Below are 117,262 nucleotides of genomic sequence, written 5' to 3'. Positions count from 1 at the left end.
GGGAGGAAAGCAATGGCAAACCTAGACAGCATTTTAAAAAGTAGAGACATCACCTTGCCAACAAAGGTCCGTATAGTAAAAGCTATGGTTTTCCCAGTAGTGATGTATGGAAGTGAGAGCTGGACCATAAAGAAGGCTGATCACCGAAGAATTGACGCTTTTGAATTATGGTGCTGGAGGAGACTCTTGAGAGTCCCATGGACTGCAAGAAGATCAAACGCATCCATTCTTAAGGAAATCAGCCCTGAGTGCTCACTGGAAGGACAGATCGTGAAGCTGAGGCTCCAATACTTTGGCCACCTCATGAGAAGAGAAGACTCACTGGAAAAGACCCTGATGTTGGGAAAGATGGAGGGCACAAGGAGAAGGGGACGACAGAGGACAAGATGGTTAGACAGTGTTCTCGAAGCTACAAACATGAATATGACCAAACTGCGGGTGGCAGTGGAAGACAGGAGTGCCTGGCGTGCTCTGGTCCATGGGGTCACGAAGAGTCGGACACGACTGAACGACTAAACAACAACAACGCATCTCTGAGTCCCCAGGCGCGCAGCGCAACCGCCAATCTGATCCTGGGCACCTGGCTGCGCAGTGTTTCCCCAAGTTGGGAGCAATCTGAATGTGAGGATCCTAGGATCTTAAGTGCCTAGATATGGGCAGAGAATGGCACCTGGCTGGTAGGAAGGGGGCAAAGGCTTTCAAGGCAATGAAAAACAAGAACGCCCAAGCCCTGGCCTGTCACAGCCAGAGATGTTGCTGTTTTCTCCGAAAATCCGAGATATTTCAGACCACACCTTGAGACAAGCATGGTTACAGTTCCTTCCTTGCATGGAATAATTAATGGCAACTCTAGCATATGAAAATCTCAAGATTATTCTCTGCATTTTCCCTTTGGGCTCTGTATGATGGTCACACTAAACTGGCGGTTGGAGTGTAAAGGATGTATGCAAAACTAGCTTTTTATATATTTGAGAAGACTATCATGTACCACCGCTTTTTACCAGTTAAAAAACTGAAGGAGGTACTTCTATTTCCTCACAGCTTGGACAATGATTTTATGGGGTAGAGAGCTGAAGGCGAAATAAATGTCTTATCCAAGGCTGTCCACTGACGTTATTTGATGTCAAGCCGAACATGTTGTCACTGGGCAAACAGTCAGTGTCCCACTGTGGGGAGTTGGGTGGGTCAAAAAATTACACAAGTAATTCTGAGAGCTGTATCTGAGCTTGTGGCGTTCAAAATCAGACCACAATGGCATGTTGCTCAATGTGTACATTGACGCACACGCGGCTCTTTTCTGCCTTTCTGTCTCAAATTAACAATATTCATAATTTACATACATTGAGAATGAGGAACAACCCCATTCATGGAGGAAAAGAAACTTTGCACATGCTCAGGGGCACACAATTCAAGTGCTCAGAATACTGTGAGTATAATGTGGCAACTCTACTTAGGATGTCTCGTATATATTTATGTAGAGAGAGTTTTTTTTTTTAAGTGACTGAAATTTGCATCAGCTTGGTTAACTCCCAGTTCTGATCCAGATAATAATAATAATAATAATAATAATAATAATTTATTTATTTATTTATTTATTTATACCCCGCCCATCTGGCTGGGTTTCCCCAGCCACTCTGGGCGGCTTCCAAAAGAATATTAAAATACTGTGATACATCAAACATTAAAAGCTTCCCTAAACAGGGCTGCCTTCAGATGTCTTCTAAAAGTCTGGTAGTTGTTCTCTTTGACATCTGGTGGGAGGGTGTTCCACAGGGAGGGCGCCACTACCGAGAAGGCCCTCTGCCTGGTTCCCTGTAGCTTAAATTTCTCACTGAAATTTGAGGCATGCCGTTTCTGACTTCAGATGGATGAAATCGTTCCCCACACCCACCGTATAATCCTTCCTGGTATGGTCAAAGCAAAAAGTCCTAACCTGGCATACGATTATCCTCTCCTCCCCACCCCAACCCCCAGCACTGGGCATTTTTGTGTGTACGGATGAGCTTTCTATCATCCTCCAAATGTTGCTGAAATTTGTCTATCTCTGGATACGATGAAGGAGTTGCCCTTTAGGGGTGAAGTCAAACTGCTGGAAGGTTGTAGCACCTGCTGGGGCTGTAGAGACTGATACGGGAGAGACATGTTTTGTTGCAGCCGGGGCAGATGAAGGCGTCTGTGCTGCTGCAGATGCACCAAGGCGTTTCTTCCCTCTGTGGCATTCCTCTTCCGGCCACCGCTATGGATGCCCCACCTGACACTCTGTCTCCAGGCACGGGGTTCCCAGTCTTCACACGTTTGCAGAAATCCTCGGAACGCAGTTGGCTCTGCCAACGGGCCTCGTGCCCCCCCAGTGCACGTCCTTGGGGGGTCCTGCCATCTTCCGTTCCGTGGCCATGACCAAGCAGGTGTAGACATAACAATAATAATAATATAATAATAATAATTTATTATTTATATCCCGCCCATCTGGCTGGGTTTCCCCAGCCACTCTGGGCAGCTTCCAACAAAACACTAAAATACAGTAACCAATTAAACATTAAAAGCTTCCCTAAACAGGGCTGCCTTCAGATGTCTTCTAAAAGTTTGGTAGTTATTTTTCTCTTTGACATCTGGTGGGAGGGTGTTCCACAGGGCAGGTGCCACTACCGAGAAGGCCCTCTGCCTGGTTCCCTGTAACGGCTTCTCGCAGCAAGGGAACTGCCAAAAGGCCCTCGGCGCTGGACCTCAGTGTCTGGGCAGAACGATGGGGGTGGAGACGCTCCTTCAGGTATACTGGGCTGAGGCCGTTTAGGGCTTTAAAGGTCAGCACCAACACTTTGAATTGTACTCGGAAACGTACTGGGATCCAGTGTAGGTCTTTCAAGACCGGTGTTATATGGTCTCGGCGGCCGCCCCCAGTCACCAGTCTAGCTGCCGCATTCTGGTTAAATTGCAGTTTCCGGGTCACCTTCAAAGGTAGCCTCTCGTAGAGCGCATTGCAGTAGTCCAAGCGAGAGATAACTAGAGCATGCACCACTCTGGCGAGACAGTCTGCGGGCAGGGAGGGTCTCAGCCTGCGTACCAGTTGGAACTGATAAACAGCTGCCCTGGACACAGAATTAACCTGCGCCTCCATGGACAGCTGTGAGTCCAAAATGACTCCCAGGCTGCGCACCTGGTCCTTCAGGGGCACAGTTACCCCACTCAGGACCAGGGAATCCTCCACACCTGCCCGCCTCCTGTCCCCCAGAAACAGTACTTCTGTCTTGTCAGGATTCAATCTCAGTCTGTTAGTCGCTGAGACAGGAGTGCGAAATGGGATGGGGGAAACCGAGTGTCGAGATCTCTGCTGTGATGCAAGGGGTCCCTTCCCACCTATGACCCCCCGCCCCCCGCCACTTGAGAACTCTGTCCCATAGCTGTCAACTTTTCCCTTTTCTTGCGAGGAATCCTATTCGGAATAAGGGAATTTCCCTTTAGAAAAGGCAAACGTTGACAGCTATGCTCTGTCCATCGAAGCAACTGCACTCGAACCGACGGCCTGCGTTGGACGACGACGATCGCGGGGCTCGGTTGCTCGCGCCTGCGCCGCTCGCCGCATTTTGCGTCGATTGCGTTTCCTGCGGCGGCGGCGGCCCCCCTCCTCCTGGCTCCGTTTCTCGGGGGCCGATTGCGTTGCCTGCGCCGACGGCAGCTCCTCCTCCTCTTGCCCGGCCCAGGAGTGGAGGCCGGAAGTTCATGCAAAGGCGGAAGCGCGTCCAAGTCGAGTCAGGTGCTGCCTTTGCCGGGCATCCCGCGTCCCCTCTAGCGCTGTTATTGTTATTGTTGTTGTTGTTGTCGTCCCACTGGCGGTGTTGGTGTCGCCTCCCGAGTGGGAAGCGCAGCCTGCTAAGGCAGGCAGCAGAAGGCAGGGGCTGCCTGGCTGGGAGACAGGGAAGGAGAGAGCGGCAAGGGCAGGTAAGATGCTCGCCGCCCCCAGCCTCATTAAATAGTATTAATGAGTATTAATAGCATTAATAGCCTTCCTATTCCCGGCAGCGGGGTCTGGAGGGCGTTTCGTTTCTGAGCCCAGGCGAGGCTGCCAGTTTGCTCTCCTGCCTGCGTGGAGTCAAGCAAAGAAACCCCACTTGTCTGTCCACCGATTTCTAAAGTGGGGTTTGTTTGCTTTTAAAGTATGCAGGTGGCTTATTTTGTATGTGTGAATACTTTTTTTTGGGGGGGGGGAAACATTTTGATTCTTACAATGTAGCTTTTTTGGGGGTGGGGGGAAAGGTTTGATAGAACACCAAACTAAGGCTAAGAAAGGAAACGAATGAACCCAACGGCTTGTTTTTACTTGTTTTATGCAGCCTACATACGCAACTCGGGTGTGTAGGACGTGGTGTTCGAATCCTGGCACCTCTGCCTGGGTCCTCCGGAGGGGAAAGTTGCAGTGTGTGTGGTAATAATAATAATAATAATTTTTTATTTATACCCCGCCCTCCCCAGCCAAGGTAGTGATGTACCTTGCTGCCTTGTGAAAATGAAGGCGGCAGGGGGCTGCCCGACACTCCTGCGTTAAGGTGAACAGGTGCAAAGGAAGAGAGGGCTGTGATAACCTTTTGAGTAGTACCGGGAATGTTTGGTTATCGTGTGGGATCCTTCCCCCTTGTAATGAGCTGCACCTGGCATTCCCTCTTCTGCACAACTATTAAAGGTGCAGGAACACACTTTTTATACAGAAAGTGCTGTGTAAATGACTATCTTGTACCTCTGGTAGTATATAATTTATGGGTGGGGAACTGATGCCGAGAGATGACTTGTACAAGGTCACCTCGTAGGATGATGATCTGAGTCCGGATCCAACACTCGTTAACTTGACCGCAATGGCTACAGCACATTTTGTAGTGCTTTCCATGGCAAGGGGGCACTCTGTTATAAAACTTGGGGTGGCCAGTGTGAGAACCCCACCCTTTAAAGCTGAAAGTAGGGCAGCAATTTCAGGAAAACTCTTGCTTTGGTTAAAAAAGAAAGAAAAAGAGGTGTTGCTACTCATATATTGATACAGGTGCCATGGGTGCCAGCATAAAGTGGCTGGGCAGTAAGAAAAAGAGGTGTTGGTACTTTGTACTATTGAGTATTGTCACAAAAAGAGCCCCAAGGTCAGATAATTGTTGGAACCTGTCTTCAAGAGAGTAGCTGGTCTTAAGATGCAAGCCTGGAAGAGTTTGTGTAGAGAAGTGTAAAATATGGATGCGGTTTTTCTCCTTTGAAGAAATATATCCAAGTGACCCACTAGTAGGGCAAACTGTAGCAGGAAAGGAGGAAGCGGCTGTTGCTTGAATCAAAACCTGCTACAATCTTTGCTTTGTTGAGCTTGTAAAAAAAAATATTCTCATGACTATATTAGACAGCATCAATTGCTTGGACTAACAATGAATGGAATCTTTATTTTTAAGGCTGCTGAGAGTGTGATGAAATATTAATTATCACCCTGTTGTGTTTGTGTGTGTGAGAGAGGTGGAGAGAACATTACTTTGGTATATGTGTTGGAAATCCCCTTCCATTTGGATCAACAGGATTTATCCAGTGAATGTCCTTAAATTTGCTAGGAATTGTTCTGTGTTACATCTTTATTTTTTGGTGAGTGTTTACCTCTGTATTAAAGCCTAACATGCCAGCAATGATTAGCAACATGCGGGAATTTATTGGGAGGTACAGTATAGTGTGGACGCGGGTGGCGCTGTGGGTTAAAGCCTCAGTGCCTAGGGCTTGCCGATCGAAAGGTCGGCGGTTCGAATCCCCGTGGCGGGGTGCGCTCCCGCTGTTCGGTCCCAGCGCCTGCCAACCTAGCAGTTCGAAAGCACCCCTGGGTGCAAGTAGATAAATAGGGACCGCTTACTAGCGGGAAGGTAAACGGCGTTCCGTGTGTGGCTCTGGCTCGCCAGAGCAGCGATGTCACGCTGGCCACGTGACCCGGAAGTGTCTCCGGACAGCGCTGGCCCTTGGCCTCTTTGAGTGAGATGGGCGCACAACCCTAGAGTCTGTCAAGACTGGCCCGTACGGGCAGGGGTACCTTTACCTTTACCTTTTTACAGTATAGCGTACCCTTCGGTTTCTAGAGACAGATGTCAGCTGTCTCAAGTTAAGTATGTTGAATAGCTCTAAGCATCTAATAATCTAAGCGTCTAATAGATATTAATTAATATCTTGAAGTGGTCTTGAATTAAACTAAGAATTCAATTAAAATCCAGACAAAAATGGAATCCCCTTCTCCCCTGGCTTGAGCAGCCCACATACTTTTTCATTCCTGGTAAAGCAGTTACTGCAGTTTAATTGAATGCATTTTTGAACTATTGACCAGAGCAACCATAAATCTCATTAATCCTTTCAGCTTTGATAAGCTATTGTTGAGAGTAATGAGAGATTTAACAGGGGTCCCTCTGCAATTTACTTAATTGTCATATAACTTCTTTATGATGACCTGCATTTGCTGAAACTGCCACATCTGCATAACAAGTAACTTCATGTGGCAAGCAAGAGGGTTGGCAGAGGAGGGTAGTTCTTAAATGTAGGACTAAATTAGTGTGTATAAAAATATGGGCTAGTGTTTAATACTTTGGCTTTTGATGCTTGGGATGTATATTTTTAAGACCCATTTTATTTCTGTGATTGTAAGTTGATTTAGCAGTTATTAATATTGTGTTTTAATTACAGTGGTGCCTCACAAGACGAAAAGAATCCGTTCCGCGAGTCTCTTCGTCTTGCGGTTTTTTTCGTCTAGCGAAGCAAGCCCATTAGCGGCTATTAAAGGCTTAAGGGATTAGCGGATTAGCTGCTAAAAGGCTATTAGCGGCTTAGATCAGCTGTTAAGCGGCTTAGCGAACAGCTGTTAAGCGGCTTAGGGGCTTGGGGGAAAGGGGGGGGGAGGGGAAAACCCCCAGGAATCGCAATACATTTTTGTCTTGCGAAGCAAGCCCATAGCAAATTCGTTTTGCGAAGCACCTCCAAAACGGAAAACCCTTTCGTCTAGCGGGTTTTCCGTCTTGCGAGGCATTCGTCTTGCGGGGCACCACTGTATTGTGTAACCTTCCTTGGTACCTTAAGGGGGAAGGGCAAGTAATTAATAATAATTAATAATTGCAAGGCTTTGTTGAGCTGACTTTTAAGAAGTGGCATTCAAATGATTATTCCTAGTGAGCGGGGTGAGACTGATGTAACTTCACACTATAAGAAAAATGGAGTTTCTGGCTCCTCGCAAGATCTCACTTGTCCTGAAATCATTACATTGTGTAGTTTCCCTCCCATTCCCATGTCAGCAGGCAGTGATGTGCAGCAGGGCTGAGAGATGTTCAGCGTACATCGCCCACGAGTTAAGCTCTTCTATTCATAACCTGTTGTAAAACTTATCACAAAGTTATGGTTTGGGGCTGCAGCTGTGTGCATTTTAAGTGGGCACAACTGACCCCAGTTTTGCATGGATAGCTTTGTTCTGTTTCTTTTCCTTAGAGTCTCTTGGGCAGGACAGAATATTCCCATGCTACACTTAACTATTGGACGCAGGTGGCGCTGTGGTCTAAACCAATGAGCCTAGGGCTTGCCAATCAGAAGGTTGGTGGTTCGAATCCCCGCGACGGGGTGAGCTCCCGTTGCTCGGTCCCTGCTCCTGCTAACCTAGCAGTTTGAAAGCACGTCAGAGTGCAAGTAGATAAATAGGTACTGCTCCGGTGGGAAGGTAAACGGCGTTTCCGTGCGCTGCTCTGGTTCGCCAGAAGCGGCTTAGTCCTGCTGGCCACATGACCTGGAAGCTGTCTGCGGACAAACGCCGGCTCCCTCGGCCAATAAAGCGAGATGAGCGCTGCAATCCCAGAGTCACCCGCGACTGGAATTAACAGTCAGGGGTCCCTTTACCTTTACCTTTTTACACTTAGCTATGTTTTCCTGACCTATGCTAGCTGGCACATGAATTTACGACCTTGCACTAGCAGTCCTACGCTGCCTCGCTTGATGAAATTGTTCTGGGCCTGCTCTAGAATTATGGTGAAAGGAGGCTATACTGGTGTTTCGGGAAGAGATCACACAGCACAAAACAGTTCTAGAGTTTGCACGAGTTTGGTAGGACTCTGGTTCATCTGCAGTTTACTAATGCAGAAGTCACTTCTGACTAAGTGATCCAGTTTGCCCTGTCATCCTCTATCGAGGAAAACAACCGGCTTAAAACAGTAACTATGGAAATTGTGATGTAAATTGTGTTGGTGGTTGCTCCATATTTAGGTGTTTTGTTTTGTTTTCCGGCTGGCTGTCTTGTCAGCTAAGCCTGATGGTGAGTTAAGCCATAGTAAAGGTAAAGGTACCCCTGCCCGTACGGGCCAGGCGTGTCCGACTCTAGGGTTGCGCGCTCATCTCGCTCAAGAGGCCAGGAGCCAGCGCCGTCCGAAGACACTTCCGGGTCACGTGGCCAGCGTGACATCGCTGCTCTGGCGAGCCAGAGCCGCACACGGAAACGCCGTTTACCTTCCCGCTAGTAAGCGGTCCCTATTTATATACTTGCACCCGAGAGTGCTTTCGAACTGCTAGGTTGGCAGGCGCTGGGACCAAACAACGGGAGTGCACCCCGCCGTGGGGATTCGAACTGCTGACCTTTTGATCGGCAAGCCCTAGGCGCTGAGGCTTTAACCCACAGCGCCACCCACGTCCCTGAGTTAAGCCATAGCTGTTCCCAATATGAATCTGCAATTGTATAGGAATATTCAGTTGAATAGGAGAACAAATGAGGAATTTATTGCAGCTGCCCCACCTGTCTTCCCCCAGCCTGCACTTGTGTGCTCTTCTGTGCACTCGCATCTTCTTCTGACCTCCTTGTGCCTGACCCTGCTTCTCCCTGCTTCTCTTTTCCTTCCCCACTTCCCTTTCCTGTGAGTGTCAGCAGGTGACAGAATGCTGTAAGGGCTGCTATCCTGTGAGCTGTTACACAGCTGCGGCCTTGCCTGACAGAAGAGGAACTGATCCTGCTCAACTTCCCCAATTCCTGAAGATAGAGGAAGGCAGGGGGAGGAAACTGGGATCAGAGTTCCCTGCTCTGGCAGGCTGAGTGAGGACTTGTGCCTCTGTCCCATCCTCTGTTCCTGAGCACACGAAGGAGCAGCACAACTTCACAGACAACTCGTGTGCTGGGTTTTTCTTGGGGGTGGGGCAGGTGTTAGAGGAGCCGACCCCTTATCTTTGCCTAAAGAGAGCTTGAAACTTTACCATCTTATAGCTTGCAGAACTTCCCTTTTATGTGTTTATCCGAACTTTAGAGAGATTTATATAGGCTCTCTTAAGAGGATTATTTAGATTTATTTGAGGTACATACATGCTGCCTTTCAGGGGAAGCCCTCATAGCCCACCTCCCAAATAGCTTATTCAAAAGTTCCAGGAGGAACGTCCACCTATCTCTTGGTGCTTCTGGCCACTGCAAAGTATGTGGGTACTTTCAGTCGTTTCAGGAGGCTTTGAAGACCTGCCTGTTTCAGATGGGCCTATGCATACGAGCAGCATTCTTGGCTGAGTTGCATGCTTGGTTTTTAGCTGTTTATTATACTGGATAATTAATTAATTAATTAATTAATTGTGGAGGGATTGCAGTAGTGTTTGTCTTCTGTATTATTGATAATTGTATTAGCACTTTTAAAATGCCATGTTGAAAGAGTACCCAGAAAGGTAGCTCATAACTGCTTCACCATAAGCAACTAAACTTCTGTAATAAATAATTCCACCATTTGAGGCATAGTTAAGGAAAAGAACTCACACCGTGTCCAAAATGGGGGGGGGGGGGGAGACCTTTTTTTGGAGCAAAAGATGTATGTATGTGCATGTGGGGAACTGAACCCTTCCCAAGTTATGCCTTAAATCCTCACAGTTTCCCCCAGGTGCTTTTTCTTTCAGCTGAGTTTTTGTACCCAAAGGAACTCACATGTGTGAAAAACATTGAAAGAGAGGGGGGTGTTTTCTTCTGCATGCCTCCTTTGCTCTGAAACAGCGGTGAGCAGCCTGCAGAACCGATAGTGCCTGCCAAGTCTTCCCATTTGGTCTGTGGCACCACCAATGGCGTAACGTGGGTTGTCAGCACCCGGGGCAAGGCAAGTAATTTGCCTCCCCTAACCTGGGGCAAGGCAAGTAATTTGCGCCCCCCCCCGCTGCACTGTCCCTCCCCCAGATAGTCCCTCGCTCTCTCTCCACACCGCACGCCTGGCACCCTCCCCTCCACAGTGGGCGGCGACCCGGCGGCTCGGATCGGATTCGCACAGCCAGCACTGCAGTGAGAGTGAGTGAGCCAGGTAGGGGCAGAGAGCTGCGAGTGCGAGCGTGCCCCCCCCCGATGTTGCGCCCGGTGCGGCCAGCCCCCCCTGCACCCCCCACGCTACGCCACTGGGCACCACCAACCTGTCAATCCCCTGACACCATACAATGTTGGGCTTGGACCAGGTAAACCAAACAGGAAGACTTGGGAGCACACTCTGATATATGCTATGTATTCTTCCCTTCTAGCCCCTGGTAGAATTCAGGGCTTTTGGAACTTGGTGCCCTTTTCTGTCTTCTGGGAAGAATCTTCCTTTGCCACTGCGGCTTGAAGTCACGATGGAGCTGTGAAGGAGGAAGGGAAAGAACTGAGAGTGAACTTGCAATGCACTCCTGAGTCTCCATTTGCAAGCCTCAGGTTTAAAGGTGAGTTGCATGGCATCACATGATATCAAGTGATAGACAGGTGTGCAGCCCCACCTTTCTGACAGTGGTGCACAGAGTGAAGGGGAGTTCTGGATCTGGCTGGCCGTTCCTGTCACAGGAGATTATAACCTAAGGTAACTCAGATTGATAGATCAATCCTTGCTAACTTAAGCTACAGTTCTCTTTTGTCAGCAACTGGGCACTATGGTCTGAATTAATCAGGATCAGGCCCACTGCCACTGTGTCTAATTTGTGCGAAACTTGAAACACAAACTGGTTTCTCTGGACAGTTTTACTATGTTGTTCAAATACAGTGGTGCCCCGCAAGACGAATGCCTCGCAAGACGGAAAACCCGCTAGACGAAAGGGTTTTCCGTTTTGGAGGTGCTTCGCAGGACGAATTTGCTATGGGCTTGCTTCGCAAGACGAAAATGTCTTGCGATTCCTGGGGTTTTTTTTTCGCTCCCCACCCCCTTTTTCTAAGGCACTAAGCTGCTAATAGCCTTTTAGCAGCTAATCCGCTAATCCCTTAAGTCTTTAATAGCCGCTAATAGCGCTAATCCGCTAATCCGCTTGCTTCGCAAGACGAAAAAACCTCTAGACGAAGAGACTCACGGAACGGATTCTTTTCGTCTTGCAAGGCACCACTGTAATGGACAAACTTCACTTCCTTATTGCTATGAGACAGAGTCTTACTTTTCTTCTGAATCATCTGGTTTTAGTACTTCCTCTAAAGTCATGAATGTGCTTTTTCAAAAGTGAATAATTGTTTAGCTACTCTGTTCCAATTTCTTCCCTATTTCTGAATTCACTTCTGACTGCATCATATTTGGTACCTCTTTTAAGCTGACTACCTGTTCCTCCTCCTAAACTGGATCTTCTTTGGAATTTATATCCCACCCTTCAGTGTTACCACACCAGGGGACACTTTATATAATATAAAAGTCATCAGAATAAACTGTGAAAAGCAGAATTCTTAAGCAGCAGCACGGTAACATGCAGTGGCTTATGTTTCATTGGGGCATTTACATGTGCACCTTCAATTTTCTTAGGATCCATGAAATGGCCACAGATGACAAAGCATCTCCGACGTTGGACACTCTGAACGACCTTCCCTACTCTCCTGGCAGCCCGTCTCACCTTACGCACTTCAAACCTTTGACTCCTGACCAGGATGAACCGCCATTTAAATCTGCCTATAGTTCTTTCGTGAATCTCTTTCGTTTCAGTAGAGGTAAGTACTAACTTCCTTCCATGACTGTACGTTGATTGATTAATAGTTATGAGTGAAGACTTGCTGCCCAAAGTGGGAACAGCCTACTCAAAGCATGCAAAAACCACATGCCATTGGGCTCATTAACATGTACCACTAAATTAACTGGTTTATTGAAACAAGCCAACTTCACACTAACCATAGTTCCTGGTTAGCATGTAACACGAAACTGTGGTTAGACGAAAATTGAGTGAAAGCTTCCAATCTCTTCACAGCAGCACCAGAGGAGGAGGGAGAGCCCAAGAGCTTGAGGCTTGCACACACAACCCTAGTATTAGGTGCAATGCAGTCATTTTAGGGCAATGTAGCATGGACTGCACATGGTTGTTGTAACCAGCCTTGTGCAGATGCCCATTTTGTGAAATGAGTGTGTTCTAGGATGGATTGATCTTGTGCCCACTGCCCCTGCCCTCGACCTCCAAGCATTCAAGCCAAAGTGGGTGACTTGTTTGCCAAAGTGGATAATCGTATCCAGTGTCTGGCTTGCACGTGTAGGTCTGGGTGCACAAATATAGGTCCCCATGTTACTGAGCGCTGGAACTCTGAGCATGCCCCAAGACTGTGTTTGCTCTGAGCAATGGCTGTGTCATTGTGGTAGACCATCAAGAGCCCCTATGGTGGCAGATGACATTGATCCCAGGCACGAGGTTGTAATTGCCTAGTTGATCTCCAGTCCCAGTGCCATATCTAATACAAACAATGCCTGTAACTGTGTCGTTAATCATCCATTGTGAGTTAATGGGCACCAGTCAGTCAACATATCTTTCCTTGAGTCGAACAAGTGTCTGTTCTACTATATTTATGAAGAGGCTCACATGCGTCCTCTTTCAGGAGAGAAATGAGCATGTCCCTAAAGTAAGACCTGACAGTCAGGGGTGCCCCTGTGTCTTGCTTTAAGTCCTCAGGCAGAAGACATAACTCTTATGACTCTGGCTGATCTAGGAAAACTCATCAACTGTGTCTTTTGTTTAAAAAACTACACTCATGTGTAGCCCGGACCTTTTCAGATTCAAGTTGAGGTTCACTCATGAAGTATTCTATAATCAAGTGTATGTTGCACCCACAATTTGTTTAATTTTGGGGGATTTTCACCCAAAGGTACTCCACACTGCCTTTTTTTGCCTCCTCAGATGTCGGACCCCCCTGGGATTGACTGTGGAGCTGGAATCTCTGTTTAACTTTAGCTAGAGCTTCTTCTTGTCACCTCTTTCCTCATTCCCCTGATTTCTAAACTGTGTTGGTTATTTCGCTCAGCCAGTGCCGTTCTAAAGAGAAAAGTTTTTTCTATTTCTAGACTGGAATAAGGAACCCAGAATAAGATTAAAAGTGGAGTAACTTGAAGAAGTAGGTGAAGTAGCTCATCCTTTTTGAGAGTATTGGTGGATGAAAAGAATCATGGTAGCGGGAAGGTAGCGGATGAACATCTCCTTTGGTTAAGAGACCTGGTCTCGCCTGACAACGCAAAAGGAATTCTCACTGTCCTAATTTTTTGTTTAATAAAGTGAGTCATATGTTGTGCTTTTTCCTCCAAGTATGACCAGCCCCAGTCAACAGTAAGCTTCCAGGTTGTGATGGTAATTCTTGTAGGCACGAGAAACAAGTGGCCAAAGAAGGAGGGCCTCCCAGACCAAAGGAACTGGGCGGTATTGAAGCCAAGAACTAGTTCCTCATTGCTTCATAACTTGTGGGTTGCGATCCCCCAACACCTGAATTTATAGCTAGAAGCTACCTAGAATGCCATTGGCCTGGAACTCCCTGCTGGAAGGTCTGATGTGTCTTTGCACCCTCTGGAGGTTTAGCTCTGAAACTGGGGCTTGGTACTAGCAGTTATGAGAGGCAGGGTGCAGACCTACTGCTCTAGCTAGATGCAGTTTGTAGTTCCATGATTCCTTTCCCCTGTTACTTAAAGTGATGGACGGTGGTAATTGTTGGGAGCAGAGTGAGGGGACTGTTTTCTTGGAACTGTCTTTGAAGAACCATAAAGAAGGTTTGGTCCTGATTTTCTTCTCTCTTTTGCTAATAAGAGTTGTAGGCAGTGGCGTAGCGTGGGTTGTCAGCACCCGGGGCAAGGCAAGTAATTTGCGCCCCCTAACCCGTGGATTTGCACCCCCTAACCCGTGGATTTGCTCCCCCTAACCTGTGGATTTGCGCCCCCTAACCTGTGGATTTGTGCCCCCTAACCCCCAGATGTTGTGCCCGGTGCGGCCGGCCCCCCCTGCACCCCCCACGCTACGTCACTGGTTGTAGGTGAGCGCTGGCAGCCTAAGCACTGTTTGTGCTGTCAATAGATAACAGGCTGCTGTCCTATGATAAGTTTTTAAAGAGGTAAGCCCAGTTGGACTTATTTCGGGAGGTGGGGAATGCAGAAGATTGGGCTGCCAAAGAGTTCTTTCTTTAGATCTAAGTCTTTCACTATGACTCAGTGTGGGAACTGTGGTTCTAGAGAGATTTATGAGAAATCTGGTAAAGACTGGTACACTAGAGAATAGGCTGTAAAATAGCGACATTTCTGCTTTGCGTATATTTTGTACACACACCTATTCACCAGGTGGGACGATCTTTCCCAGGTTCATAAGTCATGGCTTATGTGTGAACAAACGCTAGTGTCTGATTTATTTGAGAATAATATAAAAAGGTAGTTTTCCTGTTCACATATCTCAACATTGATTAGACTAACACTTCCTCTTTCTAGACGATGGTCGTCTTGCATCCTCCGTGGAGAGAGCAGAGTCAGGACAGGGTGACCAACAGACGCTGAATGCAAGTTGGTCAAGTCCGCAACATACTTTGAGGTCGCAGTCGCTAAGGTCATCACCTGTACCTTACAAAAAAGCCCAGCCCTCTGGGGAGTTGCAGAGAAGATCTTCAGCATCTTTAGGTAAGAGATAAGAGTTTGAAAAGAGGTGGTCTGTGCTTTACAGTGGTGCCTCGCAAGACGAAATTAATTCGTTCCGCGAGTTTTTTTGTCTTGTGAATTTTTCGTCTTGCGAAGCACGGTTTCCCATAGGAAATGCATTGACGGTTTCCCATAGGAATGCATTGGCGGTTTTAAGAAAAAGGCGCAAGACGTTTTCGTCTTGCGAAGCAAGCCCATAGGGAAATTCGTCTTGCGAAGCAACTCAAAAAACAAAAAAACTCTTTTGTCTTGCGAGGCATTCGTCTTGCGAGGTACCACTGTATAGGGCTTTGAAATTTTCCAAGCCCCATTCAGCTCAAGAGATGCTTCCAAGGAATCTTCTAACGCTGTTCTTGCTTTAAAAAACTATACACTCCTAGATTTGGCAATGTGAAAACTCAGTTTTTCTCTGTGTGTGTTTGAGTGGTTTTTTTTTTTTTAATTCATCTAAGCAAGAAGGAAAACCTACATGTGTTTCCTGCTGCTTTTTTTTGTTACCCTACGTGGGATTTCTAATGTATACATTTATGGAATTTCTAATGCCATCTTTTTTGTTGGGAATGTGGAAAACAGGAGGGAAGTACGTATGTGAAGAGCAGGTGGACGAATGTCTGTCCATGGTGACTTGCTTACCTTTGTGCCCACTGAAAAGTCCTACTTTCCAGACCTCTTGTCCATTCTTGGTGTAAAGCCAGAAGAACACATGAAGACTTGCATTTCCCCACCTTATTATGTTTCAAAGCCATGAAAACATGGTTTTTAAAAACGATACTTCCAATGATCTGCAGAGTGGGGGATGGTGCAATTTGAGTGCGGGTCCATGAACACTTAAAAGTGTTAGCAAATGATACATAAATCGCTGGCTCCTATGCGCGGCCCTGAAGCCCTGATGTGGGCATGCAGATTTGCCATTCCTTGTTGCTGCCTCCAGTAGATGTGAACAAAACCCTGGTGTACAAGATTCAGCTGGCATTCCAAGGTCGCATAACAGGGCCGTGACCTAAGTAGATTAGATTTCAACTGTGCCCAAGTCTAAAAGTCCAAACAGTTATTTGAAGTGAAATGCCCTCTGGTCTGTTAGGAATCCTGATTTCCACCATGGGCTTCATTTTCAGGGAGAGACTTGAGAGCTGAGCCAAAACTGCACGTTACACTGAGAGATTTGTGATTAACGCTCTGACTTCTGTTGAATCAGAAGGTCCCACAGGAGTAGGGTAGTGCGTGGGACTGCTCATTTGTTGGGGGCAATAGCATGGGGCCATTTAACCCTGGTCTTACGCCATTTCCTGTTATAGAATGCGCCCCCCCCCCCTGATAAGTTGCTCTTTGCTCTGTAAGGAGGAATATAAGCACCTCTCAACTACTGCAAAGCAAATATCCCCTGGGAGAGCATTTACATTGGGGGAAATGGTCAATGTGGGACAGGGTTAAATCCTGCTTTCCTGATCCTAGTAGCAATGGGAAGCCGGCTAAACTCAGTACAAAAAATATCAGGCAATTAGTTTTTGTTTAACTTAGCCGCAGAAAGCTGGAGTTGTTCGCTTTTCCAGCATTTCAGATAATCAGGCCTAGACTTATAACTAACTGCTGGAAAATATTGGAGAGCAGAATCAGGGTGTGCTTCTCTTGTGACAGATAGCCTCCAGGGGGCACTCATGTCAATTGGATGCGCTGGTTTCTTTTCCTTGTCTCTGATAGCGTTTACAGAGATCAACATTAGCCTGTCTTGGATAAAAAGTTCTTAATCCCAGTAGGAAATAATGAAGAAGATCATTCTGCATACATAGACCAGGTTTCTCTGATTCCAGAACAGAGAAAGCAATAAGGGGGAAGTTATTTTAAGCCTACTGAGACTTCGCTTTAATACCAGATGCATTTGCATAGGCTACAGCTACTTTGGCAGACTTTAGATGTTCAAGTGCAAGGAGCACAAGAAGTGCTTAACACTATTGCACTCGATCCTTATTCTCAAAGGGGCAGCAAGGGCTAAGATTCTGGGGGCACTCCTGCATCCATCTACGTTGCTAGAGAGCCAGGTGACACCATTGGCTAGGAGTGCCTTTTGCCAGCTTTGGTTGGCAAGACAGCTGCGACTGTTTCTGCATCAGGAAATCCAGACCACTGTTCTCTATTTGCTGGCACCCTCCAGAATGGATTGCAATGCTGTCCTCGTGGCTGACCTGGAAGGTGCAGCTAGCAGAAAATGCAGCTGCTCCCTTGGGCAGACTATCACTGTCATTGTGGGTCACCGCTGAGAAAATTGCACTGGCTGCCAGTTAGCTTCTAGATAACATTCATGTGGCACATATTGGTGTACAAAGTCCCATACAATTGGAGACCAGAAAACACGTAATGGACAGGCCGCAGATAGTGGTGGAGTTTTCTAGAAATCTTTCTGTCAAGCTTATGCATGCAGTTTCCCCCTCTTAATTACTGTCTCAATCCTTAATCTCTATGAGATGGAAGTTGTCCCCTTTTCCCCCTGTTTCACTAAAAACGTGAGCGATTGCTATGTTACCGTTCACATAAATTATACACATTCTTCAGGATTTCTAAAGTAAACAGCACATATTATATTATAGTGTATGTAACTGTATAAACAAATGTATTAATATAAAACTTCACTGTGAGAATAGCACAGCATGCGGCTTGACTCTCTTATATCTATAATATGGAGTGGGTGTATTTTGCATATAATTTTAATATAATTAGTTGGGCTTTTAAAACCCCCCGTTGATGCAGGCGCTTGATACAAGGGGAAGTCTAATGCAAGCAAAGCTCAGTCAGTTTTGGACAGTCAAGTTCTGTGTATAAATCTGGTTAAAATGGATTCCTCACCGCCAGCCATACGTTTCCCAGCCCTATTAGTGTTGTGCCGATATTTTGCTTGCTTTTAAAAAATCCATCCATGTGAGGGATCAGCAAAAGCAAATAATATGTGACCTTTGGGGGGGAGGGATTGTGTGTGAATGGTCACGAGAGGTTTTGCCTATTGTTCTTCCTCTAAAATCATTGACCTTAAATAACCTCTTCGCTTCTTCTTTAATGAAACAGTCTCTGGAGACCTTCAGTGCTGGTCTCCTTGGGGAAACCTCTGGAGATGATCTTGCAGGCAAGCGTTCCAAGAAGCTGGGAATGGGAGAAGCTGGCTCAGAAGATGATGCAAAGTTGCTGCGATTTTTTCCAAATACAGTGGTGCCTCGCATGACGAAAAGAATCCGTTCCGCGAGTCTCTTCGTCTAGCGGTTTTTTCGTCTTGCGAAGCAACCCTATTAGCGGATTAGCGCTATTAGCGGTTTAGCGGCTATTAGCGGCTATTAAAGGCTTAAGGGATTAGCGGATTAGCTGCTAAAAGGCTATTAGCAGCTTAGTGCCTTAGAAAAAGGGGGTGGGGAGCGAAAAAAAATCACAAGAATCGCAAGACATTTTCGTCTTGCAAAGCAAGCCCATAGAGAAATTCGTCCTGCGAAGCGCATTGAAAAATGGAAAACCCTTTTGTCTAGCGGGTTTTCCATCTTGCGAGGCATTCATCTTGCGGGGCACCACTGTAATAATACAATATATGCACCAATCACCCACCTTGTAGTGATTTTAAGGTCAGAGCAGCAAGCAAGCTTTTCTCTCCCATACACATGAACAAGAAAGTCGAAGTGTGTGTGTGTGTGTGTGTGTGTTGTGGAGGGACCTCTTTTGCCAGTAGCAAATACATTGGTGAATTGCAGGGACAGGGAGACGAGGATTTGGCACCTTACAATCTGAAATCTGTCTCTTTCTGCATTTGAAGCAGCAGTGTTGCTAATACTTCAGGCAGGATTCCCCTGATCTGTCTCTGAACAACTCTTGAGAACTCTGCTCAAGTTCTCCAGGAGGATTGGGGTGTGCGAAACAAATGATAAGTTCCACAGAGTGGGAGCCAGATGGGTTTGCGCTATAGCATAAAGACAGTTTTGTGGAAGCTCAGTTACATGGCGGGAGAGATCTGCTTCCGGGCTCTGCCATTTCAGGCTGCAGACGGAGGCCCACAGGACTGGATGCTCCTCCATGCAAGAAGTACCGTATTTTTCGCTCTATAAGACGCACCAGACCACAAGACGCACCTAGTTTTTGGATGAGGAAAACAAGTAAAAAAAAATTCTGAATCTCAGAAGCCAGAACAGCAAGAGGGATCGCTGTGCAGTGAAAGCAGCAATCCCTCTTGCTGTTCTGGCTTCTGGGATAGCTGCGCAGCCTGCATTCGCTCCATAAGACGCACACACATTCCCCCTTACTTTTTAGGAGGGAAAAAGTGAGTCTTATAGAGCAAAAAATACGGTATTTGTTGGTCACTGAAAACTGCCATGTTGTGGCAGCAGAAGGCTAGCCCTCTCTGGCATACTCAAAGCTCAGGGATTTAGCGTGCAGAGATTTGTTTTAAATGGAGCCATCCAGTCATGCAAGCCCCAACCTGCATCCTGGTACAGTCCAGGAACAGTGGTCCCCCCCCCCCAGTGCAAACTAGGTGATGGGGAGCAGAACTTTTCAGTGCAATGCTTGGCCCAGTGCAATAAGAGCCTAGAGGCAGAGTAGCTGCATTCAAGCTTAACCACAGGCTTGTTGAGCAAGCCAGGATGCAGCTTGCAATTTCTTTGCTCATCTGTGGTTTGCTTCACTTGGTTTGTCTCTTCCCACCCCCTTCTCTGTGAATACTTGGACTGCTATCCCGAATGCCTGTGTGGCACTTGAAGACTGGCACGGCCACCTCATGTCACCAGTTCTCATGCTATTGGCTGGCCGCAGACATGGGGCGGGGGAACATCAGTGATCTCCTCCTCTGAACTATTCAGCTGTTCTCAGCAAGCCCAAGCCAAGCACAGTCCTAAAGATTCCCTCCTCCTCCGTATTTCTAGATGTGGTGGGTAGAGACTTGCTGGCTTTGTTTCTTAACCCCTTGATCCCAAACTTCATGAACAAAAGGGATCTCTCGCTGCAAGACTCTGCCTGCAATTTCATGGTGTGTTTTTTCCTAGTATCCCCCAAAGGCGAAGGGAGTTGTGAAAGCTGTCTGTTAGATTCTCAAATCTCTGAGACAAATCTTCAGCTCTGTCTTCAGCTCTCACTGTCTCCCAGCCTCCAGCCCAAGCCTAAATGGATTTTGTCATCTCTTCCTATCAGTTCACCCAGCAAACCCATATGACTGGCACGAATCCCTAACCTGGTTATCATCAGCCATCTCCCTAGCTGTAACAGGTGTAAAATGCACTCCTTTCCGCAGATATGTTTGCACCTACAAGCCCTAGAGCCTCCAATGCATCTGGGCACAATTGAGGTCAGCATTCAGCTTCCTGAGAATTCATCCCGGACTCCCATTCCTTGCATACCCTTCCCTTGCCAGCTGTACCCACCCATCCAATAAAGACACAAGTTTTAGCTAATTACAGATTTTTACTGGTTAGCCCAGAGAACTACAGGAGAAGCTATAACAGGGGCTTGGAAACAGTCGTTCTGGCTCGTGCTGATGGGAGTTGTAGTGTGAAAATGTTTGGAATGCGCTAGGGATGGCTATCCTTGGTGTGCAGAAACAGGCTGTGGTCCAAACTCTGGGAAACGTGGGGATGATTGTCCCCAAGGAATTGGGCTGGAGTTCTTCTGATGGCCTGTGCCTGCCTGACAAAGGTTGCCTGCTTCAGAACAAGCTTTAGGAAAAGCCACAGAAACGCTGTTTACCTGCGGCAGGCAGGTAGCCAGCCTAGGCAGATAGGGGTTTCCCTCCCAGATGGATGTCCTCATGTACCAATAGGTGAATAGATTGCAACTAGCCACAATCACATCAGCAACAGAGTCTTCCTGGACATTTAGCAGAAAGACTAGGGACATGTAGACATCCTGGCCTGGCTTCAGGAGTAAGATTAAGTTCATTTTTTGTATGCCCAAAAGTTGTACGTGAGCTACAGCTGTAGATGATATGCCCAGGTGGAATTTGTAATGTTCAAAGCGGGAGTTATGATTTCTGTGCTACTGGGGCGCTGCAGAACGAACCCTTTCATGCATAGGCTTGATTTTAGCAGATTTGTAAAGATTGCAACAAGGCTTGAGGCTTGGCGCCTCTGCACTGTTGGTTTTGGGCACAGTGCGCATTCCTTCATGCTCTATGAGTTCATAATGAAAAATTGCGTAAGCGCAACAGTGTATTGAGCTAGTCTCTCCACCCCCCAGCTTCCGTTCTCCTCAACGCCAAGTATAATTGCAGAGTTAGCATTTTAAATATTAACAGGATTACTACACATGCACAAGTATTCTGCGTAAAAGGAAAATCAGAATGGGGAAGCTACAGAAATTTGATACTGGTACTTAAGCGTTTATCGAGGATGGCCAAGTGATTTTAATTAAATTAGACAAAATGGTAGGAGTTCTAGTTCCTCATAATTCATTTGATGATTAGCAGATTTTTATCTGTATAGTGTGTGTGTGTGTGTGTGTGTGAGAGAGAGAGAGAGAGAGAGAGACCTTCTATTTTTTCTTATTTATTTCATAAAAAATTAAACATCACTTGTGTTTTTTTAAAAAAACAATCTGTTTTTTAAAGTGCCTCCATAATCACGCTTGTTGTTGTTGTTTGTTTAGTCGTTTAGTTGTGTCCGACTCTTCATGACCCCCTGGACCAGAGCACGCCAGGCACTTCTGTCTTCCACTGCCTCCCGCAGTTTGGTCAGACTCATGTTTGTAGCTTCGAAGACAGTATCCAACCATCTCGTCCTCTGTCGTCCCCTTCTCCTTGTGCCCTCCATCTTTCCCAGCATCAGGGTCTTTTCCAGGGAGTCTTCTCTTCTCATGAGGTGGCCAAAGTATTGGAGCCTCAGCTTCACGATCTGTCCTTCCAGTGAGCACTCAGGGCTGATTTCCTTCAGAATGGATAGGTTTGGTCTTCTTGCAGTCCACGGGACTCTCAAGAGTCTCCTCCAGCACCATAATTCAAAAGCATCAATTCTTCGGCGATCAGCCTTCTTTATGGTCCAGCTCTCACTTCCATACACTGTCCAAAAATCTCCTCCTCTGGCGTCCCCTTAGAATCATAGAATAGAATCATAGATTCATAGAGTTGGAAGAGACCACAAGGGTCATCGAGTCCAACCCCCTGCCAAGCAGGAAACACCATCAGAGCACTCCTGACATATGGCTGTCAAGCCTCTGCTTAAAGACCTCCAAAGAAGGAGACTCCACCACACTCCTTGGCGGCAAATTCCACTGTCGAACAGCTCTTACTGTCAGGAAGTTCTTCCTAATGTTTAGGTGGAATCTTCTTTCTTGTAGTTTGGATCCATTGCTCCGTGTCCGCTTCTCTGGAGCAGCAGAAAACAACCTTTCTCCCTCCTCTATGTGACATCCTTTTATATATTTGAACATGGCTATCATATCACCCCTTAACCTCCTCTTCTCCAGGCTAAACATGCCCAGCTCCCTTAGCCGTTCCTCATAAGGCATCGTTTCCAGGCCTTTGACCATTTTGGTTGCCCTCCTCTGGACACGTTCCAGTTTGTCAGTGTCCTTCTTGAACTGTGGTGCCCAGAACTGGACACAGTACTCCAGGTGAGGTCTGACCAGAGCAGAATACAGTGGCACTATAACTTCCCTTGATCTAGATGCTATACTCCTGTTGATGCAGCCCAGAATTGCATTGGCTTTTTTAGCTGCCGCGTCACACTGTTGGCTCATGTCAAGTTTGTGGTCAACCAAGACTCCTAGATCCTTTTCACATGTACTGCTCTCAAGCCAGGTGTCACCCATTTTGTATTTGTGCCTCTCATTTTTTTTGCCCAAGTGCAATACTTTACATTTCTCCCTGTTAAAATTCATCTTGTTTGTTTTGGCCCAGTTCTCTAATCTGTCAAGGTCATTTTGAAGTGTGATCCTGTCCTCTGGGGTGTTAGCCACCCCTCCCAGTTTGGTGTCATCTGCAAATTTGATCAGGATGCCCTTGAGTCCATCATCCAAGTCGTTGATAAAGATGTTGAATAAGACCGGGCCCAAGACAGAACCCTGTGGCACCCCACTAGTCACTCTTCTCCAGGATGAAGAGGAACCATTGATGAGCACCCTTTGGGTCCGGTCAGTCAGCCAGTTACAAATCCACTGAGTGGTAGCATAGTCAAGACCGCATTTTACCAGCTTCTTTACAAGAATATCATGGGGCACCTTGTCAGATGCCTTGCTGAAATCAAGGTAGACTACATCCACTGCGTTCCCTTCATCTACCAGGCTTGTAATTCTGTCAAAAAATGAGATCAGGTTCGTCTGACATGACTTATTTTTCAGAAATCCATGCTGACTATTGGTGATCACAGCATTCCTTTCTAGGTGCTCACAGATTGTTTGCTTAATGATCTGCTCCAGAATCTTCCCTGGTATTGATGTCAGACTGACTGGGCGGTAATTATTTGGGTCCTCTCTTTTCCCCTTTTTGAAAATAGGGACAACATTTGCCCTCCTCCAGTCTGCCGGGACTTCGCCTGTTCTCCAGGAATTCTCAAAGATGATTACCAGTGGTTCTGAGATCACATCTGCCAGTTCTTTTAATACTCTTGGATGCAGTTCATCTGGCCCTGGAGACTTGAATACATCTAAACTAGCCAAGTATTCTTGGACTATCTCCTTAGTTATTCTGGGCTGTGTTTTCTCTGCTGAATCATTTGCTCCAAATTCTTCAGGTCGGGCATTGTTTTCTTTATCGGAGAAGACTGAGGCAAAGAAGGCATTGAGGAGTTCAGCCCTTTCTGTGTCCCCTGTTTGCATTTCACCATCTTCTCCTCTGAGTGACCCCACTGTTTCTTTGTTCTTCCTTTTGCTACGAACATACCCATAAAAGCCTTTTTTGTTGCTTTTAACCTCTCTAGCAAGCCTGAGTTCATTCTGTGCTTTAGCTTTTCTGACTTTGTGTCTACACGTGCTGGCTATTTGTTTGAATTCCTCTTTGGTGGTTTCCCCCCTTTTCCATTTTTTGTACACATCCTTTTTTAATCTTAACTCAGTTAAAAGTTCTTTAGATAGCCACCCTGGCTTCTTTAGGCACCTTCCATGTTTCCGTCTCATTGGTATTGCCTGAAGTTGTGCTTTTACTATCTCCCTCTTAACTAACTCCCAGCCATCACGAACTCCCTTTCCTTTTAGTATTACTGTCCATGGGATCTCACCCAGCACTTCCCTAAGTTTTATGAAGTCGGCTTTCTTAAAGTCAAGAAATTGAGTCCTAGTATGCTTGGCTGCTCCTTTCCGCTGTATAGTAAACTTCAGAAGAGCATGATCACTTGCGCCTAATGATCCTTCCACTTCTACCCCATTAACCAGGTCATCAACATTGGTTAGGACCAGATCTAAAATGGCTGTTCCTCTTGTTGCTTCTCCCACTTTCTGGACAATGAAGTCTGCAAGGCCAGTGAGGAATCTGTTTGACCTTATGCTCTTGGCTGAGTTTGACATCCAACAAATATCCGGGTAATTGAAGTCCCCCATTACTACTATCTCCCTTCCTTTTGCATGCTTGGCCATCTGTTCCAGGAAGGCATCATCTATGTCCTCCGTTTGGCTTGGGGATCTATAGTAAACTCCCACAATGAGGTCACTGTTATTCTTCTCTCCCTTAATTTTGACCCAAATGCTCTCACTTTGGCTTTGAGGTTCTAAATCTTGGATCTCTTCACAGGTATACACATCCCTGACATATAACGCCACTCCTCCTCCTTTCTTGTCTGGTCTGTTTCTCTGAAATAGATTGTATCCCTCCATTTTTACATTCCAATCATGGGACTTATCCCACCAGGTTTCAGTGATGCCTATTATGTCATATTTAGTTTGCTGTACCAAGAGCTCAAGCTCATCTTGTTTATTTCCCATGCTTTGTGCATTAGTGTACAGACATTGAAGTCCATTAGTCATTCCCCCGTGTCTCTTATTTAAGGATTTTTTCCTCCCACCACTAGGTCTGCTTGCTGTTTGCTCCATTTAGTCTATGACATTTGGATGATCATCTTCATCAATTGATAGACTCCTACCTTCAGGAGCACTGTCTCCCTCCCCCATATTAGTCAGTTTAAAGCCCTCCTGATGAGGTTTCTGAGTTTTTTGGCAAAAACATTCCTCCCAACCGTTGTGAGATGCAGCCCATCGCTTGCCAGAAGTCCATCTTCAAGAAACTGCAGTCCGTGATCTAAGAATCCAAACCGTTCCTGTTTACACCATTTGCGAAGCCAGCTGTTCACTTCCACTATTTTTCCCTCTCTCCCTGGGCCACGTCGTTCAACTGGGAGGACAGATGAGATGACGATTTGTGCATTTAATTGCTTCAATTTCCTCCCCAGAGCCTCGTAGTCTCTTTTGATCTTCTGGAGGCTGTTGCTTGCAGTGTCATTGGTTCCCACATGAACCAAGAGGAAGGGGTATTTGTCAGTGGGTTTTATGATTCCTTGCAGTTGTTCAGTTACATCTTGGATCTTAGCCCCGGGGAGACAGCACACTTCCCGAGACATCTTGTCAGGCCCACAGATCACTGCTTCTGTTCCCCTCAGTAGGGAATCCCCTATCACCACTACACGCCTCCTCTTAGGTTTGGTCGGGGTTCTTCCGTGAGCGGTCCGTTCCAAGGTCGCCTGCACATTCCCTGAGGAGTGTCCTCCTTCTCCTTGTGCCCTCCATCTTTCCCAACATCAGGGTCTTTTCCAGGGAGTCTTCTCTTCTCATGAGGTGGCCAAAGTATTGGAGCCTCAGCTTCAGGATCTGTCCTTCCAGTGAGCACTCAGGGCTGATTTCCTTCAGAATGGAGAGGTTTGATCTTCTTGCAGTCCATGGGACTCTCAAGAGTCTCCACCAGCACCATCACGTTTGTAGGCTTGCTTATTATAGTTCAGCATTTTTATATATGTTTTTGGGGTACTCTGTATACAGAGGATGCAAGCAAGAAAGGAGGCAGAGGAAAGGGACAAAAATCTGGAGGATGTGGCCTCCCTCAGCCTCCTGGTGTTTTGGACTCCCAACCTGTAAATGTCCTAAATAATCAGGGGTGATGAGAATTGAAGGGCAACAGGTTGGGGAAAGCGGAACGGCCTCGGTCCAGTATATCTGAAGGAGCGTCTCCACTCCCATCGTTCTGCCCGGACACTGATGTCCAGCACCGAGGGCCTTCTGGCGGTTCCCTCACTGCGAGAAGCCAAGTTACAGGGAACCAGGCAGAGGGCCTTCTCGGTAGTGGCACCCGCCCTGTGGAACACCCTCCCACCAGATGTCAAAGAGAACAACAACTACCAGACTTTTAGAAGACATCTGAAGGCAGCCCTGTTTAGGGAAGCTTTTAATGTTTGATGTATCACAGTATTTTAATATTCTTTTGGAAGCCGCCCAGAGTGGCTGGGGAAACCCAGCCAGATGGGCGGGGTATCAATAATAAATTATTATTATTATTATTATTATTATTATTATTATTATTATTAAAGCATGTCTAAAAGATGAGGCAAAGATCTGGAGCGGCTACATCATGTCTGTAAAGGACAACTCCATTTGTACTATCTTTTGTGTGCATGTGTTAAAGAGCCACTGCTACATGTGTGTACCAAAACACACACTTGTGTTTCCTACATATGGAAAAACCTTAATGCATAACAGTTGCACAACCTATTTCCATATACATCAACTCACAGATTAGCATATTAAGTGGGCACTCTCTTGCAGGTTCCCACACCATATTAGGTTAGACAGGTGGACAACAGACTTAGAGGACCACACTGCTGGTGGCATAACACCCCAGTTGTGGAACGCTCTCTACAGAGTTCACCTGGCATGGCACCATAAAAAAGGTAAAGGTAAAGGACCCCTGACAGTTAAGTCCAGTCGTAGACAACTCTGGGGTTGCGGCGCTCATCTCACTTTACAGGCTGAGGGAGCTGGCGTTTGTCCGCAGATAGTTTTTCCGGGTCATTTGGCCAGCATGACTAAGCTGCTTCTTCCAGAGCAGCGCACAGAAATGCCTTTTACCTTCCCGCCGGAGCGGTACCTGTTTATCTATTTGCACTGGTGTGCTTTCAAACTACTAGGTTGGCAGGAGCTGGGACCGAGCAACGGGAGCTCACCCCGTCGCAGGGATTCGAACCGCCGACCTTCCGATCGGCAAGTCCTAGGCTCTGTGGTTTAACCCACATCACCACCCATGTCCTGGCATGTACCATAGTGCCAGGCAAAGACCAAGTGCTTTAGATATAATACTGCTCCCTGCTTAATGCTGCAATTGTGACATTGGTGACCTTTTAACTATATTTTGATGACATTTACATTGCACTTGTTCTTAGCCAGTTTGCAGATCACCCTGGGAATAAAAAATGGCCTGTGTAGGGAGGCAAGGTAGATACTAAATAAGCAGACATGGTGGCTTAGGGCCCTTGTATTTACGGGACTGCCTCTCCTGGTATGCCCCGCAGAGGATCTTAAGGTCCATGAATAACCATAGTTTAGAGGTCCTGGGCCCTAAGAAAGCCAGACTATCCTCCACCAGGGCCAGGGCCTTTTCAGTGATGGCTCCAACCTGGTGGAATGCTCTGTCCCATGAGACTAGGGCCCTTCAGGAGTTAACCTCCTTCCATCGGGCCTGTAAAACAGAGCTGTTCCACCTGGCCTTTAATTTGAATTCAGCCTGATCTTTTATTTCTCTTCTCTTCTCTTCCCTCCCCCTCCCCTTTTATGAAGATTACCTGCTCTGAGACCCTACAGCTAATTCTCCCCTGGCCTCCTTGCTGGCCCAAGTAGGACTAATTCAGCCAGCTAGCCCTGGTGACTATCTAATGCTTATTAGATGGATTAATGCCAAATTAATTTATGAACTTTGAATTTTATTGTTATTCCTGTTTTTATACTGTATTTTATGCTGCTTCTACAATTAAGTGTTTTAAATTTGTTGTTAGCCTCCCTGAACCGGGAAGGGCAGGGTATAAATAAATTATTATTATTATTATTATTATTATTAATATTATTAATATGCATGTGGGGAGTTGCTTGAAGTGGACCTAAGATGATGTCAGGTACCATTCGTCACGAAACAGGAAAAGGGTGCAGATAACTTTAAGGATGTTTTCTATGAGTTCTGGGTGTGGTTTTCCAGGCTAATTAGGCACAGCTGGTGATGTGCATAAAGGTGGAAGAAGTTGCAGTTCGCAACCGCCTGCAGAAAGAGAACACCCACATGCTTTGTGTCGGTTGTTTGTACAGCCCTAATAAAACTCTTGTTTGAGTATTTTACATCAGTCTCGTGGTTCTGTCGTCTGCCGCCAGGGAAAATTCACCTCCAATAGATGATACATGGTTCCTCATTTGAAATCTGGGGTCAACACTTTGATCTACCATGAATACATCTGAAAACTGAAATATGCTTGGACTTTCCCCAACGCCTGTGGTTGGAAGCCGTGGCACAGGAATTTTAGTACCTGGTAGAAATGGTCAGGGGACGCGGGTGGCGCTGTGGGTAAAAGCCTCAGCGCCTAGGGCTTGCCGATCGAAAGGTCGGCGGTTCGAATCCCCGTGGAGGGGTGCGCTCCCGTTGTTCGGTCCCAGCGCCTGCCAACCTAGCAGTTCAAAAGCACCCTTAAGTGCAAGTAGATAAATAGGGACCGCTTACTAGCGGGAAGGTAAATGGCGTTTCCGTGTGCGGCTCTGGCTCGCCAGAGCAGCGATGTCACGCTGGCCACGTGACCCGGAAGTGTCTCCGGACAGCGCTGGCCCCCGGCCTCTTGAGTGAGATGGGCGCACAACCCTAGAGTCTGTCAAGACTGGCCCGTACGGGCAGGGGTACCTTTACCTTTACCTTTAGAAATGGTCAAGGTCAATTGCAGAACATCTCGTCTCCATCCCATACCACAACCCCTTGCCTCAAATTTCCTTAGGAAATGAATTGTGTTGCCAGGCAGTTAGATACTTGCTAGAAAATGACCCGTAGCCGCAGAGTGTTTCAGAGGTCCTGCTCTTACAAAGGGAAGCTGTTTCCTCGTCCCTCCGAAACTGGGAGGTTGGCTGTTGCACAGCAACAGTTAACTTGCTTGCTTCTGGTCTGAGCTGCCAGCATTCCTGCTGACATCAGTGATATATAAAGCAGTACGTACAAAAGGAGCCATGTTTGTTTCTCTTCATCCAGGGAGCGCCAATTAAAATGCATGTCCAATGGAGAGCGATGCGCTTGGTGAGAAATTTGATGTTGTTATTATTATTTTAAAAAGGTTTTACAAAGGACCTGTTTAAAAAGGAATGCCATGGAAGGAGCACAGTTAGCAAATCTGGGGCACGTACTGTTTCCAAGCGTGTTAGAATGGGAAACTTCGTATAGTGATATTAGGAAACTTTGCTAAAGTGTACACACCCTTTTATTCTGTAGTTAGCAAATGTTGCTTTGCAATGGATTGCAGCTTTTTAAAGTGTGGGTTTCTCTTCAGATCGTATAAACCTTTCGCCTTTTAAAGTGTGGGTGAGTAGTTTTAGTGCGTTTTATCCATAAACGTTGACCTGTTGGGTTTCGTATGAATGAAATTGTTGTAGGTGAAGCTGCTTTTGAGTTCAGTAACCATAGAAAAGGGGTATGTAAAATACGCTCGACTTACTAAAATGAATGCTAGTTAGTACTTTGTTCATGTAATTGCTCACAGCTCCTGATGAACACTTCTAACAGTGAATTCCTGTAATTTTTATGGATTACCATGCAGCTGAAGCAGAGGGTTGTAGTGAACCGCTGAAAAATCATCCAGTATGTGTGCGTTATAAATCTGTTTTTGAACAAATTTCCAAATGTTGATAAAAACACAATACGGTCAAAATCCTATTACTGTATTCCGTTTGCGGTGTATGCAATTACACTGTGAGGAGGACTTTTTGCTAAATACTTCAATATGAATGTTGGAGTAACAGTTCTGGTGAAAGCGACAAAAGGAAGCTTATTCATATACATAGATTTGGTTTTTAATTCCTCAAGGTGTGTATTTTGAGGAATGTAATACAGGCAAGTTTTTAATATGCTTCTTTCAAGTTACTTATCCTAACACTCAAAATAAACCGAGAAGTGCTACCTATATTTCTGAACTTCTTAAAAAAAACAACCTGATCTCATGGAAGCCAGCCATACCGTTAACAGAATAATGGTTCATGGCTGAATTTGAGGGCTGTTTTCCTAACTTATGCTTTCTTGGAGTTAATTTTTTGTTAAAACCAGTCAGGCTTTCTTCTGAGTAAGTGGGTTCAGATTCTGTACTATTAGAACTTCCATGTTGGAAGCATGTTTTGATGGATGCCAAATTTTATACCTTTTGGATCATTGCAGAATGCCCGTTTCTCATGCAAGGAAGCAACTCGGCTCTGAAAAAGCTCCTCCAATTGTTCAGTATTTACTGTAAAAAGTTTGCATCAATGTCTGCTTAAGAGAGTTGAAGTTATATCTTCTGCATTCTAAAGAGATGTCCATCGATAGGCAACACAAAGAGAATATCTATCTCAAATGGTAACTCATGTCTCTTGTCCTCAGACAATCGAAGAAAAGAACCTCTGCTTGGCGGTCATGATCCTCGAACGGCTGTTCAGCTTCGAAGCCTCAGTACTGTTCTAAAACGTCTAAAAGAAATCATGGAAGGAAAAAGCCAGGTAATGCTTTGAGGAGGAGGGAGAGGTGTTAATATGATGGAGCTGCTATGAAACACACGTCGTGTTTGGTGTTTACGAAAGACTGTCTTGTTCTTCGAGTCAATACAGGGATCGAAACAGCACTACCCGCTGCTGCAAGAAGTTCCCACAAGCCCTTAAGGCAAGATTAAGCTTCACTAATTTCAGCAGCTTCTGGATGAAACGAATTGCTTACGAAGTATTGATGAAAATGAGCTTTTATTTAAGGCTTTCAGCCTAATGAGACGTGCTTCTTCCAAAATGGTGGGTTAAAACAAGGTTGAGAAACCCTTTTGGCCTAGTGGTCCATACTTTCCCACCAACTTGGACAGATGCCACTCACCTGTCCGTCATCTGATGTCAGTGTTGGGATACTCCCAGGGAGACAAAATCCATCATGACTCCACATCGTCTCCGGACATCCATCGATCTCCCGTAGACACGCAGTATCAGCAATTAGCGACACGAGCTCCAGAAATAGCTTGCCACATTCCACGCTCTATCAGCAGATAATGCACAGCGAAAGATGCACTCAGGAGAGTATTATTTACAAGTTTATTCCATGTTGGTCAGAACAAAGAAAAACATGACTGCCTGCTTCAGTGTTCCGGCATAGAGAGGAAACGAAAGCAAAGACACAACAGAAACATCCTGTGAAACAGGAAATACACAGGTTGTGACACAAACATCGTGCTCCCTTTTAAGGTGGAACGGAAATATCCTAACAGTCAGTTGACTGGTGGGTGGTCTTGCTCACTTGTCAGAGTCAGCCCTTGGGGGTGGGGGAGGGAGTCTGCTTTGCCAGTGTATCCTGCCCTGGAAATGCTCTGGTGAAACACCACCCAGCAGGAGTAAACTCTCTGTTCATCAGCTGATGAATGGAGGTCTTAGTCCTGCTCTCTGCTTCACCAGCCGGATTGAACCCTTCCCCTCCCCTCCCATCAGCTGATGTCACCAAGTGATGCCAGCTGATTGACTGGTGGGCATGGCTAGGGGAAAATGGCCTCACATGCCAAATTGAAACCCCTGGGCATCCTCTCCCCTGGCTTACAGGCAAAGTTTGCCTTCCTGAGATAGTAGGAATCCTTTACTGGATCAAATTGTATAGCTTTAATAATATCACCTGGGAAAATATTTTGGCTTGAGTAAACCATGCCTTTGTATTAAAGAAGAAGGCTGCCTTTTAAAGGTTCGGTTGAATGGAGGGAGCAGTCCTCTGCTTAATGCCTTTAACATCACATATTTCTGCTAGGATGCTCTGGAGGAATCGCCTGAGTGTGATCAGAACTTGTTGAACGGCTGGGCCATTGTCTACTGGGCTTAAACTTTTACTTGGTAATCTAGAGACTGTGCTATCGGGCAATGTGTCTAAGAAGGACTTGCGCTGGGAAATCTAATTAGCCAGTTACTGAGGAAATGTAATCTCATCACGGCCTTGTGACTTCCCATGGTATTGTTTTAGCTTCGGAGATAGAAATATCCTACATAAATCTGTTGCCTTGTGTTGTGACCAGGCTAAATACTTAATTCCCTTCCCAGGACAGTGATCTGAAGCAATACTGGATGCCGGACAGCCAGTGCAAGGAGTGCTATGACTGCAGTGAGAAATTTACCACCTTTCGCCGCAGGCACCACTGCCGGCTGTGCGGGCAGATTTTCTGCAGCCGCTGCTGCAACCAGGAAATCCCTGGGAAATTCATGGGTTACACAGGTAAGGCATGAAGCGTTCAAAGTCTCAGCCTTTTTAGGGGAGGGGAGAAAGTTGCCTTTGTTTAAGGAGCCTTTCCACATGGGACGTGTGCTATGATGGGCTCTTTCAACCGCTTCATTCACAGTTCCATTCAAAGTTAAAGGTAGGACACTGTTAGTTGTGTTTGCAGGTCTTTCCCTGCTTCATACCTACCTCTGAAAGAATTTGCTCCCTTATATTCATAAATAAATGTAGGGACACAGGTGGCGCTGTGGGTTAAACCACAGAGCCTAGGACTTGCTGATAATTGGGTCGGTGCTTCGAATCCCCGCAACGGGGTGAGCTCCCGTTGCTCGGTCCCTGCTCCTTCCAACCTAGCAGTTCGAAAGCATGTCAAAGTGCAAGTAGATAAATAGGTACCGCTCTGGTGGGAAGGTAAACGGCGTTTCCGTGCGCTGCTCTGGTTCACCAGAAGCGGCTTAGTCATGCTGCCTACATGACCCGGAAGCTGTACGCCGGCTCCCTCGGCCAGTAAAGCGAGATGAGCGCTGTAACCCCAGAGTCGGCCACGACTGGACCTAATGGTCAGGGGCCCCTTTACCTTTACCTATTCATAAATGTACATTATGCAGTTATTTGGTGGGAATGTAGTTGACTTCACAGCATGAGGGATGGCACCTTGAGCAGTGCATAAGGCGAAGGAAGACTTCCTTATACACACATTAATGTGCCCTTCCTTTGTGCTCTGCCTTCCCTTTCTTTCAAAAAACCACACTATAGCTTCTTGTGATGTTTCTGGGATTTTCTCAATACTGCACCAGGATGGCAGCCCACCTTGCTTTTAAGCATGAAGAAGTCCCATCAGGAGGCTTTACTCCCCATTTTTATGCCCAACCTGAAGAATCAGTGGCAAGAGCTGTGGGAAAGCCAGGCCAATGAGCTTCTGTAGTTGAAATCACTGCTCCTTTAGATCAAGGAAGAAAGTTGTCCTGGTTTAGTTATGTATTGTGCACAGGAATCAGTGCCTGCCAGTAAATATTCTGGCTGGTGGGCTAGTATTGTTATCACCCCACTTCCTGGCAGGCCAAACTTGACAGGTGGGTGGGGTGTGATGTCACGATGGTGTCAGGTGATGTTGTGCTTTGAAGTCCCAGTTGTTGGGACTTCAAAGGGCAATGTTGCTTGAAAGCTCTTTTGCTGTTTGTAAAAGGCTTTCAAACAGCATCCCCCCCTTTCTGTTAGAGCCTTTGAGGCTGAAACGGGAGCGAGGAGGCAATGTCTGAAGCGCTTCGTCAAAGAAACTGTTTTTCTTCCTTCCCGATCACCTGATGGGGAGGCGGGGGGGGGGGGAGTCTTTTTGGAAGCAGTGGCTGCTCGCTCAAGAAGCCTCACGTACAGTGAATGCTTCCCGGAGGAGGGAGCTCCTTTCAACTCACAGCTTCTCAAATCGTAGAAAAGCCTGGCGAGAAAAACAATATCAGAAAGTAGACTTTCTTTCGGATCCTTAGTTTCCCTGCTGTAGAGGGCAAGGCTGTTCAATCTTTATTGTTTGTCGACAGGTGACCTCCGAGCTTGCACTTACTGCCGTAAGATAGCCTTAAGCTACGCTCACTCCGCAGAGAGTAACTCCATCGGGGAAGACTTGAATGCTCTGTCTGACTCTGCCAACTGTGTGTCAGTACTGGATCCTGGCGAACCGCGGACTCCGGTTGGCAGCCGAAAAGCCAGCCGCAACATATTCCTCGAAGAAGACCTTACCTGGCAAAGGTATCAATATATCTGGTTTGGCGGGGAATCCACTTAGTTTTAAGTGTTTGGAATATCTTTTGTCCACCCAGTCACACAATTTGTCTGCAGTATTCTGCTTGAATGCAGTGGTCCAATCACACTGGCTGTTGCTATGGTATTGTGTTGATTTTGCACATCAGGTTTTGATAAGCCATGGCTTCCGTCAATAGCGGAATGGCTTAACTGACTTTGCCATATTGTCTTCTCGCCATAATTTTTGTTCCTGGAACCCTAACATTAGCAAGACAGAGCAGGCAGAGAGCCTTGTTTGTGTATCTGAAGAACTTTGTGTGTGCAAGAGACTTAAGAGTTCTGCAAAAGATATACAACTGGGGCAGCTGGGGGCTGGATGCCACCTCCAGTCTTTCCTGCTGTGTCCCATCTTTGCCCCTTCCTCTGCAGTTAGGTTGTTAAAGCCTTCTATTGTGTCTGTCTCTCCCAGCAGATGCCGTCTCTCTCTACACCCAAAGGCTTAAACACTGAGAGCCAGTGTGGTGTAGTGGTTAAGAGCGGTAGACTTGTAATCTGGTGAACCGGGTTTGCTTTCCCGCTCCTCCACATGCAGCTGCTGGGTGACCTTGGGCTAGTCACACTTTTCTGAAGTCTCTCAGCCCCACTCACCTCACAGAGTGTTTGTTGTGGGGGAGGAAGGGAAAGGAGAATGTTAGCCGCTTTGAGACTCCTTAGGGTAGTAATAAAGCGGGGTATCAAATCCAAACTCTTCTTCTTCTTCTTACGGTAAGCTTCCTTGAATGAGAGTCCACTTCATCAAATGCCTGCAAAACCAGACGCCACAATGAACCCATTAGTCTGCAAGGTGCCACTGAGACACTTTCCTCTTCTGACCCCAAAGGGCTTCCAATCTTATGATAGACACAAGGAAACAACAGCGGAAAGAGACAAGTGGAAGTGGGTCGAGAACATGCCATTAATTCATTTACACGTATCTTCAGCTTGGTTACTACCACAACAATTTTAAAAAACCTTGTCTGCTGCTGGGTCCACATGCATGCTGCAGTCAAGCAGCAGACCCAAGTAGGAGGGAGGTCCCCCCCCCCCACCCATTCTTCTCCCCGGGTATGTGGGGCAAGGAAGGAAATGCCATTCCCGCCACGGGCTTGCTGGCTCAGTTGTTTCTTAAAGCAGCTTAAGAAGGCATGTGTTTGGCTTCCACATGCATAGCTCAGTTGGCAGAGCATGATCTCAGGGTTATGGGTTTGAGCCCAGTTGGGCAAAAAGATTCCTGTAACGCAGGGGTTGGACTAGATGACTCTTGTGGTCTCTTCCAACTCTCTATGATTCCTCATCCCATGTGAGCAAGGGGGTGGGGAGAACTGTTTCAAAGGAGACCGTTGGGTCAAGCCCTCTGCTCCTGGATCTGCCACGATGGAAATAAGCACAATCTGGTGGTTTCATTGGCACAGGAGAGAGTTTCTAGCCCCCTCAAGGTTCTATCAGTTATCAGTTTTTATGATACAGTAAAGTGTATTTACGTGTATGTAAGCTGCTTGGGGATCTTTCAATAAGTCTGATGGATGTTGATGAAAAAAGTTGCATGATTGGACACGCTTTGAGCGCCTGAACTTTCCTAGCTTGAATCTGAAAGGAAGAGATGCATATTTTGTAAATCTCAAAGTGAATTTAGACTGCTCTTCTCGGTCCGAGTCCTTTTCGCAATCCCACAGCTTTCATGAGGCTGGAATTCTGTAAAAGTGTTCAGCTGAGACATGGTTTTGTGGCTTCCTTGTGATGGATCAGGTTGCAATATGTTAACATTAACTGCTGCAACTAAGAGAACCCTCCAACAACATCTGTAGGCAAACACTGAAGTTGCTCATCAGTGATAAGCTGTAGTAAAACATCTGACCTGTGGTGTGAGGGATAAATCCTGCCTTGTTTCTTTTCTAAATTTGAATACAGCACCCTCTGCTGTCTGTGAGTTGAAAACAATTATTTTCAGTAGTGTCGAAACGTTGAGAGATTGGCGTATGCATTCCCCAGCCAGCATACTCCTGGAACTGAACTTTCAGTATAGAGGAGTGTCTCTGAGCATATACAGACTGCTTTTCCTTAGCAGCATTGGCCACTGTAAACAACTTCTGTTCTCCTGGAGGGCATTTTGATGTAGGTGGCACCTCCTTCCCCATCCCTGACCAAAAGAAACTTGGCTTGCAGAAATAATTGAGAGCAATTCTGGGTGGTCAACAAAACATAGTTAATATTTCATAGCCCTGGATTACTGGGATATGTAACCTGCCCTATTCTTTTCAGACTCAATTTATAAAAAGACTTTAAAACCTCATATTCCAGACTGCAAAATTCTAATTCACGGCCTAGGACCCTCATACCTACGGGACCGCCTCTCCTGGTATGCCCCACAGAGGAAGTTAGATTGGCTTCAACCAGAGCCAGGGCCTTTTCAACACTGGCTCCAACCTGGTGGAACGCTCTGCCTCATGAGACTAGGGCCCTGCGGGATCTGATTTCTTTCCGCAGGGCCTATAAGACAGAGTTGTTCCGCCTGGCCTTTGGCTTGGAGCCAATTTGATTCCCTCCCTCCCTCCCTCTCTTTCTTTTTTCTTTTCCTTCTCCTACTGCGATGAGGCTACATTTTAATATTTTAATGTTCCATTATTTTAATGTTGTAATTTACTTTTGTTTTTAAGTTGTAATCATTCATCTAGTTTTTATTATTGCTTGTAAGCCGCTCTGAGCCCGGCCTTGGCTGGGGAGGGCGGGGTATAAATATTATTATTATTATTATTATTTATTATTTATATTGTGATGTGGAGTGGGGAACAGTGATGCATAGAGAAGATTCTTGTTATAGTCGTACCTTGGAAGTCAAATAGAATCTGCTCCGGAAGTCCATTCGACTTGCAAAGCATTCGACTTGCGAAACGTTCGACTTCCAAAGCGTGGCTTCTGATTGGTTGCAGGAAGCTCCTGCAGCCAATCAGAAGCTGCAGAAGCCCTGTCAGATGTTTCGATCCGGGGTTTTGATCTTTCAGGAGCCAGAACGTTCAACTCCCAAGGTGTTCAGGAGCCGAGGTACGACTGTACTTTTAAATGACTTTGTTTTTCTTATCCTTAGTTCCGCCTCCCCCTTGCAGAATTGCAGTGTTCCACAGCATTTGAGAACTTGTTGCTTGCTATAGCTTTTAAGGAAGCACTTTAAAACCTTTCTGCTTTCGAAGAACAATTGTAAAGAATATAAATCTGCTGGTTTTTAAGTCCTGGGAGAACTCACTGAGTTGTAGTGTAATAACGATGGCTTGCTTTAATTGCAGTAATTTGGTGCTAGTTGCTGCTTAAAAACAGTGTCATTTACTTGCAGCTTGATTCACCCAGACTCTTCATCCTCCACGTTATCGACACGTCTTGGATCAGTTCAGGAGGAAGCAGGGAAGGCTCCCGCTCGGAATAGGTGAGCCACCCACTCTCGTGCTTATGTGTGTATGAAGTTGCATCTGTGGAAATGGCACACTGCGGATCCCGTGTAAAGTTTATTTCTGCGGACGAAGTCTTAAAATGACACTGACTTTCCGTCAAAAGAAGATCGTGTCCTTTGGTTAGGGAGTGACATTACGACGATACTTGCTTGACATCACTGTGTTGTCCACAATAGATGGCAAGAGATCTGCAAACACAGCGTGAAGTCTATAGTTCAGGTCTCGTGCTGAGTGAAATGACATCAGAGATGTTGGACATATGGAATAACTTTTCCCTATTGGTGGTCCTTCCTCTGGGTGGTTGGGGGATTTACTGGGCTGTTCCAAAAGGTTGATAGTGGCACATTTTTGTGGACCAAGGGTGTTCTTGCTGGTCCAAACCTTAGCCTTGCTAGTGACCCAGTGGGTGGGCAATTGTCACCTTTCTCACAAATCTTGATCTTTGGCCATATACGTCATATGTCCTCAGGATTTGGGGGAGGTTAACTTCCAGGGCTCGTTTCTTCTCTCCACAGTAGAAGATGTACAGATTACCGTATTTTTCGCTCCATAAGATGCACTTTTTTTCTTCCTAAAAAGTAAGGGGAAATGTTTCTGCATTTTATGGAGCGAATGCGTGGTCCCTGGAGCTGAATTGCCCAGGCGCAAAAAGCAAATCATGCTATATTTTTTTTGAAAGAGGGAAGTGGGTGTTGAAACAAAGCTGTTGATCGTTTGTGGGGAGAGAGATAAGGGACGCTAGAGATAAAGGAGGCTGCCTGGGGGGGGGGTAAAGACAGCAAACTTGCAAGGAGAGGAGACAGGAATACTAAAGCAAGCAATGAGGAGAGAAATTAGAAGAAAAGGAGGAGCAAACAACTGCTCCAGCTAAGGAAAAGACGCTAAGGCAAACAAGAGGGAAGGGAGTGTTGAAACGAAACAGCTAATCGGTGGGATTGGGAGAGAGATAAGGGATGCTAGCGGAGGCTGCCTGGGAGGGGGGAGGTAAAAGCCCATGGATCCTCAGGATTTTTACATCGGGTCACCCCAAATTCATCATTAGATCACATAGCATGCCCATGGCTACAGCCTGCAGCAAAAAAATCACTCACCCGCTGTTGCGTGGGGCCGCAGTGGCACAAAAACGTGGTTACAAAGCACGGATCCACATGGATCCTCAGAATTTTTGCATTGGGTCACCCCAAATTCACCATCAGATCACATGTCTGTGGCCACAGCATGAACCACAAAAAATGAGACATCCACTGTTTCGTTCAGAATATTTTTTTTCTTGTTTTCCTCCTTTAAAAACTAGGTGCGTCTTATGGTCTGGTGCGTCTTATGGAGCGAAAAATACAGCACCTTAGATACTTAGGTCAGCTGGAAGATCAGTGTCTCTCCAACTCCTTTACTCTTGAAATAATCAAGGCTTGGTGTTTTACTTTCCATTGCCATACAGTGGTGCCTCGCAAGACGAAAAGAATCCGTTCCGCGAGTCTCTTCGTCTTGCGGTTTTTTTCGTCTTGTGAAGCAAGCCCATTAGCGGCTTAGCGGATTAGCGCTATTAGCTGTTTAGCGGCTATTAGCGGCTATTAAAGGTTTAAGGGATTAGCGGCTATTAGCGGCTATTAAAGGCTTAAGGGATTAGCTGCTAAAAGGCTATTAGCGGCTTAGCGGGCTTAGTGGATCAGCTGATAAGCGGCTTAGCGATCAGCTGTTAAGCGGCTTAGCGATCAGCTGTTAAACGGCTTAGCGATCAGCTGTTAAGCGGCTTAGCGGCTTGGGGAAAGGGGGGGGGGAGGGAAAAAACCCCGCAAGAATCGCAAGACATTTTTGTCTTGCGAAGCAAGCCCATAGCAAATTCGTTTTGTGAAGCACCTCCAAAACGGAAAACCCTTTCGTCTAGTGGGTTTTCCGTCTTGCGAGGCATTCGTCATGCGGGGCACCACTGTACTTACGGCAAGGAAGCAGTCTTGCCAGAGGCATTTATAAGAGGTGCCTTCACACAGAATCAGGGGGTTGGGAGGGACCCTGAGGGTCATCTAGTCTGGGGCTCCAATTTGCTCCCAAAGTCTTCCCGTCAAAGGTTGCCCTAAAATGGAAGTTGGTCCTCTGAATTATTATTAAGTAGACTGATCTTAATTTTCCCCATATTAGAGTTAGTGGACAGGGCAGGGGGTTAGTATGTCAAGCAGGCTCCTCCTTACTATTTGAGGAAGGGGGAAAAATCTCACTTGGGACAAATCAGCTTAATAGTTTTGCATTGAGATCCCAAAAGCTTATTTCCAGTTGCTGATTTTCAAAACGCTACATTGACTTTGAGAGAGAGAAAGAGAGATGGGCATTACTTGGGAGGTTCCTAACCTTACCTAATGTTGTAAAATCTTGGACCTGCTCTGTTAAACTTTAATTTTAAAGAGCTGGAGTGAGCTTAAAGGCATTGTTTTCTTTCTCCTGCCAGATCAGCCAGCGTTACTAACCTGTCCCTGGATCGCTCTGGATCGCCCATGGTCCCATCCTATGAGACATCTGTCAGTCCACAAGCTAACCGCACATACGCCAAGGAGGCCAACGAGGACGAGCGCAAAATTCTCCTGGTATAAGCCAAGCAGTTTTTTAAAAAAATCTTTCATTCTTCTTGCAGAAATCTGTAGTGCCTTGCTGCTTTGGGGCTCTCTGTTTCTTAGGTGCAGTCACCTTGTGCTGCTCCCTGGCTGCAGTTTATGAACTGTTGTAATGCTATTTGCAACCCACCCTCATGGGCTATCCCATTTTATCTTCATTATAATCCTATACGTATGTATGTTTGAAAAGGCACTTTTATACGAAAAGGTACTTTTATACGACTACCTAGTTTTGGAAGCGATTTCAGAGTTTCCAGCTTCAGCCTGGAAAGATTAGCAACTTTATATATATATATTTTAAAAACCTTTAAGGAATCGCTAAACCCTTGTGTCGTTAGGTCTGAGAATGCAACTGCGGTGGTTGTTTGAACCAGCTTTGCAAGAGAAAATGCTAGCACTTTATTTCGTTTGTCTCTCTCTGTGTGCGCGCTTCCGTGCCATTTATTGACTTTCTATGCCATGTAAGACGATTTACATATTTAATTTAATGCATTTATATCCCACCTTTTTCTCCCAAGGAGCTCAAGGTAGTGTACATGGTTCTCATGCTGCTCAGTTAATCCTCACAACTACCCTGTGAGGCTGAGAGGCTGTGATTGGCTCAAGGTCACCCAATGAGCTTCGTGGCTGAGCGGGGATTTGAACCCTGACCTCCCAGGTCTCTAACCACTACACCACACTATCTTTTTCAGGGATACTGTTGCTTCAGTATCATAGGACTAATTTATATATGAGAGCCAGTGTGGTGTAGTGGTTAAGAGTGGTAGACTCGAAATCTGGTGAACCGGGTTCGATTCCCCGCTCCTCCACATGCAGCTGCTGGGTGACCTTGGGCCAGTCACACTTCTCTGAAGTCTCTCAGCCCCACTCACCTCACAGAGTGTTTGTTGTGGGGGAGGAAGGGAAAGGAGAATGTTAGCCGCTTTGAGACTCCTTAAAGGGAGTGAAAGGCGGGATATCAAATCCAAACTCTTCTTCTTCTTATATGCAAGCAGGCATATTGCGCTGAAGTAAGAGCTCCTCTCCCATATGACTTTCAGCTAAATATCTCAACTACTTCTGTTGAAAAGCATTTTGTTTGAGATGACGTCTCAGACAGGCAGGTGCTTGCTTGATGTTGCCACCCTGGACTCCTTTGGAAGGAAGGGTGGAATAGAAATTTAATAATAGTAATAATTTGTATATAATTTTTGAATGAGTGTGCATGTCTGAATTATCCCTGATTATGATTTGTAATACGTTGTGGTATTCACTGCTGCTTCAAAGGCCTGCCTGATGTAAGGGAGAGCCAAGCAATCTCTAGTTAGCTGTTCTAAGTGTGAAGAGCACAAAATGTTCAGCAGAGCTTCATTTATTGCTCTACCTGAAGACAGAATCAACAGACGGACACACATGTCTGCTGGTGAAGAAGGGAAGTTTGACATTTTAATCTTTCTCCCCCTTCCGCAAGCGCTTGCAGTCAGAATAAGAAAAGATAACAATAAGATACTGGCCATGTTTTCTCCTGATACAGATACGTACTCAGATACGATGTGCATACCGTATTTTTCGCTCTGTAGTATGCACCTTGTTTTAGAGGGGGACAAGACAAAAAATTCTCCCCCTCTCTGCTCAGCGCCCTTTCAGCGAAGCGGCAGGAGAAACAGAGCCCCTTCCATTTCTCCTCCCGCTTAGCTGAAGGGGCGCTGCGCAGCTCTCCCTCTCTGCTGAAGCCAGGAGAGTCTTGCTCTCCCGGCTTCAGCAAAAGGAACCCGAAGCCTCCGGAGCGCAGCGTGAGTTCCTGCTGCGCTCCAAAGGCTTCAGGCGGCTATCCCTGAAGCCTGGAGAGCGAGAGGGGTCGGTGTGCACCAACCCCTCTCGCTCTCCAGGCTTCAGCGAAAGCAACACGTAGCCTCCGGAGTGCGGAGGGAGCGCTCCCTTTGCGCTGCGGAGGTTTCGCGTTGCTATCGCTGAAGCCAAGGAGCCTGCATTCACTCCATAGGACGCACACACATTTCCTCTTAATTTTTGGAGGGGAAAAAGTGCGTCCTATAAAGCGAAAAATACAGTACATAGCCCTGCCTTTTTATGAATGTGTATAACAGAACACTGCCTTTGGTGGGGATGGTGCAGATCACTTGCAACAGATGTAAACAGCACTTCCCAAGGCGGCGGGAACACTTAAGCCCACCAAACAGATGCTATCTAAAAGTGTCATCACTCTTGCCTCGCAGGACTCAGTCCAGCTAAAGGACCTGTGGAAGAAAATATGCCATCACAACAGTGGCATGGAGTTCCAGGATCATCGCTATTGGCTGCGAACGCATCCCAACTGCATCGTGGGGAAGGAGCTGGTCAACTGGCTCATGAGAAACGGCCACGTCACCACCAGGTACCCGGCAACCCTGAGTTCATGACTGTCTCATTACTTCATGGCTCAGGGGATTACTGGGCTTTTATGAACTAGTTATATCCATGAAGGGAATGTGTTCTCTGTATTTATTTTTTTAGATTGCAACCAAATTATGAAATGCAATCGGTATTAAAAAGCATAAACCCTCAACCCACCCCCCCCCCATCCCATTTCTAATCCAAGGTAATTTTGCTGGGTAGAAAATGCTACTCTGTTATCGTAAGGTAGTTGTTTTTGGGCTTGTTCTAAATCGGTGGTTCTCCTTCTGTGAATGTAATATAAGCGCCATTCCTCAAATTATTATTTTGCTTTTTCTGCTGAGTCCCAGTATGTTTTGAACATTTATTCTTAATTATTATAATTCCTTGCCATTTGCATTCAATTAAAATTTGTGCGGTCCTCAACTTTCCTTCCTTCCTTCTTTCCTTCCATTTCACTATGACCTAAGTATGCTGTAGTTGAAAAAACAATCAGCTTTTAAAATAAGAATCTTGTCCTGATAGGGAGGGGGCCAGGTGACCCTCAGGGTCCCTTCCACCTCCACAATTCTGTGATTCTGTATTTTGTATTTGTAAAATCAATAAAAATGAATTCAAAAAAAGAAAAGTATTAGGCATTGCAATAAATGCCTAATAAAATGAATTGCCTCATAAAACATCCACGTATAAAATTTTTAAATATATACAAATAAACAACCATGTAAAATAGTAACAACGAGGATTTTCATTGGAATTTCTTCCCGCTAAATAGTGTCTTTTACAAACAATAAAGACTGCAACTCCATATTTGTGAAGTTTTCACTTTGGGCTTATAAATGTTTTTGGTAACTCACTTGCGATTCGAAACCTATCTTTTTTTCCAGAGCTCAAGCTATTGCAATAGGTCAGGCTCTGGTAGACGGGCGCTGGCTGGATTGTGTCAGCCACCACGATCAGATTTTCAGAGATGAGTATGCGCTCTACAGACCACTGCAGGTATGGTTTTTGTGTGTGTGTGGTGATTTCACCCGTGAATTGGGCTGCTGAACGAATTGCTTTCTGCTGCTGTGTAGTGGTTTTTGACTTTTTGTTCACCCAGATATAAAGAAAATCCTAATGGGCCATGGCAGTTTCCCCAAGGCTGTGTATTCAGGCCGTGCATTTGCTTGTTTGAAAAGGTGTGCAAAAGCAACTCTGATAAGTCACTAATGTAAACTAATTCACTTAAGGTCAAGAAATGTAGCAAGAAGGCTGAGAAACCTTCCGTGAAAACAAAGGTAGGCACCTTCCAGGTAACTGGAGAAGAGAAGTTGGTGGATCGGGAGGAAAAGGGATGAAGGGGAAGTTTTTAACAAAAAAAGTGACTTTTAGAAATGAGCCGTATCAAGCACAGATCGGTTTAGGCTGTCTCAGAAAAAGGTGTTTTGTATTAGATTGCCCCTCGAAAGCTTTCTCATTAAGGGCTTTGCGACAGCCTTAAAGACTCCTGTAATGCAAATTCAAGGAAGAGGCTGAGCAATTTAGGTATTTGCTAATGGCCCAAATGTTTTGACAGTAGTGGCTTCTTCACTATGGGGGTGAGCTGGAGAGGTTACGGCAAAGACCCTGGTAGCTTTCTGACAAAGTAGCATAATTTATGAATGTACCAAAAAGTGAGGCATGATAGTAATTGGGCAGGTACTCAGTGAGAGTCACTGTTTACATCTAGGAACTTCTGGCTTGCTCTGATGCATTGTGCCAGTACTCCAGGCTAGTGGGGCATCTGGAAGGGAAGCATAAATCAAAATGAGTCATTGCTTGGGGGGCAGTCCCCCTCCCCCCCTTGTCCTGGAGAGGATAATACAACGCAATCAATGGGCGGGGGGGGGGGGGAGAGAATTCACCCACTATTGGATTTTTCTGCAATCTTTTTTTTAAAAAATGAAATGCCTATAATGCAATGCTGTTGTGGGGGAATATATCCTGATTCGTTTAGCTGCTACTTTCTCAAGTTGCACTCCAGTGCCACAGCCAAGACTTTCATTTGGCTGGATGTAAGTGCTGCTTGATGGGGACGCAGGTGGCGCTGTGGGTTAAACCACAGAGCCTAGCACTTGCCGATCAGAAGGTCGGCGGTTCGAATCCCTGCAACGGGGTGAGCTCCCGTTGTTCGGTTCCTGCTCCTGCCAACCTAGCAGTTTGAAAGCACCTCAAAGTGCAAGTAGATAAAGAGGTACCGCTCTGGCGGGAAGGTAAACGGCGTTTCCGTGTGCTGCTCTGGTTTGCCAGAAGCGGCTTAGTCATGGTGGCCACATGACCCGGAAGCTGTACGCCAGCTCCCTCGGCCAGTAAAGCGAGATGAGCGCTGCAACCCCAGAGTCGGTCACGACTGGACCTAATGGTCAGGGGTCCCTTTACCTTTACCTTTAAGTGCTGCTTGAAGACTGGAGTTGAGCCATTTGTGGTGCTTTAGTCGTCCCTGGTTCACATTGCTGTCGTGAGATTGGACAGGGGCAATGTGGGACCATGTGGAGTGACATGGGATCTGCCTTGGGTCTAGGACAGGCATTCTCAAACTTGGCCCTCCAGCTGTTTTGGGACTACAACTCCCACCATCCCTAGCTAACAGGATCAGTAGTCAGGGATGATGGGAATTGTAGTCCCGAAACATCTGGAGGGCCAAGTTTGGGGGTGCCTGGTCTAGGATGTGCATATACGGCAGTACTTGAGAGCCAGTGTGGTGTAGTGGTTAAGAGCGGTAGTCTCGTAATCTGGGGAACCGGGTTCGTGTCTCCACTCCTCCACATGCAGCTGCTGGGTGACCTTGGGCCAGTCACACTTCTTTGAAGTCTCTCAGCCCCACTCACCTCACAGAGTTTGTTGTGGGGGAGGAAGGGAAAGGAGAATGTTAGCCGCTTTGAGACTCCTTAAAGGGAGTGAAAGGCGGGATATCAAATCCGAACTCCTCCTCCTCCTCCTCCTTCTTCTTCTCAGTGAGGCACGGTGGAAGATGCTGTCTTTGCTTTCCCAAAGCACCTGGCTGCTTCTTTTTCTAATCTCTGTAGCAGCAGCTTGGGGACAAGAGCCAGTTCACATGTAATGCCTTAGTAAGCCAGATCACAGCTTAATGTGAGCAAGCAAACACTCCAGGACTGCTGGAGTGAAGATTGTGGCCACTGGGCCTCTTCCCTGGTTGTCCAGCTCACAGGGCTGCTATCCAGGGCTGAGCCATGGTTTGCCTTGCATTACATCTGAACCTAGGCTCATGGTTTGTCTCGCTCCAGGCAAACGACAAACAGCAAACCAAGAACAAACCTTGGTTATGGATTCTGGTTTTTCTGGAGCAAGACAATCCACAAAACTTGGTTGGTTGTGATGCTAAGCCAAAGCGTGGCTCAGCCCTGGGAGAAGCTCCATTTGCTCATTCATGCCAACCCATGTTTTCTCTTAGTGTGGTGTGTAAACCTGTTTATAGTATGCAAGCTGATCTGCCTTTATGTTTGCCTTAGTTGCAGGTGTAGAATCAAATCAGTCTGACTCAGGGTGAAATCTGGTGCCCGGTGGTTGTGCAACTGCCAAAAAAAGTCCGCTATCATTTATATATTAGAAATGAAAGTGCTGGAATGAAAATGAACTTTTTTTAGAGGACGTGGGGAAATGGGGTGGGGAAAATAAGGGACCCCTTTTATTGTAATGCTGTGAAAACCTTAGTAAACTATAGATAAAAAAGACCTGTGTAATAGTGACTTTAGCTCTTATCTAAAAGAGAAGGTGTTTAGCTTCTTTGGTTGCCAGAGAACTCCTTTGGTTGCAAATGTGTGAATAATTCTGGGCGGAAACTTGGAAGCTTGAATGGTTGCTGAATAAGGGGTCATATGTCAATGGACAAGCCTTTAAAGCTCCTTGTTGCACTCTCTGCGTACCAGAAATTGACTGAAGCTACAATCCTGTATACATGCCCATTAAATGAAGTAGTCCTTGTTTCCAAACAACTATGCAAAATGGAGAGAAATTATGTAAAACTTGCTTAATTTGCATCACCACGGAATGCAAATACGAAGCGAATTCTGCCTTTGTTTGTTGCAGACTTGAACTTACCTTGGTGCAGGTTTTTTTAAAAAAAGAAATCCTTAGTGCAGAGTTCCTATAGCCCTACTTATTTATGGCAGTGTTAAGAGAGCTTATGCTTGACAGACCCACCTGGGAAGGAATAAAGCCATTTGAATCATTTAAAGTGTTTCAGGAGCACTGAACCTGAATTATATACACACATAATTTGAGTCGAATTGCTTTTCGCGTTGAAACATGGTTCAAGTGCAATTCCTGGAAGTTCTAGACCTCACTTTAGAACTGCATTTGTAGAGTTAATCTGCGGAAAGGTCAGAGCTGGCATTGTAGATGGAACAGATTGATGTCACTTTTTGTTTGGTCAGCTAGAGAATTGCTCAAGCAGTAAATGCGTATCTTTCCTCCATGGGCAGAGAGTACTAACCTTGGGGCAAAGGCTGCATTTCAGCACAATGCCTTGGCTGTGCTCCCAGGATTTGAGGAGCTGCTAGCTACTGTTTAGGTACAGAAGGGAGCCTGCCCTGCTAGTTTCTTATGAATAATATGGGTGTGAAGGGAATGAGAAATCGCCAGTGGGGCTCTAAAGCCTGTAGAAAAATGTGTACCGCATTTTTTGCCCTATAGGATGCACTTTTCCCCCTCCAAAAATGAAGGGGAAATGTGTGTGCATCCTATGGGGTGAGTGCAGGCTTCTGCACCGACCCTTCTCGCTCTCCAGGCTTCAGGAAGCTATCCGCAAGCATTGGGAGCCCGCAGGAGTTCCCGCCAGGCTCCCTAGGCTGAGCAGTGTGCCCCGAGCTTCGGGCAGATATCCGCAAGCCTGGGGAGCCCAGCGGGAGTTGCGGATAGCAGCCTGTTCTGGAGGCTGGGGTCAGGGGAAGCTCAGGCTTCCCCCGCCCCAGCCCCGTGCCTTGGGGGGGGGATTTTTTTCTTTATTCACCCCCCCCAAAAAACTAGGTGTGCCCTATGGGCCGGTGCGCACTATGGAGCAAAAAATACAGTATGTTTGGGGCAGGTGGGAAATGTGGCCAACTGAATTATTGGTTTTTTTACTTAAGGGATTTTGTTATTGAGTGTAGCTGTTGTAGTTGGAAATCCCAGCATGCTTTCCTGGTGCCCCACCTAGAAGTATCTAAAGGGGCTGCATATAGTGCAGCGGGTGGTGCTGTGGGTAAAAACTCAGTGCCTAGGGCTTGCCGATCACATGGTCGGCGGTTCGAATCCCCGCGGCAGGGTGAGCTCCCGTCGTCCGGTCCCAGCTCCTGCCCACCTAGCAGTTCGAAAGCACCCCTAAGTGCAAGTAGATAAATAGGGACCGCTTTATAGCGGGAAGGTTAATGGCGTTTCCGTGCGCTGCGCTGGTGCTGGCTTGCCAGAGCAGCTTCGTCACACTGGCCTCGTGACCCGGAAGTGTCTTTGGACAGCGCTGGCTCCCGGCCTCTTAAGCGAGATGAGCACGCAACCCCAGAGTCGGTCACGACTGGCCCGTATGGGCAGGGGTACCTTTACCTTTACTATAGTTTTCAAGATTACAGGATAATTTGGATGCCATATTTAGTGCCTTCTAGCATGAACATGGTCGCTTATACACCTAAATATATATGGCTTTCATGCACATTTTAATAGTCTGAATGATTTACTGGGTGGATACAGAGATTTGCTCTCCATTCAGATTGACAGGAGAGAATTTCCAGTACTGGAAAACAGACAAGATGAGACAAATTTATCCAATGCAGAAATACTTCATTTGCTTTAGTCTTCTGATGGGCCACAGTGTTCTACAACAAACAGTTAGTTATCCATCTCTGTTTTTGGAGAAAAATAGATGAGAAGCCATTCCTATGGAAGACAACCCTAGTATAACTAGGTTTCTTCAAGTGATTTGAAATGTGTTTTTTCTCCTGAGCTGCCAGAATTATCTACTTAGATTAAAGTCTTGCAATTTCAATGGCTACATAGCTCTTTAGTTTACTTTTACTGTCCAAAATATTAACAGTTCCTTATTTATCACTAGCCCATGACTAGCTTTTTTTTTTGCATATTCGACACTGAATTGTCATTGTTCCTTTTTTCATTCAATTTTTATTAAGTTTGTTTTACAACACATACACACACACTCATAAAACTAAACATAAAAGTAATAATACACAATCAAAAAACAAAACACAAATACAAATAAAATATACCGTATTTTTCGCCCTATAGGACGCACATTTTCCCCTTCAAAAATGAAGGGGAAATGTGTGTGCGTCCTATAGGGCAAATGCAGGCTTTCGCTGAATTCTGGAGACTGAGAGGGGTCGGTGCGCACCGACCCCTCTCGCTCTCCAGGCTTCAGGAAGCTCTGCGCAACTCTCGGGAGACTGGCTCCGAGGGTTGCGCAGAGCTGCCTGCAGTCCCGGGCTCAGCGCAGAGCAGAGCCCCAAAAAACTAGGTGCGTCCTATGGGCCGGTGCGTCCTATGGGGCGCAAAATACGGTAATAACATACGGAAACTTACACAGATCCAATAGTCAACACTCTCTCTCTCTATATATATATATCAGTTCTTTTCTTCCAGTTGTCTTCCTTCATCCTCAACACAGTTCTCTTTTTATTTTTGGTAAATTGCCTCCTTCTTAGTTCATTATTACCCCATTTTCTTTCTGTTTTTTAACTTTTATACCATAATTTATTTTGCAGAAGTTAATCGAAACAAGTCCAAGTGTTAATTTGAGGGCACTGCTTTTTAAGGTATTCTCTATAGTTTCCCAATTCTTTTTGAAATTTTTGCTTGGGCTGACCCCTAATGGCTTCTGCCAACCTAGCGAATTCAATATAATTAAATAATTTATCTTGCCACTCTTTTTTTGTTGGTATTGTTTCTTTTTTCTATTTTTTGGCAATTAGTGTTCTCGCAGCCCCTGTAGCATAAAGGAATATTTTCTTATTATCTCTTGCTATATCTGTGTCTAATATCCCCAATAAAAATGAATTGTCATTGTTCATGGTTTCCTGAATATTATATGTATAGATTCCAATTAGCTTATATTTTGTCAACATATTTGTGCTACATATTTATACGAAATTCATGTGACTTAAATATATATCTATGCACACTTAAGTTTTACAGACTTTTAGATTTATCCCTTCAGAGTAAGCTTACACCTAGCTCTGCCCCCCTCACAATCCCGTGCAGTTCCTGCTCTTTATCGTATTTCTAGAACGCTTTATTTTTCCTTATGCAACATTAACATGCGCAAGCACAATCAAATATAGAGAAAATGGAATTGCTGCTTGCAGAAAAAGGAAGCCTGTGGTTCTCCAGGTGTTGCTAGACTTCTCCAGCTCCCATCACTGTGTCCCCAGGTAACTTTCAAGTGGTGGAAAAGCCCCACTTAATGAGCCATCGGGACCATCAAAGGCCTGCTACAATAAGTTGACTGAAGACAATATCGTTTGTCTCCATAGTGATATTGATGCTAATAGAGTCTCTGGTGAGATGTCCAGTTCTGCGGGGCAAGTTTTAGTGATAGAGACCTGAGGATGTGAACAAGGTGCTTTTGTCTGTCCATTGTATCATTGGCCCATTCATGTCCATAAAAGGCAACCTACTTTTGTAATAGAAAGGTCTGTTTTTTAATGGTGAGGACCTGTCATCAATTTGGCATTTTTTTGTACTCCTGTGCTTAACAGCAGGGGAGAGCTATTTTTAAATATGTGTTTGCATGATTACACTTCATGCAACATTTCAAATTCCAGTGGCCTCCTTAGCTAGATGTTCCTGGTTGACAATATATTGCAGTTGTGAGTACAGTGGTACCTCGGGTTACATACGCTTAGGTTACATACGCTTCAGGTTACAGACTCCGCTAACCCAGAAATAGTGCTTCAGGTTAAGAACTTTGCTTCAGGATGAGAACAGAAATCGTGTTCCGGTGGCGCAGCAGCAGCAGGAGACCCCATTAGCTAAAGTGGTGCTTCAGGTTAAGAACAGTTTCAGGTTAAGTACGGACCTCTGGAACGAATTAAGTACTTACCCGAGGTAACACTGTATTGTTTTTATGATGGATATTATAGCTGTAAAATGCTTAGAATCCATTTTTGCATATAAGTGGAATATAAATTCAGCAGCTGCAGCAGCAGCCCTGGCCGTTGATCATGGCGGGTGATGGAAGTTGAGAGTCCAGCAACATCTGAAGAGCCACAGGTTCCCCACTTTTGTGCTTTGCGGTCAGTTAACATTATTTTGAAAGTTACACTTACGCTTAATTGTTCACATTTATTTTGGCTCAACTGGTATAATCTAATCCAGAACCTTCCAAAGCAAATAGTAAGAACAAAGTCTTGTATTAATTTGAATATTCTAATGAAGGAATTGTACTTAATCCAAGGATGCTAGCAAATAGAGTGAGAGAAATGTGTGTTTCTCCCGCAGAGCACAGAGTTTTCTGAAACTCCTTCTCCAGACAGTGATTCGGTCAACTCAGTGGAGGGCCATTCTGAGCCATCCTGGTTCAAAGACATCAAGTTTGACGACAGCGACACAGAGCAGATTGCAGAAGACGGAGATGATAACTTGACCAGTGAGTGTTTGTGTCTGTTTTCCGAGGACATCTGTCTTAATAGCAAGTAAAAGCTCTGCCTTGCTGCTGCCTGCTGCTGTTGTAGAAATAAACGCTTTTATCTATTTCTTTTACGGAGATACAGTATCTTCTGTGTGTTTGGCTAGATTTCCACACACACCCCGATTCCAAATTGGCATAAGGTCTGCAGCTTGTTTGGGCATCTTGGTCCTAACAGCAGCCCTGCTTTAAAAAAAGGAGCAGGGCCTCAAAACACCGTCCAAATCATGAGAAACGCCAATATGCAAGTGGATGAAATTACTGTCTCTCTCTCTCTCTCTCTCCAACATTGCACACGGTTTAATTGAGATCATTTCTCTCCTTTCCTTGATCCCCCGTGAATACCTATTATTTGAACCCCCCTTCTCCTTCCTGTATCTCCCCCCTCTCCTCAAACCTAAAAGATTCTGCCAGTCCTAGCAAGCGCACCTCAGTCAGCAGCTTCCAGTCTGCCATGGACAGCGACTCAGCTGCTTCCATCAGCCTGAACGTGGAGCTGGACAACGTGAACTTCCATATCAAGAAGCATTCCAAGTACCCCCACGTGCCCCCTCACCCTGCCGACCAAAAAGGTATGCGGTCGTTGCCACTTGGAGTCACACGTGATGAAAAACGGGGCCTAGGCAGCCGTCTGCCCAAAGACCAGCTCCTCCTACTGATCTTATTTTCTATTCCTCCTTCCTCTCGCATTAGGCCACTCTGCTTTTGAACCACCGTAGACAACGCGTTTTCACATAGCTTTTTTGACAGGCCATCTTTTGGCCGCAGAGAGCAAGGATGTTTTGAAGGACATCTTCTGTTTCATTTGTGCTGGATGCAAATGTCAGGCAGGTCTGGTCCCAGGGCTGGTTTGGTCTCAGGTGGGCACCATTGCCATTATAAGAGAACAAGGGAGGTGTTCATGTTGAGGTCTGGCACGTCTTTTTCTAGAACTGGCTGGTACCATCTAGAGCTCAGTCTAGTTGGAAAGACCAGAATTCTGCTGTATTCAAGTACTGGTGTTGAATGTGGCAGGCTTGGGTTCAGGCTGATTTCACCTCAGACCATTGTCTGTCTTCATAGACAAGATTTTATGTCAGTTTGATCGACACCTTTTAAATGGTAGAGAAATTACAATATTGTATCATGTTAAGGGGGACGCAGGTGGTGCTGTGGATTAAACCACAGAGCCTAGGGCTTGCCGATCAGAAGGTCGGCGGTTCGAATCCCTGCGACGGGGTGAGCTCCTGTTGCTCAGTCCCTGCTCCTGCCAACCTAGCAGTTTGAAAGCACGTCAAAGTGCAAGTAGATAAATAGGTACTGCTCTGGCGGGAAGGTAAACGGCGTTTCCGTGCGCTGCTCTGGTTCGCCAGAAGCAGCTTAATCATGCTGGCCACATGACCAGGAAGCTGTACCAATAAAGGCCAATAAAGCGAGATGAGCGCGCAACCCCAGAGTCGGCCACAACTGGACCTAATGGTCAGGGGTCCCTTTACCTTTACCTTATCATGTTAAGGCTTCTGGGCTGCCTTATATAGCAGTTTTACATGTAGCAATATTGATATCCCTTCAGCTTTTTTGTTAAAATAAAAGTCTGAAAATAAGGCCTCTTAAGTAAAAATTAAAATAAATGTTTGATTCTTTTCCCTTGCCCCAAGTACTAAAACTCTGCTAGTGGTATTGATCTTAATATGACCTTTTCATCTTCCTCGCTTCTTTGTCATCAGTTCGTGACAAAACCACAGTGGAACCTCTGGGTCTTTGCTTCTGTAAAATAATGTGTATAAGAGGAGGTAAATTTGCCTGTGCCCACTCTTGCTCACAGGTAAAGAGGGAAGTTAACAAGAGTAACTTTGAGATACTGTAATTCAGCATGTGGCTGAACTCCTCCATGCCTAATAACACTATGCAATAAACACCCGCTTACTAAAATTCTTTATTAGTTGCTGTGTGGTGAAACTAATGTCATAAAATAGCTTTAGTAATAGAAGTTCTTTTTTCTGGTTTGTGAATTAACATATTGTAATCCCCCCCCCCCCCAATATTATTGCATGCTTGTAATGTATATTGAATGCATCTGGAAAGTTCTGTATTCATCAGGAAAACAAACTGTAAAAATCCGTAGTATTTATGCATTATGCAAAACATCTAGGAAATTCAGTTCCAAGTTCATTGTTAACGTTTGCATAGCTGCTGTTTCAGATTGTGTGGGAAAACAACAAATTCACAAGGTAACTGAGACTATTGAATTTAATGCTGGTGTAGATCAGGAGTAGGGACGCGGGTGGCGCTGTGGGTAAAAGCCTCAGCGCCTAGGGCTTGCCGATCGAAAGGTTGGCGGTTCGAATCCCCGCGGCGGGGTGCGCTCCTGTTGTTCGGTCCTAGCGCCTGCCAACCTAGCAGTTCGAAAGCACTCCCAGGTGCAAGTAGATAAATAGGGACCGCTTACTAGCGGGAAGGTAAACGGCGTTTCCGTGTGCGGCTCTGGCTCGCCAGAGCAGCGATGTCACGCTGGCCACGTGACCCGGAAGTGTCTGCGGACAGCGCTGGCCCCCGGCCTCTTTGAGTGAGATGGGCGCACAACCCTAGAGTCTGTCAAGACTGGCCCGTACGGCCAGGGGTACCTTTACCTTTACCTTTATCTTTGCAAGATGAACAGAAGCTTGTAGTAAACCTCCCCAGCAAGACCAGAACGATGCTAAAATGGTACAGGGCATCTGGAAGCAACGTTTTACCACGGTTCGAATCCCTGCGACGGGGTGAGCTCCCGTTGCTCGGTCCCTCCTCCTGCCAACCTAGCAGTTCGAAAGCAGGTCAAAGTGCAAGTAGATAAATAGGTACCGCTCCAGCGGGAAGGTAAACGGCGTTTCCGTGCGCTGCTCTGGTTCGCCAGAAGCGGCTTAGTCATGCTGGCCACATGACCTGGAAGCTGTACGCTGGCTTCCTCGGCCAATAAAGCGAGATGAGCGCTGCAACCCCAGAGTCGGTCACGACTGGACCTAATGGTCAGGGGTCCCTTTACCTTTACCTATAGGAGGAATAAGACCAGGGGGTGAGGAACCTCAAAGGTCTAACGTCTCCATTCCTCCTAAGCTTGTCTGAAGGTGAATGGATGAGATAGGCAGTGACCATGAAAATATAATTAATACGGGTGTGCATATGAAATTATTGTGGCTGGGAAGAATTAATATTATGTGCCCAGCTTCTTTACTATGCAGCTTTTGGGCAGTGCTGAAGACACACCTGTTTATTCTGGCCTTTGATGACTGACATGTGTGCTTTCAGGGCCTACTCTATTCTTGCCACTGTTCTTTGTATGTTTTTAATTCTGAATTTTACATTGTAGTAACCCACCCTAGGACCTGTTGGTGAGGGGTGGATAATAATAACAGTAATAGCATCTGTATCCTTGTTTGGCCTCCACGTCAAAAGACCATGAAGCCGTGGAACATAATAATAATATCATAATAATTTATTATTTATATCCCGCCCATCTGGCTGGGCTTCCCCAGCCACTCTGGGCGGCTTCCCAAAAAATATTAAAATACTATAATACATCAAACATTAAAAGCTTCCCTAAACAGGGCTGCCTTACGTGTGTAAATTGGCAAATGGGCTCTTCCATGTCAATCTGGTTCCAGAACTGCTTTAATGCCTTGTTTGACACGTCATCAAAACAAGGAATGAAAGCGAAGATTTTGGAGTTGTTACTAAAACAGTGACTAAAAATACAGCATGAGTCATGCCTCTCTTTCTCTTGTGGAGTGGGCGTGTAAGCCATATGATTATAGCCCTGTGTCCTCCCATCTTCATAGTTCTTTCTCCTTTCAGAGTACCTGATTGCCGACAACGGAGGGCAGCAGATGATCTCAATAAGCGACGCTTTTATCAAAGGTGAGTTGAATGCCGGAAGAATGTTCCCCCTTGGACATAGGTTTGGATGTTGGATGAACATCTCTCTCTCTCTCTCTCTCTCTCTCCTTTTGCTGAAGGGTTTTGAACACGTCAAATGATCTTGCCCCAAAGCTTGATGAAATCCGTACAAGTCTCTGCATGTGTCTGTGAATATGATGAAACAGGATGCTTCTGGGAGTTAGGGTCTGTTTTTCCAGTCCGAGTGATCGTTCCGTTTTAAGCTTCTCTCTCTAAACACACAAAAGAAGCTACCTAACACTCGCTTGAACTGATGACTTGCGCTTGAGATACATTCCTCCGCCTTGTGTCATGCAACTTACGTTAACATCTATTTCCGGGTTTCATCAGATGCTAGCCAAACAAAGAAGCAAGTGCCGTAGGCTTTTAAGAAACCTGCTTGACTGCAGCTTAAAAAGTTGTCCTGCAGAATAGTTTTAACTAGAAGAATGTCTTAAAGAAAGACTCGTCTGTCTATACGGTTATACTTTTTATATCCTCTCCTTAATACACAAACATACCGCAACCAATGTTTTAAAACGTGTGTATTATTAGCTGCAGTGGGTAGTATATTTTCGACAGCTACTTTTTTTACATATAAAGATCCTTTCCTACCACAGTAGCCCCCTTTGAAATTAATCTGGATTTGGAGACCATTGTTGTAAGCTCTTTGTTTGAATTGCATGGTGCTTCTAGGCTGTTCTGCTAAAATAAAAGGAAATATTCCTCTTTGCAGTATTCTCTTACCCCTCTTTTTTCTAGCTGCTAGACATATGACTGTTTTCAGACACCACCAATGTGGAAAATGTGTGTTGTGAAGAATCATCTGGAAGCCATTGTGACATTCCTGTGACATCCTTTTTCATTTTTATGACCTGTATCCTCCTCCAAGAAGGATTTATCCACATTCTTGCAGCAACCCTTTAAATCAGGCACCCCCAGACCCGGCCCTCCAGATGTTTTGAGACTACAAGTCCCATCATCCCTAACTAACAGGACCAGTGGTCAGAGATGATGGGAATTGTAGTCCCAAAACATCTGGAGGGCCGAGTTAGGGGGTGCCTGCTTTAAATGGTATGATTTAGCATTATGGGAATCAGCCTAAGCAAGCATTGGGCACATGTATCCTTTGCTCCTCCTTGTTCAAGTGAAAGGAATGGAAAGCTTCAATTTTAGAACTAATTACCATTCCATCCATATATAGCTTGCTCTGACGATAGCCACCTGAAACAAAACAGGCTATTAAGCCATGGTCTGATACCTTGTGATTTTCTAACTCGCCAATTAGAATAAGACTTGCAGTTCTCTTTTTTAAAAAAATACTTAATTGAAGTTAAATCGATTTAAAAAACACATACTGTACAGTGGTGCCTCGCAAGACGAAATTAATTCATTCCGCGAGTTCTTTTGTTGAGCGAGTTTTTTCGTCTTGCGAAGCACCACTGCAGTTAAACACTAACAACGGCGGGGAGGGGTGGGGAGAAGCAGGGCAGCTGCCGCAGCCAGTACCTCGGACTCACCCGCACCTTGTGGCCACTGCGCGACACGGCTGCTGGAGGGCGGCGGGGCTCAGGAGCGCGACTCCGGCTGCAACGCTGGCTGCTGGCGGCAACGGCTCTCTGAGAGGAGCGCGCGAGGGCGGTGGGCAGCGGCGCGAGGCAGCCGGAAGGTTGGAGGGAGCCAGAGGAGTCGTCAGCCGGAAGGTGGGAGGGAGCCGGAGGAGCGGGGAAGCGAGCGTGCTTGCGTGCAGTGACCGTCGCCATGACAGGAGAGGCAGGGCTGTTTTGTCTAGCGAAGCAAGCCCTTAGGGAAATCCGTCTTGCGAAGCACCTCAGAAAACGAAAAACCCTTTCGTCTAGCGAGTTTTTCGTCTTCCGAGGCATTCGTCTTGCGGGGTACCACTGTACCTCCGGTTGCGGATGGGATCCATTCCAGAGGTCCATCCGGATCCCGAGGTTTCTGCAACCAGAGAGACCACTTCTGCGCATGCGCATGCGGCAAAACCCCGGAAATATAGTTCCGGGTTTGCCGCTTACGTATCCTGAAATTTACGTAACCGGAGGGATACGTAAGCGGAGGTTCGACTGTATATGGATTAAAGTGTAATCTTACCATTTCCCTCCCACCCACCACTTGTGTTTTTTAGAGTCGCTGTTCAATCGGAGAGTTGAAGAAAAATCCAAAGAGCTGTTTTTCACACCCTTGGGCTGGCACAGCAGCAGCCTGGACCTTCTGAGGGAGGAGAATGGGGAAAAACAAGCCATGGAGAGGCTGCTGTAAGTTGGGTTCCCTTTCCTTGCCTGTGAAGACGGGCTCTGGCAGATTGAGTAAATGAGACCAACAGTCAAGAAAGCAGGGAGGGAAGTGAGAGGCGGCTGGGGCTCATCAGCCTGGGAAGGTAGTCTGTCTAGAAGAAGGAAACCTCTGCTGCCTTGTGGGACATCTTCTGGAGAAGGAAAGACTAAACCCTACACCAATCCAGAACGGAGCCCCTAAATTTGTGAATCTGCCCTCCTCTTTGCTTTGGGAGCCCGGAGCGATTATTTTGGGGATTTACAGGGGCTTGCTCTAGCCACTTCAGAGCCATGGTTCACTGTCTTTTTTTTTTTAAAAAAAATAATATTTATTAAAAGTTTAATAGTTACAGAAAAAAAGAAGAAAAAAACAAAAACAACAAAGAATTTAACAAACAATACATCAAATATAAAAAAAGAAAACAGAAAAAACAATACATCAAAACAACAAGAAAAACAAAAACATTTAAAAACGCATCCAATTTCCATATCATTACCTTTCATTTACTTGTTTCATTGACCTCCTCACACCTCCCTTTTTTGTATTCTAGTTCAATTAGCTGTTTCAGCAAATGCTTTCCATCTTTCTCAATTTTTTGTTCTATAGTTTATCTTAACACAATCTAACTTTAAATTTTCCACTTTGACCCATTAACAATCAATTTTTGCTTAATTCTTTATAACATTTCTACTAAAACGATATAGCTTCTTTCCAGCATTCTTCTAACATTCATTAATTTTGCAGTGTTTCTGTAAGTATACTTTAAATTTTTTCCAATCTTCTTCCACCGACTCTTCTCCCTGGTCTTGGATTCTGCAAGTCATTTCCGCCAATTCCATGTAGTCCATCAGCTTCATCTGCCATTCTTCCCGGGTGGGTAGATCTTGTGTCTTCAGAGCCATAGTTCACTGTCAGGCAAACAGGTATCTATGGCTCCAGAGGATATTCCCTCCCTCTGCCATCTCCTGAACTTTAACCATGTTTTTAAATCTCTCTCTGCAGCTCAGCTAATCACAACCACATGATGGCGCTACTGCAGCAGTTGCTCTACAACGAGTCCTTGTCTCTTTCCTGGAGGGATATGATTGTGCCCCTGGTCTGCCAGGTGGTTCAGACGGTCCGGCCCGACGTCAAGAACAGGGACGATGACATGGACATCCGTCAGTTTGTCCATATCAAAAAAGTGAGTTCAAGTTACAGGGAACCAGGCAGAGGGCCTTCTCGGTAGTGGCGCCCACCCTGTGGAACACCCTCCCTTCGGATATGAAGGAAATAAGCAGCTATCCTATCTTTAAAAGACATCTGAAGGCAGCCCTGTTTAGGGAAGTTTTTAATATTTAATTCTGTACTGTTTTTAACATTTGATTGGGAGCCGCCCAGAGTGGATGGGGAGACTCAGCCAGATGGGCGGGGTATAAATAAATTATTATTATTATTATTATTATTATTATTATTATTATTATTATTATTATTACAGTGGTACCTCGCAAGACAAATGCCTCGCAAGACGAAAAACTCGCAAGGCAAAAGAGTTTTTTGTTTTTTGAGTTGCTTCGCAAGACGAATTTCCCTATGGGCTTGCTTCGCAAGACGAAAACGTCTTGCGCCTTTTTCTTAAAACCGTCAATGCATTCCTATGGGAAACCGTCAATGCATTTCCTATGGGAAACCGTGCTTCGCAAGATGAAAAATTCACAAGACGAAAAAACTTGCAGAACGAATTAATTTCGTCTTGCGAGGCACCACTGTATTATTATTATTATTATTATTATTATTATATAAGGGAGGTGGCTGCTTAAGGCTTGTGCTGACTTTCAGAATGATGGCACCTCCATATCCCAAAACTTGCCCAAGCCTGCCAGAGAGCTTGCCACCCTCCAAGCCAGTCGCTTGATAAACCTCCATTTCTTGGTGTCTGCCTGGTTGTGCAAGCGCAGGGCCATGTCAGCAACTTGCTGGCCTAGTGGGTAAATGTTTGGGAATCAACCTGCCAATCATTCACACCTGAACTAACCCTTGATCATTCTTGAAAACTCTAGCATTCAGCTCCCGTTGCTTCTGTTTAACATTATTGCAAGTGGCAATTATTTGCAACTTATTTCCAGCTCCCACCAAATGTCTCATGTTTAATTACATTGACTGGTATTCAATCATCTCTTAGTTCTGACCTCATTTTGAATTTAGATTTTCCTACCCCCTTTTCCTTTACCATTTCCTAGGCATAATCTTGAACTAAAACAGGTCACTATGCTAAACATTTACTTAGCATGAACATTTTTAGACTATCCGTAATAAAGGTAAATGATAAAATAAGATTTGATTAGTCCAGGAATAAAAGTGGTATATAGCTAAAATTCATGTCCATAAAAGGCAACCTACTTTTGTAATAGAAAGGTGTGTTTTTAATGGTGAGGACCTGTCATCAATTTGGCATTTTTTTGTACTCCTGTGCTTAACAGCAGGGAGAGCTATTTTTAACTATGTGTTTGCATGATTACACTTCGCGCAACATTTCAAATTCCAGTGGCCTCCTTAGCTAGATGTTCCTGGTTGACAATATATTGCAGTTGTGAGTACAGTGGTACCTCGGGTTACATACGCTTCAAGTTATATACGCTTCAGGTTACAGACTCCGCTAACCCAGAAATAGTGCTTCAGGTTAAGAACTTTGCTTGAGGATGAGAACAGAAATCGTGTTCTGGCGGCGCAGCAGCAGCAGGAGGCCCCATTAGCTAAAGTGGTGCTTCAGGTTAAGAACAGTTTCATGTTAAGAACAGACCTCCGGAACGAATTAAGTACTTAACCCGAGGTACCACTGTACTGGGGAAATGCCATATTCCTAAAAAAAGTAGTACTTTCCTGGAATAAATAATTTGAATTGTGTGCTACAAATGAACCTAATGTATGTATTTTGTTCTCACGATAAACTGGATGCCTGAATTACCCATTTGAGCTTCATGCAAGAAATAATGGAAGCTACATTTATCTGGGCTATTTCTAGTTAGCTTATTGATGTTAGGAGGAAAAATAAAATACTTTTTTTAAAAAAGGAGTCTTGCTTTTTAACACAAACTAGGAAAATTAGGAGATCCATGGATAATAAAATTCTTACTGTTTTGACAGATTCCAGGTGGAAAAAAATTTGACTCGGTTGTGGTGAATGGCTTTGTTTGCACCAAGAACATAGCACATAAAAAGGTATGGTGCAGCTATGTCAGTTTATACAATATGGTAGCATGGATGACTTGGAACGTCTAATGTTCGATATACTACCTAATCGACTAGTTTTGTAACAGTTTTTGCTCTTAATCTTCCCTATCCCACTTACTGCTACTACGAAGTTGTTTGTTTGTTTATGCCCTGCCCTTTTCCTTGACAGGGACTCAAGGCGGCTTACAGATAAAATTAAGAACGGCTAGCAACATAGAAAATAGGTTGTTGGCATAATGTAGGTTCAGATTCAGACAGGATTAAGGAAAGCAGAATCCCTCACAAGGATTAACTGATGTCATAAGGTCCCAAGAGGGTCTCCCACTTGGCTGATTGCGGCTCATTTGAGCAAAAACATATTGGGTGACACCTGGCTTGAGAGCAGTACATGTGAAAAGGATCTAGGAGTCTTGGTTGACCACAAACTTGACATGAGCCAACAGTGTGACGCGGCAGCTAAAAAAGCCAATGCAATTCTGGGCTGCATCAATAGGAGTATAGCATCTAGATCAAGGGAAGTAATAGTGCCACTGTATTCTGCTCTGGTCAGACCTCACCTGGAGTACTGTGTCCAGTTCTGGGCACCACATTTCAAGGAGGACACTGACAAACTGGAACGTGTCCAGAGGAGGGCAACCAAAATGGTCAAAGGCCTGGAAACGATGCCTTATGAGGAACGGCTAAGGGAGCTGGGCATGTTTAGCCTGGAGAAGAGGAGGTTAAGGGGTGATATGATAGCCATGTTCAAATATATAAAAGGATGTCACATAGAGGAGGGAGAAAGGTTGTTTTCTGCTGCTCCAGAGAAGCGGACACGGAGCAATGGATCCAAACTACAAGAAAGAAGATTCCACCTAAACATTAGGAAGAACTTCCTGACAGTAAGAGCTGTTCGACAGTGGAATTTGCTGCCAAGGAGTGTGGTAGAGTCTCCTTCTTTGGAGGTCTTTAAGCAGAGGCTTGACAACCATATGTCAGGAGTGCTCTGATGGTGTTTCCTGCTTGGCAGGGGGTTGGACTCGATGGCCCTTGTGGTCTCTTCCAACTCTATGATTCTATGAATTGAACAAATGGGTTTGAATTCACATTCTAACTAGCAGACTGGCCCCTATCCTGATTTTTATTGGGTCCCCTCCACTTTTTGCCTTGGCAGCCTAGAAATGCTGCCTTTTCGCTCTGCCACTGAGTTGTTGACCCTTCCTACTGCACCTTCTAAGGGAAGGTATTGCTCTGTCTTTCAACACGAAATAGTGAAGGGATTCATTTAACAACCTTTTCTCTTTCTAGATGAACTCCTGTATCAAAAACCCCAAAATTCTTTTGCTGAAGTGCTCCATCGAATATCTCTACCGAGAAGAAACAAAGTTTACCTGCATAGATCCCATTGTCCTTCAGGTTGGGATAGTTTGTTTTTTTAAATCCTCTTTTACCATCCTATCAAAGTCTAATGAGTTGGTTTATTCGTGACTGCAGTTGGCTAGTTCTGAATAATTGCAGGGAATATGTGGTTTGCCATAGTCTCCATGCTTCAAGTCAGCAAAGCACGGAGACTATGGCAAACCACATATTCCCTGCAATTATTCAGAACTAGCCAATTGCAGCCGATTTGAAAACGGACTGGTGCTTTGCTCAGTTCATTATGACATGCTTTGAATAGTCTTCTACATTGTGAAAGAGGGATGCCAGGTAGCGCTCTGGTCTGAACCACTGAGCCTCTTGGGCTTGCTGATTGGAAGGTCGGCGGTTTGAATCCCTGTGACGGGGTGAGCTCCCATTGCTTGGTCCCAGCTCCTGCCAACCTAGCAGTTCGAAAGCACACCAGTGCAAGTAGATAAATAGGTACTGCTGTGGCGGGAAGGTAAATGGCGTTTCCGTGTGCTCTGGCCTCCGTCACGGTGTCCCATTGTGCCGGAAGCGGTTTTGTCATTCTGACCACATGACCCGGAAAAATGTCTGTGGACAAACACCAGTTTCCTCGTCCTGAAAGCGAGATGAGTGCTGCAACCCCATAGTGGCCTTTGACTGGACTTAAGCATCCAGGGGTCCTTTACCTTTTTTTTACACCTTACATTGTGAAAGCTTACCTAGCAAATGAGAGAGGTTTTTAATGATACCAGTATTCAAGAGCCATATGAGGATCTTGATATGCACACATATGACACAGCCCTGTACTTGTCTACTGAGAATTTAAAAAGTAATTCTAATCTGTTTTAGTATTTTAACTTTCATATGTTTTGAGGCATGGTTGTGAATTTTTCTTGACGTCATTGTTTTGCCTTTTTGTAAACGGGTTTGATGTCCTTTACAATTAAGCGGTGTGTGCATTTTATATACGGGGGCTTGCTATCTTGTAAGTATGCTTAAGATCGCAGCCTTGCTATTTCTTCCCCAGCTCCAATGGTAAATCATCCAAACACCAGCTTTGCTGGGAAAACAATGCTGGTCTAGTGCAGATGTGAACCACTCTTGATACAGCTTGAAGCCAGAATTTGAAGTTGGGTTTTTCAGTTCTAGGTAAAACTAGCATTGACATAGGAGCATGTCATAATACTGTGTCATGGTTAACTCCAGAAATTGGGCAGGGGGAGAAGAGTAAGCAGACCACAGGATGTTTCTCATCTCCAAGGATATTGGAACCGTACATCTGCTCTGAGCAACTCTGACTATGGAAAACATTTAATCTGGGAATATTGTAACCAAGGTGTTTTAGGTAAAGGTAAAGGTACCCCTGCCCCTACGGGCCAGTCTTGACAGACTCTAGGGTTGTGCGCCCATCTCACTCAAAGAGGCCGGGGGCCAGCGCTGTCCGAAGACACTTCCGTTCTGGCGAGCCAGAGCCGCACACGGAAACGCCGTTTACCTTCCCGCTAGTAAGCGGTCCCTATTTATCTACTTGCACCCGAGAGTGCTTTCGAACTGCTAGGTTGGCAGGCGCTGGGACCGAACAACGGGAGCGCACCCTGCCGCGGGGATTCGAACCGCCAACCTCTTGATCGGCAAGCCCTAGGCGCTTGAGACTTTAACCCACAGCGCCACCCGCGTCCCGACCAAGGTGTTTTAGTGCTTCTTTAAAAAATATTTTTTTCAAAAAAATTAAAAACACCAGTGGCAGCACCGTTCTGCATACCAAAGAACTAATTTCAGAATTGCTGAAATTGATGAGCTTTGTGTCTCCTTGTTTTATTAGTCAGTCAGTAATCCAATGCTCTGTTTGAGTGTATAAAACCTGAATTAGGTTAGTGTTTACTTGAACTGTCAGTTTAGTTTTAAGGGGGGGAAACTACTCTTGAGTAAGCATGTTTTAAGTTTGCAGCCTTGGACATGCTTTTAGTCCTCCTGTAGGGCCTGGTATCTGATGATTGCAATACTTGCTTCTGCCATGACAGGAAAGGGAGTTCTTGAAGAACTATGTTCAGAGGATAGTGGATGTCAGGCCAACTCTGGTCCTGGTTGAGAAAACTGTCTCCCGTATTGCCCAAGACATGCTGCTGGAACATGGCATCACGTTGGTAATTAACGTTAAGCCGGTAAGTGCTAGAATTCTAAACGAAATTGTGGTTCAGCAACAGGTTTTCCCTCCTTTTTTTTGGTGATGTACACAATACTTTTTCTCCCCCGTTTTGTTTTCTACATGGGTACTATTTCCTGTTTCTTCTCCTTTTTTGTGTCTTATTCAGTTCACTTCTGATGTTCTACTTTATATTTTCAATAAATACAGTGGTACCTCGCAAGACGAATGCCTCGGAAGACTAAAAACTCGCAAGACGAAAGAGTTTTTCGTTTTCTGAGTTGCTTCGCAAGACGGATTTCCCTATGGGCTTGCTTCGCAAGACGAAACGTCTTGCGCCTTTTTTTAAAAACCGCCAATGCATTCCTACGGGAAACCGTCAATGCACAGCGGTGCTTCGCAAGACGAAAAAATTCACAAGACGAAAAAACTCGCAGAACGAATTAATTTCGTCTTGCGAGGCACCACTGTAATGTAAAATTTAAAAAGCCTTGGGAGTATTTCCACATCAGTATAATTTAACGAATGCTGATAGTGGTACTTTGCCCTGAATAGGATCAAATGCCATGAGGTAGATCTGCTGAGGGACAAGGGTTCTCTATCACCTATTTGGCTCTGTATCTACAGAGTGTGTCATGAAAATTGGTCTCTCAAATATTCCCTTTTTGTCTTAATGGTTTGTAGATTTCATGGTTTCATAAGGTGTGGCTTGTTTTTTGTCAGAGATCAGACCTCCGGAAGACTTAAACAAGAGATTGGGGTACAGTTTATGGACTGCACAGCATCCCCTAGCCATTCCTTCAGTTAACCAGTATCTTACCTGATTGTCACCTCTCTCATTCTCCAGTCCTTGTCACGACATCACAAATGCTGCAAAAAAAGCACAGCAGATTAATTTCCAGAAAATGTAGAAATGATCTAATCATGCACGCGGGTGCTGTTGCCTGCGGGCAAATATCTCGGATTCTTAATTTACGTAAAACCATTTAGATTTCATGGAATTGGCGGAAATGACTGGCAGAATCCGAGACCAGGGAGAAGTGTCGGTGGAAGAAGATTGGAAAAAAATTAAAGTATATTTACAGAAATACTGCAAAATTAATGAATGTTAGAAGAATGCTGGAATGAAGCTATATGGTTTTAGCAGAAATGTTATAAAGAATTAAGCAAAAACTGATTGTTAATGGGCCAAAGTGGAAAATTAAAAGTTAGATTGTTAAGATAAATTATAGAACAAAAAATTGAGAAAGATGGAAAGGATTTGCTGAAATAGCTAATTGAACTAGAATACAAAAAAGGGAGGTGTGAGGAGGTCGATGAAACAAGTAAATGAAAGGTAAAGATATGGAAATATTAGATGTGTTTTTAAATGTTTTTGTTTTTCTTGTTGTTTTGATGTATTGTTTTTGTTTTTGTTTTTATTTTCGATGTATTGTTTGTTAAATTTTTTATTGTTTTCTTTTTTTCCTTTTTTTCCTGTAACTATTAAATTTCTAATAAATTTTTTTTTTTAAGAAACAACACCACCATTTAGATTTCGTTGATAACTTGCTTTTGATTGCAGTCTTATGCCATAGCCTATTCTCTCTCTCTCTCTCTCTCTCTCTCTCTCTCCTGGATTAAGTTAAGTAAGTGCCTAGCATTTTTCTTATCAATGTTTTGCAGCACGTCTTAGACAGAGTAAGCCGGATGACTCAAGGAGATGTGCTAATGTCAATGGATCAGCTGCTGACCAAACCACACCTGGGAACCTGCCACAAATTTTACATCCAAGTGTTTCGGTTGCCTAATGGTGAGTGATCCAAGTCCTAACCTTGTTTGTCTGGAAACAGGGCCGGCTGCGCATCCTTTTTAACAGAATTGGGTTTCTTTGAAATACGGCGTCATGATTAATGTGATAACAAAGTACTGTATTTTTTGCTCTATAAGACTCACTTTTTCCCTCCTAAAAAGTAAGGGGAAATGTGTATGCGTCTTATGGAGCGAATGCAGGCTGCGCAGCTATCCCAGAAGCCAGAACAGCAAGAGGGATTGCTGCTTTCACTGCGCAGCGATCCCTCTTGCTGTTCTGGATTCTGAGATTCAGAATATTTTTGTTGTTGTTTTCCTCCTCCAAAAACTAGGTGCGTCTTGTGGTCTGGTGCGTCTCATAGAGCGAAAAATACGGTAAATTCTATAGAGCTGGCAATAATAATAATAATAATAATAATAATACGTAGCATTTATGTAGTGCTTTTGAGTGTCCAACGTGTTTTGGATTTTGTAATTCTTACCCTAACTTTTGGTAGGTTGCTACTAACTGCTGAGAGAGTGCCTTTCCCTCAGGCCATGTCGTGAGTTCACAGCAGAGGCAAGGTTTAAAATCATGGGTTTCTTTTATTTTATTACTTTATTTGTCACTTGGTTTAATAATTTTATGTAAATTTTGTTTCAGTTGTCATCAAACTCCTGCTTTTCTAAAGGTTTTGATCAAGGCAGATTTCTAGCGCTTCCTTCCTTTCTCACTAAAACGATTCTTCACTCATCTCTTAAGGGAATATTCCTTTACATCTATAATCTCCTGGCTTCTTAATGGGTTTTTATTGTATGGCTTTATGCAGAGGTGTTGTAAACTATGCTGATATTTTTTTAATGAATAGAATATGCCATATTTTTCGTCCTATAGAGCGCACTGGCCCATAGGACGCACCTCGGTTTTTTTTGGGGGGGGGGGAATGAATTTTTAAAAATTATTTCCCCCCCCCAGCCGCGGCTGCCACCCCAAGCCTTGCGGACACCCGCCAGAAGCAAGGGGAGCCCTCCGGAGGGCTCCCCGTGCTTCGGGTGGCAGGCTGCTGTCCGCAAGCCTTGTGAGCCCATGGGAACTCCCGCAGGGCCTGCAAGGCTTGCGGATAGCTTCCTGAAGCCTGGAGAGCAAGAGCGGTCGGTGCGCACCGATGCCTCTCGCTCTCCAGGCTTCAGCGAAAGCCTGCATTCGCCCCATAGGACGCACACACATTTCCCCTTCATTTTTGGAGGGGGAAAAGTGCGTCCTATGGGGCGAAAAATACGGTATTTAATGAATATAAATATTTTAATAAAGAAATGAATGAAACCTCTGCTAGTTTTGCATTTGGCTTGAAGTGCATGAACAATTTTAATGAACAGCTTAACTGCATTACTCCTTTATGGAAGTGGCCGCAGGGATCCGTATGGTTTGACACATGACTCCAAGCAATGGGGAATGTGGGGGAAGGCCAGCCTACATTCTGAAAAAGATCTAAAGCCATTTGTAACTCTGGGATATATAGACCAGCTGATCGCTTAAAGAACCCGCCCAGTTTTAACAAAAAGAGAGAAGCGAGCACAACTTTATCTTCCTCTTTTTTCCAGAGCAAACGAAAACACTGATGTTTTTCGAAGGCTGCCCCCAGCACCTGGGCTGCACCATCAAGCTGCGCGGCGCGGGGGATTACGAGCTGGCTCGAGTGAAGGAGATCCTCATTTTCATGATCTGTGTGGCTTATCATTCCCAGCTGGAGATCTCCTTCCTTATGGATGAGTTTGCTATGCCTCCAATGTTGGCCAGACATGGCTCCTTCCACTGTCTGCCTGAAGGGCAGGAAGAAGAAAACGGACAGCAAGAAAGCAGCACAGCAGGAAAAGATGCAGACGGGGGCCCCGACAAGCTGCCCGCTATCTCAGAACTGGTGTCTTCAGATGAGATGGGCTCCCTGGAACAAAGGACTTTGACAGAAGAGGACGGCCAGGATATGGGCGATCTGCAAGCATTTGCCCCCCAGAAACAGCATTTGCACTTCTTAATGAATTCTGCATATCGAGCCCCTTTTGTAACGCCTGTGTTGGTGCCAGAGACATTGTTACCCCTGGAGCTGACTGACCAACACTTGGGCATTTTGGACAGTGAGCCTCTGGAGAGTCTGAGGCACATGGACGACTTCCAGGAGCCCAAAAGTCAGATCAGAGAATTTCGGGACCCTCTGCAGGATGACACTGGATTGTACGTTGCAGAGGAAGTGACGTCTTCAGAAGACCGGCTCAAAACCTTCTCTTTGGCTTTTAAGCAAGAGCTGAAGGACATTATCCTCTGCGCCTCCCCGGTGATCAAGTTCCGCGAGCCCTTTCTGCTGACGGAAAAAGGCATGCGCTGCCCCACCAGGGAGTATTTCTTGGAGCAGGTCTATGTGTCTCCTCGGCTCAGCAAGGAGTACAAGGAGATGGAGAGCAGAAGGAAGAAGCAGCTGCTAAGGGACCTGTCTGGCTTGCAAGGCATGAATGGAAGCGTCCCGGCCAAGCCTGTCCAGATATTACCTTCCCACCAGCTTGTCAGCACCCGGATCGCTGAGCACCTGAACAGCAGCCACAGTCTGGCCAGGATGTTGGCCGACTTCCGGGCCAGAGGAGGACGGATTGTGCGAAAGGACTCAGACCCATTTGCTCAGTCTTCTAAAGAGGCATCCGGCATGAAATTTGGACTCCGGAGTGATGACGACGACAGAGGGTTCATTCAGAACGAATCCTTATGGTCTCATAAAGTGAGCACTTACAATATGCTGGGGTTGTTGTTTTTTTGTCTAGGGTTTTAGAGGGATGGCCTGTCCCCTTCATCACACATCTTAAAAGAAAGCAGAGTTTGATTTTAGACAGAGATGCTCAAACTCCAGCTGCATTTCTTAAACGTCTTGAAACCGCCATGCCCCCCACGCCCCAAGTTGCACAGAATTTTCACACACATCTCTGTGCATGTGTAAGGAAGGATCTGTGGATGAAGACCCTGTGTCTACACCAGATTTATTCCACAATATCTCCAGGCAGGGCTGGGAAAGATTCCTTGTCTGAAACCCTGGAGAACGGTTTCTGGTCAATGCAGATAAGGAGACTCAGTGGTCTGACTTGATAGAAGGCATCTTCCTATGTTCCTAACTGCTATAAAAATAAATTTAAATGCAGGGAAGCTGAGGGTGGGGCAGATTAATCATATGCAAGTGAAAAATACATTTATGCTTCCGATTTACCTTATTTTTCGCCCTATAGGACACACTTTTCCCCCTCCAAAAATGAGGGGGAAATGTGTATGCGTCCTATGGGGTGAATGCAGGCTTTCGCTGAAGCCTGGAGAGCGAGAGGGGTCGGTGCGCACCAACCCCTCTCGCTCTCCAGGCTTCAGGAAGCTCTCCGCAAGCTGTGGGAGCCTGCGGAAGTTCCCGCTGGGCTCCCACAGCTTGCGGAGAGCTGCCTGCATCCCGAAGCCTGGGGAGCACAGCGGAGCGCACCCCGGGCTTCGGGCAGATATCCGCAAGCCTGGGGAGACCGGCGCGACTTCCCGCCAGGCTCCCTAGGCTTGCGGATAGCAGCCTGTTCTGGGGGCTGGGGTCGGGAGAAGCTCAGGGTTCCTCCACCCCAGCCCCACACCTGGGGGAAAATAATTTTTTCCCCTTTATTCCCCCCCCCCAAAAAAAAACTAGGTGCGCCCTATGGGCCAGTGCGCCCTATGGGGCGAAAAATACGGTATGTTTGTCTAGTCTATCAAAGTGATAATTTCCAAAATCTCTTCCCTGTTTTCATAAAACCTGTCAATAGAATATATAACCTTGGGCAATTGTACAAATTAAGTTACAATGTCCCCACCCCCCCAAATAAATCTGGCTTGAATTGCATTGGACGTAAGGCCATTTGTTACTTCCTGAACGATACTATTGCACAAGTGGAAGCGGTGTGTTCAGTGTTAGAAACTCCCACTGTTCTAGGCGCATTTTGCGACAGGGAATTTCATTAGCGTGAACAGTTTCTGAGCTCTGGGCTCAGCACTGTGCCAAAAATTTCAATTTAAAACTGCAGAGTGGGAGGAAAGGAGGATCCCTTTCTGCCTCCCACTTCCAGCTACTCTCTGAAGACTTGAGAAGAGACCCTTTTCAGAATATCAGGGGGGTGGGCCAGGGAAGGGGAAGACCATGCTAAAATTGAACATAATATTTTAGCTCCAGTTCATTCATTTTCAGCTTTGTATTCTTATAAAAAAGAGCGCCTAGTTGTTGCACCCATAACCTCGGTTTAAGGTGCCACTGAGCTCCAAGCTTTCATATCTCAGTTTCTAAAGTGTGTTAATTTTTTCTCCTGGGATGTGTCTTGCCAGGTGGACTGTCTTAGCCCTGCAAACCATCAGAGGCTCTGCGTCTTGTTCAGCAGCTCTTCAGCCCAATCCAGCAATGCTCCAAGTGCCTGCGTTAGCCCATGGTGCGACATTGGTTTGCTTTTGCTTCCCCTTTGACCTAATTTAAATGTTTCCTAACTATCAGTAAGTTTTCCCCTTTCTGTGTAAAGTGGAGGTGGGAGACTCTGCAGTGGGTACCGTATTTTTTGCTCTATAAGACTCACTTTTTCCCTCCTAAAAAGTAAGGGGAAATGTGTGTGCGTCTCACGGTGCGAATGCAGGCTGCGCAGCTTCCCCAGAAGCCAGAACAGCAAGAGGGATTGCTGCTTTCACTGCGCAGCAATCCCTCTTGCTGTTCCGGCTTCTGAGATTCAGAATATTTTTTTTTTTGTTTCCCTCCTCCAAAAACTAGGTGCGTCTTGTGGTCTGGTGTGTCTTATAGAGCGAAAAATACGGTAACTGGTGCATCACCCTGGGCAGGGGGGGGGGCTGTAAGGAAGCGCAGACAGGTATTTTTTATTGGATTAGGGGACTTGCACAAAGACCTGGAAGACGTCCAACTCTCCTCCATCTCCACTCAGAGCACTCTCAGTTAGGGAGGATGTTGAAGGACAGGCAGTGAGGAAGTTCGCCCTGTGTAGGGGATTTGAGCCCCTCCTTCCACCCCCATTTCCCAGTCTGGGAAGAAAAATATGCCTTCCTCACTTACTGCTTTAAGAGTATAGTCAGGAACCAGATGGGTGGCACCCTTTAAAAAAATCTGCCTAAGACCTGAAACTCCCTAAAGGCTCAAATGCAAAGCAAAAGTGTACAGGCAACCCTTTCAATGTTAATTGGAGAAATAATTGGTTTTCTACAATCAAGCTGTTTCTAAGATTTGGGCATGCTTTTGTATCACCCAGGGACGTGGGTGGCGCTGTGGTTTAAACCACCGTGCTGCTTGGACTTGCCGATCGGAAGGTCGGCAGTTTGAATCCCTGTGACGGGGTGAGCTCCCGTTGCTCGGCCCCAGCTCCTGCCAACCTAGCAGTTCGAAAGCATGCCAAATTGCAAGTAGATAAATAGGTACCACTCCGGTGGGAAGGTAAACAGCATTTCTGTGCGCTGCTCTGGTTTTGCCCGAAGCGGCTTAGTCATGCTGGCCACATGACCTGGAAAAACTGTCTGCGGACAAATGTCGGCTCCCTCGGCCAGTAAAGTGAGATGAGCGCCACAACCCCAGAGTTGTTTGCGACTGGACTTAACTGTCCTTTACCTTTACCTTGTATCACCCAGATCAGTAGTCCCTGGCCTTCCATCCTGGCCTCCCCTTTAACTCAAGCATCCTATCTTAATTGTTCACCTTATATTTTTTTTGGTGGCATTGTTGACCAGGTAGCGACCAGGCAGTGGGTCCTGGCCAGGGGCGACCTGACAGCAACACCTCTTGGGGTTCCGTCACCTAAGACCTTAGTCCTGAAAGCCAGTGAAAACACAATTGCATGTTTTTGTGCTTTGGCTGCTTGCAGCTTGTGCTACCTTGGAGTCCCCTTGCTGCTGCTGCAAGACTGCACCCTCTGCTGGTGGAAGTTCAATATTGCATCTCTGCCGTTGCAGCTGGAAGATCCAGTATAGCTATTTCCAGATGCAGTGCATTTATTACCTGTGCCTTTCACATTTAGTTAGAGTGTTCTTTCCAAATGCTGCATCCTCCATGCTTTCTTCCTCATTGTAAGGAAGAATGGGATAGCCACATTGCTTCCACACCATGCTGTAATTTAGACCAGTGTTCTTCAACCTTACAGCTCGTGGATCATGATATTATCCCCAGATAATGGCCATGGATGATGGATGTAGGGAAATGGCTCAGCAGCTTTGCAGGTGCTAAATTGTGACATAGTTTAATGCTGATAATTAATGGGGAGTAAGTTCAAGCTCTGTCTGTGATTGATCCCCCCCCCCATGGCTTTTATGGCCTGTCTCTGGAACCACACTTCGATTTCTCTGGTGGTCAGAAAAAGTACAGGCCTCCCTCCTGAACGTTATAGGAATGTATTCAACAACCATTCTCAAGCCACCCAAAGAATCATTGTTCTTCTCTCGGTCACTTTAGGATGGTGGTTATGGAGTTCTATGGAAAGAATGACCTCACTCTGGGTGTGTTTCTAGAAAGGTATTGCTTCAGGTAAGAAATTTCAACTTTCTTAGATTTCATTTATTTCATAAAATTTATACACTGCTTGAGTGTGTATAAAAAACCAGCAAAGTGGTCCCTCTAAGTACCATCTGTTCCTGAATATTAACAATGGAACCGTAGTGGTTGAACAGAGGAGAAAGTTGAGGTGTTCTTCAGTGCTTGGAGAAGGATGGAGATAGTAAACAAAGAGAAGGCTGCCAAAATGTGGAGAAGACACAAGCAGGCCTCCTGAGGCAAGGTTTTCTCACTCTGTACAGACACAGCCAATGTGCCACTGTAAGGAAGTGCATAGATCGTCTTCATACTACAAAGAGGCACAGCATCAAATAAAAGAAGAAAGCAGCAGACCCTTCAGAGCTCTCTGGTGGCCCTCCAGATGTTTCGGACTCCCAGCTTCCACCGGGCGCTGCCAGCATGGCCGGTGGTTTATTTTTATTTATTTAGCAAAGCATAGATATGCCACTTAAATCAGGAAAAAGTATCTCTGAGCAGTCAAGAATAATAAGTATCAATCAAACGCAGATAAAATCAGCAAAGCTGAAGGAAACCCCAGAAATTAATGTAGTCTTGCTATAATAAAGCTTCCGGCTGGTGTCCAAAACAATATGCTGGCTAGGATGCCAGCAACTCCCATCTCTTATGGGGGCGCAATTAGTGCCAGCACCATCCTTTAAGAGTTTGGGTGTAATCTTTGACACCTCCCTTTCCATGGAGGCGCAGATTGCAGCTATAACAAAGGCGGCATTTTTTCAACTCCGCCAAGCTAAGCAGTTGGCTCCTTACCTCTCTCTCCCTGACCTAGCCACTGTGATCCACGCGATGGTCACCTCCAGACTGGATTATTGTAACTCGCTCTACGTGGGGCTGCCCTTGAGACTGACCCAGAAACTCCAGCGGCTGCAGAATGCTGCAGCGAGACTCCTTACGGGGTCCTCACTGCGAGATCACATTCACCCGGTGCTATACCAGCTGCACTGGCTCCCGGTGGAGTACAGGATCAGGTTTAAGGTGCTGGTTTTAACCTTTAAAGCCCTATACGGCCTAGGACCCTCGTACCTACGGGACCGCCTCTCCTGGTATGCCCCACAGAGGAACTTAGGGTCTTCAAATAAAAACATCTTGAAGGTCCCAGGCCACAGAGAGGTTAGGCTGGCCTCAACTAGAGCCAGGGCTTTTTCGGCTGTGGCTCCGATCTGGTGGAATGCTCTGTCACAAGAGACTAGGGCCCTGCGGGACTTGACATCTTTCCGCAGGGCCTGCAAGACAGAGCTGTTCCACCAGGCCTTTGGCCAGGGCACAGCCTGACCCCCTCCTTTGGCAATCTTCGCGGAGCTCTGGCCCAATGGTTGCCATCAATTTGATTTTAATTAATTTTATAACGAAATGATTTTAAAATGTATTATTTTATTGTTGTTAGCCTCCCTGAGCCTGGCTTCGGCTGGGGAGGGCGGGATATAAATAAATTTTTTTATTATTATTATTATTACGTCAATAAGCAGGGAGTTCACAAAGCACAGCTGCTGCCACACTCAAAGATCTGACTCCTCACAAATGCTGGCGGAGCCGTTTGTGGCCCTTGCAAAACTGCAAGTTCCCCAGTGCCAAAGCAGTTGAGCATTGTAGTCCAGCAACTCCTGGGGATCCCTATGTTTCCTGCCCCTGCAACGGACTGAAGAGGATTGCCAAGTGAAAGATGTTTGCTTCACATTTTTGCCCTTTGTTCTTCCCAGGCCTTCCTACCAGTGCCCAAGCATGTTCTGCGATACCCCAATGGTGCACCACATCCGTCGCTTTGTCCACGGGCAAGGCTGCGTCCAGATCATACTGAAGGAACTTGACTCCCCAGTGCCGGGCTACCAGCACACGATTCTCACCTACTCCTGGTGTAGGATGTGCAAGCAGGTAATGAGAGATCTCCGTTCTGCGGTGGTGGTTTTGTTTTGTTCGGGTGAGTCAGTTATCTGACTCACCCAAAGTGCAAGTAGATAAATAGGTACCACTCCGGCGGGAAGGTAAACAAGCTTTTGTATCACGAAGTGGACTTTGAGTGTGGATGCTTGCTTAGCAAAGGTGCATGCAGGGGCCAGAAACATGGAGGTGGGGTCCAAGCTGAACACACAAAAATTAGACAAAGGCCACCTTTCTTCTGAGTTCCTGCCTTTAATTCAAAGTAATCTGTGAAGGGCAAGGTTGCATGTCCTTAATTAAGATGTCTTTATTGTGATTCAAGGCAAATTTAAGCCTTGTACCCTTCATTCTCTTGTCAAAAACTTTGTTTAATCGTACCAAATACCGTTTGTATTGTTTTGCTCTCAAGATAATAGTGACTACCTACAGGACTCTGTTATGAAAAGACTGCCCTTCTCAGGAAAAACCTCCAATTTATCCCTTTCCCCTAGCTTAGTGTTCAAATTTGCACAGTTCTAACCAGGGACGCAGGTGGCGCTGTGGGTTAAACCACAGAGCCTAGGACTTGCCGATCAGAAGGTCGGCGGTTCAAATCCCCTCGACGGGGTGAGTTCCCATTGCTCAGTCCCTGCTCCTGCCAACCTAGCAGTTCGAAAGCACGTCAAAGTGCAAGTAGATAGATAGGTGCTGCTCCGGCGGGAAGGTAAACGGCATTTCCGTGCGCTGCTCTGGTTCGCCAGAAGCGGCTTAGTCATGCTGGCCACAAGACCCGGAAGCTGTACGCCGGCTCCCTCAGCCAATAAAGTGAGATGAGCGCCGCAACCCCAGAGTCGGCCACGACTGGACCTAATGGTCAGGGGTCTCTTTACCTTTTTTAACCAGAGTTTGGGGTGGGTCTGCAAATCCAGGCTTTAAGAGGGAACCTGGTTAGTGTCGCGCAGTGGGATACTAAACCAATATGAAGCAGAATTCACGCCTGTGGGGCAAGGAAATACTGCTTTTGGAACTGGCTTTGCCGCCCACGAGACATGGATTGGGCTTCTTGACAGACCTTTATTGTGGGAGTGGGGGAAGAAGATCCTCAAAAATGGAATTTAAGAGCCGATAATTCATGAACTGCTGGGGCAGCATTCTTATCCACTCGTGATGGGTGAAGATCACCCTTCTTAAAAAGAGCTGCTTTCTAAGTAGAGTAATGGTAAAGGTAAAAAAGGTAAAGGAGCCCTGTATGGTTAAGACCAGTCAAAGGCTTGTGCTGCTCATCTCGCTTCAGGCCGAGGGAGCCAGCGTTTTTCCACAGACAGCTTTTCCGTGTCATGTGGCCAGCATGACTAAACCGCTTCTGGCTATTAGCATTTGTTAGAGAGACTTTGCATTTCCACGTGAAATCATTTCTGTTGCACCGTATAAAAATACTGCATTTGAACTTAAAATTAAGTTAGTAGGCCTGAATACGATACTTTGCATTTATGCTACGCTTTTTACATACTCTAATCTTCTGCTGTACTTGATAGTTCTTAAAGTGGTGTGTGCCAAGGAACAGTATACCCATAATACAGGTGGGCGACTGAGGCTGGGCGATAGCAGCTTGCCTAAGCCCCGTCCTATATGTTTATGTGCAGAAGTGAGATTTCAACTGGAGACCTCCTAGCAATAAGCAGCATAATAAATCGATGTGAACAGACTGCACCAGCAGTGCTTTCATGCTGTGAGAGAGTGCGCCACAATATGGACTATTTGTGCTTTTTGAGAGTTGTGTTTTTCTGCAGCCAGACTTCCAAGTCAGCAGTTTCATTTGCTACCTCTGTCCCAGTGACACTGTTATCTAGAGGTGTGCTGGCCTTGTTGTTTTGCTGACTCCTTCAAAGCTATGCACGGGTGTGTTGTAGATTCTAAGTCACACCCAAGAACTACTGAAACTCATGTTAAGTCATAGATGTGGCTTGGATGGATTTTTCTGTGTGTCGCCAAAGTGCTCAGATAAAACTACTAACTTTTTTCCAGGTAAAGTGCAAAATTAAAGAGGGCAATTTCTACCACATGTGGTGGACTTGTGAGGAAACGAATAAATTTTGGGATCTGATTTATAATGAGTTTTAAAAAATACTTAAATATACTTTCCCTAAAAGACCAGAGGCCTTTTTATTGGGAATAATCGGGGATGAAATAAAAAAGGAGGATAAAACACTATTCCAATATTTGACAGTAGTGGCCAGAATATTAATTGCACAAAATTGGAAAAGTCCAAATACCCCAACAGTCAGAGATTGGCAAACAAAATTATTTGAATATGTTGAACTAGCAAGAATGACGCAAAAAATTAGAAACCAAAAAAATACAAAGTTTATTAGCGATTGGAATAAATTTATGGTATATATTGAAGGAAACTATAGAAACTTTAAAAGTACTGTAGGTCTGATATAAATCTTATGATGTGCAAACCATAATAACCTTTAGCTGCAGAAAAGAAGCCCGAAAACAGGAGGGAAGGAGGTCAATAGGTGTGAGGAGGAAAGATCTAAATATGTAAAGATATAAAGATTCAAGGAACTGTAACGGAAATTGATATTATTTTTGTGTTGTGTATAGATATTTTTCCTCTTTTTTCTTTTTTCTTTTTTTGTGTAACTGTCATTTTATTTTTTCTTTTGGTTATGTAAGTGAAACTTAATAAAAAGAAATTTTTTAAAAACCCAACTACTAACTTTTTTCCAGGTAACACCAGTAGTTCCGCTGTCCAATGACTCCTGGTCCATGTCCTTTGCCAAATACCTTGAGCTGCGCTTTTACGGGCACCAATACACCCGAAGGGCCAACGCGGAGCCCTGTGGCCACTCCATACATCATGACTACCACCAGTATTTTTCTTACAATCAGATGGTCGCCTCTTTCAGGTAAGAAGGCTTTCCCTCCAAAGATTTATTACCTCCCTCTGCAAATCCAGGAGATAAGTGACCTGATTTTATTTTATTTACTTTTTATTTTAAGAAATACAGTGGTACCTCGGGTTGCATACGCTTCAGATTACATACACTTCAGGTTACAGACTCCTCTAACCCAGAAATATTACCTCGGGTTAAGAACTTTGCTTCAGGGTGAGAACAGAAATCGTGCTCTGGTGGCGCAGCGGCAGCAGGAAGCTCCATTAGCTAAAGTGGTGCTTTCAGGTTAAGAACAGTTTCAGGTTAAGAACGGACCTCCGGAATGAATTAAGTACAGTGATACCTCGCAAGACGAATGCCTTGCAAGACGAAAAACTCGCAAGACAAAAGAGTTTTCCGTTTTCTGAGTTGCTTCGCAAGACGGATTTCCCTATGGGCTTGCTTCGCAAGACGAAAACGTCTTGCGCCTTTTTTTTAAAACCGCCAATGCATTCCTATGGGAAACCGTCAATACACAGTGGTGCTTCGCAAGACGAAAAAATTCACAAGACGAAAAAACTCGCAGAACGAATTAATTTCGTCTTGCGAGGCACCACTGTACTTAACCCGAGGTACCACTGTACATACAGTGGTACCTCTGGATACGAACGGGATCAGTTCCGGTGCCCCGTTCGCATCCTGAAGTAAACGTAAGATGCGACTGCGTGTCTGCGCGTGTGCAGGTTGCGTTTTGCCGCTTCCGCGCATCCGTGTTACGTCATTTTGAGTGCATGCGCGAATAGCGAAACCCGGAAGTAACACGCTCCGTTACTTCCGGGTCATCGTGGAGCACAACCCGAAAATATTCATTCCGAAGCTACTTCAACCCAAGGTATTGTAGCCTTATGAGGCTTTGCCCTCGGGTGGGAAAAAGTTTTGAGGCCTGGTTGGGGGGGGGGGAGTTTGACTTCGGACCTAGGTGGGGTCACCTGTCCTCACCTCCTTCATTATGACTGTATTCGTATAAACCCCTGCAATCAAAAATACAATAAATATATGGCGTAACGTGTCATCCTTTAAAAATAATAAAAACTTTTATTTTTAGTAGAATTAGCCAGTAAAGCAAATAAGGGTGAAACATAGTCAGAACAATTGAAAGAAAACAATCAAACACAATTAGTTTTGTTAGGATGTGTGGAATACCAAATCATAAAGCCCACAAGCCATAACCTTAGTGGGTCAGCAAAACAGCATCATAATATTTTATAATTCTAAATTTCGGTGATCTTTTGATGTAGGTAATTTTTACTTTCATCTTTTGTTTTCATGCTAAGAAGAGTTGTAACCTATCCACTGCAGCTATGGTGTTGGGGGGTGGGGAGGGGCAGGCAGAATGGCATGTAGGTGCCTCTGCCAGTGTCCACTGATGGAGATGAGGGCTGTTGGGTGGGGCCTCACTGTGGCAGAGACCCTGACTCTGCCCAGGTGGTCAAAAAGCTACAGTTTGCAGCAGCACATGACCCTGAAACCGGGCGTTTTGGGTGTGGAGTGCTGATAGCTTTAGATACCCCGAGAGGACCAGTGCTCAGGCCCCTCAGCTATGCCAACCTAGAGTTGGCCTAGCACAGAGGAAAGAAGAGACACCCTCCAGCCTTCTGCCTTGGCCACCAAGAGCTGGCAGGGCTTGATCTCAAGCAGTGGATCCATTTCTTCCTTCCTCCTCAGCTCCATATAGGATTGCTCTGCTCAACATGCTGTATTGTGTTTTTAATATATGAATGGGAGCTGCCCAGAGTGGCTGGGGAAACACAGCCAGATGGGCGGGGTACAACTAATAAATTATGATTATGATTATGATTATTATAACATAAACATTCAAGCGTGATTTTTTAAACCCTGCTCTTGTTTTTAATCTGGTACACAAAGAACATAGTTTCTAAGCTACACCCCATCCCAATTTATTCTTGTTTATTTGTTCTGAATAAAATATTAGCACCCAACAACTCAACATATCCCAGCCTCTCTATATTCCCGTATTTGAGCAGGAGGCATGATCACCGTTAGCAGAAACTGGTGTTTTCCAGTCGTCCTCAAACCATCGTTTCTGATTCTGTCTTAAGGGCAATTCACAAGCCAGTTTGTTAAAATGTAGGGGTCCTGAATTTCAGACACCATACAAAACGACGTCTGCGTTAACAATCTGGCCCAGTTTGAAGATGCGTTATGTTCTCTTCCTAGTTATTCTCCTATACGGTTGCTAGAAGTGTGCGTTCCGAATCCCAAGATCTACATAAAACGTCAGGTTCCGCATAAGGTTGCCATGCTTCAAGACCTGAAGGATTTTTCTCAAAAGTAAGTATCTGCATCTGTTCTCTCCCCTTCCCCCTCCAGATTAGTGTATGTCTAACCTGATAATGGGACGCGGGTGGCGCTGTGGGTTAAACCACAGAGCCTAGGACTTGCTGATCAGAAGGTTGGCAGTTCGAATCCCCGCGACGGGGTGAGCTCCCGTTGCTCAGTCCCTGCTTCTGCCAACCTAGCAGTTTGAAAGCACGTCAAAGTGCAAGTAGATAAATAGGTACCACTCTGGCGGGAAGGTAAACGGCGTTTCCGTGCGCTGCTCTGGTTCGCCAGAAGCGGCTTAGTCATGCTGGCCACATGACCAGGAAGCTGTACGCCGGCTCCCTCAGCCAATAAAGCGAGATGAGCGCGCAACCCCAGAGTCGGCCACAACTGGATCTAATGGTCAGGGGTCCCTTTACCTTTTAACCTGATAATGGCATTTCCATTATGGCTCTTTAATTGCTATTGCCTTACATTGGATTGGTCATGTTCTCATGTTGTAATAAATGATAGTTCATTGCTTGCCATGAGACGCCTCCTGCTTTCCTCTTTCCCTTAGAGCAGGTTGGAGCAACAAACCACGGTCCTTTGCTTAGCATTATGCCTGAACCGGGGATTGCAGTTTGTTTTGCTCCAAATGAAACACAGTGGTTTGTTCCTGATGTGGTAGTTGTGATTTGTGTTCCAGGATATTCTGAGCTGTTCGGGGATATTCTTGTGGGCACAGCTAGGTCATGTAACGCTGACCCTATACAGATTCGGGGTTTGATTATGAAAAGTATAGTGGTGCCCCGCAAGATGAATGCCTCGCAAGACAAAAAACTCGCTAGACGAAAGAGTTTTCCGTTTTTTGAGTCGTTCCGCAAGACGAATTTCCCTATAGGCTTGCTTCGCAAGACAAAACATCTTGCAAGTTCTTGCGAGTTTGTTTCCTTTTTCTTAAAGCCATTAAAAGCCGCTAAGCCGGTAATAGCTGTGCTTCGCAAGACGAAAAAACCGCAAGACGAGAGAATCGCGGAATGGATTAATTTCGTCTTGCGAGGCACCACTGTAATTACAACGTGTTGACATATTGCAGTTGGGTAGAACTTCACATCCCCCTTAAGTTCCTTCTTCCAGCCACTTCTCAGCAAAGAGGCAGTGAGATGGACTGACTTGGTGGGGAGATGTGATAAGCGATAAGAATGGTGCTTGGCCCTTCCCCTAATTCAAGATCCACATTTGCATCTCAGAAGTGTACCTCTTTGTTGTGGTAGTTGTAAAATCTATCTAAAAACTAAAAACTTTGAGAGCCTTCTACCCCAATGCAAGAATGTTTAAATCTGATAGATGGAGTCTTTCCTTTGACATGCCTTATAGTTCCATTAGACAACAGCTATGATGCATTTGTGGGGAAGCAGGTGGCGCTGTGATCTAAACCACTGAGCCTCTTGGGCTTGCCGATCAGAAGGTTGGCAGTTCGAATCCCTGCGTTGGGTGAGCTCCCGTTGCTCAGTCCCTGCTCCTGACAACCTAGCAGTTCGAAAGCACGCCCAAAAGTGCAAGTAGATAAATAGGTACCGCTCCGGCGGGAAGGTAAATGCCGTTTCCATGCGCTGCTCTGGAAGCGGCTTTGTCATGCTGGCCACATGACCTGGATAACTTTCTGCGGACAAATGCCGGCTCCCTTGGTCTGTAAAGTGAGATGAGCGCCACAACCCCAGAGTCATCTGCAACTGGACTTAACTGTCAGGGGTCCTTTATCTTTACCTTGTGTGATGCATTCAGGGCTGTGTGTACTCTATATTTTTAAAAGCTGAAATTTTGCACTTGTACAAAATCCAAGTTCTGATTACATTTATGTAATGCAAAGGAAATCAAGCATTTTGTTTCGTTTTATCATTTTGCATAGTTCTGCAAAAAAGCTTTGCAGGGCAGTGAAGCATCTCACCTCAAAAAAACCCAAGCCATGAGCTGCACAGATGTGCTATCATGTGTGTTTTACCATGTAATTACATTTCTGTGAGGATACCCGTGATTTTGTGCTATCTCAAAGTATCGTATATGCCATGTGTGAAGCTGCCTAGAGTAGCTCAGGCTCAACAGGTGTATAATCACATCCCATAGTATTCAAGATGAAATTCTCAACGGGGACATGTAGGAGTGGGTGTATTGTGGCAAAACCTGAAAGGTGTGCATTTCCGTTCCAAACTTTGGCCTCATTGTTTTAGGGTGTCTCAGGTATATATTGCTGTGGATGAGCGCCTCACCTCTCTGAAAACAGATACTTTTAGCAAATCAAGAGAGGAGAAGATGGAGGATCTTTTTGCCCAAAAGGAGGTAACATATTTTGATGTATTCTGTGGGGAAAAGCACGCTAATTATATGCAATGTTACAGGTTTGCTCAGTTTGCTAAACGCAGCAGGCTTCTGATTCTTGCATCACAGCCAGCAGAGACAGAGTGCAGTTTACATGAGGCTGAAGAGAATGGCGTGTGGAGAACAGCAGTTCTACACTCTCCGCCAGCTTTTCTCAACCTTTGGTCCCCCAGATGTGGTTGGACTACAACTCCCATCATCCCTGGCCACTAGTCCTGCTAGCTAGGGATGATGGGAGTTGTAGTCCAACAACTTCTGGGGGAGCTGAGAGCACTTTGGGCATTGTTCTTGAGTTCTCTCTCAAGTAGTGGGAAATTATATATAATTAATTGAAAAATATGTTTAAAATAACACCTGTAAAAAACCCCAGAAGCTTTCCTTTTGGGAATTATAGGGAGAGAACTATCCAAACTATATGTATGCCACTACGGCAGCAAGAATGTTATTAGCCCAAAAATGGAAAGAAGAAGTCCCGATGAAAGAAGAATGGATACAAAAACTTATGGAACATGTAGAAATGGCGAAACTAACAGGAAATATTAGAAATTAAGATAAACTTTTTATAAAAGAATGGAAATGGTTTATTGAATATTTACAAATAAATTATAAACAGATAGGAACCCTGGCAGTATTATTGTAATAACCTGCAGTTTTATAAGCGTACACATTTAAAGTAGATGAATGAATGATTAAGTTAAATTAATTTGGAATATGCAGAAAATATATAAAAAAATAATTAAGGAACCGCAGAAAGAGGGGAAAGGAAGTTGAGTTTCAAAATGTTAAAATGATTGTAAAATTATTGAAATGTATAAAATTGAAAATCATGAATAATTTTTTTCTAAGAAAAGAGTAGCGGGAGGGGCAGAGTTGTAGCTGAAGTACTTGGCCACAATAACGGTAAATCTTTTCCTGCTTTCTTTTTTAAAAAGATGGGTTTTGCCTACTCAGTATTAGTCCTCAGCAGAAATAAGCATCCCCTTCTTGGAAGTTTGATCTGTGTTTGATAGCTTGCTAGGAAGAGCCATTGCAATGTTTGTATCCCTGTCCTTGAATAGATGGAGGAAGTCGAGTTTCGCAACTGGATAGAGAAAATCCAAGCTAGGATGCTTTCTTCGTCCCTTGACACTCCTCAGCAGCTGCAATCAGTTTCTGAATCTCTAATAGCCAAAAAACAGAGCCTCTGTGAGATGCTGCAAGCTTGGAATAACAGGTGAGTGAGTGGCAGCTATTAAATTTCTGGGGCTCCTGCGATCACCAGCCATTATAGCCCCCTGCAATTTCCCCCCTCCATTGGATAGCTCTGGCTGGTGCGTAATTTCAGTACCGCGGCATAGATAGACTTTCTCTACAAAGTAAGGGTTTTTTCCCTTTCAATTTGTCAGTCGCAGGCGTTGAAAATTTTCTTTGCAAATACTGTCTTTCAAGTAGACTCTAGTGTGAATTTGAGAGGGATGCCATTACTGTAAACATACAGACATCCTGCTCACAGTTAAGCCACACAACCACTGAAATATATGTTTGAATCAAAGCATTTTTAATGTTTACCCTGTTGTAAACATTAAGGTAGTGTGGGGCTACTTTTGAAGGTGACACGGAAACTGCAATTAATCCAGAATGTGGCAGCTAGACTGGTGACTGGGAGTGGCTGCCGAGACCATATAACACCGGTCCTGAAAGACCTACATTGGCTCCCAGTAGCACAATTCAAAGTGTTGGTGCTGACCTTTAAAGCCCTCAATGGCCTCGGTCCAGTATACCTTAAGGAGCGTCTCACCCCCATTGTTCAACCCAAACACTGAGGTCCAGCGCCCAGGGCCTTCAGGCGGTTCTCTCACTGAGAGAAGTGAGGTTACAGGGAAGCAGGCAGAGGGCCTTCTCGGTGGTGGCAACCACCCTGTGGAATGCCCTCCTACCAGATGTCAAGGAAACAAACAACTATCTGACTTTTAGAAGACATCTGAAGGCAGCCCTGTTTAGGGAAGTTTTTAAATGTTTGATCTTTTATCGCATTTTTAATATTTTGTTGAAAGCTGCCCAGAGTGGCTGGGGAAACCCAGCCAGATGGTTGGGATATAAATAATAAATTATTATTATTATTATTATTATTATTATTATTATTATTATTATTATAGGTTACAAGATCTCTTCCAGCAAGAGAAAGGGCGGAAACGGCCCTCAGTGCCACCTAGCCCTGGGAGACTGAGGCAAGGTGAAGACAGCAAGGTACTGGTTTCTGTTCTTCATAGTAATGAATTTGAAACTGCAGTTCTTCTTAGGCCAGGGGTGGGGAACATTTTCCAGCTCCAGAGCCCCCACCCCCTTTCATGAGTGACCTTTGTGAGGCCACCTGGCGGAGGTGCATAAAGCAAGGGGCAATACAGTGGAGAGAGGAACAGGTGCCGTTCTCACCTGTGTACAGTAGGGGGCATTCCAGCCATGGAAAAGTCACAGGTTTCTGCAAACAGACACCCACACATCTCTCCACCTGTCCAGGCCAAGCAAGAGGCATTTGCGCAGTTGAAGGACATGCTCCAGCCATACAGAAGCACCTGGGGAGAGCCCAGAGCAGGCTAAGGAGAGGGTCTGGTCTGAGGAGGGTCTCAAGGGTTGCATTTGGCCACCCGGGTTCAGGCTCCCCACTCAGGTTCTAGGCCTGCTGAGGCACAGCTCCATACAGGAGCAGCACACATTTCATAGAATCATAGAATCATAGAGTTGGAAGCGACCACAAGGGCCATCGAGTCCAACCCCCTGCCAAGCAGGAAACACCATCAGAGCACTCCTGACATATGGTTGTCAAGCCTCTGCTTAAAGACCTCCAAAGAAGGAGACTCCACCACACTCCTTGGCAGCAAATTCCACTGTCAAACAGCTCTTACTGTCAGGAAGTTCTTCCTAATGTTTAGGTGGAATCTCCTTTCTTGTAGTTTGGATCCATTGCTCCGTGTCCGCTTCTCTGGAGCAGCAGAAAACAACCTTTCTCCCTCCTCCATGTGACATCCTTTTATATATTTGAACATGGCTGTCATATCACCCCTTAACCTCCTCTTCTCCAGGCTAAACATGCCCAGCTCCCTTAGCCGTTCCTCATAAGGCATCGTTTCCAGGCCTTTGGCCATTTTGGTTGCCCTCCTCTGGACACGTTCCAGTTTGTCAGTGTCCTTCTTGAACTGTGGTGCCCAGAACTGGACACAGTACTCCAGGTGAGGTCTGACCAGAGCAGAATACAGTGGCACTATTACTTCCCTTGATCTAGATGCTATACTCCTATTGATGCAGCCCAGCATTGCATTGGCTTTTTTAGCTGCCGCGTCCCGGGGGAGACCGGTTTGTGTGCGCAGAATGAACAAGTGTCGCTTGTGTCTCCTCCCGAGCTTCTGAAGTGTCTCTGGAGGGGACATGTGGCATGAGTTAAGCTTTTCCAGCACAGCTCCTAAAACATTGCACATGCTAGAAGTTACCGTATTATTCGCTCAATAAGACACACTGTTTTCTCCCAAAAAGTAAGGCGAAATGTCTATGCGTCTTATGGAGCGAATGCACTGGGTGGCAGAGGAATCCCCCGGCTACCGCTGCAGTCGTGAGCTGAGGGATGCCTCCGCAGCCAGAGCCGTGGCTCCCGTCTGTCACTCTTGCTCTGCTGGCCTCTCAGCGAAGTGGGATGAGGGCCGGAAGGGGCTCCGTGTAAGGGCTCCCTTCTGTCCCTCCTCCCGCTTCGCTGGGAAGCCAGCAGAACAAGAGCGAGAGCTGCGCAGCGCGTCTGGCTTCTCTGCTGGCTTCTCAGCGAAGCGGGGAGGAAGGACAGAAGGGCTCCCTTCCGTCCCTCCTCCTGCTTCGCTGGGAAGCCAGAAGAGCAAGAGGCGCTGTGCTGCTCTGGCTTCCCAGCAAAGTGGGAGGAGGGACGGACGGAAGCGAGCAAAGCGAGAGTCGCTTACATGGCTTCTCTCCTGCTTTGTGCAGCTCTCACTTTGCTTGCCCATCCCTCCTCCCGCCTCGCTGTAAAGCAAGCAAAGCACCTGTCCCGGTCTCTCCTCCTCCTCTTTTACAGCGAGGTGGGAGGAGGGATGGGCAAGCAAAGTGAGAGCTGCGCAAAGCAGGAGAGAAGCCATGTAAGCGGCTCTCACTTTGCTCGCTTTAAAGCAAGAAAAGCGAGAGCCGCTTGCATGCTCTGCACGGAATATTTTTTTTCTTGCTTTCCCCCTCTAAAAACCAGGTGCGCCTTATTGTCAGGAGCGTCTTATGGAGCGAAAAATACGGTAGTTGCGTTCCCACCATGCAGGTGCTGATGAGCTGACTTGATGGGTGATACAAGCAAATGGGCTGACAGATTGCACGACAGCCTGAAACTCCAGGGATTATTTCATCTTCTGAGTTTATGGCTCAGTGCTGAGCATGATTACTGTTGGAGGCAAGTCCCACTGAGTGAGTTCCAATGAGAGGAACTCAGTTTCCCCATGGCCTCTGATTGAACCCTGTGACAGCAGGATGCTGGAGTTGACTGATCTTTTGTCTGATCTAGCAGGGCTTTCCTTGTGTTTTTATGTTCTTGCTTGCTTCCAAATAAGTGTGCAAAGGTGTGCAGCCCTGAAGCCCCCTGCAGTTTTCACAGTAAAATGAATAGAGTAACTTTTTTTGGTTAGTCTTCATCGGAGTTACGGATTCAGCTTGTGAAAGAGGGAAAACCAGAATTAGGCATTGCTTCTTTAATCATCAAGGTAACTTTTGGGTAGCAAGTATCAGTGTAAGTTTTGGTTTCTGTATTGCCTCCAATGAGTCCAAGGGAGAACAAGCAAATGCAGATTACTTTTTATTCCACAGATCAGCTCAATGGATGCCTCTCCTCGCAATGTTTCTCCAGCACTACAAAATGGCGAGAAAGGTATGTTTGCCTTCTCTAAGAAACTTCAGCTTTTCATTTACTTGTTAGGCTGCCTCTGAATGCCGCTCAGTAAGCTTGCAACCTGGAAGCTGTACGCCGGCTCCCTCGGCCAGTAAAGCGAGATGAGCACATCAACCCCAGAGTCGGGCACGACTGGATCTAACGGTCAGGGGTCCCTTTACCTTTACCTTACTATTATTCTAGGCTAATAGTCCTTGGGTTAGATGAGGAAAAGGAAATGTCTCGTGTGGAAATGGAAATGTCCTCTTGCCCTGTACCCTTATGCTTACTTAAATCCGCTTTTTGAAATGCTTAGCGTCCCCACAATATCACACTGATTTATTTCCATTGCAGTATGCTGTCACTCCTTTCATATTCTCACAAAGCAAGTAAAAAATTCCTGAAAATTCCAGCCAAGAATAAAGTCAGACTCCTCTTTTGAGTGTCTGGCTGGTGCAGAGATTTCACTGGTCAAGAGTTCAAAGGGCTAATTATTAGCTGCGTGACTCCCCTCCCTTGCCCCATAATTTGAACACTGCCTAGAATTGAGCAATAGGCTCATTCAGTGTCTCTGTTTAAGCTATGCCCACACAACTTGTGACCCACTTAGACCACTGCAGTCCTGGGTTGGCAGGAAAATCGGGGGGAAGGGGGCTGCTGGCAGGCTGCCGTTTGTGGCTATAGTGAGCTGCAATCATCTTGGCCTCAAGTTGTGCAGGCCTGACAGGGAGCTGAAGAAAATGCCCATTTTACTCCTAGTGCAACATCACGGAGATCTCTGTTTTTAAAATAATTCAGTCCCCAGATCTTAGATTGCAAGGTTGTTTCAGTGTAATTTGACTGTTCTGTCATGCGTGGTCAGGAGTAAATAAGCTGGCATCAGAAGACCCAAGCCTAAGCCTCAGCTCATTTTCTTTTAGTTTCCGCATCTTGGTTCTCTCAGGCTAAGAAAACGCTCTTACTGATATCCCTCTGAGCTTATTTCTCTCTCTCCTGACTCTGGCTGTTACCTTTTTTTTAAAGTCCTCTTTATTTAAAGTCTTCAGATCGTATAAATCTTTCGCCTTTTACTGCAACATTCATTTTTCTACAAGTTTAGCTATTTGGAATTTTAAGGATAGAAAGATAGATAATAGGAAGAATTGGCTGGTTCCTCTTGCAGATGAAGGGTAATGCAAGTGATAAAAATGGGAGGGATGCTTATTTGTGTGTCGATTTTCCTTTTTCCAACCTAAATAATTTGCAAGAGGCGAATAGGGAATGCCTTCAGAAATATACTGTTTGTACGTTGGGTCAGCTTTTAAGTAATTAACTGGGTGTATGGTTCTTCTCCGCCCCCATTTTGCAGAGGACCGTTTCTTGACAACCTTGTCGAGCCAAAGCTCCACAAGCTCTTCCCTTCTCCAGCTCCCTACCCCTCCGGAAGTCGTGTCGGACCAGCTGACAGGAGGAACCTCTTTTGCCAACGCACAGTCAGAAGCAGACATGGCTAGCGGCTCGGAAGGTACCATCCTCAGTAGTGCCTTTGTTTTGCTTCCCCGTCCCCTCCTGCCGGCTGAACCACGTAACCAAAAATGCGTTTATTCAATGAATTATCTTCATGGCAGGCTTGGCAGTTCTTCCTTTAGCACATGCCCTTTCTACGTGTACTATGTGAGCAAAAATTGGGTGTTGAGGAGGGAGTTGCATTTCAGCATCGCTGAGAGTTTTGCCATTTTCAGCATTCAGGTTTCGTAGGCTTATGCCTTCTTTTTCCAGAACTGCAGAGTTTTTTTAGACATGTACATTTTGTTCACGTTGACCCAAGCACAAGACTATCAAAAGCCCCGAGACTGATTTTTGGCACCGTGAGCTATATTAAAATCATAGTGATCTCTTTGCTATAAACAGTGGCATTACTGGATAATAATTTAATAGCTGGACCAATCAATACGATAGAGATAACAGGTGACTTCTGAACATCCCCAGAATAAGCAAATCTTGGAACTCTGGTGTTTTAACAATATTGAGAGACGTATGTTTTATTCTTCTTCCAGATGTCTTTGATGGGCATTTGCTGGGGTCCACAGACAGCCAGGTGAAAGAAAAGTCCACCATGAAAGCTATCCTAGCCAATTTGTTACCTGGAAATAGCTACAGTCCCATCCCATCCCCTTTGTAAGTACAATCAACACTACAGTGGTGCCTCGCAAGACGAAAAGAATCCGTTCCGCGAGTCTCTTCGTCTTGCGTTTTTTTTTGTCTTGCGAAGCAAGCCCATTAGCGGATTAGTGCTATTAGCGGTTTAGCGGCTATTAGCGGCTATTAAAGGCTTAAGGGATTAGCGGATTAGCTGCTAAAAGGCTATTAGCGGTTTAGATCAGCTGATAAGCGGCTTAGATCAGCTGATAAGCGGCTTAGCAAACAGCTGTTAAGTGGCTTAGGGGCTTGGGGAAAAGGCGGGGAGGGAAAAAAAACCCCCAAATCGCAAGACATTTTCATCTTGCAAAGCAAGCCCATAGCAAATTCGTTTTGTGAAGCACCTCCAAAACGGAAAACCCTTTCGTCTAGCAGGTTTTCCGTCTTGCGAGGCATTCGTCTTGCGGGGCACCACTGTACTTACGAGCAAGTGCACCATGTATTTTTCCAGGTAGCCGAATTTTGCTGTCTTGACTGTGTTGCATGTGGCTGCTTATCTTTATACATTTGATTGTGGGGTGCGTGAAATGATGTTCGTAAACATTCCTATGGAGTAATAGTCAGAGGTAGCCAATAGTCAGAGGTAGGCCAAGCTTAGCGCAGGGATGGCTGCCTAGTGGCCCCTACTAACCGCCACTAAAAGGTCTTCTGTTATAAAGGCCTCCTTTATTACACACACACCCACACACCCACACACACACACACACCACACTTTCATACAAAAATGTCACGAGGTGGAAAACAAACTAAAAATACACCAGGTTGGCAAAGGATCTCAGGTTTGAAAGGCCTTTAGAAAAATCCGATGGTCCTTCTAGCTAGTTTAAGAAGGGTTGAAAAGCTGTACCGCTTGCATATTTTCTGCAGCCTTCCTCTGCAAAACACAGCACACTCTTCTGGGTCAGTTGCAAGGGTAATTAACAACACCCACAAAACACAATCAGCATAAAAACAGTACAGTGGTACCTCTGGATGCAAACGGGATCCGTTCCGGAGCCCCGTTCGCATCCTGAAGCGAATGTAAGACGTGACTGCGCATGCACGGGTCGCTTTTTGCCGCTTCTGCGCATGCGCGTGATGTCATTTTGAGCGTCTGTGCGAGCAGCGAAACCCAGAAGTAAAGCACTCCATTACTTCCTGGTCACCGCAGAGCGCAACCCGAAAATATTTAAGCTGATGCGTATTCATCCCGAGGTGTGACTGTAATCAAAACACACATCCATCTGTAACATGAATAGAAATATATATATATGTAGCAAACCATTACAGTTTGACAATTCAGCTCTACTCCAGTTATGTTGCTGCAGCCTGAACAAAGAAAAGTTTATTTATTGGCTATCTTTTTGGCTGGCAGATTTGTTAATGTAGAATTGCTTGTTCTTGAACGTATAATATATTATAGCTTAATCTGTTGTGTTCTCAATGCAGTGAGCCTGACAAGCATTACTTAATGTATGAGCATGAACGTGTCCCTATTGCCGTCTGTGAAAAGGAACCAAGCTCCATCATAGCTTTTGCTCTCAGGTATGTTGGTTTGTTGTGTTTTGGTTTACAGTGTCTTATTCGTCTTACCTCCACGTTTGGGAAATGAAGGGCTTCCTCCTCTGTATTCTTTCATCTGCAATGAGGAATATTGCTAAGATTCATAATATTTTAGAGACTTGTATATTAGGCACATTAGCAGGTGAGGCTAATGGTACTCTTTCCTTTGACAATTAGCCAAGCCTGAGCATTTTTCAGAAACACCCAGTGACCTTTTGATGGCTGGCTTTACGTCAAGTGACTTTTTTTAAAAAAAAAAATTATTAAATTTTCCAACATACATTTATATTATCCAATCTAAATTTAGCACATATTTTCTCTTTTAGACTTCCTTCAACCTCTCTGACAATCATCCATTATTCAAATTTTAAAATACGCATTTCCTAATTTTATATTGCATTTTATAAACCTTCGCACACTTAGTTTTCATCAATACAATAGTCCTCTATCATTTACAGAACTTCTTGAAATCCCACTAGCGTTATTTGCTCATCACATACACATTTCAGATAGTCTGAAAATTTTCCCCAGTCTTAATGAACTTTTGTCAAGTGACTTTAGCATGCTTTGAAGAGTGGGCTTTCTGGTGTTCATTTGACAGGTGTGCGTGTGTAAAAAAGCTTGAACGTTTTTTGATGAGGCAGGCTAAAAGTAAAACCAGTAACACTTTTACCCCACAGAGCTTAGGGCTTGTCGATCAGAAGGTCGGCGGTTCGAATCCCCGTGACGGGGTGAGCTCCTGTTGCTTGGTCCCTGCTCCTGCCAACCTAGCAGTTCGAAAGCACAAAGTGCAAGTAGATAAATAGGTACTGCTCCGGCGGGAAGGTAAACAGCGTTTCCGTGCGCTGCTCTGGTTCACCAGAAGCGGCATAGTCATGCTGGCCACATGACCTGGAAGCTGTATGCTTGGCCAATAAAGTGAGATGAGTGCCGCAACCCCAGAGTCGGTCACGACTGGACCTAACAGTCAGAGGTCCCTTTACCTTTACCTTTTACATGCAGTTAGGGCCTCCAGAGACACAGCACTAGCAGAAGCTCTTAATTGTGTCTTAATTAAGCAGTTAAAAATTCTCCCGAGTATCTGGGTCCTTATCACTTCAGGTTGAATGAGGCTCACATGGTTGAATGTTCTTATGTACCTTCTCCCCCAACCCTAATAAACTCCCCCCCCCCATTGAAAACTAGCATGCCAAGAAACAGTCTCATTAAACCTTCTCTCTGACATGCCCATTTTTTATGTGGAGGCTCTGCAGTGGGGCATTGCACCTCGTGAGCCCTCAACTGCAATCTGAAATGACACAGCCCAGACACAAGTGTGCTTCTAGCTCAGGACACAAACCGAAATCCTCTTGTCTTTGCCTGCCACACTTTGAGTTGCGTTGGACAGTTGGTAGAACACACTGTATTTGCTTTACTCTTCAGCTGTAAGGAATACAGAAATGCCTTAGATGAATTATCCAAAGTATCTCTGAAGAGCAATCCGGAAGAGGGACTCCAAACTAACAGGTGAGACAGTCTGCTATCTATCCACTTGCAGAGCAGTGAAGTAGTGCTCTGACATGGTTCAGATTTACTAGAAACTTCACTTTTTGTTCAGCGTTATATTGTCAGCAGGCAGTGTGCTGAGCTTCATTGTGACCAGGTTTTCTTCACAGCCACATTTTCCTATAATAACAATAATTTATTATTTATACCCCGCCCATCTGGCTGGGTTTCCCCAGCCATTCTGGGCAGCTCCCAACAGAATATTAAAAACACAGTAACGCATCAAACATTAAAAAACTTCCCTAAACAGGGCTGCCTTCAGGTGTCTTCTAAAAGTCAGGTAGTTGTTTATTTCCTTGACATCTGGTGGGAGGGTGTTCTACAGGGCACGTGCCACTACCGAGAAAGCCCTCTGCCTGGTTTTCTGTAACCTCACTTCTCGCAGTGAGGGAACTGCCAGAAGGCCCTTGGAGCTGGACCTCAGTGTCCGGGCTGAACGATGGGAGTGGAGACGCTCCTTCAGGTCTACAGGGCCGAGGCCATTTAGGGCTTTGAAGGTCAGCACCAAGACTTTGAATTGTGCTCGGAAACGTACGGGGAGCCAATGTAGGTCTTTCAGGACCGGTGTTATATGGTCTTGGTGGCCACCCCCAGTCACCAGTCCAGCTGCCACATTCTGGATTAATTGTAGTTTCCGGGTCACCTTCAAAGGTAGCCCCACGTAGAGCGCATGGCAGTAGTCCAAGCGGGAGATAAACTACATCTTATCACAGCAGATGAAGTGCCTCCAAGGACATGAGTTTGGCATTGCTAAACCCAATGTTCTCTCTGTCAATTCAGTATGGTTTTGGTGCCTGGTCTCTGGCTCTTCAGGGTTCCCTCCACACGAAGTTTGAGATTAAATCATTGAAGCATATCTGCCTATCAACAGCCATTTCTTAGCTGAACCTTCAGTTCCAGAGCCAACCTACTCCTGAATGCCACTTGCCAAGAGGGCAAACAAAGGGAACGTTTTTGCTTTTGTGCTCTCCTTGTGAGCTTTGCAGAAGCACCCAGCTGGCTGCTCTTATGAAGGTGGGGGGGGGGGCCAGGAGAATGTGGGGTTTGATGAGACCTTGGTCTAATTCAGAAGGGCCCTTTATATGCTCTGAAGGAACTTTTGCCATGACCTTGGAGCCTGGAAGCTGCTGGTGAGAGCCAGCGTGGTGTAGTGGTTAAGAGCGGTAGTCTCGTAATCTGGGGAACCGGGTTCGCGTCTCCGCTCCTCCACATGCAGCTGCTGGGTGACCTTGGGCCAGTCACACTTCTTTGAAGTCTCTCAGCCCCACTCACCTCACAGAGTGTTTGTTGTGGGGGAGGAAGGGAAAAGAGAATGTTAGCCGCTTTGAGACTCCTTAAAGGGAGTGAAAGGCAGGATATCAAATCCAAACTCTACTTCTTCTTCTGGTGAAGACTGTTCCTTCTTACAAGCGATGACAATGTGGTTGTATTTACATCAGCTGTATTGTAAAAACATAGTGACCCAAAACGCCTTTTTTCTGCCCCCTCTAGTCTGGCTGAAAGCAGAGCCAAGAACAGCAGTCCAGTTCGACTACCTGAGATGAATATGGGGCAGTCAAGCCAAACAACTGAGGCAGAGCAGCGTAAGAATTTAAAGAGTTTGTGGTGTCGTGTTTTTAATTTGGAGGTGCAAACAGTGTAGCTTCAGGACCTGATGGTTTAGCAAAGCAAACCGAATATTGAAAATCAAATCTCCGCATATGCTAGCTGAGGCATGCCTAACCTTTTATCATTATTCTGCACCAGCCTTGCAGTGTGTATAAATCGTAATATTGATGTGAAAAATCCACCTACTGCTAGCTCTGTCCAAGTAATTTTTCTTGCAGACACCGCTGTGCTGTGGGTCTTCCGCATTGTGATGATGAATGTGTTCAGCAACCATTAAAAGAAAAGTAGTTGCTGACTTAGAATTCCAGTACAATTCTTTGAAAAAACAGAAGATCCTGAAAGCCTTTTAAGACAGAGGGGGTTTTTTTGGGTGGGGGGAGTGCTCCTTTAAAAGCTAGGAAATTTCCTGTTCTCCTGTTCACTGCAGAGTGGATTCTTAGCTTAATGACATGGTGGATTTTTCAACTCCTTTGCCATACAGCTGCTTCTGGGGTACCTGCTTTCTACCAACACGGCCTCACCTCAAAAGATATTGGATAGATTAGGGCAGAAGACCCCAACAAGTCTAGTGAGGCTCATAGTGGCTCACTAGTTTTATGGCAGTCATTTCCTCCATATTCTGTCTACTCCAGAGCTAGTTTTTGTGGGTTGCTTTGAGCTAGAGCTGCCACATGTCACCGGTCATATAGATTAACTGGTGAAAAATCTTTCAAAGAGATGCTGGTGAGTGATTGGCGATAGGCTTTTAAAAATGGTTTTTAAATACAAGTTCTACTTAACTTGAACCACAGGTAGCAGGTGACCTCTTCGAACGATCTTCTTGCCATCATGAAATTTCCTCTAACATTCAACCCAAATCTACCCACCTGTTACTTCCACTAAATCTAGTCCAGTCTTTTAGGTATTTGCAATGTTCATTTCACACCTGCATTGTGAAAAAGCCACTTCCTTGGCTTACTCAGCTACAGATTATCTCATCTCATGTCTCTGGTGGGTAACAACACACACACACACACACACACAATTTTCCTAAGACCCACAATGCCTTTAAGAGCAAAACACTCCCCCCCCCAACAATTATGCAAAGAGCCTTTTGCAACAAGCTAGATATGTTGGAAGTCTTGGGTGGGCTTAGGGCGGCCTCATTTGGCTTTGTGACGGACTGAATGAGGAGTGGGCTGCACCAAATGTTTTGTCCTTACTTTGGTTATAGCAAAGAAGCCATATGGAGTTCTGTCCTTCTTCCGTGGTACAGGAGGGAAGAGCCCCGACCTCTCTTCTCAGAAAAAGGAGACCTTGCGGGGAGCAGACAGCGCCTACTATCAGGTTGGGCAGACAGGCAAAGAAGGGGGAGAGAACCAAAGTGCAGAGGCGCAAGGTACAAGGTTTTAAGTCTTCTTCTCGTTTGCACTTCCTTAAACGGATCCTTCATCTTCTGCAAATGACATTATAGTTCCCTTTTCTCGAGATGGGGAGGGAATCAATTTAAAAGTAAAACAAAATACAGTGGTGCCTCGCAAGATGAAAAGAATCCGTTCCGCGAGTCTTTTTGTCTTGCGGTTTTTTCGTCTTGCGAAGCAAGCCCATTAGCGGTTTAGCGGCTATTAGCGCTATTGGCAGTTTAAGGGCTATTAACGGCTATTAAAGGCTTAAGGGATTAGCGAATTAGCTGCTAAAAGGCTATTAGCAGCTTAGCGCTTCAGAAAAAGGGGTTGGGGAGCGAAAAAAAACCTCGTCATTTTCGTCTTGCGAAACAAGCCCATAGGGAAATTCGTCTTGCGAAGCGCCTCTGAAAACGGAAAACCCTTTCGTCTTGCGGGTTTTCCATCTTGCGAGGCATTCATCTTGCGGGGCACCACTGTACAAGGTTGACACCCCTGAACCCTGAAATATGCTGAATCTCTTGAATAATTTGTTGAATTAATTAACAGTGTATAGCAGGGTATGTTGTAGCGACAATCCCACTGACTTTCATTCCTTGATACCTTTTCACATTTTTTTCCCCATTTTGACTCTTGCTGCATCTAGCAACAGTATTCAGTTTTAGCTTTGGGAAATGATTAGTGTGTCTTTTTGCTGGAGAAAAATAGGGCCTCTGTTGACCTGCAAGAACAACTGAAAGGTTGCATCCCTGGTGAGCCAGCGTGGTGTAGTGGTTAAGAGCAGTAGTCTCGTAATCTGGGGAACCGGATTCACTTCCCCGCTCCTCCACACGCAGCTGCTGGGTGACCTTGGGCCAGTCACACTTCTCTGAAGTCTCTCAGCCCCACTCACCTCACAGAGTGTTTGTTGTGGGGAGGAAGGGAAAGGAGAATGTTAGCCGCGTTGAGACTCCTTAAGGGGAGTGAAAGGCGGGATATCAAATCCAAACTCTTCTTCTTCTTCTGGTCCCATTTTCTGTTTGCTCTTTTAGATGAAGCAGATGGAGGGGATGCACAAAAGAAACAGCTGGGAAATCCACATGTTGAACTCCGTAAGTAGGAACCTCTTTTGGAGCCAGAATTGAGAGCGGGGAGCGCAGAGGCAAATGAATCGTCTCCTCTGACAAGTCCCTTGTTGATCAGAATTACAGATGCTCTCTCTAATCTTGAATGTATTTCATGGAACCGACTTCCACAAATATCTGAAAGGGGGCAGCGGTGTTTCTAAGTACATTACGACCACATTCACACCATGCATTTAAAGCACTGTGGTACCACTTTAAATAGTCATGGCTTCCTGCAAAGAATCCTGGGGAATGTAGTTTGTTAAGAGTGCTAAGAGAGCTGGTCCAATACATTTTGGCACCTGAGGCTAACCTTGAAATGGCACACATACCTCAGCCAGGGAAGAAGGGGTGAGTGAAGATCTACACCAGGAGCAAGGGTGAGAGGAGGTCAGCAGTGCCTGCTGTTGCCCCAAAGGCTGCTGTATCTGCTGCCCCTGGGGATCCTGTGGTCTGAAGCAGTCGCCTCACCTTGCCCCATGAGTGAGCCGGTCCTGGCACTCAGAGTTGTGAGGAGACTGCTGTTGCCGTCTTAGAGCTACAGTTCCGAATGCGGTTTAACAATGAATCCCTCTATAATAATAATAATAATAATAATAATAATAATAATAATAATAATAAAAATTTTATTTATACCCCGCCCTCCCCAGCCAAAGCTGGGCTCAGGGCGGCTAACAACAATAAAAACAATCCAACATTCTAAAAACTTTTCACCATAAAATCAATCAGAAACAAATTGATGGCAACCAGCAAGCAGGACCCTGTGCAGATTGCCAGAGGAGGGGGTCAGGCTGTGCCCTGACCAAAGGCCTGGTGGAACAGCTCTGTCTTACAGGCCCTGCGGAAAGATGCCAAGTCCCGCAGGGACCTAGTCTCTTGTGACAGAGCGTTCCACCAGATTGGTGCCACAGCCGAGAAAGCCCTGGCTCTAGTTGAGGCCAGCTTAACCTCTCTGAGGCCTGGGACCTTCAGGATGTTTTTATTTGCAGACCGTAGGTTTCTCTGTGGGGCATACCAGGAGAGGCGGTCCCGCAGGTACGAGGGTCCTAGGCCGTATAGGGCTTTAAAGGTTAAAACCAGCCCCTTAAACCTGATCCTGTACTCCACCGGGAGCCAGTGCAGCTGGTATAGTACTGGATGAATATGCAGGAAACACTGGGAATTGTAGCTCTGTGAGCAGAATAGAAATCTAACAACAACTCATAGCAGCCTTAGCAAGCTACAGCTCCCAGAATTCTTTGGGGGGAAGCCATGACTGTTTAAAATGGCATCATAGTGCTTTAAATTTATGGTGTGGATGTGGCCTGCTTGGATAAGAAGTTGGTTATTTTTGCCACTTGCAAACTAAGCATAGCTCTGTAAGACATCCCTTGCTTATGCACCAGTGCTGTTTATTCCCGGTGGCCTCTCAGAATCAGAAGACCGAGGCGTATCGTAAACTAGCAGCAGACTTTGCTCAGGACTTGCCATCGCATTCTTGAGTCAGCCAGAACTGCTCACTAGCCAAGTGAAAGAGGAGTCTTGTCAGCTTGGCTTTCCGTATGGCAGCTGATAAGATGAATCTGTGACCCGAGAAGTCTAAGCTTTTATTGGCTTTTAAGATGCACATATCTCACTGCATTGGGCTATCTGAATAGAGATCTGCAAAGATTTGTACTGGTGCATTTAGATATTTTTGCTGCCTTATCACGAAGGTTCAGAGCAAGCTTTTACACTTACTGTATTTTTCGCTCCATAGGGCGCACCCAGTTTTTAGGGGGGGAAATCAAGAAAAATAATCTTATTCCCCCCCAGCCCCAAAGAGCAGCGTACAGGATGCGCACAACCTCTCCCTGCCGGAGGGGTTGCGCGCGGCTATGGCACAAGCCAAGGCAGCCAGCGGGATGGATCCCGCTGGCTGCTTTGGCTTCCTAATTAGCCCCACGCAACCTCTCCCTCCTGGGAGAAGCTGCGCAGGGCTAAAGAAGCCATAGCCCCGTGCAGCTTCTCCCTGCCGGAGGGGTTGCATGGGGCTAAAGAGGAAGCCAAAGCCTTGTGCCATAGCCCCATGCAACCCCTCTGGCAGGGAGAAGCTGCACGGGACTAAAGAAGCCATATCCACGTGCACCCGCTCCCTGCCGGAGGGGCTGCGCGCGGCTATCCCTGAAGCCTGGAGAGCGAGAGGGGTCGGTACGCACCGATGCCTCTCGCTCTCCAGGCTTCAGCAAAAGCAACGCGAAGCTTCCGGAGCGCAGGGGGAGCGCTCCCTCTGCGCTTCGGAGGCTTAGCATTGCTATCGCTGAAGCCAAGGAGCCTGCATTCACTCCATAGGACGCACACACATTTCCCCTCAACTTTTGGAGGGGAAAAAGTACATCCTATAGAGCGAAAAATACGGTAGATATTTGTGTTGCTTGGCATGCCAAATAATTGGATAAACTCCAGCCATGACAATGCAGCCTCAATGAAATGCTTTTGCTGCAGACTCTACAGTTCTACATTTGTGATGCTCCTGAAAATATGTTGCAGCATGTCATTGTCATATAAACGATCTAGACCTGAAGATTGTGGTAGAATGTAGTGACTGAACCAAAGATCCAGTGGCAGATTCTGGTCCAGAGGGACACTGGGTCATCCAGCGGAGGGTTCCTGTGGGGCTCAGACGTGTAGAAGAATCTGCCACCAACTGGAGTTAGGGTGGAGGAATGGGTGGAGGAATGTAAGCATTTTGAAAAGAGGAGACCTTAAATATGGGTGAGGATCTCTTCTAGGAGAAGGATCTTCCATGGCCTCTCTGCCTCCGTGTTTTTCCACAGAATTCTCTGATGCCAATGCCAAGTTCTACTGCCGGATTTACTACGCGGGAGAGTTCCACAAAATGCGTGAAGTGATACTAGGGAGCAGCGAAGAAGATTTTATCCGTTCCCTCTCTCACTCTCTGCCCTGGCAGGCACGGGGAGGAAAATCTGGAGCTGCTTTTTATGTGACTGAAGGTAAGTGACTGGCCTCTCGCTCGTCCCTTTGTGTAAGCGCTTACTCTTGTCTTTTATTCCACAGGGATGAATCGTGCAAGGTGTAATGAGGGAACGTTCTTTCATATGTGGTGGACCTGTAAAAGGGTAAAAGAGTATTGGGAAATAATTGATAATGAATTGAAAAAAATGTTTAAAAGCACTTTTCCAAAAAAACAACCACCAGAGTCCTTTCTGTTGGGGATAATTCAGATGGAAATTCCCAGATGTCAAAAAATGTTATTTATTTATGCCGCTATTGTGGCCTGTGTTTTCTTAGCCCCAAATCAGAAAATGAGCGAGGTTCCAACCAAAAACGATTGGCAACTTAAACTGATGGAATAAGCGCAGCTTGCGGACCTAACCCATAGAATAAGAGAACAAGAAAAACACATGTTTAAAGAAGATTGGAAAATGTTAATTTTAATATAAGGAGGGAAATTGTGTACTTTTGAAAACGTGGGCAGCATTAAGATAATTCAACAGTGTAAATAGATTTTGATGGATGTAATAATGGAATACTGAATGGTCTAGTTTATATAAAAAATGCAGGGATTTGTGTTATGCAAAATGGGCCACAGAAAGAGAAGAAGGGAAGTGATTGATATTTTAAGGTTGTTTAAGTGAGTATTTTAAATTGTAAAACAGAAGATTTAATAAAAAATATGTTTTTTTAAAAAAAGAATTGTGCAAGGTCAGTACATTCCGAGCCAGCTCTCTGCTGACATCCTAACTACCTAAAACTGAAACTTGGTTTCAGAACCATAGTTTTCACAAGGAACTGGGCTTTAGATGGTGATTTGTGAAAGGGCCAGATAATTTTGCATAGTGACATTTGTTTGTTTTAAAAGTACATCATGCATCAATGCACATTCTCCCCTAGATGACCGATTTATCTTGAAGCAGATGCCTCGCCTTGAAGTCCAGTCCTTTCTAGACTTCGCCCCACACTATTTCATGTACATCACTAACGCGGTTCAGCAAAAGGTAAGAGGCACGACGTGTTCTCCCTTGGCTTTAATCTTGATACAGTGGTACCTCGCAAGACGAATGCCTCGCAAGACGAAAAACTCGCAAGACGAAAGAGTTTTTTGTTTTTTGAGTTGCTTTGCAAGATGAATTTCCCTATGGGCTTGCTTCGCAAGACGAAAACGTCTTGTGCCTTCCGTCAATGCATTCCTATGGGAAACCATCAATGCATTTCCTATGGGAAACTGTGCTTCGCAAGACGAAAAAATCACAACAGAATTCGCGGAACGAATTAATTTCGTCTTGCAAGGCACCACTGTACTTGCTGCCTGGCTTTGGTTGTTGTTAGACTACAACTCCCATCATTCCTAACTGTTTGCCATGGCTGTCGGAGATCATGGAGGACAAATCTAGAGAAACTGTGCTGTACGTATTTAGGTGCATTTCATTTGTGAGCTGAAACGGCAGCAACTTTTCACTCGGCAAATCAACTGTCTCCTCTATCTCAGAAGCCAACGGCTTTGGCCAAGATTCTTGGGGTTTACCGGATTGGTTACAAGAACTCTCAGAACAACACGGAGAAGAAGCTTGACCTGTTGGTCATGGAAAACCTCTTCTATGGCAGAAAGATGGCTCAGGTGAGAAAAGGCTCACTGGCAAAGTGGTAAGCTTGCCCCTGCGTTGGAAACTCTTGCATTAGGAGAGGCGGCAAAGCTGCTAGCAGCAGTTGGTTGCACACGGAGCTGTTCTGCACTTGCCTGGATTATGTGCATTGGACTTTGTCCGTCTTCCTCCTCCAAAGGTTTTACACCAGTCACTTGGCTTTGAGGGCCAGCCATACCTCCTCACAGCATTGTGACCTCCAACATGCACATGTGCGTACATGAAATAAGTCCTTGTTTCATGAAAGCAGACACAGCTTCATAGTCCCAGGGGAAAATATTGTTGGCTATTTGCAGTATGGTAGTGCTGCAGAGTTATAGGGACGCGGGTGGCGCTGTGGGTTAAAGCCTCAGCACCTAGGACTTGCTGATCGAAAGGTCGGTGGTTCGAATCCCCGCGGCGGGGTGCGCTCCCGTTGTTCGGTCCCAGCGCCTGCCAACCTAGCAGTTTGAAAGCACTCCCGGGTGCAAGTAGATAAATAGGGACCGCTTACTAGCGGGAAGGTAAACGGCGTTCCGTGTGCGGCACTGGCTCGCCAGATGCAGCTTGTCACGCTGGCCACGTGACCCGGAAGTGTCTGCGGACAGCGCTGGCTCCCGGCCTTTAGAGTGAGATGAGCGCACAACCCTAGAGTCTGGCAAGACTGGCCCGTATGGGCAGGGGTACCTTTACCTTTACCTTAGCGCTGCAGAGAGCTTGCTGGGGAGACCATGCATTAAAAAGGGACTCAAAAATAACCAAGGTTTTAATTACAAAAACAAAAACTCCTTTTACACTAAATACATTAACAAACAAAAACGACCCAACCACCAACCCATCCCCCAGGGTAATGGCAGATCTAGGTGCTGCTCCTTATATACTACACCCAATTCCTGACACAGCTTAATCAATGCAACTCAGCAGCACTTGCTATGTTTCACAGCTGTAAATCTGGGTCTCGTTAGTTTGCTCTGGCCCCTTAAAGACATACACATCGGGTGGAACAATGATGAACCTTTACATTTAAAGAAACCATTCAAACTACTTCTGACCCTGAGGACAGCGAAACAATAGAAATCGGTTGCTAGTAGTAGCTAGGATTCTGCATTTCCTTCCAAATGGCTGTTCTGATTTCCTTAAACTTCAGTATGTGGCAGCCAGCATATTCCCACTCTCTCTCTCTCTACACACACACACACACTTTATATTTTTTATGAAATTAAAATAGCAGTGGCTTGAATTCCTGACAGGAGGTGAGGAATCTCCCTGCTCTTCTGTCAGATGCTCTTCTGTCACCCAAAATACTTAGTGGATGCCAGGCTTGGAATTACCATGAGAAATGGTTATATTTCTCTGCTCTTTTTTCGTTTTGTGGCTGGAAGAGCAGAGGCTGCTGGCGTTACTTTTTAAGTCCCATGTTCATGCACCTGCAGCTGTGCAGAGGTTTGAGCACGGTGTGCAGCCGCTGGGATTCTCCAGAGGTTTAATTTCACCCCCAAAGGCACACTCCATTGTCTCTTGAGGCAAATTGATGCCAACAGGGCACTGCCCACTCTAACTTCACCCACTCTGATACTGAGGGGAAGCAATTTGAGGTGCTAGTTTAGAGACTTGCGATAATACTGATAATAGCAGTAGACCTGCTAATAGATAGTAATTTTTTAAATGAATTTCTCAATAAAATAGTTATGTGTAACAAACCTTTCTATTCCCCCGCCCCCCCGATTAAGGTAGTGAGGAGTTGGGGGACTTCCCTTATTAAGTTAACCAACTGCTGTTGCCCTAGGAGTGCTGCCATTCTGAGGCAGTGTTATAAACTGAGACATGAAAGCTAAATGGCACCTTAAACCTAGGTTACGGGCGCAACAACGGAATGACTAGGTGCATTTTTTTAATGATAAGAACACAAAGCTGAAAATGTGAACTGCAGCTAAAATATTATGTTCAATTTTAGCATGGTCTAGTCCTTCCCTGGCCCACCCCCCTAATATTCTGAAGAGGGTCTCTTCTCCGGTCTTCAGAGAGTAACTGGAAGTTGGGAGGCAGAAAAGGGTCCCCCTTTCCTTCCACTCCGCAGTTTTAATCTGAAATTTTAGGCGCAGCACTGCGCCCAGAGCTCAGAAACGGCTTGCGCTGATGAAATCTCCTGTCACAAAATGCGCCTAGAACAATGGGAGTTTCATCGATGGAACAAGATTGGAAAAAATTTAAAGTATATTTACAGAAATATTGCAAAATTAATGAATGTTAGAAGTATATTGGAATGAAGATATATGGTTTTAGCAGAAGGGCTATTAAGAATTATATGAATATTAAGTGTTAATGTGATAAAGTGGAAAATTTAAAGTTAAATTGTGTTAGGATAAATTATAGAATAAAAATTGAAGAGGAGGGAAAGGATTTGTTGAACCAGATAATTTGAACTAGAATACAAAAAAGGGAGGTGGGAGGAAGTCGAGGAAATAAGCAAATGAAAGATACAGATATGAAATTTGGATGTGTGTTTAATTTTTTTTGTTTTGTTTTTTGTTGTATTGTTGTATTGTATTGTTGATATATTGTCTGTTTAATGTATGTATTGTTTTTTCTTTTTTATAACTATAAAACATTTAATAAATATTATTTAAAAAAAAATAGTACAATGGGAGTTTCAGACATTATTCTGAGGGAAGTCATTTCAAACTCCCCTGTCACAGTAAACGACAGTTTCTAGTTTACTGTGAACACAGAGATCGCTGCCTGCCTTGCTCCTTCCTTGCAGCCAAGATTTGTTCTTGGCTTACTAAGCCTGGTTTGGAGCGAGACAAGGCACTTTTCCTTTTGAGACCCACCACTGAGCCAAGCACCATGGTTTGATGCTCCTGCTCACAGTGGGGGAGGAGCAAAACAGGAGGCACCTCGCAGGATAAACCGTGGTTTGCCATAACCTGCTGTCTCTTCTGCTGCTAGGTTTTTGACCTGAAAGGCTCCTTACGGAACAGGAATGTGAAGACGGACACAGGGAAAGAGAGCTGCGATGTTGTTCTGCTGGATGAAAACCTCTTGAAGCTTGTGCGGGACAACCCCTTATACATCCGTTCTCACTCCAAGGCCGTGCTCAAAGCTTCCATCCACAGCGATTCCCATTTCCTTTCCAGCCATCTCATCATTGATTATTCTCTTCTTGTGGGCCGGGATGATACCTCCGACGAACTTGTGGTTGGGATTATTGGTACGTAACCTTTCGACCCCAAAAACCCGTGGGGTGGCTGCCCGTGCGAGAAGATCTTCCCATCATTTAGGTACCACACGGAGTCCGCTTGGGGCCGCCTAGACATGGGTGCTGCTCCACACAGCAGACTCAGATCCCATGCACACCACACGATTAAACCGCACCACTTCCTCGAAAGAATCCTGGGAACTGTGCTCACGGTGCTGGGAACTGTAGCGTAGCGCTGTGAGGGGTAAACTGCGTTCCTGGGATTCCCAGGAATACGCCACATTCCCTCAGTGCATCTAGGCGATCAGCTTGAAAACGATATGGGTGAATAGCATTGCAGAAGGTGCGGGGAGATGGTGCCATATAGGCAGAAGGAACTGTGAAAGGGTAAAGACTGCTAATGGTACCGATTCTGTGGAGCATCAAAACCTCTGTAGCTCACTCATGCTCCTTATCTTTTTGTTACAGATTACATTCGCACATTTACTTGGGACAAAAAGCTTGAGATGGTGGTTAAGTCAACAGGCATTTTAGGAGGACAAGGTGAGTCTTAATTCTTAGCTATCAATACATACACTGTGATTTGTTCCTCTTCGCCTCTTATTCCAGTTCTCCTGTAAGTATAAATATGCAACCGTGTGTATGTATATATATACCGTATTTTTTGCACCATAACACTCACTTTTTTCCTCCTAGAAAGTAAGGGGAAATGTCTGTGCGTGTTATGGAGCGAATGCCTGCGGGTGGCGGGGGGGATCTGCTGCAGTCGTGAGCAGAGGATCCATGGTTCCCCTTCCTTCCCTCCTCCGTGGTTACAAAGCATGGATCCACATGGATCCTCAGGATTTTTGCATTGGGCTACTCCAAACTCACTGTCAGATCACATGTCTGTGGCCACAGCATGAACCACAAAAATCATATATCCACTATTTCGTTTAGAATATTTTTTTTCTTGTTTTCCTCCTCTAAAAACTATGTGCGTGTTATGGTCTGATGCGTGTTATAGAGTGAAAAATACGGTGTGTGTGTGTGTGTGTGTGTGTGTGTATATATATATATATACATATATATATGTGTGTATATATATATATATATATATGTGTGTGTGTGTGTGTGTGTGTGTATATATATATATATATACATATATATGTGTGTGTGTATATATATCTATATATCTATATATGTGTGTGTGTGTGTGTGTGTGTATAAGTGCCAAATGGTGAATAACCCTTTTAAGTAATACATTCTTAAGGGTAACATTTAAGGGCCTGAATTTATTTTTATTTTTCCATTAAGAATAAAGATTCCTAGTTCTTCCACTACTACCAGCTTTGGTGTTCAAAACTACTTTGGTGTAGTTGTTTTGAAATCAGGGGTCCATGTCTTTTCACCAGATTACTAAGGAGGGGGAGCAAGAGACCCAGACCCATTATTCTTTGTCCTTTCTCTCTCCCTCCCCCCCCCCCCAAAAAAAAGGAGGAAAAAAGATGTGGGCTCCAGAGAGGTCATGTGAATGAAATAGAAGGAAACTTGGAATATGGGAGTTGAGGGTTTGATTAAGGGTCCCCATACCTCCCCCTCCACAAATAATTTGAACGCTCATCCAGGTCCGTTACTTCAAATGTTGACTTGGGAGCATTAATCAAAACAGTTTGGAGGATACCGTAGATCTCCTTTCCTGGTGGGGATACCGTAGATCTCCATTTCCTGGAGGAATAAATTTGCTTATTAGAATTCTTTCCTTGGCTGGTCCTAAATACTTCCTTGGAAGTCCCGTCCCGTCAATGTGACATCATAACCTTTGAGCAGAAGCACAGTGCTTCAAAATGTCATGCTGCTAAAAATGATTGGATACTTAGCTCTGTTTGATAGAGATGGCAATTATGTAAAGCGCAGAAGATATTTCTTAGGCATGGCTGTTGCCTGCAGCCTAAGAATAAATATGGTTCCAGTTGTCAGGTTTACCACAAAATATGTGCTTATACATTCTCTAAATGGGGTGGGGAGCAGAGAGGGAATAATCCTCTGGGATTTTTGCCCTGCCGATGTGGATTTTACAGTCCTCGTAACATGAGGTCTTGAGTTTTGCAGGCCCCTTGTCAAAGAGAATCTAAAGACTGGGCGGTACTGAACATTTTGCACTAGCACAATACGATTTCCCCTCTCTCCATCCCCTCATCAGCTCCTGAGGGAAAACCCAGAACAGATTTAGGTGGTGGGGGGAGGGGGAAAGAATGTTCTGCAATTCTCCACTAGGATGCAACCTGTAACTTGTGGCGTATACGACAGATTAAAGGTAAGGTACCCCTGCCCGTACAGGCCAGTCTTGACAGACTCTAGGGTTGTGCGCCCATCTCACTCAAAGAGGCCGGGGGCCAGCGCTGTCCGCAGACACTTCCGGGTCACATGGCCAGCGTGACATCGCTGCTCTGGCGAGCCAGAGCCAGAGCCGCACACGGAGCGCCGTTTACCTTCCCGCTAGTAAGCGGTCCCTATTTATCTACTTGCACCCGGGGGTTCTTTCAAACTGCTAGGTTGGCAGGCGCTGGGACCGAGCGACGGGAGCGCACCCCGCCGTGGGGATTCGAACCGCCGACCTTTCAATCGGCAAGCCCTAGGCGCTGAGGCTTTAGCCCACAGCGCCACCCGCGTCCCTATATGACAGATTAGTTATTCCTAAAGTTAATTTCTAAGACAATTTTTTTCTCTGCCGTAAATTAGGTAAGATGCCAACAGTAGTATCTCCAGAACTGTACCGGACGAGGTTTTGTGAAGCAATGGACAAGTATTTTTTGATGGTGCCAGATCACTGGACAGGGCTGGGCCTGAACTGCTAAGGTAAGGCACCTCCTCAGGGGGTGGGACGGGACGCCGCCTTCTGATTAATTAGTAAAGAACTCGAGCGAAGGCTGTCTTCCACACATCCAGCCCCCAACTCAGTGTCTTCAATAGCAGCTAAAAGATCTCCAGCCACTGCCTGCAGAAACTGCCGTATCAAAAGAAGCAAGTCTGCACTTTAGGTGCTGGAATGTTAACGGAAGAGGCCGGAGGAGAGCCTTCTGAATCTGAGCGGGACTCTATCTTTGGAAAGACACAGGCGATCCCATCAAATAGATCAGCCAGGATGAGCCTTCCGCAGATTACGGCAAATCCCACTGGAGTTCGTGATGACGTCTTACACAGAATAAAGTGTCTTAATAGCAAATAACAGTGGGCATGTTGTCCCCGAATCAGACTGCTGCAGCTTGTTGCAGTGAGGATATTACAGTCTCTTTAAAAAGCATCACAATCATGAGGAGTTCTGTACATCTCTTACAAATGCCGCTGCTGTCACAAGGTTTGGTTTTCTGTTAAGCTTCCTCTCTGTTATGCACTGATGTTGTTTTGCAGCTTTCCATGAGCAGTATTAGAGGATTTTACCAGCATTCCACTCCCATCACCTGAAGCCTTGCTTTTAATGGTGTCAAACTTCCAGGCAGTCAAATATTTTACTGAAGGGCAACTTCAGTAATGGCAGCTTGGATTTTAGTGTACAGCGGTAAATAGAGCTGCCCTCTTTTCAAATGAAATACACTAGCGAAACAAATTTTCTCCAAGAAGGTCCTTGACTAGCTACTGCATTTGTGTATTGAAAAGACCGCCTCCCCCATCGACGAGTTGCACTTTGTTGTTTTTCGGTAGTACTCCCCCCTTTAAATGGCTGCCTTAAAGAATCAAGTCTGTAGCATCCTTCTCCCGGGTTTGGTTTTGTTTTTCATTTCAGCACCATTTTGTAGAACATAATGGGTCTCTCTACTGAACACACACAGGTTGTGTAAACAGACCTGGCTGATTAAACAATCATTCCTTTGACACTAGGTGCTCTGAACAAACAGCTGAACTTAGATGGTGTGAGTCAGCCATAGGTATGTGGAGATTGGGGTGTTTTTACTACCTGGGAATAAGCACTTACGATTAGTTTTTTTTGTAAATAGGAAACATTTACTTTATTTTTTACATAATAACGGCCAGTAAAAATAAGGGTGTGTTGTAGTTAAGGAGGCACGGCGGACATTGTCCCCGAACCTTAAGAGTTGTCTGGAATATTGGTTTGAGCACAGATTGTATGCAATGGCTGAGATTAGTTTACCTTTGTAGTCCCTCTTCTCCCTGCAGCAGGATTCCCCAAACCAAGGATGGAGAGGATTTTGGCCCTCCAGATATTGTTCCCCTATGACCCCATCCGCTCCAGCTGGCATGGCCAGTGCTCAGCCACATTGGGAGTTGTTGTCCTAGCATCCTCCGGGTTTCCCAACCCTTTGGCTACAAACCATTATGAGTGAAAAGTCTATGGCCATAATAAGCAGCACTGCTGCGTTACCTCCCTGTAAAAACCTCCCACTCAACATATGTGACCCCCTGTATCATGTAAAGTGGGCAGAGTTCTCTGTTGAAAGCCAAGAAGCCATCTTAAAAGCACATCCATTAAGCCAGGCAGGCGTATAGGGTGAGAACGTTGACCTCTGTACATCAGTTAGGAGTTTAGTTCTGGCTTAGGTTGACAATGAAAGCACAGAGCTGTCATATCTGGGGTGTACGCTGGCCTGTTACAGCCTTCCCCAAACTGGTCTGCCCCAGATGTTCTGCACTACCAGCACCCATCAGAACCCAGCTGGCATGGCCAATATTCAGGGGGTTGTACTCCAAAACTTTGGAGGGCATCAGATTGGGGAATTGTGTGGGTTTTCTTCCCCCCCAGTGTACACCTTGGAGGAACGATCCAACTCTTAATTTGATCTCCAGCCATTGTATTATTTTGCTTTGTTCAAGTCTGCAGTTGTAAGAGTTTATATATGAAACCTGATAACCAGTTTCAATAAATGAGAATTGTAGCTGCGCTTCGGCCGCTTTTACATTCCCTATTTCTCTGCTGACCTTCAGCTTTGAGTGCTTTGAAAACATTCCTTAATTAAGAAAGATGCTGTCATCCACCCGAGTTTCTAGTTTAATTAGCAGTATTAACACCAAGCCAGAATAAATGTTAAAGTCGGGGTTGACTTGCTGCTTGAGTTTTCAAGAACAAAGTCACCTTCCTGGGAGGGGGGAGCTGCTTCCAAAATAGTTTTGGTAACTGGCAGGTTTATATGCTATAACTATATTTGTTATGGGCCAGGCTGCATGTTGCAGGACAGTTTATTTCATTCATATTTTGATCCTGTTCATATGAGAAGCTCAGGATGGCTGTGGTGTGCCTTTGTTCTAAGAGCTGGGCTGGTAGAAAACTATTTGAACTGTTGGAGGGCTGCAAGTTGAGTTGAGTTGGAAAGGCCTGGCTTTGCCATCTCCCACCCTCTGCATGCTCCAATTCATGTGAATAGAGCAGAAATGTGGCCAAATGATGTCTCGTTCCATCCTAAGAAGCAGACCTCTGCTTAATGCTGACCAAGTCAGGTGTGTGTTGCTATTAGCTTAGTGGTTGTGCTGAAGAATCAAATGGCAAGTCCTTTGAGGGCAGGAGGAGGAAGACAAGCTGCCTTTGATTGCAAAGGCAGGGATATGGCATGCAAGAGGCCCTTGTCTCTAATCGCAGTGAAAAGCATTTTCACCAGCTCTTCCCACGTCTAGAAATGTGTGCCGGTTACAACCAGGGCAACTTGCTCTGAGAGAGAGGAGCAGGGTTCCTGGAGCATTTCCATGGTCTTATCCTGACAAGTAACATATTGCTGGTTGTTCGGATGCTGCCTTCGGATAGAGCTTTTGTGGGCAAGACTTGGGAGCGTTCAATGGATTTGTTAAAATGCATAGTGTGAGAGAGATTGATTCCGAGGCCTGGTCTGGACACACAACAGAAAGTGATGGTGGAATCCTGAAATGGTATCACCTCAGACTGAAGATGAGCTGCTGGCAGTCTAACTTCACAGCGTGTCCATGTTAAAAAAACAAAACCCTGTAGGGAGAAACTTAACACGCCAAGGCAAGAGGGTCCAGCTCATCTTTTCTTCCCAGCGTACTTTGGTTTGTTTTTTAGCATACAGCATTGAAAACGTGATCCCTGACCTATAGCATTGTTCACTCTGTTGTACACATAAGCAGACACTTGCACACAGAGTCTGTAATGAATATCTCTCTAGGACGAAGGTTGGTCCCTAGCACAATCATTGCTGGCTGAGGATGGACAAACAGCTGAAACTTGACGGCCTCTTTTTGTAACTTTTGCTAAGAAGTGGCGGGCTGGGGTTTTGCATCATCATAGGAACAAACTAAATACAAAGCAGCGGAGTTTGGCTAGGTTAGCTTAGCTTTTCTTTCCTAAATTGGCCTTTCAATTTCACGTTCTCCAGTACTGACCATCTGCATTTCCTATATGTAGAGTGTTGTTAAATATTTGCTGTTACACATTTAACTTCTATTGCTGCAAGTAGATTTTGAAGGACAGCCTACCTGTCCCAACGGGAACAGGCCTGAAACCTTTAGTGCCAAGCACCTGAAACTTGACAGGTTATTATGAAATTCCTGGCCTGTTTTTTGGGGGGTAAAAATCAGGTGCTAGCACAGCAGTATTTTCTAGAAGCATTTATGTTGTACAGTGTTCAAGTTTTGGACGGTGCAATAGGTTCCTTTTAATCTTGCCACGTGGATCCCACATATGACTCCATAACAGTAAATAACTGTCTACAACTTACTGAGCAGACGTGTTCTGTTAACTGTTGTTTTGTTGGGGAAAATAAGAATGGGTCATTTGATTTTGTTTGAGGTTTTTTGGCCTTTTTATGTTATTGTCTGTATAGTTCAGTCTGTAAATGGCAGGCCATGCTTCTCTGGAATGTGCCGGAAATGGCATTGTAGTGTATATGAACAGTTGAGGCCCAGGGGGAATGTTGCATTTGTGTTAAGATGCCACAAAATGGGGAAGGAGTAGAATCAATCTCTTTAAATACCGCACACTAGCTGTAAACTATATTGAAAGCACTTATTTAATGTATCATAATGTATATATTTGTACCCTACGTTGGTTATGGATGTATTTTTATGATATTGTCATGCTAAACTAATTATGTTGGCTCTTTCATTTACTAAATTGTACATAGACAGGAAATAAAGAGTATCTACTGTACCTTGCTGCTTTTATTACTGTCTCCGTGTGACAATCTACTTCGGACAGATGGGGTCTGGCTTAACTCCTGGGGTGCAAGAACCTGAGTTGCCTCTAGATACATAAACTTCAGGATGCAAAGTATTTTTCCGGGTTTCACCGCGCGCGCATGCGCAGAAGTGCTAAACCGCACCACGCACATGCGCAGAAGCGGTCCTCTGGTTGCAAATTCCTCAGGATGCGGCCGGACTTTGGAATGGATCCTGTTCACAACCGGAGGTGCCGCTGTAATAACCAGAACATGATATTCATTTTAAAAAATGTACACTTGTAGTTTGTGTGGGTACCGTACAGACATATTAAAATATGAGTCAGTTACTTCTGAGAAAAGTATTTACAGAATGCTTTAAAACATCAAAATGTATTTCTGCTTGACAGCCTCTATGAAGCAGACAATGATGGCAGCTGTAATAAAAACACACGTCAAAATCTTTCTAAGAATCTAGCCTTAAGGGCTTTCCTGACACAAAGTTAATTTTAACTAATGAAATGATGCATTAAGCCAGCCTTCTCCAGTCTGGTGGTAATTGTATTCCAAAACATCTGGAGAGGCCACCAGGTGGGTGAATCCTATGTTAGGCACTAGTATACAGACATCAAATCTATTTTTCTCTAGTATCTATGACAAAAGCAAAGGACATTTGAATTTCACAATCTGTTGCCACCAGCGCTGCCATTTCACGCTCTTGCTCTGGCAATCCTTTGTCCCAATTTTTCTCCGAAGTCTCTGTGTCCTCTTTAATTCCACTTCCCATTTCATCCTTCTCTGGTCCACTTTCAAAATTCACCATTTCATCTGTCTGAGCTCTTTTATTTGCTCATCAAACTTTTGCTGAAGGATTCCTACAGTCGATGGAATGTCCCAACAATGTATTTGCCATACCAAACACTCTTGAACCTACTAAGAATTCACTCTCTGCCTTAAGATGGACTCCGGTGAACAAAGCGAGGGATGTTTGAAGAACTCCACTGCAGATGTGTGCAAAGGCACTACGTCAACCATTATATTTTATACTGTTTTCTTTCATTTCTGTGTTCAAAAGTGTAAACATATTTTGGAAATGTCTATATGCATTTTTTTTAATGTACAGTGGTACCTCGCAAGACGAATGCCTCGCAAGACGAAAAGCTCGCGAGACGAAAGAGTTTCTTGTTTTTTGAGTTGCTTTGCAAGACGAATTTCCCAATGGGCTTGCTTCGCAAGACGAAAACGTCTTGTGCCTTTTTCTTAAAACCGTCAATGCATTCCTATGGGAAACCGTGCTTTGCAAGACAAAAAATTCACAAGACGAAAAAACTCGCAGAACGAATTAATTTCGTCTTGCGAGGCACCACTGTAAATGTTCATGCATCTGTATGGATTGTTTATGCCACCACCTCATCTTCTGGACAGAAGCCACCACTGAGCTTTAGGACTTGACATTCGATGTTGCCATAGCTGCATGTTCTTCACCAATGTGCAAATGTCGAAATGCCAGGTAATTCTGAGCCATGATTTCCAGAAAAAAGCTGTACTCTGATGCCGGACGTTTGATACTTGGAGCCATTCACATGTCTGCAAACTAGCATATTGAATATATAAGCAGATTCTTCCTAATTTACTTTTCTTTGGTGTGCACTAAAAACCCTAACCATTACAGTGGACGTTTGGGTTGCAAATGCGCAGAAGTGGGTTTGCCGCATGCGCAAAAGTGCTCTGCGCGCATGCACGGAAGCGCTCTACAGCACTGCATGCCTGCATGCACAGAACAAGCGAAGATTTCAGGATACGGTTGGGCATCTGGAACGGATCCCGTTCATAACCAGAGGTACCACTGTATATTACAAAATCTCAACTTTTCAATTCTGCCCTTAACGTATCTTAAGTCTTAGTGACTGTAATGAAAAATCATGTGTGTGTATATATATATAGCATTAACATTGGGAACAAAAAGCCAATGGGAGTTTTCTTTACAGACAACTTCTCTAGGGTTCCTAAATGTGGATTTTGAAACAATTGTGGGGAACCTTTGACTCTCCAGATGTTGGACCATTAGGTCCAGTCGTGATCGACTCTGGGGTTGTGGCACTCATCTTGCTTTATTGGCCGAGGGAGCTGGCGTACAGCTTCCGGGTCATGTGGCCAGCATGACTAAGCCGCTTCTGGCGAACCACAGCAGCACACGGAAACGCCATTTACCTTCCCGCTGGAGTGGTACCTATTTATCTACTTGCACTTTGATGTGCTTTTGAACTGCTAGGTGGGCAGCAGCAGGGACCAAGCAACGGGAGCAATGGGGATTCGAACCCTGGCCTTCTGATAGGCAAGTCCTAGGCTCTGTGGTTTAACTCACAGCGCCACCCGCGTCCCTAGCAATATGCTTGAGGGTGACCTTTATTTTCACTTGAATTAGGAAGGTTTCCAGTAGCAGAATGTGCAGATATATGTATTCTAAAGCCTCTGATGTCGCTTGATCTCATATACCATTTTCACTCCAAAGTCAAAATCAGAGCCTAGGAAACTTTGCATGACCCCCCTCTGGAAATTCATGTCACAGACACCTTTGAAGTTTGCAGAGACTTTTGCATTAAACATTCATCTTTTGCATTAATAAGGAGTCAACCTTCTGTTGGAATGTATGCCACTAATTAGGTGACTCTATAATGATCTTTCCATCTTAAGAGGTTGGCTTGCAGTTGAAGCAGGGATATAATTTTACCTTGAGGTAGGAGAAGATAAAGAGCCTTGCAGGATCAGGTGAAAGGCTTATCTAGGCTGGCATTCTTGTTTCCCACTGTGGTCCAAAAGATGCCTCTAGGAAATTGGGGGCTAGGCAATATCACTCTCCCTGCTTGTACTTCCTGGCAGCAGGTATTCAGAGGCCCATGGTCTCCCTCTGTGATAACCATCATGCCTAGAAGCCATTGAGAGTCTCAAATACAAGATGGGCGACACCTGGCTTGAGAGCAGTACATGTGAAAAGGATCTAGGAGTCTTGGTTGACCACAAACTTGACATGAGCCAACAGTGTGACGCGGCAGCTAAAAAAGCCAATGCAATTCTGGGTTGCATCAATAGGAGTATAGCATCTAGATCAAGGGAAGTAATAGTGCCACTGTATTCTGCTCTGGTCAGACCTCACCTGGAGTACTGTGTCCAGTTCTGGGCACCACAGTTCAAGAAGGACACTGACAAACTGGAAGGTGTCCAGAGGAGGGCAACCAAAATGGTCAAAGGCCTGGAAACGATGCCTTATGAGGAAGGGCTAAGGGAGCTGGGCATGTTTAGCCTGGAGAAGAGGAGGTTAAGGGGTGATATGATAGCCATGTTCAAATATATAAAAGGATGTCACATAGAGGAGGGAGAAAGGTTGTTTTCTGCTGCTCCAGAGAAGCGGACACGGAGCAATGGATGCAAACTACAAGAAAGAAGATTCCACCTAAACATTAGGAAGAACTTCCTGACAGTAAGAGCTGTTTGACAGTGGAATTTGCTGCCAAGGAGTGTGGTGGAGTCTCCTTCTTTGGAGGTCTTTAAGCAGAGGCTTGACAACCATATGTCAGGAGTGCTCTGATGGTGTTTCCTGCTTGGCAGGGGGTTGGACTCGATGGCCCTTGTGGTCTCTTCCAACTCTATGATTCTATGATTCTCCATGGATTTGTCTAATCTCCTTTTGAGGTAATATGGCAGCCATCGCTACATCTTTGTGGTCACAAATTTCATCTTAACTGTGTTGTGTGGAGATGTACTGCACTTCCTGTCCTGGATCTCCCAAAAATTCATCTTTATTGGATGACTCCAGGGGATATTATGAGGGAGAAAAACTTATCAGCTCTCCTTTTTCCAGACCATAATTTAAGACTTTATGATGCCCTTCCCTGCTTTTTCCCCAAACTAAGAAGTTCTCTCTTTTTTTGGAAATATATATATATATATATATTTACAAACAAAAAGTTATAACAATACCAAATATATAACCTTATATTGAGATTTCTCTGAATCTCCCAACTTCCTGGTCCTTCCCTCCATGAATCCAATTGTCAACTTCTTCATCTGCATATTATTTCACAATCCATGTATTGTATCTCTTCATATTAACCACAGTGTTGGTTACGTTACAAGTGTTATTAAAATGCTGCTAATGCTTTTATGTGCTTGCAGTGGTCTCGTAGGTCAATTTTAAATTTTTCCCATTCTTAAAGTTTTTGTTGTCTTGGTTTCCTGAGTTTTGCCATTTTGGCGGACTCCCAACGGCTTAATTTGCCATTCCTCTCTGACAGGGACTTTGTCTTCTTTCCATCTTTGGGCTAATAACTTCCATGCGGCTGTTGTCATGTACATAAGTCTTTTCTGTTCCTTTGGTATATCGGTACCTATAATTCCTAATAATAAACCTTCTGGTCTTGTTTTTTACAAAAGTTATTTTAAACATTATTGTCAGTTCATTATATATCATTTCCCAGAATGCTTTTATTACCTTACATGACCACCACATGTGATAAAAGGCACCTCCTTTCTCTTTATATTTCCAGCAAGTATTTGTATTTCTCGTATACATTTTTGGTAGCTTAAAAGGTAAAGGTAAAGGGACCCCTTACAGTTAAGCCCAATCGCGAACGACTCTGGGGTTGCAGCGCTCATCTCGCTTTACAGGCCGAGATAGCCGGTGTTTGTGCGCTCCATACAGTTTTTCCGGGTCATGTGGCCAGCATGACAAAGCCGCTTCTGGTGCAACAGAACACCGACACCAGAGCAGTGCACGGAAACGCTGTTTATCTTCCTGCCGGAGCGGTACCTATTAATCTACTTGCACTTTTTGGCATGCTTTCGAACTGCTAAGTTGGTAGGACCTGGGACTGAGCAACAGGAGTTCACCCCATTGCGGGGATTCGAACTGCCAACCTTTTGATCGGCAAGCCCAAGGCCCAGTGGTTTAGACCATAGCGCCACCCGCGTCCCTTTTTGTTAGGGGTCAGATACCACTGGTACATCATTTCCATATAATTTTCTTTCTGTGTATAACAAGCCATGAATTTTAAGTCAGTTTTCCATAACTTTTCCCAATCTGAAAATTGAATATTATGCCACAGATCTCTCTCACCCAGTGTTTCATTACAGATTTAACTTGTTCATCTTTTGTATGCCACCAAACTAAGAAGTTCTAAACCCTTTTAAATTATCCCATAAGGGACTTGTTCCATTTTAGTTGCCATTCTATGCACCTGTTAAAATTCTGCCATACCTTCTGGAGGTGCAGCAATACCATTCCTAGAGTGACTCCAGATTGTAAACTATTTTGCAAGAGGGATTCAACCGTATACTGGAAGGTTTGCACTTTTGAAGTGGATCAAAGCGTTCTATCGACCTAGTGCTGAAAGCCCAACATAAAAAAATAAAATTCCTGGACTTTTTGTGGTTTGGAAGTGTTATGTACTGAGTTGAATAGGATCCAAACTGCAGCAGTCTGATTGGTCCTAGAACAATAGGAATCAAAATGCAGCAGTCTGATTGGTCCTAGAACAATAGGATCCAAAATGCAGCAGTCTGATTGGTCCTAGAACAACGCAGCAGTATGATTGGTTGGCAGGAACCACCCAATCATGCTCCAGATAGAAGTGAATCCACAACCTGATTGGCTTACAGTAGAATTCCGGAATTAGCCAATCATGTGCAGCCCATTGTGTAAATAATGTATATAAAGCAGATACTTTGAGGGGACTTTCATTCATTCCTCCTCACCACTATGAGCTGAATAAAGAGCATGAAATCACTTTGCGACTCTGAGTATATTTCAGGAAGGTAATGAAGAAATGCATTGAAAAGCATGTGATGGGTAGCAGGAAGAAGTGTAAACACCTCACAACCAAATCCGGCTGAATGCTCAGTGTCATATGAACCAGTTAAGCAAGGACTGGACCTAGGCTAACCACCACGTAAGCTCTGTACAAGCCCATCAGGATGAATGCTGGAGAAGCAAGTTGGCTGTAAATTACATTAATATGTAATTTACCCTTTTCACAGGTGCCACATGTTTAAACTGAGCCATCTAGGAAGACTCCAAGATCTCTTTCCACTTCTGACCCCATAACCAGGGCCAGATTTAGGTTTGATGAGGCCCTAAGCAACTGAAGGTAATGGGACCTTCATATGTCCAGCTGTCCTTTGTCAACAACAAATTGTTGCTGTTTTTTGTGTTGAATATATGCTATATGGAAATTTATGGACCTGATAGGTATCTAAAGCCATTTGCACATAACAAAATATGTATTTTATCAAAGTAATATTTATTTTATCTTATATTTTGGAAATGTACATCCAGTTTTTCCCCCTTTATTTTTTGGGGGCCCCCCCAGGAGAGTGGGGCGCTAAGCTACAGC

The 117,262-nt window shown here is 45.3% G+C and overlaps 1 protein-coding gene across 9 annotated transcripts; it reads left to right on the top strand.

Annotated features, from left to right (window-relative positions):
- Positions 1 to 3,676: 3,676 nt before the first annotated feature.
- Positions 3,677 to 110,866, top strand: PIKFYVE (phosphoinositide kinase, FYVE-type zinc finger containing). 9 transcript variants are annotated; one of them, XM_083400441.1, is made up of 46 exons: positions 3,686 to 3,936; positions 4,329 to 4,420; positions 4,473 to 4,541; positions 10,489 to 10,665; positions 11,718 to 11,899; positions 14,631 to 14,816; positions 30,346 to 30,461; positions 32,019 to 32,190; positions 33,729 to 33,936; positions 37,295 to 37,384; positions 39,850 to 39,985; positions 42,226 to 42,383; positions 43,267 to 43,378; positions 43,612 to 43,659; positions 50,846 to 50,993; positions 51,437 to 51,604; positions 54,843 to 54,905; positions 57,070 to 57,199; positions 58,221 to 58,401; positions 60,342 to 60,416; positions 61,716 to 61,823; positions 63,815 to 63,955; positions 65,602 to 65,728; positions 67,309 to 68,471; positions 70,070 to 70,170; positions 72,180 to 72,251; positions 73,994 to 74,165; positions 76,887 to 77,065; positions 79,271 to 79,384; positions 81,586 to 81,694; positions 82,792 to 82,946; positions 83,869 to 83,959; positions 86,555 to 86,615; positions 87,964 to 88,119; positions 88,652 to 88,772; positions 90,222 to 90,317; positions 91,758 to 91,841; positions 93,372 to 93,463; positions 94,702 to 94,866; positions 95,902 to 95,961; positions 98,769 to 98,945; positions 99,847 to 99,950; positions 100,442 to 100,570; positions 103,524 to 103,785; positions 104,242 to 104,316; positions 106,495 to 110,866. In XM_083400441.1, the coding sequence occupies exons 5-46, from the start codon at positions 11,728 to 11,730 to the stop codon at positions 106,608 to 106,610; spliced, it is 6,393 nt and encodes a 2,130-aa protein (XP_083256567.1). In that variant the 5' UTR covers positions 3,686 to 3,936; positions 4,329 to 4,420; positions 4,473 to 4,541; positions 10,489 to 10,665; positions 11,718 to 11,727; the 3' UTR covers positions 106,611 to 110,866. The 9 variants fall into 9 exon arrangements, 8 of the variants coding, with proteins under 8 accessions (XP_083256568.1, XP_083256567.1, XP_083256570.1 ...); XM_083400444.1 differs by lacking the exon at positions 43,612 to 43,659; XM_083400442.1 differs by lacking the exons at positions 4,329 to 4,420; positions 4,473 to 4,541 and having other exon boundaries at positions 3,685 to 3,936; positions 94,744 to 94,866; positions 106,495 to 108,648.
- The last annotated feature ends 6,396 nt before the right edge of the window (positions 110,867 to 117,262 follow it).

This window comes from Podarcis tiliguerta, assembly GCF_965153285.1.
Source record: "Podarcis tiliguerta genome assembly, chromosome: 1".
In the NCBI taxonomy this organism is placed as follows: domain Eukaryota; kingdom Metazoa; phylum Chordata; class Lepidosauria; order Squamata; family Lacertidae; genus Podarcis; species Podarcis tiliguerta.
Note: the sequence above shows the minus strand (reverse complement) of the source record. Positions and strands in the feature narration are given on the sequence as shown.

Coding starts and splice junctions, on each gene's coding strand:
- PIKFYVE (XM_083400440.1), top strand. CDS start 11,728: ATGGCCACAGATGACAAAGCATCTCCGACGTTGGACACTCTGAACGAC. Junction 33,937..37,294: donor GAAGACCTTACCTGGCAAAG/GTATCAATATAT, acceptor ATTTACTTGCAG/CTTGATTCACCCAGACTCTT. Junction 88,773..90,221: donor AGTCCCATCCCATCCCCTTT/GTAAGTACAATC, acceptor TTCTCAATGCAG/TGAGCCTGACAAGCATTACT.